The sequence below is a fragment of the Rhinolophus hipposideros genome, assembly GCF_964194185.1.
Source record: "Rhinolophus hipposideros genome assembly, chromosome: 1".
NCBI lineage: Eukaryota > Metazoa > Chordata > Mammalia > Chiroptera > Rhinolophidae > Rhinolophus > Rhinolophus hipposideros.
In genome coordinates this window covers 104,821,744-104,965,922 of record NC_138047.1, presented here as the reverse complement: position 1 = coordinate 104,965,922, position 144,179 = coordinate 104,821,744, and the positions used below count along the sequence as shown (strand labels likewise).

General features: G+C 44.2%; 2 protein-coding genes across 4 annotated transcripts; one reads left to right on the top strand and one right to left on the bottom strand.

The window, feature by feature from the left end:
• Positions 1 to 75,953: 75,953 nt before the first annotated feature.
• Positions 75,954 to 109,913, bottom strand: HS3ST1 (heparan sulfate-glucosamine 3-sulfotransferase 1). Of its 3 annotated transcripts, none has more exons than XM_081051158.1 (2): positions 109,061 to 109,913; positions 75,954 to 80,872 (listed from the first exon to the last, which is right to left on the bottom strand). In XM_081051158.1, exon 2 carries the CDS (start codon positions 80,761 to 80,763, stop codon positions 79,819 to 79,821), a length of 945 nt encoding a protein of 314 aa, XP_080907284.1. In that variant the 5' UTR covers positions 80,764 to 80,872; positions 109,061 to 109,913; the 3' UTR covers positions 75,954 to 79,818. The 3 variants fall into 3 exon arrangements, with proteins under 3 accessions (XP_080907284.1, XP_080907286.1, XP_080907285.1); XM_081051160.1 differs by having other exon boundaries at positions 108,948 to 109,069; XM_081051159.1 differs by lacking the exon at positions 109,061 to 109,913 and adding an exon at positions 108,452 to 109,028.
• LOC308499515 (uncharacterized protein) lies at positions 108,878 to 140,521 on the top strand (the record flags this gene model as incomplete). Its single annotated transcript, XM_081053042.1, has 2 exons — positions 108,878 to 109,494; positions 140,450 to 140,521. 2 exons carry the CDS (start codon positions 108,878 to 108,880, stop codon positions 140,502 to 140,504), a joined length of 672 nt encoding a protein of 223 aa, XP_080909168.1. The 3' UTR covers positions 140,505 to 140,521.
• Positions 140,522 to 144,179: the final 3,658 nt, after the last annotated feature.

Below are 144,179 nucleotides of genomic sequence, written 5' to 3'. Positions count from 1 at the left end.
GCAGAGGCTCCAGCGGAAGCTCCCCGTCCCCCCCCCCCGCCCCCATGACTGGACATGGAAGACCCATTACTTTACATCTTTGTACATGGTTTTCATATCCTAGCCCTTTCCTAGGATAAGACTATGTCATAGAAACACTTGAGTTCAAAGCCTGCCCTTGTCTCTTGCGGTCTGCATGACATGGAGGGACAACTTCACATCTCAGAGCCCTCCCCCCCCAAATCTGCAGGACCAGGGCAGGGCATTATCCTTATCAAGCCACTGTATGGACTAAGTAAGATGCTGTGAACTGCCTCCTTCTCTGCCTCTTTCCTTGCCATTATCTGGACTTTTGACTTCCTCCCGATTTTCCCCTTTTGGAATGGAAACTTTCTTTTCCTTCTCTGGAGGCCTCTTCCTGGTTCCAGGATCTCCAGTGCAAATAAAGGAGAGACTATGGATTTCCCCATCTCTCTTTCTCCAGAACATTTTGTTGGCCCCGAATCTCAGGATCCTTCCCTAACTGTGCTCAGTGGAAATTAAGTAAACTCAAAATTAACGTTGAGGGTGAAGCAAAGGTATGCAGATCAGAAAGCTATAAAAATACGTTTTTCAAAGGGACCTATGATAATTTTGGCTGGAATTGCCGCTTTGAAGTCCCTGAGAGTCTCTGCCTAGAGTGTGGGTATCTGTTGCCAGCTGGGGCCCCTGCAGACACATCCACACTTGTTCACCCTTCGACATGAAAGATATTCAGAGACTATGGAAAATGATTACCACTTGTTTAGACAATTGGAGGAGCATATCAATAACCTTTAGCTGATACGTATATGGCACTGTGGGCACTGTCTATCCTTCAGCCTCCTTCGCTGTCTGGCCAAACTCTAAACAGTGTTCCAATCAGACACTGGGGGGTAGGGGCTGGAGACATGTGTCCCAAGGGAACATCACTTGCTCTGCCACTCCCCTCTTTTAAATTAAGTTAATTGTGGAAACCATGGTTAATCACATTATGTACATTTCAGGCGCACAACTTTGTGATACAACATCTGTATACCACGTTGTGTATTCACCACCCAGAGTCTATTCTCCGTCCATAGCCTTGTGTTTGATCCCCTTGCCCCTCTTCATCCTTCCACACCCGCCTTCCCCTCTGGTAACCACCATTCTGTTGTCAGCATTTATGAATTTGTTTGTTTGTTTGTTGCTTTTGTTTTATTCTACATATGAGTGAAACTCGTAGAAACAGAGAATAGAATGGCGATCACCAGTGGCTGGAGGTGGGGTGGGGAAAAGGGCAGGGTGTTGTTCCATGGGTGTAATTTCAATTAGGCAAGAAGCGTAAGTTCTAGAGATCTGCTGTCCAACACAGCACCTATGTTTTACAATACTGGATTGTGCACTTATTTAAGTGGGTAGATCTCATGTTAAGTTTTCTTACACACACACACACACACACACACACACACGCACACGGAACACAAGGGAACCTTAGGAGGTGATGGATGTGTCAGTTACTTTGATAACGTGGTGATGGTTTCATGGATGTATGTCCCAGTCAATCAAATCGTACGCATTAAATACCTGCGATTTTTTTGTATCTCACTTACATCTCAATAAAGCTGGTTAAAAAGAGTAACGCTTTCCCAATTGATCTCGGTGTTATCCTCACTTCTTTTCCCTCATCCATTTTTCACATGGCAGCCAGAGGACTGTTGTAAAATGCAAATTAGATCCTGTGACTTCCCTTCTTTAAACCCTCCAATGCTTTCCCCTTATGTTGGTGTCAAATTCCAGCTTTCCTGCCCTCCGGACTACTCAGAGCCTCCGCTCCACCCTTGGAGCATGGCCGCCTTCTTCACACCATGGATCTTGCGTTGGGCCTGTGAAGTGCTTCCCCCCAGAATTTGGCATGATCACGTCTCAGATCTTCATCCTACTAGTACTTCTTTCAACACAGTGTCTCGGGTCACCCTACACAACTCAGCCTCCTCCTCCTTTCTCTGTGACATCTTTGTGTTGTGCTTCTTATCCTGGTTAGTACTTGTCACTCTCAGAAATTATCTTGTTTATTCACGCATGTGTTTTCATTCTGCCTATGTTTTCCCCTCCATTGCACTTGGCACATAAGAAACAGTCAATAAATACTGTCTATGAATGAATGAGCTGGTTGTGTGGAGTTGCTTAAATCATTTAGTCTCTGGATCTTAACAGCCATATTTATAAATTGAAGACATTGGACAAGGGGAATCCTCAATATGTGAAATCTCTACTCTGTGGCCTGAATATATAATTGGAGTTTTGGGGTAGAAGAAAATACAGTTAGAGGATATGACATGGGATTGGTCCTTGAGGTGCAAAAGATCTTATTGATGATATAAAACTAAGGAAAAATAAGTTACAGTATAAAAGGTAACTAATTAAGCCCATAATTACAGACTGTCAGTGAATTCTGGTTAGATAGAAAGCAAATGCCATTCTAAACAGATGGCTGTTGAGAAGACATCATCCAAGAGTGAGTCTTTGAGCTGCCCCATGAAGGGTGAGCTCATGTAGTCAGACACCCCACTCGCTGTTGATTTAGTTTAGGTCAATTCCCATTCATCTCTGGACTCAGGGTTCTGCATAGGATGGCATGGTGAAGCAAGGAGTCTGGCCAGATTGCCTTTGGTACCTAGCTCTGCCAGCTTTGGGAACTTGTGTGAGCAGCTGATCTCTTTGAACCTGCGTCCCCATCTGCCAAATGAGATTAATAGTATCAATCACATAGAACTGGGAGAACTTGATTAAGTTTTATTACACAAGGCCTGTGTGTGGGTGTGTGGAAGGGTGACTCACTCCTCTTAGGCCCTCATGAAATAGTAAAGAAAATCTAAAAGTAGTAATATACACAACTACATGTTTCAAATTTGATTAGGCCATTATGAAATGTTAGAGAGAAAAAGGAAACAAAAAACAGAGTGGTAGAATACAGGACTAAATTTTTTTGGATTGGCCATTCTGTCTATCCATACCATGTTTTGTGTTTGTCTTTGGGTTAGCCTTAGAAGCTCATCAGCATGGGGAAAAACTATATACACCCTTTCCTTGTCTCCCAGATTAAATATGCAGGGACAAGTGCAAAAATAAAAATACAATTAATGTTTAAAATTCTCAACAATAAGCTCTAAGACCTTCAGAAATGTCCCAAGTTTGGTACTATCACTATGGCAAATATTATTTTTTAAATAAACTATATAAAACCAAAAACATTTGTGACTCAGGAGTTTTTCCCCAAAAGGACTAAAGGTGGCATTGTGCTATATTCTAACAAAAGACCATCACTCTTTTAGAATTCCTTTTTGCTTAATCTCTAAACCACTAGCAACAGAAGATGCCTTTATTTTCTAGATCATTGTTTTAAGATGGAAAGTTTCAATCACTTCATTAAAATAACAGGTTAGCAGGACCAGGAATAGGGCTTGGAACGAGTCCTATAGGTGTAGGGTCTGATCCTGCTGGCCTTTCTTTGGGGGGGGGGGATGTATTTTGTTCAGCATGGTTTTTTTCTGCATTAATTTTGATTTTTCAACATTTCATTGAATATATTAAAATAACATATCAAGATATTATTTATCTTATTACTTAGTCTTTGGTGCTGCTTAACTTTTGTTCCCAAGGTGAGTACTTTGCTTGAATGGAGAAAGTGGAGCTGGGTTCTGTAGAGACACAAAATGGCCAGTGGCTTCACGTACTAGTAAGGCTAGTAGCCAGAATCTACAGAACAGACATTGTACCAGGCACATTACATCCCAAATGTCATTTAATCCCTACAGTAATTCCTCCAGGAAATAATACACTTCTATTTGAGAGATGAAGCACATGGTAGGCACTCAAAAATATGTGTGAATGAATAATAGTAGTAGTAGTGCCTAAGTTTTCTTGAATGCCGACTATGTGTGAGAGACTATACTGAAAGTTCCTGTAACTATCAGATCGTAGACGAGGAAACTGATACACCTGTTCAAGGTAACACAATGAAGAAATGAGGAAACTAGGATTTCAACCCAGGTAAGGTTGCCAGATAAAATATAGGACTTCCAATAAAATTTGAATTTCAAATGAGCAATGATTTATTTTTAGTACAAGAATGCAGACTTCTACTACAGCGATTATTTGTTGTTTATGTGAAATTCAAATTTAACTGAGCACCCTGGATTGTTTTTCTCTTTTTGTGTCTCTGTCTTCTTTTTTCTATGAAGGCTTTAATTTCTTAGCAGAGTTTTAAGTTCTCAGAGAAATGGAGGGGAAAGTACAGAAATGTCTGATATACTCTCTGTCTCACATATGCGTCATTGTCAACAACCAGAGAGGGACCTTTGTTACAAGTGATGAACCTACATTGACACATCGAAATCACCCAGCGTCCCTAGTTTCCATTATGGTTCACTCTTGGTTGTGCATTCCATGGGTTTGGACAAATATGGGTTTGACATAGATCCATAATTATAGTCTCATCCACAGTAGTTTCTGACCCCAAAGTCCTCTGTGCTCCACCTGCTCATCCTTCCCTCCCCCAAACCCTGACAACCACTGATCTTTTTACTGTCTCCACAGTTTTGTCTTTTCCAGAGTGTCACGTAGTTGGAATCATACTATATGTAACATTTGCAGATTGGCTTCTGTCACTTAGTAATATGCATTTTAAAGTTCCTCTGTGGCTTTCATAGTTGGATAACTCATTTCTTTTTAGTGCTGAATAATATTCCACTGTCTGGATGTACCTACTGAAGGACATCTTAACTAAGTCTAAGTTTGAGCAATTATATATAAAACTGCTATCAACATCTGTGTGCAGGTTTTTGTTTAGTTAGAAGTTTTCAAATCCTTTGAGTAAATACCAAAGAGTGTGATTGCTGGATCATATGGTAAGAGCATGTTTAGTTTTGTAAGAAACTTCCAAACTGTCTTCCAAAATGGCTGGACCATTTTGTATCCCTACAGGCAATGAATGAAAGTTCCTGTTGTTCCACATCCTCACCAGCATTTGGTGTTGTCAGTTTTTTTGGATTTTGGCCATTCTAATAGGTGGCCAGTGGTATCTCATTGTTGTTTTAATTTGCATTTCCCTGATGACATATGATGTGGGACATCTTTTCATGTGTTTATTTGCCACTTGATTTCCTTCTTTGGTAAGGTGTCTATTCAAGTCTTTAATCCATTTTTTAATAAGGTGGTTTGTTTTCTTTTTGTTGAGTTTTAAGAGTTCTTTCTATATTTGTTAGTTCCCTGTATTTTTCTTCACTAACTCTGGCAACCTGAAACCCAAGATATCTGGTGACAATAAAGCACATGCTTTTAAGCATTACATTCCCCTGAGATTTTCAGTGTCCAACCCTTGAAGGTCTCACACAGAGTAGGTGGTAATGTGATTTTGGCCTCGAGTTTGCCTCCCTCCTCCCTCCCTACTGTTCACCATTAAACACGTGGCCACATGTCTTCCTTTGCCAAAACAGGCCTTGTCTGTTACCTATTGTCTTCTCATAGTTAGTTACCCTTTTCACTCTCAAAAGTGCCTCACTTCTGCTAGGTAACAACTCACCCTACATAAACCAAATTACACCATCGCAAAACAACACATTTCTGGGTGTCACTGGCACTCGAGGCCACTTACAAGTAGTTCAGACTGTGATTCTTAGATAACCTAACTGCCAAAAGCCTTCTACATCTTTTATGTATGCAGTGCATGATCCCCTTCTCTGGCTTCCTTCACTGTCCCCATCCATTTAATGGGGGAGCCGAGATAGGTAATGTCTCCTGCTTCCTGCCAGGATACTATGGCATCTGGTGTCTTGAGTGGGTAGTGACCCCTAACCCCCTAATCCCATCCTATTCCACCTCCTCCAGGAAGCCTTTGCCAGCTGACTGGCCAGGCTGATCCCATGCACCACATCCCAGCTCCCTCCGCCCTCCCTCTGCTGTTACAACCACCCTCCCACACTGCCCTTGTAGGTTGTAAGCTCCCTAAGGGTGGTGGCTGTCACTTATACTGCTACGGTAGCCCAGTGCCTGGCAAACGTCTGCTGAATGAATCAGAGCGGGAATACATGGTACACCAAGGAGGCTCCCGAGAAGAGGAAGGACACCTGGGAGGGCTGACGGGCGCGTAGGAGCCCCTGGTGTCTGCACACCTGGTCCTGATGGAGGCGCCTGACTGAGCAACGTGGAGGAAGCAGCTCGAAGGTGCTCTTCGCTTCTGTCTGGCCGCATCACTGACTCCACGTGGCCTGTCTCCTGAGATCCACGAGGGACCCTCTGAGAATGTCTCGCCTCACACTGAGTTAGAAACAGACACAGCAATAACAATCACCAACAGAAGAGCAAATCGTCTCCCCGGTGCTGGCCATGCATTGTGACTCCTTCGGGCAGGCCTCTCACAGAGAGCACAGTTGTCACACCTTGTCTCCTAAGCCCATAAACGGAGTGGCATGTAGAAAAAGGAGCTGACTTCCGCTAGGATAGGCCAATGTCTGAGGTGGCCGTGCCATTGCATGGTAAGTCCCGTGCTCAGCCATCAAAGGGCCCAAATGACCTGACCTATGTCTGAAATAGCCCAGAAGCCCCTCCTTTTCCTAGTGGCAGCCAACGTCTGCTGACATGGCAGAACCTCCTTTCTAATTTTTTTTCTTGAGAGAGTGGGAGAGAGAGAAAGAGAGCACAGTTTTAATAACTAGAACTTTCATTTTCATAAGAATCATTTGAAGTAGGTATAATTATTATAATCCCCATCTTACAGATGAGTAAGCCGAGGCACAGAGAGATTAAGTAACATGTCCAAGGTCACCAGTGAGTGAGGAGCAAAGCAGGGATTTGAGCCTAGCCGGGCTGACAATAGGACCAAGTCCACTCTGTTCTGTTAGTTTCAAGAATCTTCACAAGCAGCCTCTTAATTGATGTTTTCAATATGTAATACACATACCATCCTGATGAGTTACTTATTATGAGCCCAATTTTGAGATGAGAACATTGAGATTCAGTGAAGTTAAAGAAATTATACAAGGCGATAAAATGAATTAGTGACAGAGTAAAAATTGAAACACAGAAATGTGTGACAGCAAAGTCTGTAATATTTTTGGCATTCTCTCTCTCTCTCTCTCTCCCCTTTCCCCGAAGCTTTATAAACAAATTAGTCAATTCAATCAATTCAACAAACTTATGTTTCAGTCCCCCATCTGTGAAGAGGGGTATATTGATATGCAAGGATCATGCTAGGTCTTTGAAATCTAATCTTCTCTAATTGCATTATGAGCATTTATTCATGAAGCACCAGTTTTGTGACATCATGGGAGGAAACAAATAGGATGAAAAGTAACACATGTAAGCATAATGTGAACGGTATTGTCGTCACACCACTCAAGTGAGGTCTAACCCCAAAATCCAGTGACAAGGTCAAGGGGAAAAGCAACAGTGGATTCCTTCACTCAGCTATTTAGGAAATGCCTGTTAGGGTCAAGCCCTTTGCTAGGCACTCGGAGTAAAATGACGAACAAAGTAGAAATGGGGCCTGCCCTTATGAAGCTGACTATCTAGTGGCAGGCGAAGACATGGACGGGAACCCATTGTCAAGAGCACGCTATTGGGGTGAGATTCCGTGCAAGGGCACCATCGGAAGGCTTTCCAGAAAATATCAAACTAGGCTACTACAGTTTTTTAAAAGATGAGTAGCCAGGCCAGAAGTAAAAGCAGAGGGAGAGAATTGGTCACCCAGCGTTCCCACTCGTGGGAACATCACGGGGGAGAAATAGAAGGAGCCGATGTCAGACAGATAAGCACAGCCTGAGTCACGCAGGACCTTGTATGCACCCAGCTGCACCAAGGAGCTGGGATTTCACTTTGGTCCTAGTAAGAGCAATGGGAATGATTGCCTGAATAATGAAAGTAAAGATGATTGCCAACACAAAAAGCACTTCTGTGATCTTGGGGAGGTTACTTCAGTTCTAAGGACTCCGTTTCTCCACCTGCCAATGTATGTTAATAAGACCTGTCTCCTAAGATGGAAGGAGAGATTCCCTATAGAATTTAGCACAGTGCCTGAGCACGCAGTCACCATAGCTGATACGTTTTTATAACTTGATCACCACTGTTACCCTACTAGAATGGTGTGCTCATCCATATGTTGCATTTGAGAAATCTGAGAGCATCTGGGGACTGGACCAACACTACATAATTGGGAGATGTTAGATTGCAGGAGAATTGATGGAATTCCCCTATTAAGCTTCCTCTATAAACCGTGTCTAAAGAAATGGCTTGTAGGTGTGTTTCAGGTAGGAATGGAGGGTGGGGTAACATCTTATCCTGGACCAGAAGATTTCCTGGAGAGATGTCAGAGAAAGGGAACTGCCCAATGGGAACAGGACAACTGTAGTTAGGGGACAAAGCTCCAGGCACAGCTGCCTGGCTTGGAGGAAAATAATTGACAGTAAATATATAACAGAAAGAAGCAAGTTCTTAGTGTTTCTGGAAAGAAGTTCAGATTCTAATAGTCAGATGTCTAAATCGTAACACCTGCCCCAAGGACAATTCAGCCAGTGCTCAGAAATTAAATAGAAATAGGCCCAGAGTCATTGAATGGTTCTTGATCTCATTCTAAGGCTGCCACTCAACCTCCAGCAGCAGGTTTCTGCTAAGCTGTGTGCCAGGTACTATGCATGAAATATAGATGAGTCATGTTAGTAATGATCCTGGTGGTGATGCTAATGGTATCAGTCACATCCCATGTGCCAGCCACCTGCTTTTACAATTGTTAACCCTCACAGACACTGCCCTTTGAGAGCTCACTAATATCGTGGACTTACGGAATTATGAAGAGCACCGGGCTCGGTTCCAAGGGTCTACCTTAGAGACGTGGCCTGGCCATCATCTTGGCCAGGCTCTACATGAAACCCTGCTGTCCCTTCCCTCACAGCGGTAAGATCTAAGAGTGCCCTGACACCCACCCCACTGTATCAGGACCTCACGTGTGTGTTGACAGAGGGCCACCTATGTGCAAGGATCTTTGCTTATACCTGCCTGTTCTGGACCCCGTTCAATCAAAATCATTTTAAAATGAGCTGGAGCCAATTTTGAAGAGCCACAGCAAACAGAATCTATCTGAATCCTTCAATCCTAAACTGTACTACCCCCTGAGCAAATGGGTCACACCTCTGGCAAGTCTGAACTTCATTGTTCACAAGAAGCCAATATTGTCCAAGACAGAAAGTACAAGATGGCCACTGAGGCAACACTTACACGCTGGGGGACCTTTTGTTTTTCAAGTGCCCAGGCTGGAACCACCTTCCTAGCCTCTGAATTACTCCCAGGCCCTCCAGCTGTTGTCCAACTCTCTTTCCAGCTCTGAAGCCAGACGATGAACAGCCCATCTCACCCTCCAGGAACCTTCTGGAACTCTGCAGGGAGGGGCTCCTTCTCCCCGGCAGCCCCACCTAGGACAGCACCACTCACTCCTTCCTCCAGACTCTCAGAAACTGTTGGTTTTGCTGACTGTTTGCCCTGCCTGCCCTGGACTGGAGAGGGTGCCCTCAGAGGGCAGAGCAGGAGGGCAACCAGTCATCTCAGTGTCCCTATGACTGGCACAGTGCTTGGTGCCCAGGAAGTAGCCCATACATATTTGGTGAGTAAAGAATGAATAAATGAAAGAATAAATTCCTACTGAACACAAATATAGTCGATTCAGGGACAGATGTTTAATGTGGCATTTTTTCCCTGAGATATAATCTCAACATCTGAAATTCTCCCCTTTGATCCTCATAAAAGCTGTCAGCTTCTTCAAGGACCACACATATAAAATAGAGATGCCGTGACTTCTCATGAAAGAAAATCTCTCCTGACTATGTCACTTATAAAACCGTCACTTGAAAAACAAACAAAAATCCTGTCCCCTGAACAAGTGTCTAAGAATGGAATCTTCTTTCTAGAAAGGATGGGCTTTGGGTCACCAACTCTGCATTCAAATGCTCCATCAACTTTGGGGAATTTACTTGACCAACTTTGGGAAAATTGAGTCTCCAATTTTCCTTCTAGAGAACGAAGAAGAAAGTAGTTACTACCTAGTGTTTTGTGAAGATGCCACTCTCTCTGCATAGTACCTGGCACGAGGTAGGTGCTCAGTAAATTATCGGTTTGGTTCTCATTGCTTAGGCCGTACCTCCATGCTTTTGCACGTGGTCCCAGCCTTCCCCGCAGGTCCCAGCCTTCCCCGCCCCCTCTTGCAAAGTTCTTGCTTTTCAAGACTCAGATCAAAAGCCTCCTACTTAAGCATTCAAGTGTCCACTTTGTAAGGTTAAATCCAATCTTCAAATTGCAATAAGGAAACGTGTTCCGCTTCCCTGGCAGTGCGGTCATTGATCCGCAGAGGATTTGGTCACCTGCTTGCCTTGCCAACAGAGCATCATGTGAAGTCATTTTCTGTGAGACCACACTGTATCGATCTGGTGTGAGGCCAGAGGCTCTGACTGTTAAAAAAAGTAAGTGTTGGATGTTGGGGTGAGGAAAGCTTGTAAGCTTCCTATTTCTCATCCACTGGAGGATCTAACAGGCAGGGAGCTCAGGGCAGTGTTAGTGTGGCGTTTCAGCTTTGTGTGGGGCCATGGAAGAGGACGCTGTTTGCTGGATGAAGTGTCTGCTGCATTGCAGTCATGTTTTCCTGTCATGCCTGGTGCAGAGGCCACACCCATTCCAGGTGGTCAGCCCAGGGCCTGGCCCTTCATCCACCTGAGGAACCAAGCAGGATCACAGGTGGGTACACCCAGCATCTTTGATGTGTTTATTTACTCATCCACTCAAATATTAATTTACTTTGTGCAGATCCCATTCATAATGCTATCTGCACAAAGTAAATGGCGGCCACGCACACAAAAATATTGAATAGAGTTTCTAGCCTCAAGAGGCTTATGGGTTTGTTAGGAAGCAATTAGTTAGAAACCTAACAAGAAATATAAGGTCAGCAAGAATTCAGACCTTGGCATAAGAACCATTATGGGCAAATAGTTCTTGTCAGGTACTTTCTGTGACTTTAGTGAGCTACGGAACATGTCTGAACTTCCATTTTTGATCTTTAAAATGGGAGTGGTCGAGGGAATTACACAAAGCTTGGGCTATCTCACAGGAATTAAAGATTGTCTGTGCAAAGGGCCTGGCAGGTAGAAGATATGCAATATATGGCAAGTATTATTATTAATGCCTTTTGTAGACTTTCCTTTGCAATTTTTACATGTCTACCCCATATCCATTATCTCATGGAAGGGAAAGGGAGTGGCATACAAATTTCCTTTATGTTTGTCTTGCAGGGGTCTCAGCTCCTGCTCCCCGCATAACAACGCAGGATATGGTGAGGCCAGAAAGGAACACCCATGGAGCCATAGATAGGGGAGTCATAGCACTGCAGTCTCACTGGCGGCTGGGTTGGAGACACAGGAAGCAGGAACCACACAATCTGCAACCCGCCGTCCCCTGCTCTGCCAACCAACCAACCCCTTGCTAACTGCAATCTGTGCTTGCTAGCTCAGCCATGGCAGTTATATCAGTGGCCAATGGCTCACTGGTTACAGCTAATGGCCAACTAGCCACAGCTGATGGCCATCCAATCACAGTTGATGGTCATTTACTACCCGAACCAGCACCTTTCCAAGTGAAGCTGAGAGCCTGGAAACTACACTCCTGGCTCTCCTGTCCACACAATGTTTCACATACTCTCCTGGCTCCTGTCCCCACAACGTTTCACATAGTCCAGTAGGTACTTTACACAGACATTTTGTCTTCCAATCCACTTAACATTCAATGAGGTAGGTATTATCATCTCAGTTTTACAGATGAGAATGCTGAAGAGCACAGTTTCGTCTAAGGTCACACAGCAAATGACTGTCCAGGCAGGAATTAATTAGTTCCTGAAAGTACTCCATTTTGAAAAGTAGGCTCTTTCTACTACGCCATATTTGGGGTAATAGGGGAAAGCATATTTATATCCGTGTAGGACATAGTATTGTGGTTAAATGCACAGACGCTGAACCCAAGATCCAACACCTACTATGTGACTGTGGGCAGGTGTACTAGCTTGCTAAGGCTGGTATAACAAAATACCATAGACAAGGCAGCTTAAACAGCAGACATTGATTTTCCCACAGATCTGGAAGGTGGAAGTCCAAGATCGAGGTGTTGGCAGGGTTGGCTTACTCTGAGGCCACTCTCTTTGACTTGTAGATGTCTGCTTTCTCCCTGTGTCCTCCTGTGGTTCTTTCTCTGGGTGTACACATCCCTGGCACGTCTTTGTCCAAATATCTTGTTATTATAAGGACACCAGTTGCATTGGATCAGGGACCACTCTAACAGACTTATTTTACTTTAATCACTGCTTTTTAAGACCCTGTCTCTAAATACAGTCACATTCTGAGGTCCTGGAAATTAGGGCTTCAACGTATGAATTTGGGGGGGCGAGCACAATTCAGCCCGCAGCACTGGTTTTGGAACTTGAACTTTCTTGTGCCTCATCTGTAAAATGGAGAGCATAAATTAAAGTTTGTAAAGTGCTTAGAACAGTACCCGGTACCTAGTAGAAGTAATATAGATGTTTGCTAAGTAAAGAACGTGGAACCATAGAGACATAAATTGTCAGGCCTGAGTTAGTGTTTAGTCGAAGAACTACAACGGGTTTCCGGTTTCCAACCCTGGGTCTCGTATAAATGGGCGCTGCAATAATATCTGTTGAACAAATAGATGGTTCCATTGAATCACAGGAGAAAGTGACTTAGGAGGGGTTGGGCTCACAGACCTGGAAGGAAAATCTGAGATTCTCTCTCATTTTAAGAGACAATTGAGAGGCAGTGGGGTGAGTGATGTGCCCAAAGTGTCACAGCTGGTAAAAGGCAGAACTGCAGCAAGATGTCAGGAGCCCTGACTCTCAGGTCACTGTGCCTGCCTTGGACCAGACGGCCTTCCAGGAAACTGAGACACCTAAAATATGTCGGTTCTCCCTTTGTCCCAAATCACCACCACGAGTACCAAATGCATCCAAGCCTATGTGAGTTATTTTCAGCAATAATATCACTTTTTTAAATATTGCATTTGCATCTTTCACCTGGGAGGCCCTGATTAATTCAAAATACACACACACACACACACACACACACACACACACACACACACATAGCTGATAAAAGCTGGTTTGTAGACACAGGATGTGTGCTGCATAATTAGAACAGAGCGAGTCACAGCAGATGGAGCACATAGCACAAGTCCATGCAAAAAAGATGTGAACCACCAAGGGCAAAGTGAAAGTGACAAAAGTGAATGCAGAAACCCTGGCTGAGGTGTCTTGGAATAATGGCTGGCTTTGGGACTCATTCTGAGGTCTGCTTATTGCTGTGGCTACAAATATCCTGGAATTTATTAATATTGCTTGTATTAACCAGACGGCTAATGAATCATGCGCTGATATTATTATTTAGAGATATTTATTGTACTTTGTTCTTAAAGTAAATGGACCCTATTCCAAAGATGGGGGGATGTACAATCTCCAGGCAGTCTTTATGCTAGGTTTGCTCACTTACACGTAATAATAACGTATAATTTTCCATGAAAAATACTTGCCTATTTTATAAAACTTTTTAAAAATGCATTCAGAGCAATTCTTTTATTTTTGTGTGTTTATTTTATAGTCTTCGACCACAGTATATTGTATTTGCTGCTTAATACTCATGAGAGTAGTATAGTGCACTTATTCAACTCCCCCTGTTATAAATTTTGGTAGTTTCCAGTTTTGAAGGGTATGTTTAAGTGAGCTTAAGTTCATGCTTTGAATTAATTTTTTTCTTAAAATACTAAGATTTTGAAAATCAGATATTCTTCTAAGTCGCACATGCTATCATTTCAGTAATTGGCAGCCATAGTGCTGAAGTATGTTGTTAGGTAAATTACCTGAAACAAATAATAATAATAATAATAATAATAATAATAATAATAATAATAAATGTTATTATTCAGATGTTAGCATTGGAACACAGCTATGACTACACTCTGAAAACACAAAAACCTCAAATAATAATAAACCAACATGCAGGGAAAAAGGAAGGAGCATGAATTTAAGAGTCAGACCAAGTCAAGTGTGACGCAGGCTGTTCAGGCATTGGGTGTGACGTCGCTTCCTGGGTCTTGATTTCGCATGTCTGCACTGGGGATAACGACTTTCCTGGTGTGATGGTCAGAGGAGTCAATTACACATTGGATGTAAAAAACACATAGCCTGTCAGCTGACGCACAGCTCATCCTTTCTCCTACGACATGGAGACAAACTCTAAATGCCCCTTCTCCAGGAATGCACAGATAATTATCGCTCAGACTGGTATTTATTAACCTCTGTTTTCTACATAATTATATAAGGTCTCTTTTCTAATTTGCGTATATGAACACAATGTAAAATAGCTAATTGTGTTTTTAATTCACGTCACAAAGGCTCTGGCTGAGCCAATGCAATGGCAGTGCTATGACCTCCCACGAAGACTAAAGTGCCCCAGCCATCCTGGACCACTCACAGTGCCCTTGATGGGCCAGAGGTGGCCTGTGTCCAGTCCTCCAGGTCATGCCAGGGGACAGTCTCCCCTCCTTCACAGCTCAGCTCAAACATTAGCGCCTCAGTGAGGAGTCTCCGTCCCCTGGGTGGAGATAGCCATATATATTTTTTTGGATATATTGATACTGCAGCACACACAATCCCTGTTCCTAACATCAAACTCAGTTTCCTAAACTTGTTCCTTCCTGTCCACACCCTCCACTCACCTGTGCGCTCCCTGAAGGTGGAGACCGGTGGCTTATCCCTGGCTCTTCCACTAGCACCAGTGCAGTGCCCTGCATGGAACGGGTGTGTATAGATGCTTTTCTGAATGAAGGAAACCAATGAACGCTCTGTGTAAATAGAATGGTGGCCCCAGACTTTCCAAATAGATGAGGTTGGAGTGGAGCAGCAAGGGGCTTTTATTCTCACATTAGGCAATTTTGTTTTGCGTGTTGGTTTGTAACAGGTCAAAAACATTGCAAGGTCTTCTAAGAGGGCTTTTATTTCGACTTCCTGTAAGGTAAGGGGAAATGGCGCTGCTTACATAAAATGACAGTATCAGTAGTAATGTTTGGAGGTATCTGCCAGGGAAGGGTGCTAATGGAGTTTAAAAAAGACCCCCACCTGCCCACCCATGGCACTGCGACTGAGCATTTTCCAAAACTCAGTGTTTCTCCAGGATGTCAGAAAGAGCCCCCTTAAAACAGCACCCCGATGCTACATGCCCACCCCCCAAAACACAGGTTAGCATGGACATTACATTCTAAATTAATTTTTAAAATACCACTGTGTTTTCTTTGGGGCGTCCATAAAATTCTCATTAGATTTATTAGGTCTGAATTAATCACCAAGTCCTCCCCGCAATTTGCTAATTAATTCCATATGAGACCCTGCTTTAATCAATGCACAGACTTCATTGTATTTAGTTAATTAAGAAATTGAAGGCATGGATTTTGTCATTACTGCAGGCAGCTCCAATTGACCCTGGGTGATGGTTGACGTGCTGCCGTGAACTTAGAAAAATGGGGTCCTGACCACTGCTCCGTGAGAAAATGGTGGGCGATCTGAGACATGCAGTTGAACCTGGCTAAGAAAAACAAGTGTTTGCTGTTACTTGCTGTTTGTTCAAACACGGAAAGGTTTCCTTCTTAAGCAAGAGGAGCCAATCAAAGGTGGCTGCATATTTTTAACTGTGTGTAGTCTGTAATCTATTACGGTGAAGAGAAAGGTTTGGAATGAAAGTGATTTGCATTTGAATTCTTCTTCTGCCATTACACGAGCTGTGTGTCCTCAGACAAGTTATTAAATGTCTCCAGAAGAGTTTCTTGGATTGTAAAATGTCTATAATTATAGTATAAGGTTTGGTGGAACATGAAATCATTTAGGGTAGTGCTTGGTGCTTGTTTAGAGGTTTTCAAAATTGCAATCATCATCCTCATCATCATCGCCATCATCATTGGGTTCTTTTCCAACAATTGTCTCTTTAATCCTCAAAAAATTCTTAAAAGATAAGAGAGAAATTTTATCTTGCACCGATGAAGAAACTCAGAGTATAAGGGAACATTCCTAAAATCACACAGCTAGGTGGAATTCAAGCGAGGGCCTGCCCGACCAACCTCTGTCTTTTCAATTAGTTTTCCTCACGGTGTGTAGTAAATGGGATAATTTTAACCTTCTGTGGGGACAAAGCCCCCAAAAAACAGTTTCCAGTCTCTCGGCCTCACATGGAAAGGTTCTGGCTTGGGTAGTAAATGGCCATCAACTGTGATCAGATGGCCAGCAGCTGTGCCTTGTTGGCCGTCAGCTGTAACCCGTAAGCCATTGGCCACTAATATAACTGCCGTGGCTATGCTACCAGAAAAAAATGGGGGCTAGCGAGAAGATGGTGGCTGGCAAGCTCGGACTGCTGTTAGGACGGCGGGTTGCAGATTATGTAGATCCTGCTTCCTGTGTCTCCAGCCCAGCCACCAGCGAGAATATATTGGTTTGACTTCTCTATCTATGGCTCCGTGGGTGTTCCTTTTTGGCCTCACCATGTCCTGCGTTCTTATGTGGGGAGCGGGGGCAGAGACCCCGCAGGCCGCCCCGCTGGACACCCCGTACGACACCTATGTATGGATAGTGATACCACTCGCTCACACTTGAAATACAAAGTTTCCTATTTAGATAAACTTTATGGAAATATTCCTGTATGGAAATATGTAAGCTGATTTGAAGACAGATGCTCTAAGCAGGTCGTCGTGTGGGTAACATGTGGACAGTTATCTATTGCTGTATAACAAATGCCACCCAATTTTAGGAGCTTAAAATGAGAAGTATTTATTATCTCATTATTTCTGTGCTGTGGCTGTGCTGGGGCAGGCTCTGCTCCCACAAAGCTGTTTGCAAGTCTCATGTTTCCACTGTTGGTTGGCTGAAGACTTGAGTTCCTCAACACTGGGACTTTCCAGGTCAGCTCACAACATGGCAGCGATTCTGTTCACTAGACGTTAGTCACTAGATCCAGGCCACACTCAAGAAGAAGGGAGTTACCAAGAAGTGGGGGCCAATAGGGGGCAGCGTAGAGGCTACCACATATGTGTTTATGAGAAAAGTTGTGAAATTTTCATGCAAATGACTGAAGTTTGGGAGACCACTTACTAAACATACCATCTCCAAAAAGGACTGTACACTCAGAAAACAAGTTCTGCTTCAGTTCCATCTTTGGTGTTTGGGATCCTGACTGTCTAGAAGGTTTGTTGTGCAGGGTGTAATGTGGGATCTCTGGTCCCGCTCCCCACATAAGAACACAGGATATGGTGTGGCCAAAAAGAAACACCCACGGAGCCATAGGTGGGGAAGTTGTACCACTGTGGTCTCACTGGAGGCTGGATTCACATGACATGTGACCTGCTGTCCGTTTTCCTGCCAACTGAACGACTCTCCTCAACTCCCCAACGTAGCCACGGCAGTTATATTAGTGGCCAATGGCTCAATGGTTACAGCTGATGGCCAACTAGCCACAGCTGATGGCCATCTACTACCCGAGCCAACACTCCTCCACGTGAGGCCGAGAGTCTGGAAACTGCTCTCTGGGGCTCTGTCCCCACAAGGTTCTTCAAGTTGTATTTCTAGTCATTCCCTCTTGTTTCTTTTTTGGTCTGGCTTGGCATGTTCTACAAAGGAGCAAACACTTACACACCGTCTATCCCAGAAGAATTCTACTTCCCTAAGCAATCCTTATATCCTTTAACCTCTGAGCCTCTTCATACCAGACCCTCTATTTAGAATGACTTTTCCCCACCACGCCATCCATCCAATCTTTCCTGACTGGTAAAACCCTACATATCCCCAAAAGCTGCCTTCTCCATGAAAGCCATTCCCCAGCCAGAAGGCAATTCCATCTCCATGTTTCCAGAACAATTTCTTTGGCTCTCTACAATACCATATTCAATTCGGCTTTGAGAGACAGAAAATGCTAGCATTTGCAGCATTGGCATACCTGATGCCACACACCTGGGAAGAACAAAGTGTCACCTGCCCTGTGCTATGAGAAAGTGAAATGTACAGAGTACATAGCCACTCTCCAAGGTGACCCCCACGGCTGTCTTCCTGCTGATACACATGCCCTTGTGTAGTCCCCTTCCATATTGAATCAGCGTTTACCTATGTGACCAATGGGATGCAGCAAAAGAAATAGTGTGTGACTTCTGGGGCCAGGTCCTGAAAGAGATGACTGCTTCTGTCTGAATCATCTGAACTGCTCATTCTGGGGAAAGCCAGCCACCCTGTCCTGAGGATATATTCAAACAGCCCTGTGGAGAGGAGGCTGGTGGAAAAACAACAACAACAACAACAAAACCCACAAGCCTCCCTCCAACAGCCAGCACCATTTAGTCAGCCATGTGAGAGAGTCACCTTGGAAGTGAAACTCAGCCCCAGTCAAGCCTTCCTGTAGCTCTGGCCAATGTCGGACAACCTTAGGCAAAATCTGAACCGGAACCATGCAGCCAAGCTGTCCTGAATTCCTGACCCAAGAAAAGGTGAGAGAAAGTGGCTGTTTATTGTTCTAAGCCACAGCATTTTGTGGGACGATCTGTTATTCGGCAATAGTAACTTATGCAGAGACTTGAAGACACTTGAAAGGCACACAGTGGGTCATGCCAGAGCCAGGATTCCCCCTCGGTGCCAATAAGGGAGAAACAAATTTCCTGCCTCCTCTCCCTCCTGTCATCACTAGTTAGGCCCTGCTACATGAATTCTCTTCTAAGGTATCTCCAACCCCTGCCTGAAATTCTTCTTCCTCTGAACCATGACGGCGGGGAGAAAGGGTCAGTTGGAAGTTGTGGTATGGCACTGAGGCATAGAGTTTCTGTCACTTCTCATGAATATCACAGGGACTTCAGATTCTCTGGAAGAGCCATGGTGACCTCCTAGTTAACCCTCCTCATTGTACAGGTAACTCAGGTCCAGAGAATGACATGACTTCCCTAAATTCACGCCATTGCTCAAGAGTTGAATGCAGTGTAAACATCAGGTCTCCTTGTGCTTTTTCTTTCTTTCTTTCTTTCTTTCTTTCTTTCTTTCTTTCTTTCTTTCTTTCTTTCTTTTTTTTTTTGTCAAATACAAAAATGTTTACAAACTTATAACCCACCAAAGATGTTTTTGATTTCCATGCCTCCTTTCCCTTTATTCTCAGGATTTGAAATATTTGAGTTAACTAAAGTTTGCATGTGGTCATTAATAGTCTGCAGTATCTTATCACAGGTCAGTTTAAGGTTTGCACTGGGTGTGTGCATACAATGGAAAAAGTTGATGGGAGCTCAAACTACTGTCTATGGGGGCCCAGTGTACTCAAGCCCAAGGCTAAGACTATTAACTGTAAAGCAATGATTTTGGCATCGTGTGGGATTTTCTGCAGTAGCATTTGATGCTCTGACCCTGTGGGGACAAAGCCCCAAAAAACAGTTTCCAGGCTCTCGGCCTCACATAGAAAGGTGCTGGCTCGGGTAGTAAATGGCCATCGACTGTGATCAGATGGCCAGCAGCTGTGGCTAGTTGGCCGTCAGCTGTAACCAGTGAGCCATTGGCCACTAATATAACGGCTGTGGCTACGCTAGCAGAGAGAGAATGGGGGCTGGCAAGAAGATGGTGGCTGGCAAGCTCGGACTGCTGTTAGGACGGCGGGTTGCAGATTATGTAGGTCCTGCTTCCTGTGTCTCCAACCCAGCCGCCAGCGAGAATATATTGGTTTGACTCCTCTATCTATGGCTCCGTGGGTGGTCCTTTTTGGCCTCACCATGTCCTGCGTTCTTATGTGGGGAGCGGGAGCTGAGACCCCGCCGGACGCCCCACATGACAAATGGCGCAGCGAGCAGGGTCCCCTGCACGACAGACCCTGTTTTGTTTCTTGGAATTTTCTTCGTCCTTATTTACCTGGAGGTTCCTTCTCCCTATTTCTTCTCCCAACTTTCTCGACATTGCTTCTTAATCCCCTGGTTTAGATTCACTTCCTCTGTCAGCCACTTAATTGTCAGCATAACCCAGGGCATTGTCCTTGACCCCTTTTTCTTTTCAATTGTGCATAAAAAGATGTCCTCTCTTATCTTCACTGGGACCGTTTACTCTTTCATCAAAACAAAGAATAGGTGTCACTTTCTCTGGAGAGTATTCTCTGCAGCTGTCCCCTAAGTGAATCCTCCCCTGACTCCTTATTTACTTTCTTCTACCAAGGGTTTATCACATTCAATAATTATCTGCCGACACATCTGTCTCTTTCACTAAGACTTGAGCTGCTCCAGGTTTGGGTCTGGTCTTGTTTATCCTGGGACCTTGCATCAAACAAGAACTCAATAAGCACATGTTGAATGGACCCGAACTCATATCAACATAAAACATCATGTAAATTCATTGTGTTGGGTCCCCCGAAACAACTTCCACTTTTGTTTTTTCCAGCTTATGTCCAGATACAGAAACAAATCCTCAAGGAGAACTAATGCTTGCATTCTAAGTCATAGCTTCTAAAACCATGGCAGACATTTAATTGGGCCTACGGCTGAATGGAGAGGGAGAAATTCCACCTGAGGAAAATCACTGCAGAAATCACAATTCCTTCCCACTGGAAGGAGGGAAGAGAGAAAGAGGAATGCATAACCCCTCCGAAACTCCTAAACACAGTCCAGGAAATGGCATTCGTAAAAACTGATGAAGTATAACATATTGATAGGTATCTATTTCCACCGACAGGGTGAGGTCACTAGCGTTGGGCTACTCCAGTATTCTCCAAGTGTGTTCTACAGAACCTTAATGCTGGAGGATGTTTCTTGGGGGGGAACAAAGAAGTGTTTCTCTGGACAAATAAGTTTAGGGACAGCAAGAAAGAATATCCTCTTTTATTGTTTCACAAATCACATTTGCATTTTGAAGTCCCTGAGGTATCCTGCACTAAAGAAACCTGTTTAGTTTAACTGAGTGATTTTGAAAACTTATTAGATTAGAACAGTCAACTATTTTTCTCATATCAACTATTGTTTCCTTAGTAGGTTGGGAGAGGTCTTGAGTATGTTACAGCTAGAGCCCTAAAAAGTAATTCTATTAAAGGAAGGCCAGTGTCCTGGTGTGGGAAGGATATCTCACTGGGAAAATTTGGACTGAACTATGATCTGCCAGTTACCACTGGTTTGACCTTAGGCCAAGCTAGGAACTTCTTCTCAACATCAGTCAGTCTTTCTGGGACTCAATAAGCCAGCCAGGGCTTCTCCAAGTTTCTTAGGAAAATTCAAATAACATGGGGCTGTGAAAGAGATTTTTGTTCTACAAATATCAATACTTTTCATTAAAGAAAATCCTGTCAATGCTCATACATTCTGTGATAGAATCAGAACACCACGCTGAACATTTTATTAACAAAACAAGCAAACGTCCACACTATCTATTAAATTAATGTCACAACACAATGGTCAAGGCCCAGCCGCATGGCGAGGCAATTCTAACATGGCGTAATTGTAAGAATATTGCTCTGAGTTGATAAAACGGGTCCAATAACTGTGTTCTCATTTTGTGGGGAGCTCTTTCCCTAGTCTTGCAGTAGCGTGCCACCACATTTTCTCTGTTGCACTTGATAAGGACAAATTGGCACTGAGGGATAGAACAGAGCTTTGTTCAGCTCCACAGTTCAGCCTCCAATTGACTGAAGAGTTGTACAAATTGTTTTGCCTTCATTTAGAGACACTTATCAAGGCCCAACAAGGAAGGTAATTCAGGCCACTCGCCAAGCAGACAAATCTCTCAAAAGAGGTTGCACCAGGCCCCCCAGTCTAATGAAATCGTGAGACTTTGCAGCTCTGGGGGGAAATTAAAAAAAAAGGAGAACTTTCTGAAACAGATTGCTTAATAAGGGGTACCCAACAGAGTAATTTAGTGAAGTATTTCAAGGAGCCATTCAGTTTGTGGCATTGTAACTTCGTAGGCTCGTGGGTAGATTGGCTCACTGCGCAATAGTCTACCTGATTTGTGCCTGCTTTTCCTCCCTCATGTACTCAGCATTTCTCAGGTAACCTTCATTAGAATTATGATGTTATTAATCATTTCCAGGCCTCCAAGGCTCAGGATTGCAAATAACCTTAAAAAGAAACAAGGAAGTACATTCCAAATCCCACCAGCAATCAGATAATACATGTCCCATTGGTAGGTAGGCTGCGTTTTATCACTTCACCTGTGGGCTATAGAGGCTCTCACCTCATGGGAAATATAGCGTCATTCATTTGCCTGCACTTAGACTTCTAGGCTCTGCTTTCTTTCCATCTTTGCCTCCTAGGTCACAGGCTTTTAGACACAGAAGGAGCATGTAGCCCACTGCCCTTGTTCTACGACAGAGAGAATGAGGCAGAGGGAATAAGAGTGATTTCTTACACTTAAGAAACGGTGCCTCCTTTTCTCTAGGCACCAGCTGCGAAGTAGAAGATATGGATGATAAGGTCACTGACAAACAGGGACACTGGGTTTCAGCCTATTTTTTGTTCTACAATCTATCAGGCTGTATTTCATTTTCCATGGGAAATGATGTATTAGAAATTGTGCTAGAGAAAGAGTCAGTAGAAGAGGAATAATCGCCATTCTTCCCAAGTGACAAGCAGCTTCACCGTTCTGTTGTCTCCAATTGGGAATGAAGGAATGCCTGCCGTATTTAGGTAAACACCTATTGTGAGCCAGGTACAGAAATCTCATTATTAGAAGATGTATTGTTGACTCCATTTTATAGGTGAAGTAATTGAAGAACAAAAATGTTGGGTGATTTAATGCCCAAGGTTCTTTAGCCAAAAGAGGGTTGGAGAGCAGGGACAAAAAAACAAATCTGTCAAAAGGCAGAAAAGGCCTGGCCTGCACGGGCCAGCTGGAGAATAGGCTTATATATTTGGGGACAATTTTTCTCTAGGCACCTTGATTTTATAAGTAGCCAAATAGAACCAAACAATGGTAATGTATTATCCTAAAAAAAGCCTAAAAGCCTTTGCTAAACAACCCTCAGAGTCAAAATCGGTCTTTAAAGACCACACTTTTAGTTGTCGGCCTCTGCTCAGATCTCCCCGGAAATGGGGTCTCATTATAAACAAAGCTTAGAGGTGTTGTCAGTGTTCCATCCATGTTCACTCAGGTCCCTTTTGCCATCTCTGTGTCCACCAGTTTCTGGTGCCTCTGCTCCCAACAGTGGCAATGGGAGAGGTGCCCTCAGGCCACCGGAGCCCTCACTGCCTGCAGGCAGAAAAGCAAACAGAGCCAGAGGTATCTGGGAATGTATGTCAGCCCCAGGGCTTCACCAGGGATGAATGCAGGAGTATAAATGCTGCAGCTCCTGTGCCCCAGTTTCAGGAGCCTGAGACCTTCACCATTTCCAAGGCTCCCCTTTGGCGTTGAACCAAAGCCACCCTTCGAGGCCGATATCCCATTCTTGGTGTTGTACAACGTGGCCTCCTTTCCTTCCTCATCCTACTTTCCACGTCTCTGTTTCACTTTCATGGACATCGTTGTCTCAGGGGCTGCTTCTGGGAAACCAACTTAAGCTGCAAGAGCAGCCTATTAATTATCTGCCACCCTGATTGCTTTCTTCTCACGTTCAGTAAGTTGTTTTTCATTAATTCACTAAAATTTGGACTTCCTATAACTACCATCTAACAGGGCCGTTCTGCCCTCCAAAGTGACAAAGCACACACCTCATCTCCTTCTGCTCGTCTGGCTTTAAGATGGCTGAAGGCACGAAGGGTGCCTTTCAGTCTTCTTTTCTCCAAATTGCGAGGACTTGAATGGGAATCATCGTGCTGGCTCAGCACTTGCACCATGCAAAGCTAAAAATAAAGAGTTCCCACTGCTGCTCCTTCATCTGTTATCTGGGAAAGAAAAGGAGAAAAGGAAAAAGAAAAAAACACAATGGAGACCTGCCACCTTAACAAAGGACTTAGAACCCATGTGTGTCCCACTTCCATGTCAGAGAAACAACACTGCCTACCAGTAATTAAGTGCTATTTATTGAGCTCTTACTATGAAGACTGTATGATCATTTTAGTCGTGTTATCTCATTGTACCTTTTCGGAACCCTATTGGGAGTTACTATTGTTATTATCCTTGGATCAAAGATGAGGAGAGAAGTCCAGTGAGGATATGCTACATACTCTATGCTCAGCAGGAAGTGACAGAACTGGGATTTGAACTCAGGCAACTTGACGAGCCCATAGTCTGAATCGTCACAAATTACCGTGAATGTTCTGTGAAAAGAGAAACTCATAAATACACGTTGTTATCATGCATTGAATTATCCCATTTATTAAATAGAGTTTGAGAGTACAGACTACAACCCAAATTTTGCATAAGATCTTCGTTTCAGAGTGCAAATATGGCCACATTTTCAGCATTTCCCCTCAAGAGACAGAATGCTTTGGCCAATGAGGCATTAACAGGCAGGCGAGCAGCAGCTCGACAGTGCTGCATATTGGAACATGTGCTCTCTTGCTGCTTGTTAGAACCCTGGGAGTGTTGTGTAATGAAGCCTTTGCCACCTTACTGGAAGATGAAGGATCACAGAGAAGAGAGTTAAGCCATCTCAGCTATGATCCCCTTAGACTAGGGGTGTCCAAACTTTTTCAACGTTTTTCACCAAGGGCCATATGCGGTAAAATACACAAACAGCCGGGCCACTCACTCGAGGGGAAGTACGTATTGCCTCACCTGGTTTATTTAAGTACACTAAATATATTTTTGGAATTTGCTGCGGGCCAATTAACAATGGATCGCAGGCCGCAGTGTGGACACCCCTGCCTTAGACTGAATATCTGAGTTAGGTCATACCAGATCAAGATTTGTCCAATTCCCACTACTAACATTTTGGTCCAGATAATTCACTATTGTAGAAGATAGTTATAGGCTGTTGAGCAACATTCCTGGTCTTTACCAATAATGGGCCCCAGTTATGACAACCAAAAATATACCAAGACATCGACAAATGTCCTCTGGTGGTGGCAGTGGTGGGTGTCAGTCACCCCCAGTTCAGAGCCACTGCTCTAGGCCACATATCCCAGCTGATGTGTCCCAGACCCAAGGGATCACTCAGCTGGCTCACATCACTACAAGACAAAAATAAATGATTGTTTTAAGCTATTAAGATTTGAGATTGGTACTTGTCAAAAGCTAACTAATACAGTCTTTGTCACCGAGACAATGTGTATCCATCACACCTTTTCCTCTTCGTGGATTGCACAGAAAGACTACATTTTCCAGTCCTGTGTACTGAGGTGAAGGCTGGGTAATGAAGGGCCTACCACGTGAGCGCAAAGGATGTGTATCTCCGTCTTACATGTGGTATATGTTTTCCACAATCCGTTTCTCTAATCTGCTTGCCTAGAAAGAAAAACAAAACAAAGCAAAACAAAACAAAACAAAAACCCTCTCATATTGACAGAACTGTAAGATAGAAGCCTGGATGCCTGCGTCATCATCGAAGGGGTCCTGCTCAGGAGAGCCACGGAATCTGCACTGGACTGGGACGTGAGTGGGGAATCAAGCTTTGTTGTCTTAAAACACTGAGATTTGGGGTTTACGTGTTATCACAGCAAAGCCTAGCCTCAGTTTTCATCGTTGCCGTACGTCACATGTTGAAAATGAGCTGAACTTTTTATCTTTGCCTTTAGGATGAGGCATCGGAAGAGTTAAATTAGATCTGTCAGTGAATGAGCAGATTTCCTTCAACATCTTTAGTTTAACATGTCAATTACCAGAGTGCAAACCTCGGTTCTTGGATTTATTCATTCAATAAATGCCTATGAAGAGGCGACTAATTGTCAGTGTCATACCAAGAAGAGAACTGCATCAAGGAATGAGGCCTGGTGGCTGCCTCTGCAGAGATCACAGCACACTGGGAAAGATAGCTGTAGTAAAAGAAAATTCAGAATATAGCCCGTCACTGACATGATGGACTTATAAACCACATGCTGGGAGAACTTCAAAGAATCAGTGAATGAGTGCCTGGAGAAATCAGGAAAGGCTTCCCAGGAGAAGTGATATTATACACGGACCTGTAAAAATAAAATAAAAATTTTAATAGGCAAACAAGGAAGGAAAACAAAGAAATAATAATAGAAGTACATGTGGGCAGGAGGGAAAACAGCTGCAAAATAAATGGGAATGTGCAAAGTCTCTTGGCTTGGAAAAGAATTGAGTAAAACAGGGCAATTGATCTAGAAACTTATGTTCTGCTCACTTATTGCTGTGCTACAAACTAAGTCAAAATTTAATGGCTTAACAACAACAAAAAAACACACACAACCATTTTGTTTTATCTCCTGATATTGTGGGTGAGGAATTTGGACAGGGCTTGGTTGGACAGTCTCCTGGTCCATGCGGTGCTGATGGAGGTCATTCAGAGCTATTTGGCTGATGGATGGGGTAGTGCGGGGGGTCCAAGATGACTTTCCTCACATATTTTGTCTGCATCTGGTCTTGATAGGCATGGCTGGGTTCAGCTAACGCTGTTGACTTGAGCGCCAACATCTGGCGTCTCTGGTAGGGCAGATGGTCTTAGAGTAGTCAAATTCTTTATATGGCTGGTTAGGGCTCCCAGAGAGCGTGTTCCAAGAGGCAGCAAGTAAAGGATGCCAGTCTCTTAAGCCGAAAGCTGACACAGACTCACTTTGCCATCTTCTGTAGTCATGAGAATCACAGAGCCCATGCAGATTCAAGAGAAACTGTCCAACTGCACTTCCCAATGGGAGGAGAGCCAGAGAATTTTCGGCATGGGGGTCTTAGTGCCCCAGTCCAGGTGACAAACGTTTCTTCCCCATAGAAGTCCACCAGGAGGAACAGTAGTGCCTGTTTCTTCTTGACACTCTGGGATAAACTCCCACTACAGGCCCCTGAGAGATGGACCCAATGTCAGAGATGGCAAGATTTAACAAGCCAATTTTGGAGAAGGGGCACCCAAATTAGACAGTGCATGGAGGGTGTTCAGAAAGTGAAGAATATTTAGTGGGGCAGGACAGGGAAAGGAGGTGGTGTAGAGAGAACATCAGAGGAAAAGTGATCAGAGCAGTCGATGACAAGAGGCATTAAGTGTATTTAATTTGAGGCTCAAGACATTACCTCAGAAGGTATGGGAAGGAGTTGCAGCGTCATGCTGAGAATTTTGCTGTAGAACAAGTGTTAGTAACACAGACATGCTCTTCATTCATGTATTGTCTATAGCAACGCAGACCCTTTGCCCCTGAGAATGTAAGATATTTGCTCTATGACCCCTTACAGAGAAAAGTTTCCAACTTCTGCATTAACGCTGAGCTTCACAACAATGGTTTTCTAACCAGTGACCTGTCCTAGGAGTGGCAGTGCGAGGTGGGGCACAGAAGATGAGTTGTGGGGTCCCTGCAGTCATCTAGCTGAGTGATATCATAAAGACAGATCACGGCAGGAAACAGAGAAGAGAGGCCACGGAGATGGCATCAGCACAGTCTGTGTCTGGCTAAAGGAAGGTATGTGTGCGTGTGTGTGTGCGCACAGGCACACTTGTGGGACAGGAGGCTGAGGGGAGTAGAGGATACGGAGAAGGAGCTGACCAAAAGACTGAGTCTCACCGTAGGGTAATATAACACTATTAGCAAAACTGGCGGGGGCAGGGGTGGGGCTCGGGAAGATAATCTGGTTTGGAGGGAAGGGCGACGAGTAAGTTTTTCTTTCCTTCTAATTGACATTGTTATTTGGACATTAGCTAAGACGGGTGCTGTAATTAGGGGTTCCTTTTGAAATGCCATTCTATCCAAATAGAATAATTGTGAATAAAAGATTCAGCTTCACAATTTCCAAATGTTTAATTCATTGCACCAGTTTAACAAACACCTGATCATCAGATGGATTCTCTACTGATCTCTTAGAACAGCTAATGGTTTGTGACTGGATCCTGCTGTATGCTCCCTCAGGGTTTTTGCTCTTGTTGCTTCCTTTGCCTGAACATTGCTGGGAAACCTCACTGAACTTCCAACTTTCCTGGCTAATTTCCACTAACGCTTTTGGGTTGGGTTTAAACATCACTTCCTCCAGGAAGCCTTCCTTGAATTCATGGGCTGGATTAGGTACCCCTGCATAATGCCCTGGGAAAATGCCATCTTTCCCTCTGCTAATGCTGCTCTGTTTGATTTGTACGTTATTTCTCTGGGCTGATTTCTGGGCTGTTTCCTCTAGATCATGAACCATTGAGGCCTGGGACTATGTAAATATACGTTTGCACTTTCTACATATTATAATACAATGCTTATTAGCTGCTAGTATAAATTTGAGACTATGATAAATAATAAAAAAAAACAACTTTTATTGAGAATTTACAGCAACAGGCACTAGACTAAGGCTTTTACACAAATTAGCTCAATCTTCAAATCAAACCTCTGCAGTAGATATGTCCACTTTAGGGATGAAAGGACCAAGGCCCAGAGAAGTTGAGAATGCTCATCTTATTCAAGGTAACAGAGCCGTTAAATGGTACAACAAAGATTTCAATCCAAGTTTCTATGAACTTAGACCCCACATGGTTAACCATTATAATAACCTACCCTTGAATGGATACATGGACACATGGAGGAAGGAAGGAAGGAAAGAGGGAGGGAGGGAGGAAAAGAGGGAGGGGGAGAGACAAGGAAGGAAAGAAGGAAGAAAGGAAAGAAGGAAGTAAGGAAAGAAGGAAGGAAGGAAGGAAAGAGGGATGGAGGGAGGAAGGAAGGGTGAACTCTTGGTTTAATAATAGAATGATTTTATGGTATGTTATCACCAGTAATAGTGTTTCTATCAACAAGGGGAAACCCAATTAAAACTCAGGGCATTATTGGAACTGCTTTAAGTATATCAACTCATTTACTCCTTGCAACAACACCCTATGAAGTACATTCAATTATTATAATGTTTCATCCAGAATTTGACCACTACACATCCCCTCCCTAGCCAACACCTCACCTTTATCCAAGCCACCTTCATCTCTTGCCTTGTATGGCTGCCACCTCCCTGCTCTGTTCTCCCTGCTTCCAAGCGTCCTACCCGATAGTCCATTCTCCACCCACGAGCCACAGTGATACTTTGAAAATACGTCACACCTTGTCAGTCATCCTTTCAAACCCTGCAGTGGCTCCTCATCTTACTCGGAGTAAACACCACTTATCCCAGGACCATCAGGCCCTGAGCAATCTCATTCCCATCGCAGAATCCATCTTCTAACCCTCTCCCCCATTGCTCACGTTGCTGTCCTCAAAGCTGCCAGGGCTGTTGCTGTGCCTTTGCTCTTCCCTCTGCATGGAATGCTGTGCCCACAAATGTCTACACGATGTATTTCCATACACCTCAGGTCCTTGGCCAGGTGCCACCTTCTCAGTGAGGCCTTCCCAGATACTGTATAAAACTGTGCCACTTCTCTTTCTCACCCTGCACTTCTGATCCTTCTTTACGGTCACCCATGCAATACGCTGTATTTTTTATTTGTAAACTTTGTTCATTTTCCCCCTTTCCTCCAACTCCCAGAAGATAGAGTTCAGGCAATATTGTCTCTTTGTTCTCTCCTATATTTTCAGCACCTGGCATAAAGTAGGCATTCACTAAATTGCTGTAGAAAGCATGCACACATAATCCCCATTTCATAGAGGAGGATGCTGAGAAACATAATTTAATGGCTTGCTCAATGTCACACTGTCAGTAATTAGACGACCAGGTATTCAAAGGCCACCAGCCATCTGGCCCCAGATCTGAGTATAACATCACTCTCCTTAGCTGCCTTCTAATGAAGCAGTGGCCTTGTGGGTCACAGGTCTTTACATCGGAGAGGCCCAGGCTTGACCTCTGATTAATATCACTGTGTGACTTTGGGCAAGCTCAGTTTCTCCATCTATAAAATGGTCATAATAATATCAACTTTATAGACATTACATAACATGTAAGAAAATGGATGCAGAACCATTTGCACAGTCTCTGAAGCACCACAGGTCTTCGATAAGTAAATGTGGGAAGTTCAGTGTTATTATCACAACTGCTGTTATGACTATGATGGGCTCATGCCACCCCCATCACCCTGGACTGAGAGCGGCTTTCGGGTACCTGGGTTCCCCATAGACTGTAGACCTAGCATGCTAATTCTTCTCATTTTCTGTCGGTGCTCCTGGGGTAGAATAAATGGCAGGCTGCCAAAAGGAACGCAGCCTGTAGAGGTGATATTGTTTTGAATCTGACCTCAGGGCCCTTGAGAGAGCCACGTGACTGCTCCAGAAAGAATTTCTCATTCTGAATCATTTTTTCCCCCCAGAGCTGCATGAGAAGCCTCACGACATCTCTTGCCATCTTGCCTTGAAGAGCTGGGTGGAGGTGGTGACAAAGGCTGTTGAGTGTGGAAGGAATTTAAATTTGTTGATCATGCAGCTAGATTTCTCAGAAAAGTGAATTTGGCACCGACCTTCTTATACTCTCAAATAATTTCGTGTATTCCCCGAAGTCTTCTCACTGGGGGAGGAGGGTTAGAAAGAAAATTTCAGAGAAATATGACCATTAAAACAAAATAGAATAAGAAATAATGAAGTAAAATAAACAAACGAGCACTTTCTTAATTAAAAGAGGCTTCCTGGGAAATCACTGGGCTACCCCAGGTCTCAGTAGCAAGAGGAGGTTAGTTTAGATAGATGAAGTCGGAATCCATCCTATTAAGAAAAAGGGCTCTTTGATAAAAGGGCTCAATCCTGGGTCAGTCATGGTCTGGAGACAGCCTTCACCTTTGTTAAATAATGTACGTGGAAACTGAGTGTCCTGGGAGTTTAGAACACACACAGACATATAAAGGACTATTAATTTGGCAAAGGATTACTTTTGGTTTTGCAAGGTTGGGGTTGTTGACTCTTTTGTTGGTTGGTTGAGGGTGGGAGCCTAGTAAGGAGTGTTGACACCTCTCCTCCTTTCCCCAGAAGCAGAAAATACGGCAGCCTCCTGCAGATTTGGCCCACACCCAGCCCCAGCCCTCCTCATGCCAACACAGCCAGAAGAGCCCGGCCCACTTGGTGGTATGAAGAGACCCCGTCCCACCTTAATGGGGCCTGGAGAAAACCTGGGGACATGCTGCCTGGGGTGCAGGAGAAACCAAGCCCGGTAGGTCCCTGCGGGCAGCCCCTCCTTATCCACGGGGGGATAAGTTCCAAGATCCCAACTGGGTGCCTGAAACTGGGGATAGTACTGAAGCCAATACATGCTGTTTATTCCTATACACACACTCCTTTATATTTAAAGGAAACATTTTACGGCTCCTCTTTGGCACATCCAAATTGCCAGCATCACTACTCTTGCTCTTTGAGACTATTATTAAGTAAAATAAGGGTGACTTGAACACAAGCACTGTGATACCAGGAGAGTTGATCTGGTAATCAAGATGGCTGCTACATGGCTGACAGGGGGAGACAGTCTGCAGCGTGGGACACACTGGACAAAGGGACGATTCGGGTCTCAGGCTGGACGGAGCAGGATGGTGTGAGAGTTCATCACGCTACTCAGAACAGCATGCAATTTAAAACACGTATGGTTTGCCTCTGGAATTTTCCATTTCATATTTTCGACCATGGTTGACTGCGAGTAACTGAAACTGTGGATAAGGGGGACTGGTCTGTAAGGTTCACCTGCTTTTCATACGTTCATTTCACCCCATTTCGCTTTTACACAAGACACACATCCCCATCTGCTTTCACTAACCAGAAGAAATCCAAAGAGGAATTTTACTTTCAGAAAAAAAGGCAAAAAGCGAAGATAATGTTCAGCATTGGTTTTGCAGCAAACATTACGGAGGCAGCTGGCACCCTGAGCAAGGAGAGCCGCCCTCGAGCTCCTTCCCCAGAAACCACACTCAGCATCTCAACATCAAGCCTGAGAGCTCTGAACTGTGTTTGTGAGCATCTGGGTTTTATCTCAATTTATTCTGTGCATCTGTTAGCAAGGGATGTCCTAAGGGACTTGCTTCTTCCCTTTCCACCATTTCAGCTTATGGAAGGTTTCATAGGAATGCTCTACTTTGGGAGAGCTGGAAACCTGTCTAAACATCTCCACTGATGGCCAGTCTACCTTTGGGCAGCTTCCTAGTTCCCTCTCTATCCCTTGTTACTTTGAGCCACGCTAAGTCCTTTCCACACATTATGTCTTATCCCTCACTTGGCTCACAGGAGGGAGGGGCTATTAAACTCACTTGGCATGGGATTGAACCCAAGGTCTTCTTAGATTTGTTTTCTCAGGTTTATCCACTTTGTAAGAGTTAGGATTTGGACACGAGCACTCTAACTCCCATGCCACACTTTTAACTATTAGTCACTGTTCTCTTCTAACTATGTCTAACTATGGGTCTAACTATGGAGCCCAGTTCCAATATTCCCTTCCTCCAGTGGTAGACCTTGATCCATGGACCTCTGGCAAAAACTGCATTGGAGTTCTCTGATTTAAAATGTAGACACATATGAGAACCTCTATTCATTTCTTAGGGCTGTAGTAACAAATTGTGACAAACTGGGGCTTACACAACAGAAAGTTGTTGTCTCACAGTTCCTACCTAATTATGTCCTCAAATATGTTATTTCCACATAAGTCCAGGTTCTGAGATCCTGGGTAGACATGAATTTTGGAAGGATATTATTCAACCCACTACAGACCCTGTTATGGGTTAAATTGTATCCCCTCAAAATTTGTATGTCCAAATCCTAACCCCCACTACCATAGATTGTGGTGTGTTTTGAAAATAGGGCCATTGCAAATGTAATACTGGAGTAGGGCAGACCCATAATCCAACATGACTGGTGTTTCTAGGTATAAAAGGGAGAAATTTGGGCACAGACATGTAAAGAAAGGAGACAATGTGAAGACACAAAGAGAGGACAGGCATCCACAAGCCAAACAGAGAGACCTGAAACAGATCCTCCCATCAGAGCTCTCAGAAGGAACCAAATCTGTCAACACCTTGATCTTGGACTTCTAACTTCCAGTGAGACAATAAATCTCTTTTAGTTACTCTACCTAGTTTGTGGTACTATGTTCTGCCAATGTTAGAAAACTAATTCAGAAGGAACGAGCCAAAGAGCCATAAGGGATTTAGGTGATGACTAGGACTTCCCCTAGAAGGAACAGGCCCAGTTATGACAGTCCTGAAAAACTAATACAGGCTAACTATGTTTTAGGTCGCAGAAGTCCAACTCAGTTTTTGCTAAAGGTCCACAGGTCAAGACCTAGTCCTAGAGAAAACTAATAGAGACCCCCAAGGATTGTCACACAATCATGATTTGCCCTGACTCCTCAGATTCCTGAATTAGTGGTCAGACCTAACAATGGTTATGGTGTCCATCAATCCCTCCACTTACTCAGCAAATATTTATTTGGTGTTTCACCCTATGCCAAGCACAGTGTAAGGCTCTTGGGGTTCTGTAGTGAACTAAACGAGCTGCTGCCTTAGGGGAATTTATTATGGTCTAGTGGGAGAAATAGACAGGAAGGAGACAAAGGTCAGTGCAGGGGTGCAGGGTGACAGCACAGTAATGGGCTCAGCATGGAGTGAAAAGAGTGGAAAAGAAGCACACAGCACATTGGAGGGCATCTAGCTGGGCCACGGGAGTGTTGTTGGCTGGCCAGGCATGGGGTCCAAGCCAAGGCTCAAAGGATGAGCAGGTATTTTTCAGGGGAGTCAGGGGAGTAAGGAATATTGCAGCTCGAGAGAAAAACAAGTACAAAGGGCACGAGGGAGCATGGTACCTTTTTAAAATGGAGGCAAACTCAGGTTTCCCAGCCTGTGATAAGAGGAGTGGTGAGAATGCAGGAGATGCATCGTAAGTCACCTCTTCATAGAGGGAATCTGGCTTTGTCCTCATGGCAAAGACGAGACACCAGGTAGAGGAGTGACAAGATCAGATCCAAGCTTTAGAACCACGTCCTGCCGGCTTGAATGTGGAGAGTGGATGAGAGGAGACAGCACTGGGAAGGAGGACCTCCCATGTCACGCTCCATTGTCCCCGACTTATTTCTCCACTGCCCCCACCTCGGTGGCTGCCCTGGCTGAGCTGAATAGGATGTGCGTGTTGTCAGAACTCTAAGGATGAGAATGCTCAGCCAGGCGTCAGGAGACTTCCCGGCCAGAGCTGGGAAAAGCCGATCTCACAGATGCCAAGACTTTACTATCTTCAGCTGCCCAGGGCAGAGATCAATGAATCGATGCCAATTAACTCTGCAGGTGGAGAATTCTGGACTAAAATCAAATGGTTTTACCTCAGTTCAGTCACTTCTCCTCTGCTGGCCTTGGTCTTTCTGTTTATAAAGTATAAACATTAAGCTAGGATTCCTTTAAGGCTGCTTCTCAGATTTGCAGAATTTTACACCATGTAAAAATTATTGATGGGATAGCTAATGCTTCTCAATATGTTGTGCCTTTGCTGATAAAAAGAGTAATGATGCTAGGAACAAACTGGAATTTGCATTTTGTGTGCACCTGCTATGTGCTAAGTACCATGATTATTGTCTTACATCTATTATGTTCCCCAGAAAAGCTTTTCCTGACCCCCTGGCTTACCATATTAACCGAATTTATCACATATTGCTACTGAACCCATGTATTCATCTGTTTACTTGCACCTTTTTTTCTAGGACTTATTAGGCATCATTTATTGTCATATCTCTAGAATAAAGAACAATGCCTGGCACATAATAGGCTCTCAATAAAAGTGTGTCGGAATGAATTCTGAGCAAGGTATTATCATTGCTGAATATGGGGACAGACTCAGAAAGGTAAAGTTGTCCAAGATTACACAGACAGTGATCTTGGAGTGGAGTAGCTGGATTCAAACCCAGGTCTGGATTCCAAAGCCCAGGGTGTAGACCGTTTTGGGCCACATCTTTTTGCGCCATTTTTCTTTTTAGTTCAAGTCACTCTCATTATTTCTAAAGGCAACCTCCTAATTTTCAAGACAAAAAAAAGGAAAAAAAATCTGGGGTTAGGTGTCTGTGTTTGGTTTGGGAAACATGTACATGACAGTATGAATATGATAATAAGGAGAGACATTTGTAAAACTCTGAAGCTTATTATCACCTTACTTTGGCAGCTCAGTGCCAGCACTTGTCAATTCTCACTTAACACTTCTTTCATTTTCTCCTTTCAACTGGTTGCAGGAGAAAGTGTCTATTGTTGCAAGAGGGAATCATTGACTCCATTTCTTTCTCCTTGAAGATGGAATAAAGCACTTCGTTTCGAAGAACTCCCTTAAGCGATTAGTATCATTTCATGTAGTGCTTCTAGAGCCCTGGATTGCAAAGTTCTGAAAGCTGGAGAGACCCCTTGAACTTTCGATTCTCTATTTCAAAAGCAATGAAAGAGACAGCAACTTAATTCTTTGCTAATAAAGTACAATTCAGCTCTGGTTTGGAGATTGGGGAGAAAAATACCATTCTCCATTTTATAGAACTGCAATTTTTTTAATTTATTGGGGTGACAATTGTTAGTGAAATTACATAGATTTCAGGTGTACAATTCTGTATTACATCATCTATAAATCCCATTGTGTGTTCACCACCCAGAGTCAGTTCTCTTTCCATCACCATATATTCAATCCCCGTTACCCTCATCTCCCACCCCCACGCCCCCCACAGACAATAGGTTAGTGGTTATCAGAACTGCAATTTTATACATATATTTTTAATGACATATCCTGAACTCCATTTTTCCTATTTGGGATTGTGTGAGAGAACAAGGTTATGAACCCAGAATGGTACCCTGGTCCAATGTGATAACCTGATGACTAGCCATCCTCTGGGTTTGGCATGTTCTGGGGACATGTGGTCAGTCCAACCTAGAAGTTCTGTTAAAAGCAGCCAAATGTCCAGACAGTCAGCTGTGACTGGCTACATGGAGATGCCCAATCGTTGTGCTCTTTGCTGAGAAAGTGAACTGCTGTGTTGATTAACTGGCAGCAGATGTAGTAGATTAGTTGGAGTTAAAATTATAGTTAGACTTACTCATTTGTTAAATCATTCAAAAGATACGGCAGTAGGCAGCTTCTGAATTGACTCTCAAAGGCCCCTGTCCTCGTCATTTTCATTACATGTGTTCCCTTGAACGTAGGCTGGAACCCATACAGTGACTCACTTCTAACCACAGAATATGGAATGAGTGTCAGTTCCTAGATGAGATCATTAAAGTTGTGATCTCTCTCTCTCTCTCTCTCTCTCTCTCTGTGTTTTCCTCTCCCCCACCCCCCAGCTCTTCTCAGTCTTATGAAGCAAGCTGCCTGTAGTATGGAGAGGTCTAAGTGACAACACACTCATGGTGGCCATGACTCAACAACCAGCAAGCAGCTGCGGCCTTCAGCTAACCAGCCCACCAAGAACTAAATCTTGCCAAAAGCCAAATGAGTAAGTTTAGAAGAGATCCATCCCATTGTCAAGCTTTAGGATAACTCAGGTTATCCTACCCAACGTCTTGATGGCAGCCAGTAGAGGATCCTGAACCAGAAGACCCGGCTAAGCTGTGTGTGGATTCTTGATCAAAAGAAAATGTGAGATAATAAAATGTTGTTGTCTAAAGTCACTCAGTTGGTGGGTAATTTTCTATGTAGCAAAAGATAACTAAGACAGGTACTTTTTACCCAAAAACATCACCCGAAGAACTGTTGGGATCAATGAGAGTTTAGTACACTAAATGAATGATAGACATATATTTAGCAAAACTGGATTTAAAAATACTTAATCAGAAAATATCCCATTAACCATAGCCAAAGGAATAAAATACTTAGAAGTGATTTCAATAAGAAATACACAGAGCTATTTGCAGAAAACTACAAAATATTGTGGAAAATATAAAATAATACTTGAGTCATCAGCATAGATCATATTTCTGGATGAGAAGACTAAAGACTATAAGCTATTATTTATTTTCAAATAACTTTAAAGTAGAATGTAATTTCTATCAAAATCATGACAGATTGTCTACTTCACTAGGAAAGATTAATCCAAATTTATCTTGTAAAAATAAATATGTAAAAATAACAGAAAATTGTTTTGAAACAGAAATCCATTATAGGAGAACTACTCTAATCAGATATTAAAATGCTATAAAGCTACAAATATCAAAAAGGTTTGATTCTGACCCAAGCCCAAACAAACAGATGAAAGGAACAAAATATACATAACAGAAATATACTTCCTAAATCTTAACAATTTTGTATTTAGTAAGTCAATTTATCAGAATGTTCAGATTGCAGTGCGCATAAATTAAAACAAAGTAATGAACACTTAGTATAATATATAAAAAGATGATGTAAATTTAGTGCTGAGAAATATTTATAACAAATATAGAAGAGGGTTATTATCAATAATGAAGAGATAGCTCAAACAAATCAATAAGAAAAGTACTTGGATATGTATATATAAATGAAAAAATAATATCTTTCCCATAGTGGAGATCATTTGTTTAAAAAGTAATGGTAAATTCAAACTCACCAGACATCAAAGTCATGCGAAATTGAAGTAATCACAATGAAATCTCACTGCTTAAACGTATCGAGTTTGAAAAGATTTTTTGTTTTTTTTTTTAGATGTCAGTATGGAATACTTTCAAGTGCACTAAAAGATAAAAAAAATCTCATGCATTGCTAATTTTTGTGTAAATTATCGTAACCCCTTAGGAGAGCAATCCAGCTATATGCATCATAAGCTTTATAAATATCCATAATATTTGATGTGATAGTTTCATTTCTAAAACATATCCTTAAAAAGAGAGTATATATAAACATGCTCATCACAGCATTATTTATAATTGCAAAAATTTTGAAAGACCTTAAATGTCAACAAAGAGGGTTGATTACACATATCCTTTAATTTTAGCCATAAAAATGACATTTAAATATGAATGCTAGATCATGAAAATAACAACTTAAAGTAGAACATGTAATTGCCTATAATAACAACTTTAAAGTAGAATGTGTAATTGCCTATAGATGTTAGACATATATATATAATATATAAAATATACTATAAATATTAATACAGGCTATATTTTCAAATGTAGATTATGAAGCATATATTCAAACAACAATAGCTAAGAGCTTTACATTTTCCTGGAGTGGACTTAGGCTTCACAATTAAATCTTCACAACCCTATTGGACAGGTGCTGTGACTACCTTGGCCTCAAAGTTGAAGAAAACACCAATAGACATCAGAACACACATCCAAGGTCAGACAGCTCATAGGTATGAGACTGAAATCTGAAACTTGTTTTGCTCAAACAAAAACTCATATTCTTAAACAATGCCTTTGGACCTATGGCTTTAGAATAAATGGAAGAAAGTATACACCCAAATAATAATAATGACAATATTTAGGTAATGAGATTGGGGATGGTTTATAATAATAATATCATCATCATCACCAGTCATCAATATCATCCTATTTTCTTATAATTTATTTAATGAATATGCATTCATTATTAATTATTTTGTATTATGGGAAAATAAGCAAAATGAAAGGAAAAGTAATTATTTTTTGGAATGGATTTCTTTGCTAGACATATGAGGAGATGTACCAAAAGTATTTCACGTGCTCTCACAAACTGATAGGGGAGGTGAGGTCAGCGTGGTAACTCTGGAGTCCAAGGTGACACGATTCTCTCTTTACATAGACTTGTCCCATGCCTCACTTCTCTTGCCTGCTTCCACAAATATAAAATGAGAAGGTTGAATTGAATTATTTTTAGGCTACCTTCCAACTCTGTCATCCAAGGATTTAAATAGTGTCATTTAAACGCTAATATTTACTTTCCCTGATAGAAATTCATTTTGTGCCCCAACAATCACATATCTATTTCTCTACAATAAAACTATACACTTTTAGAAAATGTGCTGGGGTTTACTATGCAAAGGTATTTTCCATAAATTCTCAGTCACAGAAAGGGACATGCCCCAGAGTGTTAATTCATCTCTCCCTCCATCTCAAATACCCATCTGGAAGCTCACTGGGGTGACTCTGCTGCCAGGATGGATTGTAGGAAATGCTAGGAGGCCTCAGCTTCCGATTTGGTCAATGCCAAGCTCTGAGCTCCTACTAAGGACCACAGACTAGGTTCAGGGGCTGGAGAACTTTTACAAATATCGCTTAGACATTTCTGTGAACTTCCTGCCTCTGAAACTCACCTCGGTGTTCTGTTGACACATGTCCCTTGGAGTTGAATGGACAATGCTTCACATCCTGGTTTTGCCACTTTATTAGCTGTGCGGCTTACATCCTTCAGCAGCCCTGAACATTGCAGGGTAATCTTCATTTATGTAAGAATGCTCCTGAAAACTCGCAATGTATACATGACCAGGCCTCATAGCTCCCATGTCTATTTACGCTATCAGGTAACCCCTCAGCTTTGGAGAACAAAATCCACATTAATGACCCACAGAGGACTATCTTTTTTGGCATTATTACTGTGTGCTCAAGGAATTTCCTTTCATCTTTCTACAATGACTATAAATGGGGCTTTCAATAAAATACTATGTTCCCCCGAAAATAAGACTGGGTCTTATATTAAATTTTGTTCCAAAAGATGCATTAGGACTCATCTTCAGGGCATATCCTCCTGAAAAACCATGCTAGGGCTTATTTTCTGGTTAGGTCTTATTTTGGGGGAAACACAGTAGGAGCCCTGATGCAGTCAGTTATGCCCCGTTATGGCTGTTTTTGGGAACAGTGCGCATCAAATACCAAGTGGTAGATTAATGGATCAAGAGCAAGTTCAAACACGAAGGCTTGAGTTCTGCTTTGACCATGTTTAGTTTGAGATGCTTGTGAGAAAATCCAAAGGCAGAGGTTGAGCGGGCAACCTGGAACTCCAGATGGAAATCTGGAGCCGTCAGCGTAGGGATGGCTTTGGAAACTGGTGGTAGGTGAGATCATGTACAGGAAAAAATACAAAGACAAAGGTACCCAGAAAAAAAAAAAAAGTTTTTTTGTTTTTGTTTGTTTGTTTGTTGAGAAACTTCAATATTCAACTATGAGATGGGTGAAGAGGATACACAAAATGCAGGCAGACAAAGGGCAATGAAAGAATTATAAATAAAATATCACAGCCTCTAAAGAAAGACAATACTTCAAGGGGATTTGGTTAATTGTGTCAAATATTAAGAAATGAAGTGACATGAAGACTGAAAGCTGTGCCTGAGACTTCACCATGAAGATATTATCAGAGTCTATGGTAGAAAACTATTCTCCCTTTTCTCCCAGAGTGCTCCTGTTTCCTGGAAACTGCTCTTTACCCCTTTGTGAGGAAGCTCCTTTTCTCCATACTCAATCCATATGGCTCCCCTGGGAGATGTCCACTAGTAAAACTTCACTCCATCTCCAGACACAGCTGCTTAAGTCAGGGATGAGTGCCTGGCCCAAAATATACCAATAAGAATACTTAGCTGGCAACTGGGAACTATATCAATAGTCAAGCTAAGCTTGGCTTCTATCTTAAATTGAGAAGTAAGCCCCACAAGTGTTGACTATGGCCATCATGGTTGCTTCATCCAGACCACTGAAAAGAGAAAAACCTGTTTGCAGCAAGAGCACATGATGGTGTTTGAGTGTGTGCACCCCATTGTCCCCATGTTCTACCCTCATTCTGGACTGAATTTCCATAAATCTGTTTCATTACAACAAACCCTTCTTTTGGCCTCAGCCAGCTCAAATTTGATTTTGTTATGTATGAAAAGAAAAGTTTGAACAAAGTAAGAGATTTTGTGCTATGACAGTTAACATGGATCATTAAAAGGTCACATCCTATTTGATCTCCTTAAGTTCTCACAATAACTGTACTATGAACTCCAAATAATAGATGGGGAAACTGAGGCAGTTGGAGGTCAAGTGACTTGTTCCAAGTTATGCAGCCGGTGGGCAGGAGAGCTGTGCTGTTCATATAACTCTGGAGCCACATTTCGTGTTCTTAGCCGCTACACCGTGCAGTCACCACGAGTGGTATGAAGTCCCAGATGCTCAGAACTGACGGGGTCACAGGTAGTGGGAGCAGTGCCAAAGTATTCGTTTTGCTAGGAAGCTTGCTGTTCTTGTTCACTTCAGTAAACCAATTGGATAGACTATTATCTAGTGATGTTTGGTCTTGGTTGTGCACAGTCGGGCTAAAGATTATAATCCTTTTATCAGGTCATCATACAGTGTGCAGTTATTGATGGCATTCTATAAGATATTGTCCGAGAAATATTCTCCAGTAAGGGTAGGGACATACCTTTATTAAGGAACAGGTTTCATGCTCCTAGAGATCTGAGACCGCAGATACCTATGTACAATAATGGAAACGTGGATTCGGGCTATCAGGGGGAAATCAGAGGACTTAAGACAACCGGAATCAGCATGCCTCCCCTAAACAAAGGACTGTGCGTGTGCCCCTTATCTGTGGGACTAATACACTCAAGTCTTCTTCCTAAGGGGTGAAGACTTCCCTCCTGAGTGCTCAGTAAGCATGTGGCACAAAGCAGGGGCGACATCCTACAGAAGATAGGGAAGACTTCCATCCAACACCAGGCCCTGAGGGCTTACCTGCAAGAGAAATGCTCCCAGTGGCAGAACTGGGTGCAAGAATAAGAATCTCACTCTGTGACCCGAGAGGTGATTCAGAAAATTCACCTCCAGGAGCTCATTCATTCTGGCATGGGCTTTGTTATACCTGAACAACACAATCTGATGTTTGCTCTGGATCAATAATCAGCATATGTTACATGGATGTTTTTTCCTGGTGAAGTTTAATGCCATTATCCTGTTTCCCATCCATCATTGAATACCAGTACATTTGGAGTATCCATAGAACAGAATAGTTAAAAGTGTGGATTCTAAGGTAAAAATGACAGGCTCTACCATGTTTTAGCTGCATGAACCAGAGTGCAAGCTAACGTTGTGATGTCTCACTTTGCTCATCTCACAAAAGGGACAACGTATTGTGGATCAGAACACAGTGGTCTGCACCACTATCTCTAGATGGCAAACTAAGAAATGCTCGGCGTTCATTTAGTCATTCACAAACATTTACTGCGTTCCTACCATGTACCAGACCTTGAGCTAACCAACAAACTGGCTCTGGCTTTCATGCAGATACAAGCTAGTGGAGCAGACAGACATTAGTCATGTAATTGTACAAAGAAGAACAAGGCTGCAACTCTGAGAGCTGCTGCTAAGACCCAAGGAGGAAAATTTTGCGATTGTATGTATGAAAAGAATATGTGATTGGAAACCAAGAGATGAATTGTAGTGGGCACGCATTGCTTTATCTGCCTCGTAGCAACCACATTTCCAGGATCTTCTCTTTGTCTGAGATCTCTCTCTTCCTCCCCCTGTTTTATCTACGCCATGAGAAATTCTGTGTGATGAACAGTATGACCACAAACCCTGGCCACAACTGGTCAGTGCAGAAATTGGTGCCTGACTCAAGTTGGGCCAATTGAAAAGGTCCTCAGGGAATGTGAACTCTAAGATGCCATTTAGTCCTGGCTGTTCTCTTGAACTGGGGTGATGCAATCCACAGGCTGTTTTCTGCCACCATTTTTTTTTTTCTTTTCTGTTTTCCAGGCTCAGGAATAGATGCAATTGGTTCGAGGCAAGACAAAAGAGAGAAGCACATATGAAGCGAGATCCAAAGAGGATGAGATGTGGTTCCAGTGGTGGCTGAGGTGTTGGATTCCATTCTCAGGTTCTGTGAGATACTCTATTCATATATCCTTGTTATAAGTTTCCTTTTTAGTTTTGAGTCAATTCAATTTGGGTTTCTGCTGCTTGTCACTAAATAATCGGGTCCTAACAAACACCTCAGTAAGAATAGTTTCAGTGAAGTGATGGAGGGAGAAACCAGACTGGAGTGGATGAAGACTGACTAGGAAGTAAAGGAGTAGAAAAGCATGAGATGGCGACCTTTTCAGGCAATGTGGCTATGGGAGCAAAACTAGGATGTGCTGGGAGGCAGGAAGTACCACAGGGACAGCTAGTGACCAGCAACTTGGTAACCCCTTTAACGGTGCAGATTTGTTGTTGCAAAGCTGCTGCCTTGTGAGATGAGCTGTGAGTTTGTCTCCTTTTGTTTGTATTACTTTACTGTGTTTGTTTTGATAGTGAAGACACAGGAGTATGCTTGAATACTGATGAGAAGTATATTCATTTTGCTTTATGTTGTAATAAGCCAATCTAAACCTTAGTGACTTAAAACTATACATATACATATATATATATATATATATATATATATATATATACACATACATACACATATATATATATAGTTTTAAACTATATATATACATACCCATATCTATCTATCTACTTATCTATCTATCTACCCTTCTTTCTATCTATCTATCTATTGCTGATTCTTCAGACTGACGATTTGAGCTGGGTTCAGCCAGAAGATTTTGCTCACCTGAGCTGGTCTCACTTACATAACAACGGTGAGCAGCCAGCTGGTGATATTCTGGGGCTGCATAATGTAAGATGGCTGTTTTTTATATATGACGCCATTTTGGGTGATAAGGCTACTGAACTGTAAGTCTTTTATCATCTAATAGGCTTGTCCAAGTTTGTCACATTCAGGATTCTAAGAGAGAGAGAAGGGCGCAAGCCCTAACATGCATGCACTTGTTAAGTTTTGCCTCCTGTGCGCTACCACTTTTTGACTAAAGCAATCCACATAGCCAAGCCTGAAGACAGAGCCGTGTGCATTTGGGAAGGCTTGAACAAATCGACATTATTGCTGAAATCAATCTCCCTCAAGAGGCACAGTGAATGAATAGAAAGGATGAAATGGGATAACTTTCAGAGATGACTATATACAGTTTTCAGGTCCATTAGAGCTTTCAGTTAAAATAGAACGCAGATTTGCTAGGAATTTAACAATTTAAAAAGCATCATTTTCAGATCATTTCAAATAAAATGTTGGTGGCTGATGCAGTCCTTTATTTCCTTGGACTCCAATCATTTATTTCTCAGAGAAGGATTACAAAGCTGCCAGAGGAGTCCGTCCCTTTCAGAAATCGGGATAGTTTACTGCCAGCAGCGTGCACTGCTCGGCTCTCTAATTACTGTCATGCTGGCGGAGGTTAAATATTTATGAAGAATGTGCTTTTTATCACCCGATCTAATTTTTAAACTCAGATTCTCTAATCTCATTGAGATGTTAATAACCCATGTTTTTTTCCCACTCTCCTTTAGGTTTTTTGGCAGCAGTTAAAGATCTTTCCGTTCTCATTTGTTTTGTAAAGAATGGCATATTGGTGGGCACGACTGCTGCAGAAAGGGTGTTGCCAAGAATGGGGGGTGGAAGAAATGGGCGAGAACCTATTTTCAATCCAGTCAAAGAATTGTTGGTTCGCATAGCATCCGTTGGTCTGCTCTGAATACACAGTACTGGAGAGTGGATTTGCACAGTTTAAACATAACACTAGGTCTGTCGCTCCTCAGCTTTGTGACCTTTGACAAATTAACGCCTCTGAGAATTATTTTCTTCATCTCTAAAATGCAGATCATTTTTTTATACTCAGTTCCCTCTATTAGCTTCTTATTGCTACTGTAACAAATTACCATAAACTTAGTGGCTTAAAACAGCACACATTAGTATGTTATAGTTCTGGAGGTCAAAAGTCTAAAATGGATTGATGGGTGGTTTGTTGTGGAGACTCTAGAGGAGAATCCATTTTCCAGCCTTTTCCAGCTTCTAGAGACTGCCTGCATCCTTTCGCTCATGGCCACACATCCTGCCTCCATCATCACTTCTCTAACTCTGATACCCTGCCTCTCTGTTGTAAGGACCTTTGTGATTAATTGGGCCCACCTGGATAATCCAGAAAATATTCGTATCTCAAGACATCTTTGGAGGGCATTGTTCTGCCTACCACGTTCCATATGTAAAGATGACATGAATCTCGTGAAGCACTGAACAGTGGCCTTGACAAGTGGGAAAGTGTGAATAAATGCTGCTGTTGCTGCTGCTTCTGCCTGGCCTCATTCTTTTTCAATGAATCTTCCTGTACCTGCAGGAAGGCCCCAGCCCCCTAGCTTATCCTGGAAAGTGCTTAGAGATGGTCCTGGAACTGGTTGTCTTGAGTTTCATGCTCCTTCCACCCAAATTTGGCCCATTCTACCCACTTCCTTCTGCGTCAGGTCTCCTTGCTTTTGTTCAAACGATCGCCCCCCTCCATGTACAGAATGATCTTCCCATCTTTATTAGGTGGTATAAGTCCTATTAATTCTACAAGACTCAGTTCAGGTAATAATGCCTTAGAAAGCTACTCCTGAGCCCATACCTGAACCACTCCCTCTTCTCCAGCTGGACCAGGTGCTTCCTCTGAGCTCTACCAACTCTGAGCTCTTCCTGCCGTGCCCTCTTTCAGGGGACTTAGCACACTGTCTTGTAATTATCTCACAGGTATCTATTTCCTCAGTGGACCATATTGTCTTGAGGGCAGGGCCCTCTCTGCTTCCTAAATGCATGTCAGTATTTGGTACACAAATATTCACCCAATTGAAGTTTGTCGCTTCAAACACCCTCAAGGCTGTGGACGAGCTGGGTTGCTGCTCTAGATAATCAAATGGTAACAATGCTTCAGCTAATAGCAGGGACCACATTGGATCTATACTGATATGTTGAGCTCTTTAGTATTAGGACAGAAAACCTGAAAGACTGAAATCAGGCCACAGGGACACCAAGGATCTTGGTACAGAGGCAAATTCTCCTTCAGAATCACTGGGACATTAGGAGGGTGGATGGTTTCAGACATGGCTTACGTTTGTCTATGAATTGGCAAGATATGGTTGAGCAAAACAGTCAGTCCTGCTTTACAGGTGGGTCATCTATGCCTTCCAGGTGCCTAGAGTCCCACTGAGGAAAATGAATATTCATACAATACACTGGCAAGGAATGGTCCTGTGGTGGGTGCAAAACAGTTAGAGTCTATAAAGGGCTCTTCACACTCCAAAAGGTGATGAATCTCTGAGATGCAGGATGGAGTCAGGGTGTGAGTTCCTGTGCCTGCCAGACAATCAGCTCCATGAGGCCCAGGCTACCTGTGCCACTGTCTGTGTTTCCCACGTTGCTGAGCTCAGGTCCTGGGACCCCATGGGTGTGTGGGTGGGTGTGGGGGGGGGCATCACATTCTGATGTCTGCCTACTCTATGGGCTCCCAGTTTTCTAGACTGGGAATGCTAACATTAATTCATTCTCAGAACCACCCAATGGAGGAGGCATTGTCATGATGATGATTCTCATCCTGATGTCCATGATGATGATGATGATGGTCTCCCTTTTGTAGATGGAAACAGGTTCAGAGGAGCCTGGAACTCAGAGACACAAAATACCCTACCCAAGTTCACACTACTCAGAGGCAGAGCCCAGACTGGAGCTCACAAATTGGAATCACAGGCTCTCGGTAAAACCTCACGCTGTTTCAAACAGAAGTCAGTGAAATCAGTGAATGAATGAATCACCTTAGCAAGCCAAGTCACAGACATCTCAGAAATCTCTCCCTTCATCACTGGGGCCCTGGGCCCCTGCGCAGGGCTTCATGCCAGCCTGAGAACAGATGAAGGCACCCAGGGGGAGGGTGGAGGCAGGGTGCAATGCCATTTGTTTCTCTGATAGTCCTGTGACACCAACATTTAATTTTCTCACAGAGGGTATTTCCCATTGTGCCAGCAGAGCCAAAGAAATTGCTCATTGCAGAGAAGAACCAAATTTACGCTCCTATTAGGGAAAGAGCCAAATGGTACAGTGAGTACAGTGAGTGGCCTCCTCCAAGAGCAGACAGCATTCGATGTTTATTATTCACTTCTCCATCCATTCCCCCGTCCCCCACACTCCACCCCACCCCACAGGACAGGCTGCCTGTGCTCTCCTTGCCATGCTTTGAATGACAACAGAGCCCCCTGTCCTCATCCATGTATGTTCCTGGATACGTCACTTTCCTTCTCTGATCTCATCTTTCTCATCTGTAAAATAAGCATAACAACCTCATATAGCTTGATGGTTTTGAGGATTAAATAGGATGACTCGTAAAATGCCAAGCAGAAAGGTCACTTTATCACGGCAGTCCCTTGTAGATTTGGCTGATTTCATCACAGGCATTGGCAATTAGTGACAGGAAGGGAAAAGCATGGGCTTGGAGTCCGTTCTGCCCAAGTGCAAGTCCGAACTCTGCTACTTACCAGATCTGTGATGTTGTCACCACTCTGAGACTTCTCCTTTGCCCCAGGGGAGCTACAGCATGGCCACTTCTTACCTCTGGAGCACTCCGCTTCCCACTGTGAGAAATCCTGGCTCTGGGCCTGCAGGCTCAGCTCCTGGCTGGGGCAGTACTCAGGACCCAGCATTAGGTCAGCTGGATCTGGGTCTGCTCTATCCTGTAGGTCGTCAGGTATCGGGGTTACTGTATCAGCCCTCGTGACTGAGCCCCTTCCCCAGAGGCTAAGGCTGAAACCTTGTCCTGCTCTCATCATCTGACCATAATTATCAATTGGCTAATGAATGTCAGTCCTGGGAGTGGGGTCTGGCTCAAAGGTGGACAAAACACAGTGACTCCCCTCAAGAAAGTCAGATTTTAGGAGAGAAAACTAGGAAAGAGAAGTAGCAACCATTGCTGTTTACTGCAGGCCAGACACACTGCTAGTACCTCCCTTTACAGCCAGTCCTGGTACAAGGTTTATTTTTACAACACAAATGTTTTTCAACACAACAGGTATGTCGGGGGAACATTGGAGCAAAACACACATTTTGTGTTTGCTTAGCAGAATTTTGCCACAAGAAACACTAGATACACAAAGAAAACTTCACTCACCTGAGCAGAGCCATGTCGGAATACAGGAAATGTACACGTGCCAGACCTCACACATCTACCAGTCCCCTGCCCTTCCCATGTGTCATCAGCCACGCTCACCCATCCACATCCCACGTTACAACTTTCCATCCATTTTCATACCATTCCTCCCAACTCTTCTCAATTGCTCACAAGCTACAAACTTCGGGTCCTGTCCAAGGTCAAGGGCCCGGCTTATTGCACTATGTTATTTCTTATCCACTTACTGTGTGTAAAACTGTTCTAGCATTACGCCCCTAACTCTTTTTTGTGAAAGTGTGTCAGTGATGAAGTTTCTGAGTGCTGTGCCAATAACTCCATTTTCCCTTGAGCTGTGTGGTTTCCATGGCATGGTCGTGTGTAGCATAATGATTTTTGGGAACTCATGTCAAATGAGAGCAAAATTGGCTGTACATAATCTTGTTTAATTTAGCTTAATAGTGGCAAGTGGGTATTACGTCGGCATTTACTGTGTAGATGTTATTTTCACCAATTTACAGATGTGGGGCCCCAGGCTCTGCTTGATGCAGGTCACCGTCCAGGTCACATGGTGGGGCTGAAATGAAAACCCCGGTCAGTCTGAGTCCCAAGTGTGGCTCTCAGCTATGGCGTTTCCAGAACTGAAGAAGCCTACCTCCATATTACTCAGGAGATTCGCAGAGTCAGCACCAGCTTTCCATAGGGTGCACGGAGATGTTCACCTAAAAGTTTCAGAGCTCGAATGCTGTGCACGGGGATTTACAGCATGACGCAGTCCACTGCTTCTGCTTAGATGCTGATCGCATGCTGGACAATGGAATCCAGGTCTCTCACCTGGAAGAACAGAGGTGTTCCTTTGTTTCTTCCCTCAAGGGGTTTCACTGTGATTCCACCGGGTGCTCGGATGCTGAATGAAACAGACAGCTTTCCTGCCTCCCTCAGGACGGGACAGAGGAGGAGCCAGGCCTCGGCAGAGAGGTATCAGGGGTGCTAAGAAAGGGAACATTCCCAATAAAAGGATGTGGTGGGTAAAGTCCAAGACTGCTGGGACCTCCTGTAAAGTAAATGCTAAGAAAGCAGGGCCTGTGGGAGGAAGGGGTGTTGGAGATAGAAGAAACAGAGGCAGGCAGTCCAGAAAAGCCGGTGGAAACATTTTACTAACAAGCCGAGAAGTGCAATAGGTGGGGGCATGAGATTAGGGCATCTTTTGCTAAAATGAGGGGGAATGAGTCAGTATCAATGCTACAAAGAAGAAGGAGGCTCAAGTCAGCAGTGAGGGAAGGTGATGGCTGGCAGAGCAAGATAACGCCATGTGCATACGAAGGCAGAGATCAGGGCGATGCTCTATTAGCCAGAGATAACCTGCAAATCACCAGAAAATAGGAGTGAGGTATGGGACAGATTCTTTCTCACAATCCTCGGAAGGAAGCACCGTCTAGAAAATGTAATTTCCTGGGATTCAGGAAGGTAAGCAGTGCATGAATTTACCCAACCACGTTCTCTCCTACAATTTTACTTAGGCTTAGCCACCCCGATAACAGGGTAAGGAAGCATAAGGCATGGTGATTTAAACAGTGTTCCCAAGGGAAGTCTCATGCGCCACGGTCTCCAAGATGCCAGCAAGGGTAACTACCATGGTATTCGGAAAGAAAGCATAATCCCTGTAATTATCTTTTACAAACATTTCGTAGGTGGTGAGTTATTAGGAACTACCCGTAAATGCAAAATAAAACAGCAAAGACCACGTTGATCCCTCTTCCTAGAGCTGTTTCTGGATATTGTTTGTAGGGTTCAGAAGGGCCTCATGAATGCCCCTATTCGCATACACGTCATTCTGAGGAGTGAGTTAGGCAGGGCCTGTCGACCTTTCCATGAGTTGTTTGAAGATCCCTTGCTACAATCTATGCTCTTTGCAAGTGAAATCCATTCCATAAGCATCTATTAAAAGCCTGCTCCAGGGCAAGCACTGAGCTGGGAGCGGCTGACAGTTGAAGGCACAAGTCAATGCTGACAGTGGGATGAGCCTGGTATTTGGGGAATTGAGCAGGAGACGGGATTAGGGCACATATGGGCAGATTGAGACAAGATCCATCAGCCCTGCTGTATGAGTTTGTTTTTGCTGGGACCATTGTAACAAAGTACCAGAAACTCAGTGGCTTAAACAACATACACTTTTGGTCTCATGGTTCTGGAGTCTCAAAGTTCAAGCTCAAGTTGTTGGCAGGGATGACTTCTGAGGGCTGTGAGGGAAGGACCTATTCCAGGGCTCTCCCCTGGCTTGTGGGCGGGCTCTCTCCTACCTATGTCTCTTCACACAGTCTTTCCTCCATGCTCATCTGACTCCAAATTTTCCCTTTCTGTCCAGTCATACTAGATTAGGCTCCCCCAGGGACCTCATTTGAACTTGACTTCCTCTCTAAAGACCCTACCTCCAAGGAAGCCCACATTCTGAAGTAGTGGACGTTGGGACTGTAACACATGGATTTTGGGGCCACCCTTCAACCAATAAAACTTGTTTTTTCAGCTTTAATCACCACTGAAATATGGTTTGTTTTAACCTATTCAAACTGGCCAATAAACATCATAAAAGGGAGGGTTTCATTGTCTCATCAATAAGGACATGAAGGGAATGACTCTGTGGTTGATGTGAAGCTCTAAACTTCTGGGACCCACTAGCGCCTCTGCTTTCCCTAAAAGCTGACATTGTGTCTCTTCAAGAACATGAACCCAATTGTTTCCAGCCAGCATTAAGGGAGATGGCCTCTGCGTTCCCCTTAACTTGAACTTGGTGATGTCAACGTGAAAAAGCCGTATTCACGCAGGCACTTTGCTGAAGGCCCCTCACAGGCAGCCCCCTTGCTCGTGAGCTGAGGGCAGTAAAACTGCCAAGAACGGCATCACAGGCAGCAGGTTCGGGCAGCGAGCCTGTGAACTTAGGCAAACGTCTTCAGGAGAGGTTTTTTTTTAGCTTGGCTAATGTCCAACGGTTATGGTTGTTTTTACTGCTAACGTCGCTGCTTGGCAGGCTGTAAGTACAGGTGGCGCAGGCGGTGAAGCAGGCAACCTTGGTCCCGTCTGAGGGCCACTGGTGACCTACAACCCTGCTCCAGTCAATTAAAATGAGTTAATAATTCCTATCCCCTCGAGGATTTCCGTGAAAATTAAATGAGATCTGCCCATTGACATTTAGTAAATGTTGCAAATGAACAAAACCCAGCAAAACAAAAAATGCTGTGTCTTTGTTGTACAATTTCCATGAGAGTCTTCACTGAAGATTCCGTAAATCGTTAAGGCAATTTAAAAAGAAAAGGGAAAAAAAAAACTTGCTTTTACCTTCCTTCCATCCACATTCAATATTTCTATGTTAATAATCTTTAATGAGGAAAGATCAGTATGATGAGCCATTCAGTTATGAATGCTTTTTTAAGTCGGGAAAGCTGATTAATTTGTTAATAGATGAGTATACTCACTGGTTAATGAATTTTATAACCTGGTTAAATTCTGTACCTGTTCAATGAGGTTTTATTTTATGCTCATTCACTTAGCACAGATACTCATTTAGTCAATTGCACTTTATGAATATTTACTTAGCAGAGTTTCACTTTTCCACGTTCCAGTGTATTTAGTGCCCGTATGTGAATGCTGGTGTTCTACATATGGATAGCTATAAGGACAGCAGTGGTGACGCCTGCTCTCTCCAGGCCCCCAGAGCAAAAGGAGGGCTCAACTTCTCAGAACAATGTCCCGTGAAAAAGCAAACACAAAAACAAAATCCAGCACTGGTAAATGAATTAGTAAGTTGACTGCTGCAGGAATGAAAGAGTGGACATCGGCAGGTGGACACAAAGGTGGGATTCTTAAAAAGCAGACCCCAGATACTGTTGTTCACACACTTGTTTCTATATAACATAGTTTGCATGCATTCTGAGAAAAAAAAAATAGTGAGTATCAACACTGCTCGTAGATTTTCTTAAACACTGAACATTCCTTGTATAATTTTTACACCACTAATGATGGCATGATTGATATACCCTTTTACAAAGGAGAAACCTAAAGCTGCAGATGAAAAACATTCCCAGATTCACTAAGAAGGAGTGAGGCTCTGCATGGTCCCGTGAAATGTGGCCCATGCTTTGTCCATGAATGGGGGCTGGCTTGGAGCACAGTAAATGGATTTTGACTCAGTAACACGGGCCACCAGGACGGAGAGAAAAAATCATAATAACAATAGGTTAGTATTCTGAGTTCATTATGTGCCAGGTACTTTACATGTACCTGTTGGTCCTCAAAACAAGCTATTGAAATAGGTATTATCATTCTCCTTTACAGATGAGAAAACTGAAGCGCAGAGAAATTCAGTAACTTGCCCCAGTTCAAAGAGCTAACAAGCGATGAAGCCAAAATTCCAGGGTCACTGTCACTCAGCTAAACTCCCACCGGTGTCAGGGCTGAGGTACTGACACATTTCCTACCCTGAACAGAAGTAGCTCAGACACAGGGATGAGTCTTGTTCTGAAAGAATGTCCTGGGATCCATTCAGGAATTGGGATGTCAGAAAGGCAGTTGGGGGCCAACCTCATGGATTCTTCTCAGGAACTTGAAATAAATATCTTTTTTAACCTTTTAGTTTATTTTTCGGAGGAATACATATGTGGAAAGGAAGTCTAAAATTGCGTAGTACAGTATGTAGAAAAGCCATTCCCACAAACGTAGGGTTCACGAAAGCCACCCGTTATGACAATAGCACAGGCAGCCACCTACTGAGGAGCTTAGCACTATGAAGGAATCAAGGTGCATCTCGTGCATATGCTTGTCAACTTCAGAACTTGTCATTCCAAGAGACACATTAAGAAGGGAGCTAGAGAACAAAACTTACATTGAAGAATTTTAGAAATGATGACATATTCGACAAAATCACTGTTAAGAAGATAATTCAATAAGGTGCATTGTTCTTCCGAGAATAGTAGAATTCCTCCAGAACTTACAGTAACAGGAAACAGTACCTGCTTATGTATTTCACAACGCAGGTCATAAACAAGGGGCAATCCTGTGGGACTTTCCAGGGATTCTAGCATATTCCAACGGAGCCCTTTAGAGACCAGATAAGCAAGAAAATAAACAGACAAAGGAGTATACATGCAACATCAAATTTGATTTCTAAACAAAACCTGCATTTGATGGAGAGAGTAATTCTATTTTACTTAAAACAGAAAAACAAACAGAAAGAACAAAAGCCTATAACAGTGTCTACCACTGATACCAATCATAAGGGGAACTTCCAAGTTCTAACAGGCCATCCTGGACTTCCTTGGAAATGAGACAGTGGGAATTCTCTACAAGAAGTTCTCAAAACTCCTGAAGAGCTTTGAACACTTAGCAGTGTGGAAAGAGAAGAGACGGTGTGGGTCACAAATTAATGAAAATATCAGGCTCCCACATGCGTACTACCTGACCATTCGTTTAGGTGCTTCTGCAAATTAGCGAGGGGGCGCTGTACATCCTAATTCCATTTAATCCTCACAACAGGAAATCCCAAGAAAAGGAAAGTCATTCTCATTCTCCAGTTGCAGAAAACAGACACAGAGAAGTTAAGGAAATTAACTAAGGTCACACAGCTCACGAGCAGCAGAAATTCTCACCTATGTTACTGTAAAGGTCATTCTATGGCAGGTTAGCACATACTTCTCATTTTCAGTTTTAAAAACTGGCTTTACTTTTTTTTTAACTTTTTAAGATGGGTTCAAATAAGGAATTACTAGGAATAGTTGAAAGAATTGTAATGAGAAAGAATGACCTCCTTGACTCTTATTTTTTTTCTTGGAAAAAGCAGCTTATGACATGGCAACAACAGTAACTCAGGTTCTAGTCGGAGCTCGATTGTCAAGTTCATGAGAAATTCTGGGGATGAGATAAGCAAGCTGGGAAATCACAATGTTTTCTTTTGTTCACAGGAATATAGGGGGAGATGTCAAATCCAGGCCAAGTTTCTGAATGAAATGCCCCAATTCTGTCATCAGAAATCTGATGACAGGGCAGGATTGGAAAAGACCACCACTGTGAGTGAAAACATTTTATGTACTTTTGGGTAACAGATTCATGAGGAACCTCTTCAAATAAATCCAAAGATGGGTCCAAATAGGGGAAAGAAATACTTATAAATGGTTTTATGGATCAGATGATGCCCTAGCCCCTTTAATGTTAACTCAGTCCTCTGAGTGACCCATGATTTCAGAATGGAGATTCTCATTTTTTCACGTAATTCAGCAAAGCCTCAGGGCAGTCAGTGTGTCTGAAGTTTCACAGCTGGGAAATGTTGAAGCCCATTTCCACTCACATCTGTCTAGTGTGCCCAGGAGAGTGAGAGTGAGGAAGCATCTCAGTGCTGTGCCATCTCAAGGAATGGAAGTCCCGGAGATGTGCTGGGGTGAAGAAGTCTCAGCTAGGATACGACAGATTGTCTGACTTCAAGTCAGGTAAAACAGACAAGTGCTTTGGTTAAGTGAGGATAGGTGTTCCCAAAAGTGTTCCTCGGCAAGGTAGGCTAGTCAGTCATGCCAGAGGCAGGGTAGCTTAGTGGACAAGCAGGTAGACCCTTGAGTCCAACCACCTGAGTATGAACCTCACCTTGGCCATGTTGTGACCTGTGAACTTAAGCAAACACCTGAAACTCCTGATGGTGCTGGCGTTAGTTTGGGTCCACTGAGAACCAGATGCCAAGGTGTGGTTAATATACGACATTTACTGGGAGAGTGTCGGCTTGAGCTGCCATAACAAAATACTACAGCTTGGGTGCCTTAAAGACCAAACTTACTTTCTCAACATTCTGGAGGCTGGGAAGTCCAAGGTCAAGGCAATTGGGTTTCTCGTGAGAGTCTGCTTACTGGCTCTCAGATGGCTGCCTTGTCACTGTCCTTACATGGGAGAGGGGTGTGGGGAGTGGGCAGGGAAGGAGGGAGGGAGGGAGAGACAGAGACACAGAGAGAGACAGAGATCTCTTCCTTTTATAAGGCCACAGCTTTAAGGGGTTGGGGCTCCAACCTTGTGACCTCATTTAAGCTTAATTACCTCCTAAAGACCCTGTTCCCAGATACAGTCATAGGGGGTTAGAGCTTCAACATGTGGATTTGAGGGATGCAGGACACAACTTAGTGCATAGCAAGGGCGTGGGGCGGGAGGCAGGAGAGCCTTCAGTAATCCATGGGCCTCTATCTGCGAAAGAAGACAAGGGAAGAAGCAGAGTTGAGGAAGCCGGATCTTTCCCTGCAGCACACTTTCAGGCAAGGCTTGGCCAGGCGAATGGATGCTCCTGAGCCAGTCACCCGTGAGCTGAGAGGGGTCCTGCAGCTCACGGGAGTGGGAGTGGGGGGCACTGCCATACTTAGTCACAGGGCTGGGAACAGCTGGACAGAAGTGTGCTCCTGGCAAATATGGTAATAGGGGCAGCAGGTGGGGCCGTCAGAAAATTGTGCTTCCTACAGCAAGAGATCTGAGTAGTACATTTCCCAGGCTGCTTCTACGCACAGGTAAGAAGATACCAGCAATGGTGCATAGTTCAAAAGACTCAGCAAGATTAGATAAGTGAATAGAAAGCACATGGCTGAGTATCGAACACATGTGAACACTTAATATACATTAGCTTTTATTAAAATGTGCTTGTCCTACACCCTGGTCTTGGGGTGACAAATGTGAAGAATTCTAATTACGTATTCATCCCAGGTGGTGTTTGTTGATTGTCAACACCTTTACTTCAATTAAATATACCATTGGATTTACTGCTTTGTGAAAATCTTCCAAAGGTAATCAGTGTGGATGCTTGCAAGGGTTATTGCTCTATAAAAAGGATAAAGTGCTCAAGTTCCCTGACTCCAGGCTGGTGACCATAATCTGCAATTGTAGTTGCACTGATTATTTATATGTTTCTGGTTCAGTTAAGGCACCTTAGAATTACAAAGTCTCAGAATTAAATGGAAAAATTTAAGCCATCTGGCCCAAACACCATGCTGTACTTGGGTTTCCCCCCAAAAAAACCATCCTTCAGCCTCTCTACCCACACCCATGGTTTTATAAGGTCAGCAATTGCCTTTCTGGACTGTGTTCATTTATCTTCTGTCTATAACTCTAGATCCATGCTCCACTCATCTCCACCCTACACTTTTTTCCATGAGGCTGATCTCTATGGGCTACATTCCTGCTTCTGGTTGGATTTAGCCAACATCCAATAGGATACGAATGGGTGGATGACAGGAAAGAAGTCAGGTTACGGAACGGATATCCTTGGGTCCCGCCCTAAGGGTTGTGTAGGACAGAGGGTACCCTGATAACAGGCACTGCTTCTCTCAAGACAATGGGTGCTGGTGACTGTCTCATCTTATTAATCCAGGTGATTGCATTATCCTTCGTGCCATCCTATAGGCCATCTATGCTTTCATCGTTAGTGCCACCAATAAGCCCCTCTAGAGTTATCCCAATTCCAGTGTGCCATGTGTTTCTTATTGGTCCTCTGACTGTCACAAGAGTGTTTCTAACTAATTAAAAGATCTCCCTTTTCTGGAGCCCTTCGTTCCATCCCTTGGAGTCAGACTTGGAGTCAGAAAGAAGGATTACTCCAAATAGTAACCCTTCAAGTCCACAAGAAAGATCTTAATAGAAACCTAAAAATCTGGACAATACCACTTATACGGCTGAAGCTTTGGGGACAACACATTTGAGAGGCATTTTGTGAACAATCAAATTCAAACGTTGTGTTTTCCCTAAATATTCGACCGAGCCCTATAATCCTTTGTATACCTCCCATTCAAAAATTTTTCCAAGTCCTTTAATAATCTACTTATATTTTTAGTCCTCACCACTGCTTAGAAAAATACACTCCCAATGTGCATTTTATTACGATGCTAGAAGCTCTGAGTGTGTTGAATGAAGTATTACAGCCTTTAATTTGTCCTCAATTGACTGTGCTCGAGCTTCCCCTGAAGACAAACTGTACATCTCTAATGTTATTATATTTTTTATTTTAAACAACCAGTAAAAGAGCTAGGGAGCAGGAGATGGAGAAAGGAGAAAAGAGGGGGAAAAGGGAACACACAGAAATCTACAACCTCACCACGCAAACCACCCACTTAGACAGTTTTATGAATAATTTATAGTCATGTTAGTGTACAGAAGCATATTTTTTAACATGTGGCAATTATATACTCCTTTTTTTATCTTGCATTTTCCAATTAACGTTATAAGCATTTTCCCATATTTTCATGCCGCTTTCTGTAAACTCCTGTAGGAAGGCTCCACAACACACCTAATGCACCACTGTGTGTCTATGTCCCAGGTTACTTAACCATATCTTGTCATTTGATATGTAGATTGTTCCTATTCGATTTGTTTATAAACTTGGCCTATTATATATAATGTTACAATGGGTATCTTTGGAAGTAAGACTTTCCCTTGTTGCCCTTTTTTAAAAAATTTTCCTCCCTTAGGTTTCATTCTCAGAATTCAGCCTAGGTGCCAAATCATGTAAACAATCATCTATTTCTAGTGTCCTGACGTGTGTAAGAGCTTCTGCATAACCATGTCTTGGCCAGCAAGATGCTGTCATCCATGCAAACTTGGTAATGCTGCAGCCCCGCCCCTCTGGCGTTATTTGTGGTCTTGGCTGATGCTGAATCAGTTACATAAATGGTTACTGAGCAGAAGCCGGGATATTAACGGCTGGAGAGTGTTTTCCCCAGACCAGGATTTGTTCCAGACCTTATGCCAGATGGGCTGATGCTTGTAAAATATTCAAGAAAGATCTCTCACTCTATATATTTTATAATAAATGCTTTTTTTATTTTATGTATACAAATATAGCAAATATATGTCTTAATAAACAGTTTAGCTGCTTTCAATATCCCTTTTATGATATTACTACTACAATATCACTGTGATGCAATATTTGGTCATAAGTCTTTGCTTCGGGTATTTCTATTTCATTAAAAGAGATTTATTGGATCAGATTAGTCTACAAAAGACTCTAGTCACTGTTAAGGACCTTGATACATAATGTTCGATTGCTTTCTGGAATGTGTTTACCATTGGAGCTTGTGATTGTATGATCATGGCCTAATGTATTAATAGATCCTTATCAGTGTTAAACATTCCATACCTACACGTTATATAGAGATAGTTAAATATTTAACAGCTGGGTAAGTGAGGCAGTCATTCATATTTGTTGGCGTTAACTTAAAATCTTCCTAGAGTGTCTGAACAATTATCCTTATTTTTTGCTTAATAATTATTTTACCTTTTGAGAGTGTACATTTTCCCCTTCGGTTCCTAGAACTATGGACGTACCTTAAATTTGACCACAGTGCCCCTCACTCTCCCACTTTTCCAAATGGAGAGAACAAATAGCATGGGGGCCACAGAAGGGGGCGCCTAGCTTGCAGCTGGCCCGTGTTTATTGAGCACGTCCTGATGCTACTGCAGTCCCGCCCCTCTGGCACCGTTTGTGGTCTTGGCTGATGCTGAATCAGTTACACAAATGTTTCCTGACCCAGAGGTTCCGGTTGGACGTGTAGCTCACTGTGCCAGATATGCAGATGGATCCCATACTTGCAAAATATTCAAGCCAAACCTAACATATATCAATCAGGATCCCCAAAAGTGCCTAGGAAAAGAGGGCCTATATATTTTGAAAGGCATGTCCATCCAGAGACAATGAAAGATGCAGAAAAGAGAAAGAGATTTTCCTCTCAAAAATTTATGTTAAAAGCCACTTATTTACCGTCCCCCCCACTTCATTTCCTTTTCTTTAACATCTAGGACTGTTGCGAAAAGACAGTCTATGTGAAGTGACTCACACTGTTTAGCACTTATGGGGAGCTTAGGGAAGGGTAACACATATATTCGCTTGAGCATTGCTACTGAATAGCTGTGTGACTGTAAGTAAGTGACTCAACCTCTCTGAGCCTCAATTACTTCATGTATTAAATTAAGGTGCCTGATGAGACGATGTTGGAGATCTCTGTGACTGCATGAAGACCAAATATACAAAGCATACCTCCAGGAATGCGGCACAGACTGGAGGGGATAGGAGATATTGGCCCCATATCATTTGTTCATCTGAGCCATATGGGCAGGAAGAGATGATGCTTGAGAGAGAGGAGAGACATGAACCCTCTGTCTGGGTTCACAACCCCAGCTCTACCACCCACAAGAACTAGCCACAGAGGCATGGCACTGGGACAAAATATATTCTATTTCTTTGCCAGGCTGTGCTCTGCTTCCAGATTTAGAAAAAAAAAAAATCAGGAGTGTGTGCAGAGCGCAGCTGGGCTGAAGAGATAGGGCCAAGTACGAGACTTAGAAGACAGAGAAGACTAACAGCCGTGGCCTTCCTCAGGACTTTGCACATGCTGTCCTGCCACATCTTTCTCCCACCTCAGGGCTTCCCAGTTGCTTTTTTCCCTGCTCTGAGCACACTTCCTGCCCTTGTCATTTCTGGTCCCTTCCCATCACTGAGACCTCAGCTCAGGTTACTCCACCCAGATATATACCATCGCTGTCACTGATAACCCCATCTAAGGTCCCCTCCTCCACCAGGACCACATCATCCTGGATCCTGTCCTCAACACAGCGGTCACTAAAGTCAGTATGTGTCATTTTCTGTCCCCCAACTAGAATGCATGGCCCAAGAGAGCAGGAGCTCCTCTCTCTCGTTCATCACTGTGCATCGAGAGCTTCCATCTCGTGGTAGCCATGTAAACAGTTGTCAAAGGACTAAATCAGAGAATGGATGCTGGGAGGAAGTCCCAGGGAAACAGGACACAGCACAGAAGCACCCTGCATAGGGAGGAAGTCAGGAGTGACCCAGACGTTGGCTGACAGAGTGCGGGAGTGGGGGGAGCGGGTCTGTGGGAAGGTCCTGTCACCAACGTTGGTTAGCGTTACCGGTGCATGGCAGTAATACAAAGCAGACTACCTTTAATTGCTTTCATGACTGTGGCTAAACGCTGTACAACGTGCCCCCTGTGCTGGTGCCCGAGGCAGATGGCTCCCTCTGCCCTGTTCTTGGTTGGCCACTGGATTCAGAAGCAAGTCCTCTGCTCAATGTGGAGAGAGAAAATGTTCCATGAAGGTAGAAGAACTCCAGTATCTATGGACTATCAATTAACAATTCAAATAGTCTGTCAACCAACGCTCGTTGAGCTCCTGCCATAAGCCCAGTGCTGTGTGAGGCCCAGGCTTTGTGTCTGGTTTGGGCCTCGGGCCCAGGAGCGACTGTGGCACTGAGTGGTAAGGCATGCCCCCCAGAAGATGTTTTTATACGGTGCTTTGGGGATTCATGGAAGTGCTTAGTTCTTCCACCTGTGAGGCCAGGGGAAGTTAAATCCAAGAGGTGGTACAGTGAAGCTCTGAAAGTCATGTGGGCAACTGCTGAGTAGCCAATGGAGGAAATGTTTTCAGCAAGTCAGAGATGCATACAAATTGATGGCCTGTTCGAGAATTCACACTATTGTGTCTGGCACTTTTGTGGCTTGAAATGTGGCCAAGGACAGAGAGGAGGAGAGAAAGAGGACAGGAAAGTAAAGTTAGGCCAAGCTTGCAAAAACAAATTTGTGTTTCGTCAATGGGTGGCCCTCAAGGCAGGTAAGTGGCGAATGACTGTCCTGTGAAGATAACAGCCAACACCCAACACCTGAATTCCATGCAAATACCAGCCAGCCACAGAAGCCAAGCTCCCAACCTGTGCCATCCACTTGCTTTCTGCGTTCATGTTCCCATCTCTTTATTAACCACCATTTATCTTAACCTCAAAAACCCATTCATGTTTATTAATGGCTGTCTGTGACACATTGCAAGTGTGACATTTAAAAACTTGAGGTGGTTTGAATTATGAGATTGCCAGAGACAGAAAAATCTCCCCCACATTTGAAACCCTTTCAAGGCTACCAGCCCCCATGGCTTCTGAACAAGAGCTCAAGGGTGTTTAAACTTCAAGCGTTTTTCGTCAGAAGAGGAAGCAAACCTGAAGTAGTTCAAATTGTTAGTTGTTGTTTTGTACACAATGAATATGCCGAGGTTTTCAGCAGGCGAGGTCCATTGTCTCTAGTGTAGTGAGGGATATGATGGTGCGTATATTACAATGAGGCCCAGGGGCCAGCGGAGCACAATGGCAGACAGAGCCGGGGTCATGTCCTGGGGAGAACACTGGTTAGAGAGTGAGGCAGTCCTGGGCTCAAACCCCAGCCTCAGTTTCCTCTCCTCTAAGGATTCATTGTCTAGGTCCAACGAGACAGACTGCGTCAAAGACGTTAACTAGGATGTAAGCAAGATTGCATTACATTTCATCCAAAATGATGGTTCCATCTAACCCTCCTAGCTCGATTGCAGGGTCTCGGTTCCTCTCAGCCTCTCAGTTCCAATTATTTCTTCAGTCCCTAAAAGGCATACATCATACACTCACAACTATCTACTCATTGTTACTGCCCTTTGGGTTCTTAATCTGGTTTTGTTTAGGTTGGGTCATACAACCTAAGGTTTCTACAATAGCAACACCCCGGAATCACAAAGGCTTGTACCCCCAAATTTATTTCTAGCTCACACAAAATCCACTGAGAGAAAAGGTGACTTCAGCACAGTTGTCCCCATGCCACTTTCTCTCACTGTCTGTATGGCTGGGAAGGAAAGGGGCCGGGATGTGGACCCTGGCTCGCCCCTCAACTGGGAACAACTTTTCCTCTGGACCCCAAAGAAACTTTGCTTCTCCCAGAAGTCCACAAAATCTCTCATGAAATCAGCTCCCTCAGTGACCCTCTTCCATGTCTTCTGTCCTGTAGTCAAGTCTCAGAAAATGAACTCAAACACTCTCTCCATTTCTACAACGATAAGGTACAGGGTGCAGGGCCTTCTCAGCCCATTTCGTCTACACCGGTCCCTTGCCAGGCCCCAACTCTAGATGCTGACTCAGCCACTCCCACCACACAAAGGACCGGCCAGCGTGACATGTGAAATGGAAAAATGGGTCTGCATTTCCATGCCATTGCTGACCTCCTTTACCTAAACCATCAGGAGGGAGGGGGTGACTTTTCGAGAAATGGGACTTGTACACAGACAACTCTCGGTACAGAGGAAAGGTGGTGCAAAGGAATCCTGAAGTCTTTTTGTCTAAGCATACAACAAAAGGGGTACAGCTCATAACAGATTATTTTTCTGGCTTCTACCCAGAACAATTTCAAGTATTTAAGGTACTGATTTCAATTAGAACAAGCTGTTACTTCACATCTTGGCACATTAAAAAAGAGGGGGGGGAAAGGAATGGGAGAAAAAGGAATAAAAAAGAAAGAAAGGTGAAGGAAGGTGGGGAAGGAAAGGAGGAAAGATGCGAGGAGAAAAGAGAAAACTTTCCCCTTTTCCCTCGGTAGGAGAAGTTACAACATTTTGGAACTTGCCAGGAATGTAAGATCACCTAGGTCTACGGCCTTCACCGTAGAAGGGTCTCTGAGGCTCAGAGAGGTGAAGATGTTTGTCTGAAACCGCACAGCTAGCGAACGGAGGAGCTAAACTTTTGTGCAGCCTTTCCACAGTCCTGTGTTGTCTAGATAAACAACAGCAGCTTAGCTGACAGGAAGATCTTGCTAGGCCATTATCTCTCCCAACATTGAACCAGAGAATCCGGCCGCCGCCCATTTGTATAATATTACTTCATTTCTGTGAGGAGAGAACAGTGCTTGTTTGAGTGCCTGGCCACCTGCCAGAGAAGTGGGGCTCTGGAAAGGATTAGGGGGACTGCAGTGAACAGGAGGGAGGCTCCCCGCTGGGAGGGAATCTTGGGTCTCCACCTAGGAATGCATAGGGATCCTTTACAGTTAGAAACTATTGCAAAATCCCTCTAGTGCAAGTGCTGACTGCTGGCCAATGATAAAATACTGATGCGGATAAAAATTCATGAAATGTGTTCCTCTCTTCTTCTCCATTCCCCTTCTCTTTCTTTTGTAAACCCTTGTGTGATTCATTGTGTTCAGGTATCTAAACCCTAGGTGTTTAGACATCCCAGCCTCTATTTTCCATGGACTGTGTGGTGGTGCCAAGAATGCAGACAGACTTTGTAGGTGACGGAGGTCTCTGCTAATCCTTCATTGTTCCTTCTAATCACTAATCAATCAGTGTGTATTGTTCTGAACGAATATCATAGACGGAGCATGGAGCTGGTGGTCAAAGAGACCTGGATTAGGATTCGGGCTCTGTCCCTCCCTCTCTGGCTGTGTGACCTTGAGGAAGTTATCTGCACCTCACTTTCCACAGCTGGCCACAGGGACAAAGCAAGGCCACAGGAAATCATGAGGGTGACATATGAGATGCAGTCCATCACCCAGTTCTCTGCCAGTCAGAGAACTGCCAAGTTTGCCCCCCTTTTCTACCTGGCACCAATGCCTATGTGTCAGATAAAAAGAGGATTTCTTCATTTATTCCCTAAGTATGGGCAGTACGGGCCAGGCACTGTTGTAGGCTCTGAGGATTGCGGAAGGAGCTGAAGACACCTTGCTACCCTCATGGAGATGGGATTCTAGTGGGGAAGATCGATATGTCCACACCAGAAGAAAAACGTCATGATGGAAGGGACTTTGTCTTTTTATTTACTGTCCTGTGAACAGTGGCTGGCACAGAGTAGGTACTCAGTTAATATCCATGGAATGGTTGAACACGTCACATTTGACACAAGAAAATTGGAACAAGAGAGAAGAATTTTTGAATATATTTAATCTATAAATATATCTACATCTGTATCTGTCCATATCTATAACCAGTAAGGATCAGTTCTATGAAGAAAAATAGTGTAAAGGAAATAGAAAGCTATAGGAAGTTACAGGGTGGAGGCAGCCCCGGCTAGGGAGTAGATATTTGAGTAGAGCTGTACGTTAAAGTGCGATAGCAATCATGGTGAACATTTGTTAACCACATAATCAAGCACGCACAGCTCTTTGAGTTTTTCACATGTTCCATCGTTCAGCTCTGACATTGCCCAGATGTCAGAGGAGGTGCCATCATCGCTGCCATTTTGCTGTTGATGAGAGGAGGCACTGGCAGTCAAGAAACTTGTGCCTGGTCACACAGATAGAAAGAAGCTACTAGGTTGAGATCTGAGCCCAGTCGCCTGACTCTGGTCTGTGTATTCAACCATGATGGGGCACTGCCTCAATCCCATCAAGTGGGGATACATTCTCTACATTCCCAAGCCTTGGACCCCTCAGATCCAAAGTACAGGACAAAAACTCAACCATTCTGTGTGTGCCAGATAACCTGAGACCCAGCTTTGGATATATAGTCATCACTGGGAACCCTGATTGAGGGGGGGGGGGGTGGATTTGAGAAAACCTTTTGTACTCAAGAATCTACTGAAGAATGGGGGTTGTGGCCAGTGTTGGGATGGAGGCAAACACAGGATCATTCTTCAAGACTCCGATCCAATGTCCCCTGCCTGTGATGCTTTGCCTAATCCAGGTGATTGCCCAGCCATCTTTCTCTTCCTCTCTTTGTTCACCACTCTATAGGGGATTGTAGATTGAGTAGCAATCTCCAGTCACATCTCTGTCTCCTCTACTGGGCTGTGGGTGCCTCTGGCATGGGGACTGTGTCTGAGACACTGGTCTCCAATTTGCATACTTTAGAGGCTTCAATGTATGTATTGATAGGATGTCCGGGAGTGTGTGCACTAGGGTTTTGAGGTGCAGACTGAAAGACACAAGTTATGCAAAGGGAAGACAGGACAGGATGGCCTGGGAGGAAAGAAACTGAGTGAAGACACCTGACTTTGCCAACCCCATCTCTCAAACTGCCCCGGGGCTGAGAGTGAGAAAGAAGCCTTGTGCTAGAAGAACTCAGAATCTTAAAACCACAAATTCTCTCCTCACCACCTCCATTTGCAAAACCGCTGCACTCCTTTCCAGGGGTCCCTGGTTGTGGCTACGGGGCTTCCTTGAAAGGACCCTGTTAATCCCTCCATTTGTCCTGTGTCCTAAACCTTAAGCTCCTCAAATCCCAGGCATCTGTATCTTGGGACACAACAGGCTCTGCCTAGAGCCCTGAGAAAAGCTGAATAATGGCCCCCAATGACCTCAATGTGACGTCCACACGGTAATCCCCTGGAACCTGGGACTATGTCACCTTACATGGCAAAGGGACTTTGCTGATGTGATTAAGGCAATGACTTTAAGATGGGGAAATCACCCGGGGTTAGCTGGAAGGGCCCAATGGAATCACACAGGCCCACAGGGTACAAAGGGAAGCAGGGTGAGGTGATGTGGGACCGTCCGCTCAGTAAGGAATGGGAACAGCCTCCAGAAGCTAGGAGAGCCAGCTGAACGGATTTCTCCCTCGGACCTCCAGAAGGAACAGAGCCATGACAACACTGTGGTCTGAGCTCGCTGAGACGGACTTGGGACTTCCGAGTTCCAGAACTGTCACGTCATAAATTTGCCTCGTCTTAAGCCTCAATTAAGTTATGGTAATGCATTGCAATGGTGATAAGAAACAAATACAAGTGACTTGATGGACCTTCTGGGTTGACAGAGCCCGCTTGTAGGTAAAAACCCATTCCGACATAAGGCAGGCACTCTGGGTCCCTATTGTTATAAATAGGAACCAAAGATGGAATGCGTGTGTTGGCACCAGTGTCGTTCACTTCTTCCTGGAAGGCTGAGACCTCTTAGCTCAAAAGCCCACTGACCCCAAACTCACATGTTCATACATCCAGTTATTTTACACGTACCCCAAACAAGCAGATTTTCAGCCACGTGGAGACTGCCTGCTTTGTGCTTCCTGGTTAATCCCACCTACAACAGTTAGTTACAAGCCTCCTTTGTCCTGTGACCTGAGACTCCAGGTCATGGTGACAAATGACATCCCCCTCCCTGTAAGCCCCTTTTGGGTTCCCCTCTCACCCTCCTCCCCTGCTGGATGGTGGTGCCCTCATTCTAAGCCTCTGGAAGGTCTCTTGCTGTGCAGACTCTATCTGTCATGTTACCCTGTCCAAGCTCTGCCCAATAAAGCTTACTGTTTGTTTTTGCCTCTCTTGGGCATATCTTTTTCTTTGATCAGCCTTGTTAAAAAATAAAGCTCAACTGAGCGAATTTGGATATGTAATCGGCTTTATTAAGCAATTCGTGAATCAGGCAGCATGTGATCTAGGAAGCAGAAGGGTGCTCAGAGGGGCAGTACAAAAATGAAAGGGAAGAAGGATGCGGCGGGGGAGTTATTAATAAAAAGAAAAAGAAGATGATTATCCTTAGACCAGGACAACTTCTTTATGGGGAGACAGGAATGGCAAGGGTTTTATCATGAAATATCAGATTGCCTCTTCTTCCTTAGGGGGATGGAGAGGGCCCATGTGACAGATTACACTGCTGGTGCTTGACCAGAAAATTTCAGACTGGTTGATTAAGATTATGTTTCTGGGAGACGTTGAAACTGCAATTCAATCAAGTATGAAATCTAAGTTTGGCATCATGGGCTTTAGCCCAAGTGATGCAATTTGGGGCCTGTGGTTGTCTCTTTCCCAGCCCTAAATTCCTCAAACTTCCTATACTTACAAGCCCCTCCTAGGAGAAATTCCTTCCTGCTCAGGATTCTTTTAAACCACGAAATTAGTGAGGGAATCAGACTTAAGTCTGAGGCGTCAAATTCTCTCTATAAGAATGTATGTATTTGTACCATTAACTCTATGCATGACATTAAATATCCGGCAGTCTTATTTCCTGTTACATAACTTTTCCCCACTTGTTGTCTAGCAGGAAGTTGGTATATGAGACCTAAGGATACCTACTCAATCAGGGAGCCTATATCCCAGATGGATGTAAACAAAACAAAATCTATTTTAAAGCACCCCTTCATCAGTTTATTCTAAGATTAACTATTTCATCTGCTTTTGCTTACTAGGGAGCTTATCTCTTTAGCATTTATTTCAAACAGGTTGGTCAGCTGATGGGGAATTTTTATCAAACAGAACTGACAGGGCCATGGGTTAATATTTGCCCTGGAAAGAAATGACTGATGATGCATTTACTCTGAAGTGCTGTCGAACATATCACAGGTAGATTGGGAACAACAGGATATTTACAGAGGCAATCATGAACGCTGCAAACGATGGGAGAAATTGAAAACTATGTATAGTAGCTCAAATTATAACTAAACGATTTAGTTAGCTTGATGCTAAGTCACAGCGAGGCACATGGAAAGTGGGTGTAATTAGGTCTGCGGCCCATTGGGTATCATGTTGAGTTTCCATCTATAAACTGATAAATAATGCAGCGATTGGATACTGGACTTGTCATGCGATGATGACACATAGGGTGAGCACTTTGATGTAAGTCCCTGTGCAAATAATCAGGAACATGGTTGACTTGCTTGAAATTAAATGCAATTGATAGAGAGCCTAAGATTGGATTTTGTCCTCTTTTGATATGTACATTATATGCATATTATATATATCTCCTTGTGGTAAAAAAATATAACATACATTTTAAACATTTTTAAGTGTAGAATTTAGGACTATTAATTACATTCAAAATGTGATGCATCTGTCACCACTGTCTATTTCTAAAACTTTGTCATTACCCAAGCAGCAACTTTGTACTTATTAAACAGTAAGGCTTCATCGTCCTCTCCCTCTCCAGCCTCTGATAAACTCTGATTTACCTTTTGTCTCTATGAATTTGCCCATTCTAGCTAGCTATTCCCTATAATTGGAATCATACAATATTCGTCCTTTTGTGTCTGGTTTATTTCAGTTAGCATAATGTATTCAAGATTCAACCATGTTATAGGATAGATCAGAATGCCATTCCTTTTCATGGCTGAATACTATTTCATTGTATGGATAGACCACCTTCGTTTTCACCCTCATCTGTTGATGGGCACTTGAGTTGCTTCTACCTTTTGGTAACTGTGAATAAGATTGAACTTTAATAAACAGATGGACTAAACTATCTCTTCAACTCTAAAACTCTTTTAAGTTTCTTTTTCAAAATTTCCATAATTCTTCCCTCCCCCACAGGGGGAAAAAACAACGAACATTGAGTAGGACATTGTACATTGGGAGAGGGAAACTGAATTTTAAAGGAGTCATTTTGGTATAAATGAGAGAAATGCCAGCTGATTGAAAAAGTTGTTTTATGTCCTTGGAAAACGGGAGCCTTCTTTACCAAAACGGTCCATGTCCAAACGCATTAGTGGATTTTTTTTTTCTTTTTAAATTACCTTTAATCTGCAACTGTCGTGTACGGAGAAGAAAGGAACAAAGAGACCACTCAACCTTTTCCTCTTCATTATTTGAATATTTCAGGAAAACTAAATACCTTTATTTATCCAGATAATGTCTCAAAACTTGTGTTTGTTTGCCAGTGGGTTGGATTTGTATGAATGTTTATCTTTAGAAGAACAAAAACATCTCACCGACTTTGAATGTGTTGGCCCTGATTTTCACCATGGGCAGTAACATGTAAAGGACTGTTCTATTACCAATACTGAGTTTGGTATTCACAGACCATTTGCATATGTCCACAAAGAGTGTGTTAAAAGAGCAATGAATGCATGTGTAGTGTGTGTCTGTGTGCCGGCTGTGCCCACAGACTTTATGGTGCACAAGAATCCCTTAAATGAAGTCTTATCCCCATTTAACATGCAGCAGGCCAGCTGACCCTCTGAAATGATTAATCAAATTCATTCGGTGTTACCCACATTTTAAGTGAAAATGTCAAGATTTGAAACCCAGTTTTCTTACTGGGAAGCAGATAAACAGATAAATAGAAAAAAAATGTAAATCACAGCTGAATTGGATACTTGGAAGTGCAAATTAGAACTAGGTACAATCTTTAATTGTGTGGAAAATGCAAATTGCTGCTAAAGATAGAACTTCCAAATTACAGAAAGTGGAAATGGAATCTGCCATGCATTCTTTTTCCACGGCTGTGTACAGCTTTTAATATGCACTGTTAAATGTCTCAAACATTCTTTCATGTTTGACAAATTACCTAAAAGGTTCTGTAGGTCTGCAAAGGTGTGTGCCTACATCAGACTACGTTTTCCAAGCTAACCCCAGTCCACAGTTTGTTGTAAGTGGATTTTTTTCTCATGTGGTTTGGATGGGCTGTAACAAAAAACAGTGAAAGTAACACGGCGTACATGTCTTCATTCTATTTATGGGACAAAAGATTTATGAAAAATCATTGAATCACCATTGCCTGTGATCAAATGATTGGACCGAATATAGTCAAATGCTCTAGGTCAAAATAGTTGAAATTACATAGCAGGCCCAAGGACTAATAATAATGATAGCTTTCATTAGAATAATGGACTCATGAAAGCTTACACCTATATTAACCTCCCTTTTAAGTATGACCAAGTATCCATTAGGTGGGCGTTCCTTCCATTTTATTGTCAAGGAACAACCAACTATGGTAGCTAGTCTCCAAAGGGGGCCCCCCAGGGAACCACACCTATTATTCAGCTCTCATGTATGTCTTTTCCGCACTGAATCTGGGCTGGTCCTTTTGAAACAATAGAATGTGGCAGAAGTTGCTTTATGTAACCTTTGCAACTTCTACTTTGCTCTTTTGAAACACTCACTCTGGGGAAAGCCAACGACCATATTCAAAATCTCACCAATGACCCTAAGTCTGCCATACTGTGAGGAAGCCCAACTTGAGCACATGCGAAGGGAAAGAGAGAATAATGCCTCTCAGGAAATGCCTAGGTAGCCCTCAGGTATTTCAGTCATCCTAAGTGAGGCATCAAACATCCAGCCCACTCCAGCCTTCTGACAACTAAAGTCTTAACCACTATCCGACAACATCAGGTGAAAACCCAAGCAAGACTGGCCTCACTGTTCCCAGCCCCTCCAGAACTATGAAAGATCATGGACTGTTGCATTAAACCACTGAGTTTTGGGGTGGTTTGTTACACACCCATGGGTAACTGGAACACCAAGTCTATCAAGCTTTTATTGTTTTCCCCACTGCACTAAAAACACTAGTAAATGAGGAATATAACTTCTATCAACCGGGTGTCTGCTACACACAAAGAGCGGTGTGAGTCATTCGTTTTTATCTGGGGAGCAAACTGTCTAATGGGGAGTTAGACACGTGATTACACTACAAATATACAGTATGGAAAGTATTAGGAAGTAAGTTCTCAGTTCTTATCTTGAGTCTGCGATTGACTGGCTATGTAAGCATGACGAGGGAATCTTATTCTCCCGGCCTCACACCCTTCCTCCATAAAATCAGATGACTGGCTTAAATAAATTTTAAGCTGTCTTTCAACTCTATTAACGTGGAGATATCAACTGAATTTGTTCCTCAGGTTGTTGGATAAGTTAAAAAAGATTTAATTTATTATTAATGTACATACAAAGATATATACAAATATACACACGCACACATGTGTGTGTTAGAAAAATCTTGAACTAGACAAACCAAAATGTTGACAGTGATTATCTCTGAATGACCTTACTTGTAAGATCTTGTTATCCCACGTGTATTCCCTGGGTGGCTAAAAGCCATGCATTTCGTTTGTTTTCAAGAGAGAGTATAAAAAGTGAGTATAAGCTGAGATGAATGGCTAGAATGTAGGCTTGGCTTTCTATTAGTTATCTGTGTGTAACAAATTGCCACAGACTTAGCAGCTTAAACCAATATTCATCATCCCAGTCTGCATGGGACAGGAATCCAGGCAAGCCCTAGCTTTGCCTGAGCTCACTGGACAGCGACGAAGGTTTCCACCAGACTGCTTTCTCATCTGGAGCTTTGGGCCTTCTTCCAAGCTCACAGGGTGCTGGAAAAATTGAGGTATTTGCGACTGTAAGACGGTCAGCTTTGTTTTCTTGGTGGACGTTGGCTGGAGGCTTTTCTCAGCACTACTGGCCACTGCAGTCCTTTGCTACTTGGCCCCTCCTAAGCAGCTCACAACACAGCAGATGACTTCTTCCAAGTCAGAAGGAAATTCTCTCTGCAGGCTGCTCCATTAGTCTTATATAACATAGCATGCTGTTGACCCTTGAAAAACATGGGTTTGAACTGCGCGGTCCACTTATAAGTGGTCTTTTAATTCAAAAACTGTTATAACTGTGTTTTCTCAGTTTCTCATCCTTGTGATTTTCTTAATAACGTTTTCTTGTCTCTAGGTTACTTTATTGTAGGAATACAGTATATAATACTCATGACATACGGAATATGTGTTAAGTGACTATTTATGGCTTCCAGTCAGCAGTAGGCTTTTGTGGTTACGTTTTCGGGGAGTCAAAAGTTATATGTAGATTTTCTACCGTGCAGGGGGTCAGCACCCCTAAGCCTGCATTGTTCAAGGGTCACCCGTAGTCACATCCCATCACTTTTGCCATGTATGTGTAAAGTAACCTAGTCAAGAGAATAAGCATCCCATCTTATTTACAAGTCCTGTCCACATTTAATGGGAGACAATTATATAGGGTGTGCCCATCAGGGCTGGAAACCTTGAGGGGTCTTTCGTGAATTCTGCCTACTATAGTCTTTTGGCTGATATTTGTCTTAAGTTCCTGATTTCTGTTTTTACCTTCTTTGTGCTCTAGCTCTTTCAATGTGCAGATGTGTTGGAGAAGTAGTTCTCTTTTGCGTTGAAAGGCAGTGTAGCCTGGAGGTGAAGCATGCTAGCCATGAAGACACACTGCCCAGGAAATGGAGCTGGCTCTCCCATTTACTAGACATGAGACCTTGGGAAAATTACTTCATATCTCTGTGCCTTGGATTCCACATCCAAAAAGCAAGGTGAATTGTAGGACTTGCCTCATAAGTGGCTGTGAAGGTTACAATAGAGAATACACATTTAGCTTTCAGCAAATACTCACTATCATCCCATTACCCCCTAGAGGATGACACTGGTTATTAAAGTGGGGTTACTTTTCCATATTAGAAGACTTTATACAATTATGATCTCATTTTTGTACATTGTCCACTAGCCATGTAATACTCATAGAATCCCTGTGACAAAGGCATCATTTATCCTGTTTTCCAGAAAGGTACCAGAAGTTCAGAGAGGTAAGAAAATTGCCCAAGGTCACATAGCTACGGCAAAGGCTGAGCTAAACCTTTAAGTCTCCATCTTCAAATCCGAGGCCAGTTGTGGGGACAGAGCCCCAAAAAGCAGTTTCCAGGCTCTCGGCTTCACATAGAAAGGTGCGGGCTCGGGTAGTAAATGGCCATCAACTGTGATCAGATGGCCATCAGCTGTGGCTAGTTGGCCGTCAGCTGTAACCCGTAAGCCATTGGCCACTAATATAACTGCTGTGGCTACGCTAGCAGAAAGAATGGGGGCTAGCAAGAAGATGGCGGCTGGGCTGGCAAGCACGGATTGCAGTTAGCACAGAGGAGTGCGGGTTGCAGATTGCAGAGAAGTGAACAGCAGGTTGCGAACAGTGTGGCTCCTGCTTCCTGTGTCTCCAGCCCAGCCGCCAGCGAGAATATATTGGTTTGACTCCCCTACCTATGGCTCCGTGGGTGTTCCTTTTTGGCCTCACCGTGTCCTGCATTCTTATGTGGGGAGCGGGAGCAGAGACCCCGCCGGCCGCCCGCACGACAAATGGCGCAGCGAGCAGGGTCCCCTGCGTGACACATGGCGTAGTCGGCAGGATATGGTGCTGGCCAAAGCTTTCCAAAGGGCAGTGGAGGAGTTTGTGTGTATGAAAGCTCACTCTGAGGAAGACCAGGAGTGGCAGTGCCCTGAGAGCCCTGGCTGAGTCCAGGAAGTCTGGCTGTGCCCAGAGAGAGTGGCAGTGCCCTGAGAAACTCTGACTGTGCCCGGGGAGACTGGTGGTACCCTAAGAAGCCCAGGAAGTCTGGCTGTGCCCAGAAGTACTGGTGGTACCCTGAGAAATCCTGGCTGTGCTCAGAGAGCCTGGCTGTGTCCAGGATATTGCTTTCACCTCCAGGCTCCTCGCACAGGGACCCTCGCGGAAGACGCTTGTCGCGTAGATTGTGAGGCGAGACCCTGTAGGGGTGGAGTGTGGGGACAGAGCCCCAAAAAGCAGTTTCTAGGCTCTTGGCCTCACATAGAAAGGTGCTGGCTCGGGTAGTAAATGGCCATCAACTGTGATCAGATGGCCATCAGCTGTGGCTAGTTGGCCGTCAGCTGTAACCCATAAGCCATTGGCCACTAATATAACTGCTGTGCCTACACTAGCAGAGGAATGGGGGCTAGCAAGAAGATGGTGGCTGGGCTGGCAAGCACGGATTGCAGTTAGCACGGAGGAGTGCGGGTTGCAGATTGCAGAGAAGTGGACAGCAGGTTGCGAACAGTGTGGCTCCTGCTTCCTGTTCCTCCAGCCCAGCCGCCAGCGAGAATATAGTGGTATGACTCCCCTACCTATGGCTCCGTGGGTGTTCCTTTTTGGCCTCACCATGTCCTGCGTTCTTATGTGGGGAGCCGGAACTGAGACCCCGCCGGCCGCCCGCATGACAAATGGCGCAGCGAGCAGGGTCCCCTGCGTGACACCAGTGCTCTGTCTGCTGTGCCAGTGTGAGAAGGTGGTATGAGCCTTGTTCTTCCCTACACCCTGTGGTAGAAATCATATGCATGGGAGGAAGCTAGAAGGATGCAGGTTTAGGTACAGAAAGTATGCGTTTTAATAGACAGTTTAGAGATACAATGGGTTGTCTTAAGGAATATGGATTCTCCATTAGTGCAATATTTAGAAAGCGGTTGTATAGCATGGCAGAGTGGAAACACCTTGGGCATTAGAATGACTCATTTAGCTACTAAATATTTGTAACTCCTATGTGAGGCATCATTTCATTTTCTGGGGATATGATGGTAAGCAGAAACATGGAGCTTAGATTGAATATTTCCCTAGGGATTCATAAGGATTCAATAAGAGTACAATCTAAAGTGCTAGCTGTGCGTGGTCCAGAGAAGGTATTCCCAGGAAACCAGACAGATCACAAGGATGGGATATAGTAAAAAGGCTTTTCACATCAGACTGACAACTGGACTAAAGTTATGGTTCAATCCACAAACAAGTACTTCCTCTCTGCCATGTGCCAGGCCCTGCACTAGGTGCCAGGCGTTGCAATTAAGAGGAAGAAACATTCATCTATTGGCTCTAAATAAAATACTTGTCAAACAACACAGATACAATACCCTGTAACATAAGTAAGATGGAAAGATGCCTTCATATTTATGGGAACCAGAAAGACTTCATGAAGGTGGAGTTGAAGTTTAATATCTATCTATTAATACTTAGTTGACAGTCTAATAAGCCAAAAAAGAAACTACTTGGTAAGAATTGTATCTACTATTGTATTTAGCACTTTTATGGGTTAGCCAATAAAACAGACTTATTTCCTACTATCTCTTGTTTAATTGGAAGAATTATAATAACCTTGTGGGTTGGTCACATTATCCATATGAAATTCAGAGAGAATAAGATATTTAGGCAGGTTAACTATCTTTGATTAGGTGCTCTAGAAGCAAAGCCTGAGATGCGGGTCCTTATATTCTCGGGCGAGTCATCTGCTGAGATTACAGAAGAAATGAGGAAGGCAGAGAGGGGCACAGGATAAGGGAGGGGAAGAAACTGAGCAAAAGTGTGGTTGCAGGAGAGCTCTGGCCTCAGCCTGACCCACAAGCAGCGTTGGAGCCTGGGTTCTACTATAGAGGTTGTCCTGCCGAGGCCAGGAGGCTGGGCTGCGACCCTACAATGCCAACCATCCCCCATCTCAGATCACTCAGTCATTAGTCACAGGCAACCCCAAGGAAAGTGGAGAACATGGCGGGCCTAACTTCCCAGGTACCTTTAGGGAAGGCAGCTAAGGGAAATTCTCCAGAAAATAGTAGAGGGTGAGCCAGCAGATGCCAACTTTTGTGGTGTGTATGTGGCGGGGCGGAGGGAGAGCATGTCCCTGGTGAATAGGATCTGGATGGGACACTAACAGCAATGGCTACAGTCCCCTAGCTGGGAAGCAGATGGGGAAACTAAGGCAATGGGTGCTGGCTGTCTGGTTCAAAACCAATTTGGTCTGTCTCCCAGTCCTAAACATTCTTGACCACTAAGCCACACGCCCAATGAGCTTCTAGTTTGCACCTGTCTTCTCTCATCAATTTTCCCCCAAAACAGAGTTAAGTGAATATCAGCCCATTTAGATTGAGAAGGAAATGGAGATTCTGTGAATGTGAGCCTAAAGCCGCATGGCCAATAACCAACCCATGGCGTTGGGATTTACACCCAGGTCTCCTGGCTCTAATTGCTTTTTCTCTCAGCTTATCTCACTGGGTCATTGGGGGGAAATAGAGTCAAGACCTTAGCATCAGGGTGAATGGAGGAACCAAGGGCATGTCCTACATCTAAACAGTCAAGCCACCCAATCAGAGTGTCTGTAGCTTGGGACTCACTCCACGGTGGTGATTGGGAGAGCTCCGTTGTGTTGCTCTGGTCTTTAGCTCAAGCTCAGATTTCCTCCGTGAACTTTGGCCAGTAAAAACCACGCATGGTCACGTGCCTGTTCTATCACATCCCAGCCAGTCTTTTGTTTGAAGACCATCTGGATGGGTATCCTGGATGCCCATCGTTTCCCTGACGGGCTCTGCCTAATAGACACTTAGGGAACACTTCTTCCTTCCCTTCCCATGAGTGCATGGACTGAAAAGTAGCCAGGCAAGGATGTGGGGACTGAATCTCTGTTGTAACAATCAATGGCTCCGCCATCATGCACGGACCTGTGATCTTTGAGTTTGAGTTTCTGCTTCTGTAAAATTAGTGCTATGGCATTTCCTAGTTAGAATTGCCAGGTGGATTAGAAGCAGCATATTTAAAATGCCAAGCGCATAACTGGTGTGCAATAAATGATAGCTTTTTTATGTGACAGACACACCTGCACAGCAGACAGAGATGCTTGGGGGCCTGCTAAGTAAGCTCCCGGCACTTGGAAGATAGATGTCAAGGCCACAAGTGTCTGACACACAGTGAGCTCTCAGTGTGTTTAACCCATTCACATGCCCCATAGACCAGTCTTTAGGCTGAATGCCCCCGACGTCCTTCCCCTGCCCCATCACCACTATCTCAATTCCTCAAGCCATCCTTGCCCACAATGCCACGCTCTAGTCACATCCTTCGCCCTTCATGTTCCAGCTCCATAGAACATCCACCAAGAAGCCTTCCTGTGGAAAGAAGAGGGTCCCTGAGGCCCATAAGTTAAGTGAGCTGGGTCAGAGCTCTTCCTTTGGGAAGATGCTTCATCTCTTACTGCTCCTAACTGATGGCATTTTGAGTGACGTCTCGGTCATCTCTCACCTGTTTACGATCTTCAAGCTAGTATTCCCCATCTCCAGGACAACTACCCCACCAGCCTGAGTCATAGTCCTCTCTTTTTTCTAAAGTAATGAGGGCAGGTCCATTTGTCGATTTGTTATACCCCAGTTTCCCCGTCTCTATAATGGGGCTAGTTGATTCCTCCTAGGGATGTTCCTGAATTAAATGAGAACAGACTGCACTGGCCAGTTCACAAGGTTAAAAAATGTCATTTCCCTTGCCTTCCTAGATCCTCTGTGTGTTTTTTTTTTAATTAAATTTATTGGGGTGACAATTGTTAGTAAATTTACATAGATTTCAGGTGTACAATTCTGTATTACATCGTCTATAAATCCCATTGTGTGTTCACCACCCAGAGTCAGTTCTCCTTCCATCACCATATATTTGACCTCTGTGTTTTTTTTATTTAAACCCAGAACAGTTAGGTTGGTGCAAAAGTAATTGTGGTTTAAAAGGTTAAAAAAAATAATTATTAGTTCTTGTTACATTTTCTTTTACACTCCTGAGGGCTTAATAACATGCTAAGCACAACGTAGGGGCTCAAAAGAAAAATACAATTTTAATGACTATCTGAAGAGTTGGCCGTGATCTCTAATTCCACCCCTATAAGTAGCAGACATCCTGGGCATTGGTCTCTTCTGTCCTATTTCTCCCTTTAGTCTCCCAGGAAATGAAGAAAAGGGACCCTATGCTCAGAGATACATCATCATTCTTGCTGAACTAGAAACATTTCAGACTGTGAGCTGGTAACCAGTGTTAACAGTTCAGCACTATCTGATTCCTGGAGGAAGGGGCTGTCCTGACTCAGAAGCATCAAGTAGCAATAAATATTCTAAATACAAAAGCTGAGGCTCTGCTCAGTTGCTCTCAGCTCCTCTCCAAAGGCCCCCAGATTGCCCCTGGGCCTGGGCCGGTTGGGGCAGGAACCTCACTCCCTCCAGTTGGCATCTTTTTATTTGTGAATAGAATCGGTATTAGGTGTGTTTGGGGAGGGCCCAGGTGCTCATCCGGCTCCTAAGTCATGGCATTTGGCTCCTAGGAAGGTGGTATATTTCATCTGCAGGGCATCCTCTGAATTTGACAGTGTTCAGATGAGCTCTAAGTGCCTGGGCTAGGTCTGGAGTGATGGGTTCTTAGTCCTTGTACCTTCCACATGGCAGGTTGGAATTGAACCATAGATGGAAAGATGGACGTAGCCACTAGGACCCCACCCCTTTGCCCATGGGAGACATCCATGAATGCACCCTTAGTCAAGACCCCGAATCCCTAAATGAACAATTACTGAATTTACCCTCACTGATTATTTTACACCGGACCACCCCCCATCGTCAACTGTGCCAGCCCCAGCAGCTAGACCACTTCCTTAGTGCTTGGTCCTTCCTGCCTCCACTCCTACCCACCACCTCTTGCCCCAACTGCCAATGCCTCGAGCATGCTATCCCCATGAGGTCACAGACATTCATTGGGATTTTGCAAAGGCCATCCTCTTGGGAGTCAGAAAACTCACATTGGAGTCTCGCTCAGCCACCAAGTACTTAGGTGGCCTAGGAAACTCGATTTCACCTTTCTGGACCTCTTGTTTCTCCAGCTCTTCAATGGGGGTGATAAAAGCAAGAGCCAGTGAAGCTGCCGTGAGAGGCACTCTGCAGATTGCAACCTACCACATCAAGGGCAAGCCTGGTAGGAGGACTTCTGCCATGCCCTCCGGGGAGCTGTTTGTTAATGACAACCTTAATGCGTTCTGAAGAGGAAGAGTGTCAATGCAGGGCCTGGGGTGGGGCGTGGGCCATGTTAAGGTCAAGCTGGGCTGAAGCTGCTGAAACAGGACCAAGGTGACTCACTTCCCTGATAGCACTACTGAGAAGAATGCAGGCTCATTCTTGTCTCTTTCCTCCAGCTCAGGCACACCCCTTGGGATGGAAGACCTTTGGCACCAGGGAAGGGATCTGTCAGGTTAAGCAGACAAGAACTGTTTCTGAGGCTGCGCCTTTCCTTTTGAGTTGGGAAAGAGTTGGGTAGGAAAAAAAAAAAAAAAACAGAAAAACCCCAAACCTGGGTTTCGGCTCTATGTGGACTCTGAGCTCTGGCTTAGAGTCAATACGAACTTGACAAGTTCCTTATCTTCTTCGCACTGATTTCCTCCACTTTGAACTTGCCATAATAATTCCTACTTCCTGAGGTTGCTTGGGGAAAAATTTCAATGAGCTCTTGTATGTAGATGATCAATAATGTCCATTTCACTCCTCTGCCTTAAATATAAAGTATGTCAGGGAACAGCTTTATTTCACTTGTTTGTATTTTTCATTTTACCATAATGAATATGCTTTGATTTCATCAGAAAAAAAATAATCCAATTTATTTAATCCTGTAAAAGGCTGACCAAAGAAAGACCGCGTGAGGAACCTGAGGCTCCTCCAACAATCCAGCCTCTCATGGGCAGAAGTGAAACTGAACTCAGACTCTCACTTGTAGGCACCTGTAGGTACCTGGATTTCTCTGTGCTCTGTGCTTTTCTCCTTTTGACTTTAATGCTGGGGACTTTAAATTTTCTTCCACCTTCAGGACTCCAAACTCTGAGCTGATTTTTAAACATACACATATCTATGTCTCAAAGCCTAGGGGATATATGTATATAAATGCATATTGAGCTTTCAGGAAATAGATAGACAGGAACCCAAGCAAAAGGCTACCCCTTTACTCAGCTTTTCACAGAATCTACAAGATAAGGACACGTACATTTTCAATTCCTCTTTTCTATTCTAAGTGGCTCTGTGGAGACCCATTGCCACTTGGGGCAAAGTACTCAGTCCCAAGGTCATTCTTAAGGCCAATGCTTTAATCCCCTTTATTGCACGATTCCTCCGCCTTTATTGTAGGTTTTGCCCATTGCAGAGGTCAGAAATATATGCAAGCACTCTGAGGCAAAGATGCATGGCAGGGAACCTCTTGCTAGTTAGTAACTATGTCCCCAGTCTTAATATTGCTTTGTCCACTCTGAGTTTACATGGGGTTAAAATCCACACCCAGGCACCTGAAGTCAGGAGTGGGTGAAACTGCCTCCTCCAAGAATAACAGGGGATCTCAGTGAAGATAAATCTTACAATGCAAGTGAAAAATAAATCTGATGACCACAGCAAGGCATTAAAAATTAAAAAGAGCAATGAAGAAAGGAGAGGGGGAAAAACAAACATAATAGCCATGAAGACCTTTTTTTTTTCTCCTTTTTTTTCTTTTTTTAAGTAACAAACGAATATAGATTCTCCAATGAGAGCAATACAGACAGCTATTTTGAGTTGGGGGCAAGTTAATTATATTGAAAAAGATAGCGTTTTCCGGAATTTGTTTTGTTTCGTTTGCAGTGAAATCTTTTAGTTCCCTCATATAGAGACATATTACACAATGTTAACAACCATGAAAAACAATACAAAATGCCCTCAATTTAACAAGTAGAAAAATATAACTAGTATATATGGCAATTGTGAATCTAATACTGTACAGGAGTAATTTATGGATTTTACAAATAAATTATAGCTTAAATGCCCTTTTAAAATTCTCTTTTTTTCCCCCCCTCGATGTACATACACCAGAACTTACACTAGGAAAGGTTCCAAGCCTAGCTTATTGCCAGTCAGTGCCAGTCGAATGTTCTGCCCACAAGCTCGAAGAATTTCTTATTTGGCTCGTGAAAATATTCGTGCAGTTTGTGGAGGAGTTTGGGGTCCACGTGGGGGTGCGCGCGGCCTTTGGACTCGTGCAGGCAGCGGTCCCGGCCGCCGTCCCGCAGGCAGTAGAAGCCCTTGGTTTTGTTAAAGTAGAAGTTCGAGGCGTGGATCTGCGGCGACAGCTTCAGGAACCGCTCGACCTTCTGGATCTCGGGGAAAGGGTCCCTGATGAGGCGGTCGCCGTCCACGATGTGCACGTGGCGCCGCGGGAAGAAGCGCAGCCAGTTGCGCATGTGCACGTGGTAGAGGCTGCGGTTCAGCGCCTTGTAGCCCACGTTGAGCCGGCCGTCGCGCACCAGGAACTCCTCGATGGACGGGTAGGGCTTGCGCTTCTGCACGTGGTTGTACAGCACTTGCGTGTAGTCGGACAGCACGCGCTCCGACGGGTCCCGCAGGATGAGCAGCAGGCGGATGGCCGGGTTCATGCGGTGGACCCGCTCAGGCACTTTGGGCGACGTGAAGTACGCGGGGGTCTTTTCCACGGTGAGCTGGTGCGGGGCGGACACGGGCATCTGGCGGAGGTACCAGCCCAGGCCCTGCCTGTAGTGCTCCTCCCAGTCGAAGAAGTGCACCTCGTTCTCCGCGGCCGCCACGTCGGGGTGCAGGCTGAGCATCTCCAGCAGCGCGCGGGTGCCGCCCTTGCGCACACCGATGATGATGGTCTGCGGCAGCTGCTGCTGCGCCGAGCCGTTGGGGGCCGGGCCGCCCTCCGGGCCCTCGTCCTGCAGGGGGCCCGCTTTCCGCGCAACTTCCTGCGGGCCCGGCTCCGCCCCTGCAGCGGCGGCGGGGCGGGGAGGCACGAGCTGCAACTGGGCCACCAGCAGCACCGCGCCCAGGAGTAGCGCGGCCATGCCGGACACCACGGTGGCTTCACTGGGCCGGACGTCGCTGGGTCATGAAGCGCTGCCGCAGGAAAGGCCTCCGGATCAGTGGCACATGGGTGTCACGGGCTGCCAATTACTAGGAAACAAAGAGGGGACAATATTAACCCCACATCTACGCAGACTTCACGGAGCTGATAACTCTGCAGTCTTGGGAAGGCATTCACCTCCCTGCGCCTCTCTGTTCTTGATCCTATAGAGCAGGGGGGTGGCAAACAGTTTCTGTGCAGGGCAGGACAGTAATGCTTCGGGCTTCGCAGGACATGCTGTCTCTATGCCAACTCCAAGCATGCTTGCTGTTCTGCTCTAAAGCAGCCACAGACAATACACAAAGGAATGAGTGTGTGTGCTTGTGTCTCAAAACTTCACTTGTGAACGCGGAAATCTGTATTTCATATAATGTCATGCATCGTTAAATACATATTTTTTTTCTTTTTCAACAATTCATGTTTAGTTCTCTGCACAAAATCAAGAGAGAGTTGGCCCTGCAGCCGTAGTTTACCAAACTCTGCTATTAGGTTGGTGCAAACGTAATTGCAGTTTAAAAGGTTAAAAATCGCAAAAACTGCAATTACGTTTGCACCAATTTAATATATAGAAAAAGGTTGGAAACGTCTTTTGGATCTCAGCAAACATCACTGAAATATTTACTAAGTACCTGCCAACCCCAGGCAGAGAGGCCGGTGAACCTATATGGAAGATTGATTGATTAGTCCCAATTCTTCACCCCTCCCTGCATCCAATTCTTGCCACGGCTCCATTGTGGGAGAGTGATTTGGGTTTGGTCAATGGCATGTGGACAGAACTGACAATGTGCCCGTTGACAGCCTAGGCATTAAGAGGTCTTGTGTGTTACTACTTGATCTCTTGCACTTTCACCATCACCATGAAAAGAATGTGTCCTGGCCAGCCGCTGGTTCCAGGAGAAAGATAACAGAGGTGCAGCAGTCACCCCACAAGACCACTGTTTGCAGCACAGTCATGCCCGCTCATGAGTGAGAGTGCATCCTTGTGGTCTGTAGCCATTGAGTTTTGGGGGGTCTTGTATTTCAGCACAAAATTGGGAAAGGTTAACTGATGCCACCTGACCACAGGCATCGGCATGATGTATGTTATGATTTTGTTTAGGCAGGGCACTGGGAGGGCATATGCTCATTTGGTTTGCCTGAAACAATTTGGAATGGCTTCCCAGTAGGGGAAATATTTGCAGTGGGGCTAGAGGGATAAACAGTTAAGGTTACTGGAAAGAACAAAAAGTCTGCATGCATGCAAAGCCTGACTATTTATAAAGTGGTCTTGCAGTCTGCTCAGTCAGTTGTCACCACAACCCTACAGCATAAGGTTGGAAGGTAGGACAGTTATAGATAAGAGCCTGGCCCAAGGACACAAAAATTCAGTCCATTTCAAAATTCAGAGCCCGAATTCAAAACTCTAAACTCAAGGCTCTCTTTCCAAACACTGCCTCCTTTATGCCTTTTCTTCTCTACCCATCTGAGATTTATCACATTTAGGCAATTGAGACCCTTCAGGACACAGGCACTGCCGGGCAGGATGGCATGGCGTCCCCAAAGGCAGACGGTCATGGTTAATGTTTTTAGGGAGCTGATAAACACAGTCTGTGTCTGACCCTATCCCAGAAAGACAAGGTTGGGAGCTGTCTTTTAAGTAATCTCTACATAAACATACTTAGCGGTCGGTTGGAGACAGGCCAGGTTTGGGGACTGTGAAACTTAGGGAGCCTATAAAAATGTTCTCCACTAAGAGGGCCCATCATCGTCTTTACACTAGGCTTAAAATTCACCTAATTAGTTTAAAACTTGTCCCGAATGTGGAAGCAAAGAACCACATCCAGGGTTTCCATTTTTATGATCAAAACAACTGATCTACCCACTTCAGATCTCAACTACATCAGCTGTTTAGAAAAAATACATATTAAAGAACAAAGAATTAAATAGCTGTAAATCTTTAGAGGATTGCAGATGCTGGAGAAGGGACTTGCAAGTCAGCTGGCATAATTGTTTAGGGGAAGGAAAGAAAATGTTTAAAGAGCATTGGCCAAACAAGATGTGGTTCAGGGTTGGTTCTACTGATTGGATGAGCTCAATTTAATGGACCATTTGCTTTAGTCAAGTGGACGTTTCAGTATGTTTCAGGCAAATTTCATTTCCTTCTCCACTGCCCATGTGAGTTGACTGAATGGACCAGCTATGCTTGCCTTTCGTGCGTGTGTGTGTGCACATGTGCATGCTTGTATGGGTTTGTGCATGTGTGTGTGTATGGGTGCATGTGTGCACATGTACAGGGGTTTTGCGGGGGGTGAAGTGAGAGAGTAGCTACTCCACACTGCATCCTACCTCCTTTGTGGTGACAATTGCTGTCTCCATCTTACAGCTCTGTATTCAGACTCAGCAAACAACTACAGGTCCCAGTCCTCCCACAGGTACCTGATCGAATCAGAGGCCAGGCCTGAAAGTCATATTGTTTGACTATTCTTCCCACTCTATTATGAGGCACCCTGGTTAGCACACTGCATATCTGAGATCTTTTATCTACAGGGGAATTACCAGCAGTCAGCAGAGGGAAGAGACTAAATATAGGTTGTCCTTTCCATAAAAAATAAACAAAAATAAACTGGGCATTTGGTAGTTCAAAAGCTCCTCGTTTCTACTTGAGAACTTACTAAAAATGTATTTACCTATTCTAAATCTGCTACATTCCAAACATATTTGAGGTATATGAAAAAAAAAACAGCTTAGCTAATGTCTCTTACACACACATGCTATATCTATCTATCTATCTATCTATCTATCTATCTATCTATCTATCTATATATATACCTTTAGAGAGAGAGAGAGAGAGAGAGAGAGAGAGAGATAGCAGGTGCATGTATGAAACTTATCATTACCATTTTGCGGATGAGGAAACTTTAGCTAAGTTATATATATATGTCACGTGCATATGTATACACACATATATCTAGGTATATATACATATATACACACATATATGTACATGTATATATAGATAGATTTATAGATATATATCATACAAACAGACTGGCCATTCAGAGCCAACTTCTTCCTGTGATCGTTGGATAATTTCATTTTCTAAGTGGCATAGCCAGGATTCCTGAGCCTTTTAGTAACACTCTCAGAAAAGAAACGATCTCTAAGCTCAGGTGAACCTATAAACAGGACACCTAAGCCACAGGGATCTTGACGATGGGATCATGACTATCAAAGCGAGAGTCAAGTCCCTGCCTTTTATTTTATAGGTAAGGCGGCCCCGAGATGACCTGCCCAAGGTTACATAGAGAATCCAGGCCTAGACCTTGTGGCCCCGAATTCCAGCTCTGTACTCTGCCTGCTACACTGCGGTTCCCTGGCATGTGGTCTTAACATGAACGAATGGCAATGTGTTTGGCCTCCTAGAGAAGAAAGCCCTCCTTCCCCCAAATCTACCCCGCAGTGAAAACCCACTGGCCACCAACGCCAGAATCAGCTGACATACAGGGTACATACAGCACAGGGTCAACTCATTCATCTCTTCTATTCAGTAGAAGAGTCAAAAGGAATTACACAGGCTATGGAGTCAGGAATCCCCTCTCCGGTTTTGACTTCCAAGTGGCTTAATCTCTCTTAGCCTCGGTTTCCTCATCTGTGAAACAGTAATAATTCCAACCCACCGCAAATGGTTACTTTGAGACTGAAATGGCATAAGGTGTGTCGATAAGCACTGGCCAACAGAAATATAATGTGACCCACATATGCCCTTTTTTCCCTCATTAAACAAGTATGTATTGAATGTATGCCACATGGCTAACGTTTTAGCTAAAGCATGAGATGAATTCCCCATTTTCACCAATGCTTTCTCCCCTCCATAACGCCAACCACAGCACCTTCTGCACAGCAGTTATACAGCAGGTGAGTTGTAGAAATAAAAGTGTAACACACAGTTTTACTACACGCTCAGAAAAAGTCAAGCCTTCACAGGCAATCAGGAGACGTGCATGGAGGTAAGCGACGGTAACTCCTCCCAAAGGTAACAGCAGCCACTATTTATTTAGACGTCTCTGGTGCTCAGTCAAACCATGTATTAGTATTACTTTTATCATAAATGTTAAAATGACCCACATATGCACTTTAACATTTTCCAGGAGCCACACTAAAAAAAAAAAAAAACACAAATATTTTATGTCACCTACTACATCCAAAATGTCATCACTCCAACACGTAAGTCACTACATAAAATAACAGGATATTTTACATTTTTTGTATGAAGTCCTCAAAATCTGGGATATATTAATTTACTCTTATCGCACATGTGAAGGCTGCATGCGGCTGGTGGCAAGTGAGGTGAGCAGCACAGAGATAGAGAGCACTGAGCAGAGTTTTCATTCTTGACCCGGATGCTGTTGGAGTGTGGAAAACACTCTCTTACAAGCAAGTCCCCCTACTCTACTCACAAATCAGGAGCTTCCTAAACAGGAGAAGGATCGGGAGGCAAATCTGAACTTGCAGGCAGCCCAGAGATGAATTCATCACTCTCTCTCTGGAAGCAAACCAGGTAACACTGAACAAATGGAACCTTCTGAACCTCTGGCGTCCTGAGCCGGCAGGATCGCGGACAGAGTACTGGGCAGCCATGTCCCTCGCCAGAAGCAATGATGGCGGCTGCCATCTGTGTCACTTGCTTGCTACAGAACAGACACTAGGCTGCCAACTTTGCTCATATGGCCCCTGTGCTGCTCACTGAGAGTCAAGAGAACTGACACCATTACAAGGACGTGAGGCTTCAGAGAAATGAAGTGGTTTATCCAGAAAGTGCAAGGCAGAACCAGGATTCAAACTCAGTCTGGGCAGGCAAAGCCTGGCTTCCCGCTTGACTCCTTGGCGATGCCCAGTTAGTGTACCAGTCAGTACTGGACTTCTTGCTGTGAGCCGCTGGTCCTACTGACCCTTCACGCCTGGCACTGGTTCTTTGACGAGGGGCAGGATGTCTTGGAAAGCCCCAGACTTGCTAAGATGAGCAAACTGAACCTCTCCTTCCCTTTGTAGATGGGTTAAGAGGCCCCAAACAGAGATCCAGGCCCCTCTCTGTTTATTCCCCTTTATCAGGGAGGCTGTTTTCATTTTGCAGTGATAAACAAGCCTTGAGTTTCAAGAACTCAAAAGACCAGTCTTTCCCATCATCAACATGAGGCTTCCTTGGGCCCCACCAGGAAGATGTACACTACATTCCAGATATGGGAAACACAAGGGAGGGGCCGTGGGATTTTCCAGGTGGAGGTTCCTTTGCACTTGGAATAAATCCAAACTCCTTTCCAGGTCCAGAAGGCCCCTGGCATAGGACCCGCCTTTCTGCTAGCCTCACTGACCTTTCTGTTCCTTTGGACACACCCAGCTCATGCGAGCTCTGGGCCTTGGCTGCTCCCGCCCTCTTTCCAGGATGCCAGGCCTCAGGCTTTCTGAGGCTGGCTTTTTCTCATTATTCAGATTTTATTTCAAGCACTGGCTTTCCTTGAAACAGGAGCCCGCCCGCTCCATTTTAATCACTTTCTTTTACATCATCCCGTTTTATATTCCTCATATATCCTCCAAAGTTATATTTGCTTGTTGCTGACAATGTCAATTCAGAGCCCCCTCGCCAGGATCCTGTCTCTCTCTGCTGCACCCCCCAGGGCCTGGCATGATTTCCAGTACAAAGTAGGAGCTAGAGATCCTATTTGCGGATTGGACTTGTTGAATGTAGAACAGTTGGTAAGTAGGCAAATGGCTGAAGGTTCTGAGAAAGAATTTTATTTCAATAGAAAGACAAACTCAACAGTTTGTCTGTGAAAAAGAGTGCCTCAAAATGTAGTTTTCCATCTCTGGAGAGTCAGGCAGAAACCAGATGTCTAAAGTGGGGAGGGGGGCTCAAAATTTCTCCGGGTAATAGGACAAGGTCACCTGAGAGTCTAGCAAATACGTTAATTAAAAAGGAGGGGAGACAGGGAAATAACCCTTCAAAAATATTTTAATTTTCTCCATAAGTCTTATTACATGGACATGATTCACATGATGACCTAGATTTCAAATGTAATTAACTACACTATATTCTCCCAGTCCAACCAATAGAACAGATTCATGGATACAATGAAATAACTAGAATATTTAGCAAGAGAGCTATTTAGTGCAGCAGGAACAGTGGTATCTGTGATCTGGCTGCAAGACACCTTCCCCGCCCCTCAACGCAAGATAGCGACACAGTCAGCACAGGCAACCGTGTCCACTAGGAGACCAGGGATGATCAAAGCACTGGCCCACAGTCCCTGAAGAGATTTAACAAAAGTGTTGGAAAGGAAAAGATTACTTACTGAGCGCCCATTGTATGTCGGGTGCTAAGCACTTGTGCGTAAATTATCCCCTCTAATTCTTACAATACTCACAGGTGGTTATTCTCATTGTATTTTATATATGTGTATTTCTCTGTCTCTCTCTCTCTATATATATATGTGTGTGTGTGTGTGTGTGTGTGTGTGTGTGTGTGTGTATGTGTGTGTATCTATATATATTTGTTTGTTTGTTTTTAATAAATGAAAATATAGTATGCAGTAGTGAAAAAGCAAAGAAGCTTTTGCAATTGGACAGGTCCAGGCTAGGATTCTTAGAGATAACTGACCTCAGATAAGCCTCTTACCTGACTGGGCTCAATGTGCCCTTCTGCAAAATGGGCTAAAACCCACTTCTTATGGATGCCATCATGATTAAACAAGATTAGCCACACCAGATATACAGCTCAGTGCCTGGCACACAGTAGCCATTCAACAAATGTTAACGGTCTGCCTTTCTCCCCATGACAAATATGCAAACACACTTTTCAGGTTAAATGACCTTCTAAAGGTCACAGACCCAGGAAGTGTGAAAGCTAAAATTCCACAGGCCATCTCTAAAGTGCGCTGTGCTTCTCTCCTTGGACTGGTGCCCCTCCCCATGGGCAGTGAGGAGTGCACCCCAGGCAGACAGAGCTCACACAAGAGCATGATAAGCTAGGAGAAAGGATGAGAGCCATTCCACTGCAATACAGGAATGGCTTCTCTCCCAGCTTCCCAGGTTGCTGAGTGATTTAATATTCTGGAATGCTCTGAAACCTGGGTACACACAGTTTGAACAACACAGCTGTCATTTCCGCATCCAACTACCAACTTCTCAGCAATCAACAGTATAAGATCGTTTGTTCATCTTTAGGAGTCAAGCATGTCTTCACTTTCATCTTTGCACAACTACTTAAGTGCACTTTGCAGTGGTGTCAGATTTCCCTCCTGGCAGTTCCTCTTGGAAACCAAGAAAGGAAACAGATTGAGCTTGAACCTGTCAGTCTAAGAAAGGACAGTGATATCTCAAGACTCACATAAATATTTATTGTCTTGAAATTGCCCACACACACCACTCGTCAACAAATGTTGACATTCGCTTTTGTTTGGATTTACTTATGGTAATCGCTGTGGGTTGGAAGGAGGTGCAAAGAGTTCAGGGTGGAGAGGACCCAAGGTCAATCCACAAAATGTTAATGGTTCCCTGGGCCTCATTCACTGTCCAGGACAAGGACATGTAATTGGCCCCATTTTCCCCTTGGAAAAGAGGAGGACTCTGAACGCTCTCTCTTCCAGCTATTCCAGCATTCCAGGCTGCCTTACATCCATAGCTATGCAGGGAAGTTCCATATTTATAAAAGGCTGGGTACTGAACATAGCTTTTCAGGATTGAAGGTAGGAGGCACCTGGGCAAGTCAGGGAGGGCTGCATGGTGTGGTGACAAGCACAGGGACTTGTGGCCAGAATAAATATATCGCCATGTTGATTCTGAGCCTCTGAGTACTACATGATACGACGGGGATGAAAAATGCAGCCTGTCTCATAGGTAGTCTGAAGTCAACCCACACAATATTTTTCCCCACTTCAGGTGAGAGATTAGGTAGACGGATCAGGATAAGGACCCGCAGATTGGAAGTGGGAGGTGATGAAAGCTTCCCTCCCAGGACCTCTGACTCCCCAGTTACAATCGCCCAGCCTAGTGCTTTCCAAACTCAGATGTGTACACCATGCACACTGGTCGCCCGGGCACTGACTTTAAAATGTAGATTCTGACCCAGGAGGTCCTGGAGAGGCCTGCATGTCTGTGTTTCTAACAAGCTCCCAGGGAAACTGGCTGTGCACCCTCAGCCCTTGGAAGGCCAGAACCTGTGAGCTGCAACATCTGTGCCCATTGGGATTTGGACTCTGACTGCCTTGGCCTTGAGCCGGCGTGACCAATGTTCTTTCAGTGTTTGTTTCTTACTGTTGTCTGGGCAGTTGGTTTTTAATTCCAGGATGAAAACAATTGTAGTAGACAAAATACAGAGGGATCAGTCTGGCCACAGAGGTGGTATTATCTGCAGAAAGGGATGGAGGGGAGATGCTAAAATTCACAGAGGATTTATAGCTGAAAACCCCGGCCCAAATCTCAGCTCTACACTTCAAATCCCTCAGACAGCAGTGGAACTGGGGGCCTTATATGGAATGCACTGGCCCTACACACCGAGTGTGAGGGTTCAATACAATAGTCTCCGTGGATGCTGAAGGCGTTATTACCATGTGGCCTGGCCCATGGCAAGTCCTCAGATCAGGGAGCTATTTTCGTCCCTTAAAAAATAAGGCTGTGCGGTATAAAGGGGACCCAGCAATGATCACTAGTCAAACACATTTGATCCACGTACTGTGGCGACTCAATCAGACAGAGGCTGAAGGAAGAAAGGACAGTGGTGCAGAGAAAGGATCCTGGTTCTCGGGTTGTGAAGGGGCATGCAGTGGGTCCCTCGTGACGGCCCCTGCATGAATGATGGGCAGCCCCGCGTGTGCGGCCCCCCGTGAGGGAAGGGGAAGGAGCTACTTCTCCTAACACGTTTAATCAGCGCTGCTGTGCACAGAAGGCAGTGGTGACCTAAATAAATCCTTCATTAGAAGCAGAGACGCCCCTGCACAGGCAGCGCAGGGCGGAGCTCTGTGACAGGAGGGCGGACGGGGCCTCTTAGTACTCCGTGCAGCTGAGTGGAAAAGGGGGCTGTGCTTGTAGACAGGAGCCGGCTGCCTCCGTGCACTCCAGTGTGCGTGGATTCAGTCCCTGCTCCCCATGTACCCCAAGGTCCCCATAGGTGCCATCTGATTGTGGGGGCCTCCTGGCTGGGGTGGACAGTTGACAGCACCTCATGGGAGGTCAGCACCCATAAATCCCATGCATTCCCCACAATTGGTCAGGAAAGACACAGGGGGCATCAGAGACCAAAGGGCCATCCACCATCATCTTGTCCTGTCTTGACCCCTACAGAAGGGGAAACTGAGGTAGACAGACAATGGGAACCTCAAGGTCAAGTAGCAGGGTTTGCTGAGCTGAATGGGAAACTGAGGTCTCCTGATGCCCAACCCACTGGACCCCAAACACATGAAAATCAGTGCTTCTTTTGTGTTGTGGTAGAAAACAGTAACTAGTACGCAGCTGAAAATAAATATATACTAACCAAAGGGAATCCTTCCCCTGGATGGGCAATGGTGGAGGGAGGATTTGTCTCATTTCTTAAGCCAGCCTGTAAGGAACAAAGGTTTGCGATCTTCCAAATTTGTATATTCAATGCCCAGGGTGATGGTGCTTGGAGGTGGGGACTTTGGGAGGTGATTAGTGTTAGATGAGGTCATGTGGGTCCCCATGATGGGATTAATGTCCTTCTAAGAATAGGAAGACAGATCAGAGTGCTCTCTCTGCCTCAAGAACATACAAGGAGATGGCAACCATCTGCAAGCCAGGAGAGAGCTCCTAGCAGGAAATGAATCCATTGGCACCTTGATCTTGGACTTCCCAGACTCCAGAACTGAGAAAAATAAATGTTGGCTGTTGTTTAAGCCACCCAGTCTGTGGTATTTTGTTACAGCTGCCTGAACAGGCTAATACATAGCCCTTACAAGAAATAGTAAAGAAAAGGGATTTGCCTGGATTGCATCTGCTACGTAAGTCTTTCCAGGGGTGTACCTCTTTCCCAGATCTTGGCAGGTGACATCAACACATGCAGCTGGTTTGCCAGTGGGGACCGCAGCCAGTGACGTGGTCTGTCTAAAGAGCTAGCTGCTGCCAACTTCGCAGACATTGTTGGAGACGAGGGTCCAGTGTGGTTTGATCTTTGGCTTTTTCAAGATTTGACCATGGAAATTTAAGTGAAAACTCCTGATTTTTATGAATGTAATAATTGGATATTCGTTGCCATGTAAGGTAAACTTGAGGGGTAAAAAGACTGGAGGGCAAGTCTGCACAGACTGATGTGTAAGGTCCACACTTTGCCCAGAGGTGATCACTTCAATTTTTACAAGTGGATGATTCTAAGATTGTACTGAGTTCCTGGGGTTGCAGAAATAATCCGGTCACTGTCCCTGGGGGCACTCTGTGAAGGCGAAGACACACGTGGGAGAGAACCGACCCCCATGTTTATGGTGAGCACAGATGCAGCCACAGCTGCAGGAGAGCCCAGGGGAGAGAGATGGAGCTGGTAGTGGAGCACAGAGGGTCTGGGGTGATTCTCTGGAACAGGCCATCCATGTTTGGGCATGATGTGGGAGGAGATTGGGGTCTTTGGGGCAGGAAGTCCCACAGGGGCGTACATGCTGGTAGAGTTTGCAGCAGGAGAAGGGCTGTGCGGGTGTGGAGACTTGACACTGTAGTAGAGTCTATGGGACACTGCAGAACACATGAGGCTTCACGGGCCAGCAGGGGCAGGACGTGGGATTCAGGTGCACAGCAGCCTGTCAGAATGGCTGTTATCAAAAACTCAACCAGTAACAAATGCTGGCAGGATGTGGAGAAAAGGGAACCCTCACACAGTGTTGGTGGGATTGTTAATTGGTGCAGCCACTGTGGAAACTAACATGGAGATTACTCAAAAAATTAAAAATAGATCTACCACACAAACCAGCAATACCACCTCTGGTTATCTATCCGAAGAAAACAAAACACTAATTTGAAAAGACATGTGCATGCACCCCTATGTTCATTGTGGCATTATTTACAGTAGCCAAGATATGGAAGCAACGTAAGTGCCCATCAATGGACGACTGGATAGAGAAGGTGTGGTGCGTTTATACAATGGAATATTACTCTGCCATAAGAAAGAATGAAATCTCCCCATTTGCGAGAATATGGATGGACCTAGATGGTATCATGCTCAGTGAAATAAGTCAGACAAAGACAAGTACCATCTGATCTCACTTATATGTGGAATCTGAAAAAAACGAAACACATGAAGAAACTAAATAAAACAAAAACAGACCCATAGATACAGAGAACAAGCTGATGATTGTCAAAGGGGAAGGGCACGGGGGGGTGGCTGAAAAGAATAAAGAAAAAAAAAAAGAAAAGAAACACAGCGGAGGGAAAGGACCCATAGCAATGGGATGAAGCAAAAACCACTGAACTTGAATCCCAGCCTCGCCACTTACAGGCTCCAAATTGGGGCAAGTCAATGGGAAATCATAGAACCGCTGCTCGGGTTTGGCCCAAGAGCTTGTTTTCGCTTTTCCTTTTGGTTATGCATGTCCTTGGTTTAACCTGATCATTTAAAAACAGACATTTAAGTAAGCACTTAGCACTGACACGCAGCGTGAAACACACCAGGGGTGGGACAGTGACTAACAAGTCCCTGCCTGCAGGGAGCTGACAGGAAACAGGCGTGGAAACAATTCGGTGCCATGGCTGGTTTTGATTTCACATTGCCCATATTTTTTCCTTTTCTGAATTAAACTGTCACTGTTCATGTGACAGCACCGGGCAAAGCAGCAGCTTTTCTCCACCCCACACACAAATACACCGGAGGGTGATTTCCTTAGTCCCTTATTTGAAAAAAATTAAAAACACTAAGTTGAAGATTCCTTTATTCTTTAGCTCCAGGTTCTACAAAATGAATTAGTATTTCACTTCCCCTGATTTGACCTTTACCTTATCTATAATGGATTTACTTTAAACAGGGAGCGCCTGCCTCATTGTCTCACGTCTTAAAATCTTTAAACGCTCCTAAATCTGTTCAGAATAACATCTAGATCTTTCACATGACACAGTCTTCTCTGTGATCCCTTGTTAACTTATGTTATAACTGCAGCATAAATATATACTTCAGGTTAAGTATATTATTACATGTTGAGCGACATCATCTCCAACCTCATCATTCATTCTTTGTGAGTGCTGATGCCAAATGATTTACATTTTATACTTCTACAATATTATTTATTTATTATTACTTAAAATATTTGAAACAACCAGGCAGCAGGGGGCCACATTCAGGGATCATCAAGATGAATAACAAGAGCTCAGTGGGGGGCTGGTTAAGAACATGCATTTGGATCCTGGCTCCATTTCTTATTCCCTCTAGCAAGTCATGTGACCTCCATGTGCCTTGTTTTCTCACCTAAAACGTAGGGATGGTAATAGTACCAACTTCGTAGAATTGTCATGAGACTTAAAGGAGATATGACTACATGAGGTGCTAAAAAGAGGGCCTGGCATATAGAAAACATCATCACTGTTGGGTCTCCGTCTTTTGTTGTAGCCGATAAAGGTTGCATTCAGGTAACCGATACCGCTAACACAGATCATTTCAGTACACACAATGCATCTCCACAGTCTTCTTTGCTAGGAAGGGCCAATGCACAAGAATGAACAGGCTGCTAAGCTGGGAGACGGGAGCTGGGGTCTAGTCCCGAGTCCTGCCCTGACTTCTGTGTGACCTTGGCCAAGGTGCAGGAATGCTCTAAGCTTCCTTTACAAAGGGAAACAACTGCGTCATACATTCTAACATCACTTGCCCTCTTATATCTAAAATGTGAAGGCTTTAAAGAATTAAGAAACACACTTATCTGTCATGGCAAGATACCATTATCCAAAATTCCAAACAAAACCATTACTGTGAAAAGTAAACCATAAAGTTTTTCACTACTGCCAGCATCAGTCTAACATTTCATGGGTTAAAGGTAGCAGCATATATTGTATCTCTACACAGCTGAGGTCTTTCTGACGAGGGGAAATAAAACAGCTTCTGTAGGAAAGGCAGTTCCTTTGAGACTGGTCTCCCAACTGCACTTTCTACTCTGGTTCTATTAAGGTTGTATCAGCGTTCATTCAATGAATATTAATTGAACCGAGGACCTGATTAAGAAGTAGACCGGCTAGATTAGGGGACAATCTATTAAAGATGCTGAGTCATCACTGGAACAAAACAAGAGGAAGACATACAGCATTTTGTACAAAGCTTCTCAGTTAACAGTAACATACACAATTAGAAGATGACTTTAGGTCTGGGATGGGGGCAGAGAGGTTGCATGTGGTGGGATATGATTGACTTCCTCTTGCCTGACCTGAAAAGGTCCGCTTAATGACCTTCTAGGCTGGATGGAGGCAGTTTGCTCTAAGGTTTTTGCTTGATTCATTGAGGTATGTAAGTTTGGGAGCAAGCGGAATTGCTCAAAACAACAGAGAAGGACTGAGAGCTGCCCCAGGGGACCAGCTTCTTGATTCTTAAAAAAACATAACACTTAGCCTCTCCCTAAATAAATGAAGACACAGGCTTTAAAGACTAGTAGGATGTCTTTAAAGACTAGTAGGCAGATTTTCAGTCTGCCCAGAGCACCCACAATTCAGCCAAGCCCTAAATAGATTTGCTGTGTATCAAGCACTGGGAAATTGGAGGAAAAAACTGGCATTCTGTCCCCTCCCTCAAACATCTCAGGTATACACAGGGGTGCAGGGTATATAGGGATGGGAAATGAAGTAGGGGAGGCTAAAAAACGTGATGACTAAACTGGAGTTAGGGCTGTGAGAGAGTAAGGGAAGGCTGCTTATTAGCAAGGCAGAAAGATTCATAGGTAATACATATATGTATATCCATACATACATCACAATATACATACACCATGCAAAATTATTTTGGTCATATTAAACATGTCAAGAGATAAGAAGAATTGTAACAGAGCTCTATTTAGAAGCAATTTGTGTTTGAAAATCGAAGAAAAGTGGTATGGGAATGAGTTATCATGTCCCCATAACTATATTTCTTCCTCCAACTCTGAGTGAACAAGAGGGAAAAAGCAAAGGCGTTGGGAGAGGAAGTGAAGGGCAAACAAGTCTGCATACCATTTTCTGCATTGCTACTTCTGTTGCGGTATCAATTGGATCGGGATGGGACCTTAGTCGAGTTCACTTATGTAGGACCCTTTCCAGTTCCTCCAGAAAGGAAACTGTCACAAAAAATGTGTGGGTGCCCACGTGTCTGTGTGTGCACATGTGTGATAGCTCTGAGGATGAAGTAAGTGTCCAAGACTTGCTGTGACTCTCATACCCTCTCCAGGTCACCACCACACTAATGAAGCTCACACACACCTTGAGGTCCTGCAATTTGTCAGCTCACATGACGCTTCCATGATGGTGAGCTTCCTGAGGTATAAAGAATAAAACTGACTGCAGTGGCACTGCTTTTGTCCTTTGACAATTACCGTCACTCCCCCAGCAGCTGGTGCGAACACGCAGCTGGGCTTTGTACTCCAGACTGGTCCCAGGCCGACGCCAGCCGGCCCACGAGTGTCCAGCATACCACGGAAAAGCAGTAGGTTTGGCCAACGAATGACGCTTCAAGTCAAATGAGGCTTTGAAGACGGCGCTGAGATTTCTGGGTCAGCTTTCCATAGTTTGCCTTCAAATGCTTAGATTTATAGGGAGAAAGAAGCTCAGTACCGTGAGTCATTAAATTGAATTCCAAGAGGATTTCTTCTTGGAATTATTACCCTCCTTCACCCCTTAGACACCAGCCAGGAGTATATGTCATTCGCCCAGGGCACAGACACCAGACCGCCTGTGTGCAGGTCCTTTTCCAAGCACTATACAGAGATGCAGGAAGAAGATGGCCCCCGTACGGCCCCGGGACAGCCCCCATGGAGCCTACTGTGGAAGGGGAAAGGTGGGTGTGGAAGCAAATGCTTCCTGCCTGATGAGTTGAAGGAGGCTATGGAATAGACACTATTTTAGCAACTTAAACAAGGCCAGAAGAGGAAGTTAGCGACATACTTCACGGAGAAGACACTTGAGAAACAGTCAGAGGTCTGGTGAGGACAAAAAAGCCAAGTTCAACACTTTTCACTGAAGTCCAGCCTATATATAGTATATAAACAGGAAAACAGAGAAATAAATGGAATGGCGTCGGGAGATTAAAGCAAGTGAGTTCAGATCTCCTGGGGTTTCAATCTTGGCTTAGTTACTTGCCCATTAAAAACCTGCTTTCCTCTCTGAGCCTCAGTTTCCCCATCCAAAGAAAGGGAATGCTTCCTACCATGTTGAGTGGCTGTAGGAATTAATTAAATAGTACAAGAAAAACGACAACAAACAAACCTCAGCCCACCTGACACAATAGGAGCTCAATAATATCAGCTCAATCAACCTGATTATATTACCTTTAAGAGAAAAATAAAAGGACAATAACAGCAATGATTTAGATTTCATAACAACTAGCCTGCTTAAATAATTGTGATAAGAAAAAAAAGCTGCACCATTTCAAAAATTGATGAGTAAGAAAAAAAAGCATTCTTCATAGAAAGCAGAACATTTTGAGTATCAGAGTTATGCAGAGAGCTAGATGACAAATAAAGAAAAAAAGAAAAAAGAAAGAAAGCAGAATGCATAGCACAAAGTGGCTCTGAATCGAGTATTTTCGGAAGACGACTCTTCTGCGATAATTAGCCTTTGTACCATCGTTAGCAGAGGATCATAAAGAACTATTCAAGTACAAAAAGGCAGCAGGTGAAAGCAATTCTGAACACACGGGACTGCTTAACTCAGCAGGGCCTGGTGGCCTGTGGAACCAGAATCCCAACACATGGCTGCACGCCAAGCAGAGCCCTTCCGCTGCTTCAGCTAGAATCTGAGTGGTGGAGAGCAGGACCTGGGGATCAGAAGCAGCCAAGGCCGGCTGCACCTCTGAGATGACCAGTGTGGCCATGTCCCTGGCACAGGGGCCTGCGGGGTGGGGGAAAACTGGTGCACACAGGGCTGCCACGAGTTTGGGAAGCACAGAGTGCCAGGTGGCTTTGACTTGACCCAGAGGACATTTTCTCAGGTCCCTTTCATTTTTTTGTGGAGTGACAAAGGACACCTGCCCATCTAAGCTCAAGAAACCTGAAACAAAACATCCTCCTTCCATCAAAAACTGATATTTCTATTTTTAATAATGGTAGTTACCGGAGACCCTCCGTCCCTCTCACCACCTAAATCCACATTTCACTGGGCAGCCGTGCTCTAATATCCTGAATCAGGCCCGGGGAAGCTCCCGGAGCAGTGGTTTGTGCTACTCTCAGGGGAGTTGTTTCCTGAGGGACATAGCTAAGCCAGCAAGAAACCCCAACAATGTCACCTGTGCGGTAAGGAGCACAACTGCTGGAGCAGTGTCTCACCCCGGCCACGCTGGGCTCAGCTGAGCTACACACACACACATCACAGTGCCTCCTCCCCTTGGCTGCCTGTCCCACATGGGTTGGTGGCAGGACTCTGCTCACTCGAGTCCCTCAGAGACCCAGAAAGACAGAACCGAACACCCGCTGTCTTGGATAGTGCAGGTCACCAGGGGAGAGGGGAAGAGAGAATGCACAAAGTAGAAGTGGCTCTTACACCTTCAGGCCACATGGGCCACACTTTCATTTTCACAGCCCGCAGCAAGTCACAGGGCCAGGCTGTCCTTCACATAGGAAGGAAAGTACCACCCCATTACTTCATGGAAGAGAGAGATCCACGGCGCCACCGCACGCACGAGCATGTATTATGGGATGGAAGGAGGTAGACTGGGAGAGCATCCCAGAAAGCCCTGAAAGAATGACACAGTCTAAACCTGATTAGAAAGGGAACAGGATGGCAGGGATTCAAGGCTGGGGGAACGGCATGTGCACAGGGTGGCGATGTCCACATTGCTGGTTTATCTGAGGAACACTGGGCGGCGGTCACGAGGTCAGACCATGACGTGTGTGTACAGAACAGAGGATGGGGATGGAAAGATGAGAATGTGGCTGCCAGCCCGAAGGACCTGAAAAACCAAACAGCCAAAGAAGAGCCAGCTTTGAGCACCCCCACGTGTGTTAAATGCTCTGTACGCCCCCCCACATTTAATCCTATGAAACAGAGAATACCGGGGTCCTTAGTTTATTTCATTCAACAGTTATTTGTTGGGTGCCACCTGCTCGCCAGGCATTCTTCAGGTTTGATCCAGGTTTGGGCACTCTAGACTACACCCCCAACCTCCTCCAATGTAACCTACCGCAACAGAGTACACATTAAATTACTAAGTGTATAAAATACATAACTAAAAACCATGAAAAGTACATAAGGTTTTCTGAGATCTGAAGTGATGTATCTGGGGCTAGATCTATTTCTGCGTCGAAAACCCTGCACTTAACACTAATTCTGTAAATCATGGAGATCTGTGGGGCATCTGCCTCAGGGGACAGGGCAGAGACCTGATTATGATTTGCAAAGTTTGCTCAGGTCAGGCGGAGAGATTCACATAGAGAAATATTGCAGATTGCAACTGACTGCAAAAGTCACGAAGCTGTGGAAGGGGGAAAAAAAAAAAAAAGAAAAGCAAAACCAGAAGAATGCCAGATTTGGAGTTCAGCTGAAGACAGCAATAAAAGAGACCATATGAAGCGGATGGGATCAATCACCAACTGCAGTGGCGAAACGTGTGGAAATAGTTCCTTAAAGGCAAGAGAAGTCAATTCAGGGTGACTGTATTAATCATCCTCTTCCACTGTTTCAACTACCTGTCTGCCTCAGTTTCCTCTTCTGTAGTTTTGGGCTGTGGGCATGTGACCGCATTTTGGGCTAATGGGGCCCACAGGGGAATGTCGTGCAGGCTTTTGAGAAAGATTTCCTTTCCTGATTAAAGAAAACAGAGACCCTGACCTAAGTTAGAGCAGAGAGAAGGGAGGCTGCATGGGTCACCAGGGCCCTCTCACCACCTGGACGGGGATCAGCCAGGTGGGCCGGGAGGGCTGGATGACAATACCTCAGTGGCAGGACCTCAATGGCAGTCTTGATCTGCTTTTCAAACGAAATCAGGCTTATCAGGAAGAAACACTTATGATTACCACAAAGTGCCCTGTTACAGACACGTACTCAGTCCCAGGCTCTCAAATAGGTGTTTGATATACATTATACAATGCGATTCTCACTGTAAATGTTCACAAGGAAGTATAATTCCATTTAACAGGTAAATCCACCAACGTGCGGAAAAACAAAATTGCCTCCCCCATGTCAAATACCTCAACTAATACAGTGCCTTTCAGAGCAGAGCACATTCTCTGTGCTGAGTGACCAGGAACTGTAAACTGTCCTGGTCCCAAGAATGATCCTGCCTGGAAGGAAGGCTGCGGCAGAGGAGCCATTCCCCCACACACGGTGGGTTCCTGTGCGTAAAGATGGGGCTTAGAGACTGTGGGGAGGTGAGCACTGCACAGGGAGGAGTTGGGGCACAGGAGGTGGCACCCCGAAACTCTCTGTAGTAAGAGCCAACGATCAATAAATGGAAATTTAAAACCAAATCAAAAGAAACAAACCCCTGGAAGTAGGAGGAGGAGGAAGGGCAACACAGCCGATCCCTCCACAAGATGGCACTCGGTTCCCTCGTCTTCAGTTTCTATCTGTGATTTTGTGCCATTGAAGAACACTGTTTATATCACATTCCATATTCTTTCAGATGCACCATTACTGTCCTTGTGTCCTTCCTTCAAGGTCATGGGCATTGAGTTGGGTTCCCGAGAAGCCATGGCAAAGGGAGAGGGTGTGGCATGTACCTAAATGACTGCATCGGGATTTAATCAGGGATGCTGGCAGATTACCCCGCTACAGAATGTCACAGGATGGTCACGTTCTTCAAATCCTTAGGCCTGCTTTTAAGTTTTCCTGCTCTGTCTTCTTTTCCGTTTTCTTCTCTTCCCTGGGTTCTCTCCATCTCTCCTTTTCTCTCTCTGTACTTTCTCTGTGTCTTTCCCTACCAGCTCCTGCCATATCTTTTCTATATTGCTGCCTCTAATCTGTTGGCCCAGAAAATGAAATCATAAGCTTTGCTTGAATCATCTGATGTAGGACTCAAGAAACAAAGAGCAAAAGACTCAGACACCCTCCCAGGAATACAATGCATGAGATTCAGTCTATGGTCTCTGAAGCATGACATTTAGTTTGTAATCTAGAAGGCTGCATTGCTTTCTTTAGTCATCTTATTAATAGGATCATTTTTTTTTAAATGCTGACTATGAGGGAGGCATTGTGTAAACGCTTGACATAACTTATTTGGTTTAATGTGCATCAAGCAGTCCTCTGTTATAATTTTAATTATGCCCATGTTGCAGATGTGGAAACTGAGGCTCAGCGATGAGAAGCAACTCACCTCCTCCTGCCTGGCTGAAAGTAGCCAAGTGGACTCTCTGGCTGGTTAAGCCTGCATGCTAACCATTAGGCAGTTTCACCTTATTTCTGGTCCATATTCTGTACAAAGACTGATAGAAGTAGCTCACGTTAAGCGAGGAGTTAGTAATATTATATGCAACAGAAACTGGTTACTTTGGCATGACCCATATCTCACTATTGAAGAAAGCGTAAAACCCTGCTTCGGAAAGTCCACATACGACAAAGGCCTTATTAATTTAGTTCCTCACCAGGTTGTTACCTGAAATGGAAATGAGACATTTTCACAGCCATCCTCGGAACAACACACTCCAGCCATCTGAGGGGAGGTCTGGGACTCAGTTTATAACGTGAGGTCATCTCCATGGGAGGAGGGAGTCTGAAAGGCTCTCTAACATTTTGCTGGCTTTGGAGGAGGGAGCCTTTGGAGGTGTGAGTTTTCAGAGCACAAGGTGGCCCTTCAGTGTATTCAGTGGAGCCCTTGTGTGAGAGGAGTCTTTCCCAGCCAAGCCCTACGGTAACGAGCTCCACTGGTGTTGAATAAGGCGCACTGTTAGCGGGCTGACCACTGACCTGGTGGCCTCCTGGCTTTGAAACACCTTCCTCACAAAGGGTGTTAGGAATAATCTCTGCGTGCCTTTGCAACATGGGAGAGAATGTGGCTCACTTATTAAATGCACTGTTCCACAATTCTTTTGCTTCTTTTAGCAAACGAGCAAGCTTGCCTGGGTTTGATCCGTTACTTTGCTCAGCAGAGCAAACCACCCTTCCTTTGCTCCGTGTACCACACCCTGGCTAAGTCATTTCACCTTCAAGCTTACTGGACTCTCCCTTCTCTAACTTCTTAGCTTTCTAGAACTTTCACCCAAGTAATCGCTCAGAACTGTAACCACAAAATAGGGATGTTTAATAAAATATAAAACTTCCAGTTAAATTTAAATTTCAGAGAAACAAATAAATTTTTAATATTTAGTGTCTGGGATATACCTATATTAAAATAGTCTATGTTGTTTATCTGAAATTCAGATTTAACTGGGTGTCCTGCATTTTTGTTTGGTAAATCCAGCAACTCCACACAAGAAGAAGACAAGGCTTTTTGAGCATCATGCGAGGCATTTTATACTGGCAAGTTCCTTTAATCCTCATTAGAATGTAGGAAAAACCTGAGGCCCAGAAAAATTGTCTATTTTTCAGGACGATACAATCAGTAAGCAGGAGATCAGAAATTCAAACAGATGTGACTTCAAAAGCCTTGCTCTTTCCACCACAAGAATAACTCCAAAATCTAATCCTGGAAATTTGTAATTGACACCTTCTCCTTCCTTCCTATCCAGGACGCTGGGGAAAATCTGGTTTAAGATGTAATTTAAGCGAAGTGCGAGCCAGTTTTGCAGAGCAGGCGCCCAGCCACTTCCCTCCGTGCCACTGAAGCATTTATTTTTCTGAGCACAGCTAGGCAAGCTTGGCTTTTCAGTTCAGCTGCATCTGCAATCACCTTTCTCCGTCTGTATTTTAACTCCTGATACAGGACTCTGATTTACTCTCCTAAACTAGAGAGTGAGGACATTTACATAAAACCACCTACTGCACAGTGAACCTCATCTGCAGGAATTCTAGGGGAAATTCAACAAGACACAAAATGCATCCCGGAAAGTGCTGAAATGGACATTCTTGACGAACAAAAGGAGACAGATGTCAATGTTTTCAATCTAAATATATTCCTTTGCTTATAGAAAATGTGGGCCACTCAGCCCTCCAGGGACGCATGAAGTCTCCATCTTGAACCATCGCTCTGTGCAGGTGGAGAATCAGGCCAGGGACCCCATCCTGGGCCTGCGCCTCCATTCTTAGGATCTAAGCAATGATGCTCACTTCCAGACCTCAGTGTCCTTAAAGGTAAAATGAAGATGCAGAGAGCTCCCATCCTCCTTGAAGGACTGGGTGCAGGAGAAAAAGGACACAGTGGGTATGATTGCACAACATAAAAGTAAGGAATTATCATTTTCATTCTTTTTGTTGCCCCCATGTTTCCCTTTATATGTATATTCTTCTTTAATTGGTTTCATTCTTTTCATTGCAGTGTGCATTTGCAAGGCCCAGGATCGCCTTAGGGAAGGGTTTGTGGTAGTTAACCTGCCAGTTGAATAACTGGGCTGTCCACACTGGAAATCCCTAAAACAGGCAAGTGGCTTCACGATGAGGCCTTGGGGGCTGCACGGAGTTCAACGTGTGACCCTCCTATTTTGGCTCTTCTTTCCTTGCCTCTCTCTTTCCTTAAATATTTCTCCCCCGTGAAGCCTTCCCACATGCCCTCGAGGCAGAAATGCTGCCTCTTGTTTATTTTCTGAGCAACTATTTGGCACCAGACCTAGCGTTCCAGAAACTGGTGGGAGAAGCAAACATCCGCCTCCAAATGCCTTCTCTCTCTTAGGCCACACATTCTGATGGGGGAGTGAGAAATAGAAGGAGGGGAGCCCAGGAAGTAACAAGATAACTCCGGGTACTCGTAGATGTTATTGCTACAAAACCACGCTGTGGAAGAAGAAAGTACTGCAATGGAAGAAAGAAATGGGAGATTGGAGGAGATGTGTTCTCGAGGGAAGGCCAGCCTAATGACACAGGCAGAGGACCAAACACAATGCATCTATTCCCTCGCACGGGAAAACATGCCAATTTATCTGACTGCCATACTACACTGTAAGTTCCCCAAGAACAAGAACTATTGTTTTTTTCTGCGTAATTGCCCCCCACGGCACTCAATAGCAAAGCCGGAGAAGATCTGAGACAAGGTGCATTTGAGTTTCAAGGGCACAAGGACATTTCACACACAGAACACAGTTTAAAAATATTTGGTTTTTGCAATACAAAAATGAAATTTTGTAGTACTACCCAACATCTTTGCCAGGCAAAGAAATTAAAGCTTCAAACATTCTTCACTGAGGAGGGGGGGTCCCCGCTTCAAGTGGGTCCAGCAGACTTAAACCATGTCAGACGCTCAGTTAAAAAGATGCTGAATGTCAGAGTTCTGAGCGTCAAGTCTCAACAATTAAAATATCCTCCCCACACTCCTTGCTCACTTTAATGATCTACTCTCTCATGATCATGCATTAATGTCTACCATGCTGGTCTATACTTTCCTCAAGGACTGGCCCTCGACTGGGTTTTGCTCATTCAGGTATTCTAGCACTTAATCTAGTACCTGGCACATGGTGGGCACCCACTAACTGTGTTTAATCGCCAGTTTCATTAAAATTAAGAGTGTGGTTTGTTATCAGGGGTTTACCCACAATAGCAATACGCAGAATATAATCGAGGGTGCAAACGCCAACATCCAGAAAGCTTTTGTGTTGGACAATGAAACGTGACTTTGGTTATGGTGAACCACAGACTGAACTTGCAGACCCCTGGCTAGCGAGCGGAGGTTTGCTCCCGGCACCCCGACACTGCCTGTGAGCTTCCTCTGACTTTATTACGATCCTTGGCACACCACCATCTATCCCAGGATGCAGTTCACTTGTCTATGTCACTTTTATCTGTCTCCTCCACTGGAAGACAAGCACAGGGCTAGGGACTTCCATCTGCTGCACGCCGTGTCATGTCACCGTGTCATGTCACAGCGTTACTTGGAACCCAGGAAATAGGCTAAAGGAATACCTGTGCACGTTGGAACCACGCATGACGACCAGGGAAAGGAACACCACAAGCAAACATTCCGCACACGTGACGGTTCATTCACGGGGACGATGTCTACACTGGGCTCCAGATAGGCCCTTGCCTCAATACTCTGGGTAACTGATATCGTTGGCTGTCAGATTGCAGTCAATTTCTTCTCTGTTCCCAGAGATCATAAACTGCAGGCCTGTGGGGCAGCTATGAGGCGTACCTACAGAGTGTTTTGTTTGGCCCCTGTGGTATGACTTACAAACACCGAATTAGCTGTTGGCACTTGAAAATCAGTAGATTCTATATAAAATTGTGAACGTACAGTCTATCTTGAAAAAGAAAGAAAAGAAAAATTAAAATAAAACCCAGATCTCGCTAGACTGGGCCTGAGGTCCCATTGGCAACCCCTGTGCTAGGTCAGAGCTGCAGGCCTCCCTGCAGGAGGCCCAGGCCCAGGGCCTGTTTCCAAGGCAGTAACTCGCCTGGCTACTGAACCCATTTCAGTTTGCGACCCCTGCTGGAAAGCTACCAAAAAGCATGCAACCTGGAGGGGGGAAAAAAAAAAAGTAAAGAAAAGATGCCCACTGGGATCTATTTCTGTTATGTTCAGGCTATTCCTTGGAAGAATAATGGATTCATTTGTCTAGAACTCTCATGGTTCCACACAACTATTGACAAATTATGGCCTGGGAAGTATTATTCTAACAGCCTAAAAAAGCTATGAGCGTAATCCCCTGTGGGTAGAGGAATCTGAGAATGCTTCATGCCGGAGGCAGGCCCGGGGATGAATCCTGAGAGGCTGGGCACCAGCTGGTTACAGTTCAGACTAACTGGGAGAGAAAGGGGATTTACCTGGAGATTACGGGTTACCGCTAGGAACTGATGAGAAGCTGAAAGACCAGGCTTGGTTCATGAGAAGGACTGATGGGAACCTAGGCAGCAGAGAACACGTCAGAATCATGCCATGGGAACTGCACCCCTGGGGCATCCTGGGACAACCATGCTGCTGCACATGCCTCTTGCTTCATGACCCATGGTGGTAAGTGAACACTCCACTGTCCTTGTGTCCTTTAGCTAGGTCTCAGGTGGGATCATATCATCGACTGAGCTCTAGTTCGATGCCCAGAGATATGGACAAGGAGAAGGAGCACCCTCAACCCCCCCAACAAAAATGGCAGAAAGGTTGTCCCGCAGCAGAAGTAGGCTGTCTGGTTACTGGCTACTTTCAAAATGAAAGCGTCCACATGGGTTAGGAGGATTCTAAGTGGTGGTGGGAGGGAGAGGACCAGCACGGCGGAGTGGAATGAGAACAGACGGACCTGAACTCCACTCAGGAATCCTTTGTACCTTCAGACAATTCATTAACTTTTCTCATCTGCATATCCCAACTCTTTAAAATAGAAAGGGTGCCATCTGCCTGTGCACAGCATAGGGCTGTGAAGATTCAGTTCAATCATCCGTTCGTTATTTCAGAAACGATGATAAGCATCTATTAAGTGCCAGGAACTTAGTTATGTTCTGGGAACAAATTTTGAACAATGACAGAAATGCGAGAGCCAGTGCTTTATGCTGAGGACGGATTTAGACAAGGGAGACCCAGGTTGTCTCCTGAAACTATCATGTATCACTTCTCCCCAACTGATACATCATCTGCAACTTTCCTTCTTTTTTGATTAACTAATTAGCAGGGCCCTTCCTCCAAAAATATATTGTCTTAAGACATAGGAAATGCATTAAGCTCAAAAGAAGAAAAAAAAAACAACTCTGAAATATTTAACTCTGCAAAAAGTTATCTCTAAAAACAAGAAATGAATGATTCTGAGCAGTGAGGCCTGATGCTGGTGGATTTGAGGTGGAGTGATCTCCACAAGGAGACCCACTACATGAAATTCTCTTCCTCGTCAGATGTTCAGCCTCTGTAATTCACACAGACACACAGACTATAATTACAATTAACATTAAAATAGACAAAGTAAAATTTGCAGGAAAGGCAAATTAAGTAACCCTGTACATTCTCATCAGTGTTTTAGAATCGCCAAAATGCTCTTCACATACACTTTCTCACTTTCTCATGATAATCTTTCAGTTTCTATGTTGCAGAGGAAAAACAGGAGTCTCATACAGGGGAAAATCATTTGTCTAGGGTGCTGGGGAGAGAAGTTGTCTCCACATCCAGCCAGCACTCTTACAATTCCCCTACTGGAAAAGGGCAGCCAAGCTAGAAAGCACTGGGTCATTAGTGAGGTTTGAAGAAAGATATTTATGCCAGAGTGATGAGGAACAAGCGGGTCTTTTCCAACACCAGCTGGAAAATGATGGCTTTCTACAATAGCAGGAAAGAGACTACATTTCCCACCCACCTCCAAGACTCTCTCATGCAAGACACTGGTTTCAAGGTACACCCTGGAACACAGTGTCTAAGGCCTGACCCTGCGACAGACTAAGTTCCATCAGGACATCGATGTATTTTACTGTCCCTCGCCTCAAAATCTAGCCTCAATAGAAAGAACATGACTCAGTCAGTACTCACGGCAGGTATGTGCCAGTGGCGGTGGAAGCCGTGGACTGGGAAAGGCAGTGGGCACTGACCACGCAATCTGACACCAGCCAGTCCATTTTCCTAGCCCCTTAATAGAAGCTATCAACTTTTAATTCAAGGAAAACTTCCACTTTGCTTTTCCTTTCAAAGAGCTCTGGGGACTTTTCCAGTAAGAGAATTTCTTTTTGACCACAAGCGCACAAGCCCCAACTATATTATAGAGCCCAAGTAAAAGGTTTCTGGGCGTCTGCACTGTTCAAAGCACTACTGTAGACTATAGGACATGAAGTTTCATACTAGGGACACCAACAACAGAGCTAAGAGCCCTGGGTTTTTCCTGATCTCATTTTCAAGTTCAAAGTACCACTTTCTCACCAGTTTCCCAAGTAAAAGAGAAGAAAAAAAAAAAAGCAAAGAAAAAAACCCCTCCCATCTTAAAGCTACAGTGCATTGCACACTAGGCAGTGTCCGCCTGGATCTGCAGCCAGGAAAAGGCTCAAGAAGCCTCACGAAGGGGTCCTCATCCCATGGTACTGTCTTAATTGTTTCGAATTAAGAGTAGTCACAAAGTTGTCACCCTTGTCCAACTTGGCTGAGTTAGAGGGACCCACTGCCTCTGGGAAAGGCTCCTTTCGAAGCTGATCTTTCTCTACCTAGAGCTGGAGAAACCCTTACATAACACAATGGTCCATTTCAATATGTTATTTCTGCAATCCTAGGGGAAGAAAACATCTAAGCACTGGAAATAGGAAGAGTAACTGGGGGATTTGCAGCTGAAGCGTTCATCTTTTGGAATTTCACTAGGTCAGGCTTATTGCAATTGTTCCCAATTGTTACTGAGAAAGCAGAAAGCAAAATAAGAATTCCCAACGCCAGAAGACGGGCTATAGAAATGCAGGGAGGCAGAAGTTGGGTTATTTCCCCCTCCTCTTTTTTTTTTTTTAAGATGGAATTCCTGGAATTAACCCTTGAGTGGAAGTTGGTAATTGCGTTTCAACAAAACAAGGTGAGATTTGCCTGCAAAGCGAGAACGCACGAGTGGGACCGAACGGATCCCGCAAGCGCACAGGCTGCAGCCACAGAAGCCGGCGGAGCACCGGCGCCCGGGTGCTGGGAGCTCGTCCGGGGACCGGCTCCCCCGGCGAGCGGCGGGCGGCGCAGTCGAGCCGTCGGTACCCAAGTTTCCAGACCCCTGGCTTCCAGAGGAGGAGGGGGCGCTCTGTGCTCCTGCTGGATCCCTCGGCTGCTCCTTGCGGCTGCTCCCCGCGAGCAAGGGGCCGCTTCTGGGAGCGCAGCGCGAAGACAGTGGATTTGGACTTGCCTCTCCAGAATCCCCCCCAAAGCATCTTGGTACAAGTAATGGATAAAAATAGCCGGCGGATAACGCTGGGGGAGGCGGGGGAGGAGCGAGACTCGCGCAAGGGAAGGCAAGGATACGACTGGTCCCGCAAAGTGGGGTGCCCAGGGGGAAGGGATGCAATCCTTCTCCCGAGAGAGGGGACTGGGTCTGCGAGGAAGCGCGGACGCCTGCCGGGTGGAGTCGCACCCGGTGTATGTGGGGTGTAAGACGCACAGCGCCGCGACCGCCGAGGAGCCGAGCACACCCTCCACACCGCGCCCTGCATGCCGGCTCCAGACCCCGCCGCCTCTCCATCCCATCCAGGGCTCTGGAAGCGGGCGCTCCGGCTCCCGGGGCAGGTGGGGCCAGGAGAAGGAACAGCGACCGCGCGCGGTCTGCCTCCTGGCTCAGAAAGCGCACCTGGAGACGTCAGGCTCCTTGAGGGTGCCGCCTGTTCTGAGCTCGGAGTACGGGCTGCCACCGCGGGTTGGCGCCCCGCCGCCCCACACCCTCAACATCTGCCGCCACCCATGGTGCTCGAAATAGAACCAGAGGCCAAAATGAAAAAGGTAAAAAGTAACAGGAAAAATCAGGACCGTGTAGAATTGGCTTTTGGGGAAAGAGGCTACTTACTGTGTGGCCTGTCGCCTCAATCTCTCATCCCGAGCATCCCCGCCCCTCGGAAGATGCCCCATCTCTTCTCTACTCCAACCAAATGCACAGGCAAATCACACCCGGGTTTCCCCACCCAGGTTTCCCCAGCCTGTATGCTGCCTCGACCAAGTGACTTTTTGCTTACTGTATTCCCTCCCCAGCTCCCAGCCCAAGTGGAACCCGGGCTCCGCTGCGCGCTGCGCTCCTAATGCCACGCACGGTCCTAGGGAGAAGCGGTAGGCAGGAGCAAACCTCCGACTCTGCTAGGGGGGGGGAAATCCAGCCTACTAAGCGTCAGAAACCCGGATAACTGCCGGCTAGGAAAAGAAAAAAAAAAAAGAAAAAGAAGAAAAAAACAGTCTCGGGACTTGCAGAACCGAGGGGCCAAGGCAGGAGGTGAGGAGGATGGGAAAACCCCGGGTCTCTCCTTCCTTGTTCTCCTGCATCCACTCCACCTGCTCCAGCTCCGACTCACCTTGGGCTCCGCGCTGGTCTGAAGTCCGGGGCGCCAGGTCCGGGCACCTCTACCGCCCCACGTCTCGCCACTCCCGAGCCTGGCTGCCCCCGCCCCACACGCTCTGCACTCACCTGAGCTGCGCCGCGGTCCAGCGGGTCCGGCGTCCGAAGTCGGCTCTCGGGCTGGGCCATGGGCAGCGCCTCCGAACAGCGGCAGCCGGCGGAGTGAGCTTCGGGACGTCCGGGGACAGGCGAGAGAGAAGGGGCGCGGGCAACCAGGGACCCGGCAGTGGTGGCGGCTCGTGGCTGCCCGCGCGCCAGGGACTTTGCAGGCGGGAGGCTCGGCGACGAGTCCCGCGGAGGGGAGGAGCAGGAGGAGGAGCAGGAGGAGGGGACGCAGGAGGCCGGGCCCTGGGGGAGAGCGCGTCGGGCAGAGGAGGATCGCGAGCGCCCACTGCTGCCCGGCCCGCTCTGGTGCGGCGCGCAGGCGAGCCCGCTCGGTGCCTGGCTAGCGGCCCCGCGATCAGGGCTGCCAGGCCCGCCCGGCTCTCGGCTCCCGCTGGCAGGTACAGGAAGAGTCTGTCTGTCCACCCGGCGCGGCGGCTCCTCCGGCTTCAGTCCCTGGGGGGAGGGCACCCGCGCGGCTGGGAGGGTGGGGCCGGTTGTGGGTTGGGTGACTGCCTTGGCGGCAAACCCGGGACGATCGGTCTACTCTCGCACCCTGCTAGGAAAGGGCAGGTGCAAGCCCCGGGTCCGTCTTCCTCCACTCTTCAGTCCCACAAGGTCCCTGGGACGTGCGCGCCTCCCTCTTGCGTCCACACCGCGTGTTCCCTTCCCGGCAGGTGACTCACCTTGGGCTCTGAGTCTCCTTGCGCCGCCCGGGAAGCAGGGGGAGCCATCCTCTGGAGCTCGCCCCACAGCCGGGCTGGGATGCCGGCGGAAAGGCAGCCTGAGGCGGAATCCACGCGAGGAGCCGGCTCCCTGGCGCTCCTTGTCGCTGTTGAACGCTCCCTCTCCCTTCGGTTTCGCGTCCAGGAGGGCATGGCGATTTACCCGGAGAGCGGGCAGAACTCACTCTGCTTTTGCTAGTGCCGGGGCATTGCAAACGTCAGCTCTGAAATTAAGCAGGGTCTCCCTGCCTCCTCCTCTTCCCCAGTTCTGGTAGGTGGGAGGTTTTGTGGGTAAACTCGATCAGCATTTCGTAGTTTAACTGCAGATTTAGGATTTCGAGGGGCGTGGGGTTCTCATCTCCTTGGCGAAGCTGTGCTGCCCGCTTACTCGGACCAAAGCAAGTCACCTTAAAGGCAGGTCAGCCAATGTGTTGAAAAAAAAAAAGCCAAGTGAACATCAAAGTAGAGTAATTTTTTTCAGATGAGATGTCAGTAGCTCTTTCATATCTTAAATACTGGAAGATAAATGTAAGAATTCAAATTTGTCATTTAAGTTTTAAAAATCTTTCATTAACTTTGCTTAGTTTGAAAACACTCTCCCATTTAAGGAATGATTCCTACAGGAAATTGACCTCTTTACTCTTGTAATATTACTGAATACCCCGTTTAGAAAGCAAAGCACTGACTAGCATTTTAACTCTCTGATAAAGCCAAAGCCAGTATCATCTGGGAGGCCACGACCAAGACTTATTTTGAAAAATAAGCTTGTAGGGGTTGTAAAGACCCTGGCTACTTCTTTGAGTCAGACTAATGTTGACATGACTATTTTACACACAGACACACAGACACACACACACATACAAGAGGTCTGACAATTAAGTTCCCAACTCATCCTAGAAAAAGTACTACATAACTCACTGCTAAATATCACCAAGGTCACCTTCGAAGTACTCCCCTTGGGAAGCTATGCACCAACGCCAGTGCCTTGTCCACCCTCAAAGCAATTTGGGAACTCTTTTTCTGGAATGGCCATCAGAGCTGTCATTGTATTACCCTTGATGTCTTGAATGTCATCAAAATGTCTTCCTTCCAATATTTCCTTTATCTTTGGATAAAGAAAGCAGTCATTGGGGGCCAGATCAGGTGAATAGGGAGGGTGTTCCAATACAGTTATTTGTTAACTGGCTAAAAACTCCCTCACAGACAGTGCTGCATGAGCTGGTGCATTGTGGTGATGCAAGAGCAGTGAATGTTGGTGAAAAGTTCAGGTCGTCTAACTTTTCACACAGCCTTTTCAGCACTTCCAAATAGTAAACTTGGTTAACTGTTTGTCCAGTTGGTACAAATTCATAATGAATAATCCCTCTGATATCAAAAAAGGTTAGCAACATCATTACAACAAGTTCACAAACTTAATTGTCAGACCTCCTGTGTGTGTGTGTGTGTGTGTGTGTGTGTGTGTGTATTTGAAAGGCCTTAGCATTTAAATGTACTTTAGCTTTAAAAGAAGTGTCTTTCCCCCATGAAGCTGTGTGAAATCATGTATGAGGCTGTGTGGGTCAAACTGAGGCAGGACATGTAGCCTAGGAAATTGACAACCCCTCCAGGTACTATGTGAGGTGCTTCACTGGTTAGACAAGTAACAAAGTGATATATCCAGTACCAATAGGTGGAGAAAAACAAGAACCAGTTTTCCAGCTAAGCTGATCCCTGTAACTGGCACCTGACCTTTAGCAATTATAATGTCATTATAATCTCATTTGCATTGTGGTTACTAGACTCCCATCGTGCATCTGACACCACAACAGAGGAACCAAATAAGGAAGAAAAGGCAGGAAAAGAGGGTCCCTCCCAGGGGGAGAAGATAAATGAACCACATCAATGGGATGTCCACCAATTCCCGCCTGGGTAGGATAGATACCCCTGATCATGACTGCTTTCATGCCACTTGTTCTTTGAGTACACCTGCACTTTCCTCTCAAGTATATACTTTCCTTTTCATTAAATCACTTTCACTTTCCTGCATCTGTCTCACTCTTGAATTCTTTCTTGGCGGGAAACAAGAGCCCAGTCACCACTGCTCCGGGTTGAGTGCTCTCTTGGACACCCCTGTGAGCCTCCAGAGATGGATGCCAATTACTGGTGTCCTTCAGCTCCTACCAGAAGTTAAGCCCCTGCAGATCACCAGTTCTTCAAAATAGGCAGCTTCTTTGATGTTCTAAGTTGATATGGTTACTTTTCCATTAGAGTTCAAAGTGCTTTTGTGCCCATAGTTTGAATCACACAACTCATTTGTATGATGCAAAGGAGACTGGCACCATGATTCCATTTGTACCCTGGGTGCCAAAGGCAGGTTAACTGATCGACTTACTTCCCTACCAGAAGTCCTAGAAAAGAACTAGAACCTAGTCTCCAGCTCTGAGCCTCTGAGAGAAGCTTCCATTCAGGACGTGACTCCAGGCAGATTTGGCAAGTGACAAGAATTTGAGGACTAGAAATTTAGCTTGTCTCATTTTTGAATTTCAACCAACATTCATTGATCAATGATCGATGTTCTTACGTTGAGATAAATAAGAAAGTGTTAATTGGCTCTTTTGTTCTTATTTAGCTTTATGTCTCTGCCAAGACATATCTCCATTTCTCCTAAACTCCCTTCCTTGACCTCTTCTGAGCATGAGTTAGATTTTCTAATAGGCATTCACAACTCAGCTCTGTTATAACATGAAAATTGTGTTGAAAATATCTGCTTATAGATCTCTTTCCTGCTATCTTAGAAGGGCTTCGAAAACGAGGACCATAATTTTGTTTCTCTCCCAGAATCTTGCATGGTGTCTGAAACACAGTATACTCTCATACTCTCAAAAAAAAAAGATTTGTCAACTGACCTCATCTCCAGGAGTAATAGTTTAAATGAGATGTGTGTCCATTTCAAAGCTGTCAGTGTCAGAATGGGGGCTTGGAGGAGACATAATGGTAGTCACCTGGAAAAGTGTCCATCACTCTTTGATGTGTGGCCTAAGACCCTCTTACTCAGTGTCATCAACTGGAAAATGAAAGGGTTTTAGTAGATGATCTCTAAGCTCTTTATGTTCTAAGACACCAAAGTCAGACTTCCGTTTGGAAGTCTTCAAAATGGCGGCGTGAGGTGAGCCTCTGTAAATCTCCCCTGGAATTTACAACTAATCGAACAACAATAACACCACAAAGGACTCCCTGCACAGCACATAGGCAAGACGAACAGGCCCACTACTGAATTCACCTAAAGGTGAGAGAATCGCGCGAGCGGGGGAGGAGGGAAGGGAGAAGTGTGGGGACAGAGCCGCGCGGGCGCAGGACGCAGACCTAGCTCAGTGCTCCGAGCTCGCTGCATCCTGGAACTACCGCAGCTGCGGGAGAGGGAAGGACTCAGACTGCTAGGGCTCTGCTTATGGCCCACAGGGCTGAGGGGACAGGATATAACACAGCTGAAGCCAACGCTCACGGCAGAGACCTCGGAGAAAAGACTGAGGGAAGAAGGCTGAAAATGGTGGTTTAAGCCCTCACTGGTGAGCAGAGAATGGAAGCCTTAGGCACTGAGACTAGCCGCCACCTCCCTGCCCTCCCAAAGCTCACCCCGCCCCCACCTGCCTGGTGCTGGAAGCGATAAAGTAGCACTGTCAGATCAAAATAACAGAATATTTGCTTTTCTGAGAACTGTGGACCACAGACACAGATTTGCAGCCCAACTAGTTCCGGTAAAGGGGAGGGAGCTGTGGAAGCGGGACCGGCTGTGGTGGTGGTCGCCGCCATTGCTCTGGGCCACCTCTCACAACTCACCCTACCCCTGGCCCCACCTATCTGGTCGGATCCCTCCAGGAGTAAACAGAACTCTGAAACATACGGGCTCTGAATCGGGTGCAGAAAGAGTTTGGAACTTCAAAAGCTCTCCGCATCCCCACAGGAATGTGGCACCCTATGACCCAGGCGAACTGTTAACAGAGGAGAAGCCCGTCTCCCAGGGAATCCCCCCATTGTGTGAAAAGTTGGAATAGTGCAGAGAAAACATAGCACTACCGTGTGAGAGAGAAAAAAAAAGCTGCAGTTGGAGAGAAAATAAAACATTCTACCAACAAGTACTGGAGAACAAAAGAAAGACCTCTTCCTATCAACCTGTTGCAGAAGCCACTCCTGTAGATGTCTAGGAAGAGAAATAATAAATCAGTAATTGCCATGAATAACCAAGGCAACAAGACCGCTCAGAAAGAAAGTGAAAAGTCTCCAGAAAAGGAACTTAAAGATATGGAAATACGTGACTTCAATGACAGAGAATTCAAGATTGCAGTTCTGAAAAAAACTCAACAAGATGCAAGAAAACACAGAAAGGCAGTTTAATGAACTCAGAAACACAATCAAAGAACAACATGAGCATTTTACGAAAGAGATTAAAATTTTAAAAAACAAATAGAATTTCCGGAGATTAAGAACTCAATAGAAGAAATTAAGACAATAGAAGAAAATAGACAAGAAGAAAATAAGGGACAAAAATCATATGATTATATCAATTGACGCTTAGGTAGTAGAGTTGACCAGATGGAGGAAAGAATCAGTGACATCGAAGATGGAAACCTGGAAATTACACAGATGGAAGAAGAAAGAGACTTGAGACTTAAAAGAAATGAAAGAACTCTACAAGAACTTTCTGACTCCATCAGAAAGAGCAATATAAGAATAATGGGCATACCAGAAGGAGAAGAAAGAGAGAAGGGAACAGAGAATATATTCAAACAAATTGTTGATGAGAACTTCCCAAACTTGTGGACAGCACTGGATCCTCGAATCCAAGAAGCAAATAGAACACCTAATTACCTCAATCCCAACAGGCCTTCTCGAAGGCACATTGTATTAAAGCTGTCTAAAATCAACGACAAAGAAAGAATCCTTAAGGCAGGCAGGGAAAAGAAGACGGTAACCTACAAAGGAAAGCCCATTAGATTACCATCAGATTTTTTCAGCAGAGACTCTACAAGCCAGGAGGGAGTGGAACCAAATATTCAAACTATTGAAAGAGAGAAATTATGAACCAAGAATAATATATCCAGCAAAGATCTCCTTTAGATATGAAGGAGGAATAAAGACCTTTCCAGACATACAGAATCTGAGAGAATTTTCTAATAAACAACCTGCACTGCAAGAAATACTAAAGGAGGCTATTTGACCACCATCAACAGGGACAATTTGTGGCAACTGAAACATAGAAAGGGGGAGAGTAAGGCCTGAACTAGAATAGGGAAATGGAGAAAGTAAGTGTGCTAAAGAAAATGGAATACTCTAAATATCAAACTTTCTTTTACATAAACTTAAGGGTAACCACTCAAAAAAAAAATCCAGAACTGAAATATATACTGTAATAAAAGAAGAAACAGAGGGAAACATCATAGAATACCACCACACAGAAATAATAGACAACATCAAAAAGGCAAAGAAACAATGGTGACACAGCCTTACCAGAAAACTAAAGATAGAATGACAGGAAATCCTCACATACCAATACTCACCCTAAATGTAAATGGACTGAACTTACCAATAAAAAGGCACAGAGTAGCAGATTGGATCAAAAAACTAAACTCAACCATATGCTGTCTCCAAGAGACACATCTCAGTTACAAGGACAAGCATAGACTCAAAGTGAAAGGGTGGAAATTGACACTCCAAGCAAATGGTACCCAGACAAAATCAGGTGTAGCCATAATGATATCAGATGAAACAGACTTCCGGGTGAAAAAGATAACAAGAGACAAAGATGGACATTTCATAATGGTAAAGGGGACTATACAACAAGAAGACATAACAGTCATCAATATTTATGCCCCCAATCAGGGAGCACCAAAATATACCAAGCAACTACTAACAGAACTAAAGGGAGAAACTGACCAAAACCCATTTATACTAGGGGACTTAAATACATCATTGACAGCAATGGATAGATCATCCAAACAGAAAATAAATAAGGAAAGAGCAGCCCTAAGTGACACATTAGATAAAATGGACATAATTGACATATATAGAGCACTTCATCCTAAAACATCAGACTATACATTCTTTTCGAGTGTACACAGAACTTTCTCAAGGATAGGCCATATATTGGGACATAAAGTCAGCCTCAGCAAATTCAAGAAGATTGAAATCATACCAAGCATATTCTCTGATCAGATGGCTTTGAATTTGGATATCAACTGAGAAAAGAAAGCAGGAAAAAAACCACAAATACATAGAGATTAAACAACATACTTTTAAAGAACGACTGGGTCAAAGAAGAAATTAGAGGAGAGATCAAAAAATACATAGAAACAAATGACAATGAAAATACATCCTACCAAAATTTTGGGGATGCAATGAAAGCAGTATTAAGAGGAAATTTATATCATTACAGGCCTATCTCAAGAAATAAGAAGAATCCCAAATAAATAACCTCATGTTACACCTTAAAGAACTACAAAAAAAAGAACAAGCGAAACCCAAGGTCAGCAGAACAAAGGAAATAACAAAAATCAGAGCAGAACTAAATGAAATAGAGAACAAAAGGACAATAGAAAAAATTAATGTGACAAAAAGCTGGTTCTTTGAAAAGATTAACAAAATTGACAAACCCTTGGCTAGACTCACTAAGATAAAAAGAGAGAAGGCACTAATTAACAAAATCAGAAATGAAAAAGGGAAAGTTATCACGGACACCACAGAAATACAAATGATCATCCAAGAATACTATGAAGGACTATATGCTACCAAATTCAATAACCTAGAAGAAATGGACAAGTTCTTAGAAACATATACCCTTCCAAGGCTGAACCATGAAGAACTGGAAAATCTAAACAGACCGATCACCAGTAACGAATTGAATCAGTCATCCAAAACCTTCCCAAAAGCAAAAGTCTGGGACCAGATGGTTTCACTAGTGAATTCTACCAAACTTTCAAAGAGGATCTAAAAGCAATCTTGCTCAAACTCTTCCAAAAATTGAAGAAGAGACAGTACTCCCTAACTCATTTTATGAGGCCAACATTACCCTGATACCAAAACCTGGTAAGGACAACACAAAAAAAGAAAACTACAGGCCTATATCTCTGATGAATACAGATGCAAATATCCTAAACAAAATTCTAGCAAATCGAATACAACAATGCATTAAACAGATTATTCATCATGACCAAGTAGAGTTCATCCTCGGGGCACAAGGATGTTTCAACATCCGCAAATCCATCAATGTGATACATCACATAAACAAAATAAAGGACAAAAATCATATGATTATATCAATTGACGCAGAAAAAGCATTTGACAAGATACAACATCCATTTATGATTAAAACACTCAATAAAATAGGTATAGAAGGAAAATACCTTAACATAATAAAGACCATATATGACAAGCCCTCAGCTAATCTCATAATTAATGGTGAAAAACATAATTAATGGTGAAAAACGTTCAGGAACACGACAGGGCTGTCCCCTATCACCTCTGCTTTTCAACATAGTGTTGGAAGTCCTTGCCAGAACCATCAGGCAAGAGAAAGAAATAAAAGGCATCCAAATTAGGAATGAAGAAGTTAAAATATCACTCTTTGCAGATGGTATGATGCTATGCATAGAAAACCCTAAAGACTCCACCAAAAAGCTGTTAGAAACAGTTAATGAATACAGTAAAGCAGCTGGCTAAAAAATCAACGTATAAAAGTCCATTGCATTCCTATATGCTAACAATGAAACTCAGAAAAAGAAATACAAAAAATAATTCCCTTTGCAATTGCAGCAAAAAGAATAAAATACCTAGGAATAAACTTAACCAAGCATGTGAAGGACCTATATACTGAAAACTATAAGACATTTTTGAAAGAAATTGAAGAAGACACAAAGAAATGGAAAGACATTCCGTGCTCATGGATAGGAAGAATTAACATAGTTAAAATGGCCATATTACCCAAAGCAATATACAGAATTAATGCAATCCCCGTCAAAATCCCAATGGCATTTTTTAAAGAAATAGAACAATAAAAATCATCAGATTTGTTTGGAATCACAAAAGACCCCAAATAGCCAAAGCAATCTTAAGAAAAATGAACAATACTGGAGGTATCGCACTCCCTGACTTTAGCTTGTACTACAGGGCTACAATAATCAAAACAGCATGGTCTTGGCAGAAAAACAGACACATAGACCAATGGAATAGAATTGAGAACCCAGAAATAAAACCACATAAATATGGACAGATAATTTTTGACAAAGAAGCTAAAAACATACAATGGAGGAAAGACAGCCTCTTCAATAAATGGTGCTGGGAGAATTGGATAGCCACGTGCAAATGAATGAAACTGGACTGCTGTCTGTCACCATGTACCAAAATTAATTCAAAATGGATCAAAGACTTAAGCATAAGACCTGACACAATAAACTGCATAGAAGAAAACATAGGTACTAAACTTAAGGACCTTGGGTTCAAAGAGCATTTTACGAATTTGACTCCAAAGGCAATGGAAGCAAAAGCTAAAATAAAAGAATGGGACTATATGAAACTTAAAAGCTTCTGCACAGCAAAAGATACCATCGACAAAATAAAGAGGCATCCAACTGAATGGGAGAAGATTTATGCAAACAGTGCCTCCGATAAGGGGCTAAAATCCAAAATATGCAAGGAACTCATAAAACTCAACAACAACAAAACAAACAACCCAATTGAAAAATGGGCAGAGGACCTGAAGAGACATTTCTCCAAAGCGACATAGAAATGGCAAATAGACATATGAAAAAATGCTCAACATCTCTAAGCATCAGAGAAATGCAAATAAAAACCACAATGAGATATCACCTCACCCCAGTCAGAATGGCTATCATCAACAAGACAAATATTAACAAGTGTTGGAGAGGCTGTGGAGAAAAAGGAACCCTCATACACTCTTGATGGGAATGTAAGACTGGTGCAGCCGTTATGGAAGGCAGTGTCAAGGTTCCTGAAAAAATTACGAATAGAATTACTATATGACCCAGCAATCCCTCTCCTGGGTATCTACCCCAAAAATCTGAAAACATTTATACATAAAGACACGTGTGCTCCAATGTTCATTGCAGCTTTGTTTACGGTGGCCAAGACATGGAAACAACCAAAATGTCCTTCGATAGATTAATGGATAAAGAAGTTGTGGTATACATACACAATGGAATGCTGTTCGGCGGTAAGAAAGGATGATATAGGAACATCTGTGACAACATGGATGGATCTTGAGAGTATAATGCTAAGTGAAATAAGCCAGACAGAAAAAGCAGAGGACCATATCATTTCACTGATATGTGGTATATAAACCAAAAACAACAAAAGAACAAGACAAACAATTGAGAAACAAAAACTCAGACACAGACAATAGTTTAGTGGTTACCAGAGGGTAAGGGGATAGGGGGTGGGAGATGAGGGTAAGGGGGATCAAATATATGGTGATGGAAGGAGAACTGACTCTGGGTGGTGAACACACAATGGGATTTATAGATGATGTAATACAGAATTGTACACCTGAAATCTATATAATTTTACTAACCATTGTCATCCCAATGCATTAAAAAAAAAGACACCAAAGTCTTCATTGAATACCTACTAGTGTGTTCAACACTATACCAACTACTATGGAAAGTTAAGAGATTGCCATTGCTTGGGGGACCAAAAAATCTTATCTCAAAAAGAAACTAGACTAGTACCCACAACCTGTCTTTACCCAAACTCACCAATATGAGTTAAGCTAAAAACTGTTCCAAAGAAGACAGAGGCGGAAGGAGGGAAATAGAAACAGGTAACTGATCTATTACGACTGGTCAACAATCAGTAATAACACCAGTGGAAATGTATTCGAGGCTTTTGTGCCAGGTATTGCACAGAATGAGTTACGTAAGTTGCATGTTTTTGTCCTTGCACCAGCCTTCTTGGAAACTATGGTTTCCTCATTTAAAGAAAAAAAAAGGAAAACAATTGAAAGTCCTGACATAAATGTGTGGAAGTAATTAGGGCACCAGAAGAGGAGGGCATTTATCCAAAGTATCCAGTAAAAACTAGACTCTTTGGTCCAGTGCTCTCTGTATTTCAGTGGTTTGCTTATGTTTGTTTTGTTACTTCTTGTTGTTTTCTTTTACCCAAATATGTGATAGAAGAGGGAGGCCAGGAGAAGGGGAGTTGGGAAGGCAGAGAGAAAGAGCTTGGTCCTTTGGCAGATGTCCAGGGTCCACGGTCACTCTACCTGCCTGGCCGCCGGTGATGTTATCTGTAACTCCTATCTAAGCGGCTGCCCTGCAAAGCCTTTTCTCCCATAATGGCTGTTGGAATCTTTCAGGTTAATAGCATGAATATTAAGCAGGCCAGTGGGATTCTTTATAAGCAGAGGAAATTGGGATCAGGTTAAAAATCCAATTTTAATAAACTTTCCAATTCCTGATGTACATGGTGCACTAATGGCTCTTACTGCTGAATCATCTGAAAAGTCAAAAGCATTCTTAAAAGGTCCTTGTATGGGAAGCTTGATGGGTATCGTTTAATTGTACGTTGCTCATCCATATCTCCACAGAAGAAATGGTGTAAAGCTGATGAGAGCAGATATGAAATGCGGCTATCCACAGAGCTGCTTGGCAGGGCTTTGGGTTGGGAAGATGATTTTCACTCTTTTGACTAAAACAAAGCATGATTACGCTGTGTGAAAATGGTATCCTCAAATAACTCCACTAATTTGATTGTACTGAGGTCTAGAATCATTTATTTCTTTTGATTTGTTAATTAGCTAGAGCAGTAGACTTCTGAGAGAAAAAAATGAAGGTTATATCCCCCAAACATTATGGTTCCTCCCAACTCAACTCACTCATGATGTGCGTCCCCTCCACCAGCCCGTCCCAACTTTCCCGACTTTATCTGTATGTCTTTGAAAACAATCCAGCTATCTATGATGGATAGATTGTCCGATGTTTTTCTAAAAGCAGGATTTTTATCCCCTTCATGACACCAAGTCTACTCTTGGCACGTGTGATTACAGGGCGGAGTTGTAACTTTTGCCTTGGTGGGACCTAGCCTTCACCCAAGTAAATAAATTACCTAATTAAATATTACATGTCATGACAACATTGGTGGAAAGATGAACATATTATTCTTATTTATTTATCTATTTATTTAAATATTTTTCTGAGATCTAGAAGCTAATTTTTTTTTCTGATTTCAAAAGAGATTAAAACATTTTTGAAAGGCCCCGAAAGTACCTTGGGCTCCTGTGACATCTGATGGAGATGTTGGTCCCATGAGGGAGATGATGATACAGGGATGAATGCTTCATTGACGCAGGTATGAGAAATGCAACCTCATGCACACATCTTACAGTCCATTTGTTGTGTTGGATAAACAACATATTGCTTTTTATTTCTGATCCCGTTGCCCTAAATTACACACATCAGTGCTGCAAGAATGCGATATTGCAGACCTGAAGTAGTCCCCTTGTTCAAATTATTAGACCCTGCTGAGTGCTGGAATGCCTTCAGGACAATGGGAAATTGTAGCACTGTCTTTGATTTTAGGTTTGCTGGAACCCAAGCTGACTGATGGTTTGATGAGCAAGTCTTGCTGATTTTCTCCTTTAGGCTTTCTTCAAGGATACTGGGTGGTTCAAACTCTTTGGAGAAAAATGTTTTTCTCTCTCCAGTTCCATCACTTTAGTTGAAACATTTACTGGGTGCGTCTTATATAGCAGCCCTGTGGTTGGTACGTGTATGGGTGGAGATTTGTAAAAATAAAATGATTTATTTTGTTAAATTTTATAAAATGGAATCCCTTCCCGGAAGGAGCTCACAGACATGCATGAACAGAAAAATCACTATTGAATTTGGTAAATGCATTGTAATTTTTGAATTGTAAAACTACAATTCAACCATGAGGTCCTGTGTCTCTGTATACGAGGAAGGTCAAAGGAGCATTTGGCCTGGGGTTCTCACACTCTCACGTACTACCCCAAACTCCTGCTTCAAGGCGCATGTGATTTTTCCAGCAGCTCTCTGCTCTTGGAGTCCCCACTGAGGTCCTCTGAGGGTGTGCTGTATTGTCCTTGAAATTGACAGTGCTACCTTCTCCCTTCTAAGACTCATTTTGATTCCAGATTTAAAATACAACCAAAGCTCTGAGAAGTTTGTTGAAAGAAGCAAGAATTCTCTTTCCCCATTTTTGATACACTTGTCTTATGAAAGGGTTTACAATGACACTCATAAGAGTTGGCTATATACTTTTTTTCTCCTTTACAGCAGTAATAAATATTTCACAGACTACTTTGAAACTCAGACAATTTAGCTCTTACATGAAAAAAAATATTTAAAATGATCAAATTAGCATATTTCACTATGTTTATATCAACATTTACTGTAAACTAATGTGAAGATGACTAATTTATACAAAGTCAGGAAAATCTATTGGATACTATGGGAAACAGGGACGATGTATGTAAAAATCAATAAAAATCATGGCATTGATTGATTAGCTTTATGCTAGGAAATTGGAACACATTCTCCTTTCATCCCCATTTTACATATGAATATAAAAAAGTAACTTCCTGAAGGTCATATTACTAGCAATGCTGGGTTTGGAACCTGGTGAAAATCAAGTCCTATGCTTTCTTCCTGTTTCATGACAATTCTCTCCTTCCCTTCTTAACTGCGTGTCATCACTTTATAAATTCAGAAAGAGGCCGCCAGCGTATTTTATGTTATATCTCCAAACAAAGGAGAAGATATCTGGGTTCTTCTTCATGCTTTGAAATGTACTTAAGTTTTAGGAATCTAACTATCCATTAGGTATTTAAATCCAATATTCATGATATTATTACAATTACATTTAGTAAACTAATTGACAAAGTAAAATGCTAGGCTTAAAAGCTCAATTCTTGTTGTAATTGTTTTTCTCTCCCCACATTGGACCATAAAAGAAGTTATGGAGATACAGTTTCTGGTCAGACAAACTTTATCTCACTTTGGGTCTTTGATTTTTGTGTGGTGCTTCAGATCTCAGCTCTGGTGTCCATGGTCGTTCATTCATTCCAGCATCCCCTGGTCCTTTAGCTCTTACTCTCTGTGGGGCACTGGAGTGGGCCCTGGAGACGTTAACAGTGAGCTGGAGACAGCGCCCCCTGTCTTCATGGAGCTGAAAATCAGAAAGGTGTTGCTGAATGCTTTGGTGGCTATAATGGCCTTCCCAGCTCTTGTTCCTTGTCTAGAGTCAGCCTGCCTTTATGCAGTCCCCTCTTTCTGGAAGCTGTGCTGGTTAACAGGGTCACTGCCTGCCTAGGGAGAAGGAATTTCCCAAGTTTGACAGTAAAGTTTTCAGTCCCATAAACACTTGGTTGTTATTTTGCAAGAGAATATAGAATTCCTGCAAATAAGGGACATTGACTTCATAAAATCCTATTTGTACCTCTGTGCTCTGTTTCTGTTTTCTGGGCATGCATCCTATCTCTCCATTGCAATGCTAATTCTTAGTATATTTTTAAAGACATTTAACAACAATGTTACTACATGTACTTCAAAAAATGCTAAGGTCTCAGTAGAAGTGATGGCAGCGGGTGTATTGGTTGTAGATTGCGCCATAACTGATTAACCCTAACGTGAGTGCCTGAACAAAACACACAGTTATTATCCCTGGGTTTCTGTGGAGTGGGAATGCAGGCACAGCTTAGCTGGTCCTCTGGCTCAGGGAAGCCCAGGTTCTAACTACGATTTGGCCTGGGCTGCAGGCATAGCAAGGCTCAATGGAGGAGGGAGTGCTTCCCGGCTCACGTATCCAGCAACTGGCAGGATTCAGTTCTTGCAGGTTGTTGGACTGAGGGCCCAGTTTCTTGGTGGCCCTTCCAGGGACGTCCCTCAGTCCCTTGCCATGTGACCTCTCCATAAGGCAGTCTATCACATGGTAGTTAGCTTCTTCAGAGTGAACAAGCGAGGCAGAGAAAGAGGCACCCTGACGGAAGCCATAACAGTTGTATAATCTCATCTCAGAAACAACATTCTATCACCTTTGTCAAACTCTGTTTGTTAGAAGCAAGTCACTAGGTCCAGCCCACAATCAAGAAGATGAGGATACTCGAAAGCATGAGTTCTAGGTGGTGGGGATCATGAAGGCCCATCCAGAAGCTGCCTATCTGGACCAGTGAGTCCATCGGTGCACAGGAAATACCATCAGTGTCATGGTGATGGCTTGGCCAACAACGATGGTAAAATGCCATCAACCATGAGATAATCCGTTTCATAAATATAGAATGTAAAAGAAAATCACCTTAAAGTCAATGAAATATGTTATGTTATATCTTAAAATCTTTGAAACATCACCCTTAAATCATGTTTTATAACATTTGTTTTCCCTGTAATTTTCACATTCCCCTTCAATGTTATAATAGAGATGAAAGAAAGTAAAAAGCATGGAATCAAATTTCAAGGCTTGTCAATTAGGAAACCACTTCTTTCCTCAGCCAAGAGATGGAAGCTACTAATGTCCTGGGAATTTGAACTAACCCTCAAAATGTTTGGTGTATTCAGAGAAAATGGGTCATTTTAACTTGATGGTTGAGGGGGTTCTGTTTTCAACTGGCTGGCTGGGGAAGGCAGGCCTCATGAAGAGGTGGGACCTGGGCCGTGTACAGAAAGCTTGAGCATGGCTTGAGTAAAGCAGATTCAAATGGCAAAATTCTGCATGGAATTTACGGAACACTGGAGGAGAGAAAGAAGCATTTGCAGGCGCAGAGCGATACATGAGAGAGGACTGTGTGTTAATTTTTTTTTTGAAGATTTTATTAGGGAAGGGGAACAGGACTTTATTGGGGAACAGTGTGTACTTCCACAACTTTTTTCCAAGTCAAGTTGTTGTCCTTTTAGTCTTAGTTGTGGAGGGCGCAGCTCAGCTCCAGTTTCAGTTGCCGTTGTTAGTTGCAGGAGGCGCAGCCCACCATCCCTTGTGGAAGTCCAACTGGCAACCTTGTGGTTTGAGACTCCGTGCTCCAACTGACTGAGCCATCTGGGAGGCAGCTCAGCTCAAGGTGCTGTGTTCAATCTTAGTTGCAGGGGGCATAGCCCACCACCATCCCTTGCGGGACTCGAGGAGTTGAACTGGCAACCTTGTGGTTGAGAGCCCAGTGGCCCTTGTGGGAATCGAACCGGCAGCCTTCAGAGTTAGGAGCATGGAGCTCTAACTGCCTGAGCCACCGGCCCGTCCCTATGTATTACTTTTAAACCTCCACATCCCGGTATTCGAAGGTTAACCTAAATTTTCAAGTTTATTTTTGTATTTGTTTCATTATGCACACAGTGGTACATGTTCATTACAGTCATGTTCATTACAGCTATTTTGGAAAATCACACAACATTAGAAAGAAGGGGGGGGAGGCAACTCCTCAATTAAGACTGAGTAAATAATAGGTGAAATAAAAAACCTAATTGAAACTGACAGATTATTGCACTAGAATACTTCCAAATCTTTAACATTTAAAGTTAGTTATGTTTAACTTAATTAAACATAACATTTATTGTGTATTTGGATTCCCAGTTTCTCAGGAACAGGTGCAAGCAGGGGCAGGGTCTTTGATCTGAAAAGAAAAAAAGCAATGAGTGTGTAATACTTCAGCAATTACTTTGTAAAGAACAAAGGAACAAATATTTTGTATGATTATACATGGAATTCTGAAGATGGGCCAGAAATAGAATAACTCTCACTTTTACCCAGTTCTTGAACCAAGAATAAAGAAATGGGTTCAAGATTTAGGAATAGGTTTTGGCTTACCACCCAGGGAAGGCGGAGAACACTAAGGTCACGCCAAAGGCCCCCGGCCTCTTCCTGGTCACCACACCCTCCTTCCTAACAAGGAATGTTAGAGGGATTTCTTTAAGACCATATATATGGTCCCTCTAACATTCCTTGTAATACTGGTTTTGTGGTGAGGATCTCCTTTAGCTTTTTCTTGTCTGGGATTCTCTTTATCTGTCCTTCGATCCTAAATGATAACCTTGCTGGGTAGAGTAATCGTAGTTGTGGGTCCTAACTTTTCATCACTTTGAATATTTCCTGTCAATCCCTTCCAGCCTGCAGTTTCTGTTGAGAAATCAGCTCATGGTCTTATGGGAGCTCCCCTGTAGGTAATTGATTGCTTTTCTCTTACTGCTTATAAGATTCTCTCTTTGTCTTTTAACCTTTAACATTTTAATTATGATGCATCTTGGTGTGGGCCTGTTTGGGTTCGTCTTATTTGGGACTGCACTTCCTGAGCTTCTTGTATATCTATTTTCTTCACCAGGTTAGGGAAGTTTTCAGTCATTATTTCTTCAAATAGGTTTTCATTTTATTGCTCTCTCTTTTCTCCTTCTGGTACCCCTATGATGCAAATGTTGGTATGCTTGATGTTGTCCCAGAGGCCACTTAATCTACTCTTACTTTTTTTTTTTTTTTTGGATTCATTTTGCTGTTCTGATTGGATGTTTTCTGCTACCTTATCTTTTAAATCACTGATTTGATCCTCTGCTTCATTACTTTACTGTTGATTCCCTCTAACATATTCTTGATTTCAGTCTTCATTTCTGAGTGGTTCTTTTTTATGTTTGCTATCTCCATTTTTAATCTTTCCTATCTCTTTGTTGAAGTTCTCCCTGAGATCCCTGAACATCTTTAGTATTTGGAACTCTACATCTGGTAGATTGCTTGTCTCCATTTTGTTTAGTTATTTTATTTTTTCTTTTTTTCTGGAGCTTTGTTCTATTCTTTTATTTGGGAAATATGTCTTTGTCTCCCCCTTTTGGCTGCCTCCCTGTGTTTGTTTCTATGTAGAGCTGCTGTGCCTCCCAGTATTGGTAGAGTGTAATAGCTGTCCTGTGGAACCCAGTTGTATAGTCTCCCTGGTCACCAGAGCCGATGCTCCTGGTGTGGTCCTTGTGTGGGTTATGTGTGCCCTCCTGTTGTAGTCGAGACTTGATTGCAGTTTGCATGTCAATTGAGGGATTCACCATCAAGCTGATTGGCTGTGAGGATTGGCTGAGGCTACAATGGAGAAGCTATTGTGCAGGAGTGACCCTAGGGAGGAGGGTTCACTTTAGCAGGGCTCTGGTGTCTGCCCAGTTTGCTCTTTGGGTGTGTCATTTTTGGAGGTGGCCAGGTGATACTCTGGCCTAGTCCAAAGCTGGCCACTGGGCTTACCAGCCCTGGAGTCTCCTGGGTGGGAACCTGCTGCAGGGCAAGTTCAGCCCCTGTCTGTCCCCTGCCCAGGGCCACCTGGCATGAGCCACAAAGCATTCCAGAGATGGCTGCCACCCATGCTGTGCTTGCAGGTGCCTTGATAGGCTGAGCCATGAACAAAGGCCAGCCATTGCTAGTGCCGGGCTTAGGGCTGCTCAGCCAGAGGTATGGAACATGCTGAAGCCAGATGCTGCTTGTTTGGGTTTTGTGAATCTTTGAGAGATTTTAGGAGAAAGTCCACAGCATGAGCCAAGGCAGGCCGTTTATACCAAAAAGCCACTGGAAGGGTCCTGGATGTGGGCATGGTCTTAGGGAACCAGTAGGGCGGAGCAGACAAAAGGTGATAGACAGTTTGATGAAGACTCAGATTGGCATCTGTGTGCGTCTGCACGCAGCGAGGGTCAGGGATCAACCAAGAAACAGTGACTTCTGCCAGGTCCTCCATCTGGGAGAAAGCTGCCCTTCCAGGGCTGACACTGAAGCCAGACAACTCAGTTCCTCCCTGTGTGTCCCTGGTGCCTTTCGAGTTGCTGCCAGAGGAGCACCTGCGAGTGTAACGCCCTCTGTCTCAGCCACCATCTTTGCTGGTTTTCATAGCCAGGAGTTATGGGGACTTCGTCCCTGGCACTGGGACCCTGGGCTGAGGAGGGCCTGGGAACTCTCACTCCTGGGGCGGGGGACTGCCGCAGACGAGATATTCCTTCTGATTTTTAATGGTCACACGCAGGTGTGTGAGGATTATATTGTTACAAGGATTATATGAGTTAGCAGGTGGAAAAGCTTAGAACCATAGGTGGCACATAGTAGGTGCTCAATAAACATTTACTCTTATTAGCCAAGATCACACTGCTTACAGGTTGTGGACATGACACTCCAATGACACCTTCTAAGGTCCCTTCACCAGACTCTGCTTGCACAGCAGCAACTTTACACATCCTGAAGGACAGGACCTCACCATTGTCACCCTAATTGTGCCACCCAGGGCCCCAGTGAGAGCTTTAGAGAGAAATGCTGTTGTGATTGTCTTACCATCTCCACACTAGTCCTAAAACATTAAAATTGTGTTTTTCCTCTGAGCAGAGCAAAGTGGTATTCAAATTCAAAATAACCAAAGAAGCATTCACCCCACAGCCACTGCACAGTGCAGCTGGCATTTGGCATGTTAATTCCAAAAGTTTTAACAGAATGCTGTTGTACCAGGAGGTTAACAAACACAAAACCTCCCCAAACACAAAAGTAAAATGTATTAAAAATTAAAGGATGTGCCGTGTGAGCAATGAGGTGTTTTAGGCTAAGTGCTCATTTCTACCTCATCCGACTTCCCTTGGTTCACCAGCCACACTTAGGAAAAAGAGGACCATTTTTCTCTTTTACTCTGTTGGGAATCGCTTTGCTCCCCGTGGCCAAAGGAAGTAAGTTTCTTATAAATAAACAAATAAACAAACTGTAATCAGCCTGCTTCTGCTCCTTCCATCTGTGAAATTTTCACAGATAGATTAAATAAATTCTTTTCTGAGAAGGGAAGCGTGAGGAGAACCATAATTTAGGCCTTTACAACCAAAAATGACAGACAGTCTTTCATTTATTATTCCTCGTGGAGAACAGCTACTAATATCTTCCTTCTAGGTCCTTTAATTAAATTCAGTTTCTTGTATTTTTCTCTTGATTCACTCCCTTTCCTTCCTGGATTAACCTAGTTCTTCATAGTTGCAATTTCTCAACTGTTAAATTTCATTTAATTTATTTAAATGTCTATAGATTTTACTCCCGGAGTGGAAAGTTTGTTTATTTTTTCATGTCTCTCCCTAGGCAAGAACACTATCCCATTTAAACCAGAGCTAACTAATTTATAAACCTCCACACTGAAATGTATTATCCCATATAATAAGCATATGTGTGAATGGAGTAGAGTGATTTTAGAAAGGAAGACTGATTGGCCTGAGACTGTCAAGAAAATGGTCTTCTCCATCCTTGAAGCCCCTTTGAAACAACTATGTCTTTCACAAAACGTTGTCTTCTTAACCCCCACAGAATGTCCCTGAGGGCATTGTAGTAAACACTGTTATCTTCCTGGTTGTTTGATTCCGCTTTCCTGTAGAGGGCTATCTGTTGCTATGTACTGCCCACTGTGGGAAGACTACTCCTTTATCCATTCATGTTGGGGCTGGCAATGTGACATCCTTCAGCCAGTGGAAGGTGATCTGATTAACCTCACCCGAGGGGAAGCTTTCGAAGGCATTACACATTCCCACTGGCTTTATTTCTCTTCTTCTGTCCCTACTTCCTTCATCCTGGTTCCCAGAATGAGAAAGCACGTGTGGCACAAGAAGCAGCTGTGGCTTCCTACATGTGACATGAGCAAGAAATAAATGTCTAAGGCTCGGGGCATGTTGGTTATTTCCCGTCTTTCATTGAATGTGTTTACTTGTGTTATTCAGGGGACATTCCTTGGAGACAGAGAATGCATCTTCTTTGGGGGGTATCTGCATAGTTTGGTGCTAATGATAAGTGTCTATCCTTTGCTATGGCAGTTGTGCCTACTGGAAGGTGTTTCTCACCATGAGCAGAAATCTGATCCCAGGGCTTCCACTGTGGGTATTGGTTCTGTTCCTGGGGCTCATATAAAACCATCTAATATTTCGTCTATAAAACATCTCTCGAGTGTTTTAAGACAATGCTACTATCTGCCTCAGGAGTTTGCCTTTACAGATGAAATATTCCCATTCCTCATCCTTTTTGATACCTCCCATAGTTTCAGCCTCCTCAAACACCTGGGGATTCTCCTTTGCAGGTGCTCTGATTTACCCCTGGCCCACCTAGAATGTAGAATCTGAAGTTAACACCAGCTTCCACGTGCAGTCAGGGCAGCACAAGTGAGAAAGGGTCACTTCCTTTGGATTAGTCCTCCATCTGGACTAATTACACTGACTCTAACAACGCAGCCTTGGCTATTTTTGGCAGCCGCTTCTCGCTGCCGACTCATATCAAGTCAACCAAATCCCATAAGCCTTATTTGCAAGCCTTTATCACCAGGCTCTGCCTCAACTTGCGCGATAGGTTTGGAGAACCCAAATGCAGATGCTAATTTTTCCTTGTTAAATTCTCCACCTCATCTCACCTGGTCTGTGGGTCCTGTTAATTTGGAAAAAAGGAAGGTTTTATTTGTGGGAGTCGAAATTCAGCTACTAGGCAACAGACAGGAGAAACCATCTGGTCCCATCAACTCTGGCATGAGTAGCAAGCCCCATCGTCTGGTCCAGGAGCCTGTACCGAACTACTTCACACACCACCGTGTCTTTGTTTAATTTCTCAGGGAGAACAGAAGAGTAGCTTTGAGATCTAGTCCTAACAAGCAGCTTTATTTATGTAACAGATTCTAAGGTGGCTCCCACGATCTCCACCTCCTACTATTCATGCCACTGCATAATTCCCTTTGCATGAGTGTGGATGTGTCCACTACCTTGCTTGAAACCACTAGAGTATGACAAAGCTGATAGGGTACATGTGACAGCACCTACAAGGTTATGTTACATGACATTATAACATTGTCTTGTTAAGCGACTCTCCCTTGCTGGCTATGAGGTAGCCACATGGCAAGGAACTGAGGGTAGTTTCTAAAGGACAGTCAGAAAGAAACGGAAGTTCTCAGTCATACAACCTGAAAGAAATGGATGCTGTCAACAGTCACGTGGGCCTAGAAGGGGATCCTGCCCCAGTCAAAACTTGAAGTGAGGCGGCAGCCCCGCCTAATACCTTGATTGCAGCTTTCAGATGAGACTCTGAAGCAGAGAGCCCAACAGATTCAGGCCTGGACTCCTGAGGCACAGAACTGGGGCTTTAACAAATGTGTGTTGTTTGAAGCTGCTGAGTTTCTTGTAAATTGTTACTCAGCAATATGGAGCTAATAGTCCATGAAATTAGGAGGTAGGAACCAAATTCAGTTGGAAGCCAATGATATCATGAAGCCCAGAAAACACACACCCATTGCCTCTTTTTGGCAGGTGGGGTCAACTTATAAAACCTCAGATGAGTCCCACGTACCACAACACCAGCATGTTAAAAGGCCACCTATTATCGAACTTCAGACAATAGAGATTTTTTACAGCGTTTGCCCAGAATTACCTACTGCTCATCCTTCGCATTCAATGGCCTAGCTCTCCTCTTTGTCCACCTTTTGGATCCCTTGGAGCTGTATCCAGGCCTGAAGGCTTGCTTCCTGCCCTCTTGGCCTCCTAACTTTGATTCTCTATTGAATCAGGGTTCCGAGTCTTGATCTCTCCTGAATTATCAACAGGAGGCCTGTCCATCTTGGTTCTGTTATATCTTCCAGGTGTGGTTCTCCCAGACCTCCTGCCGAAGGAGAAACATCTAATGTTCCAGGCTTTTTAATGATGGAAAGCCATCGGCCAGTAGTGTGACTTCAGCACAGTGATAAATATCAGTAATGTCAATGGGTCACCCAGTAGTATGACATTTCACACAGTAATAAATACCGGTAATGTCAATGGGTCACCTCAAGCATTTCACCATTTCCACTGGGTTCTTTTCCTCTGTGAGCATGTGCCTTATCATTGGCATCATCATATTACAATTCTGTGCACATCTTCACATATAAGAAGAAACTTGTAAGTACCAGTGGTTGGCTAAGAGTCAATTGCATTCATGTCCAGATGGTCTCTTGATGACTGACCCCAGGCTATGGTTTGTAGTTCCTGGGAAAGTGCTTGATATCATGAGGCTAACTTGAATCCTGCTTGTCATTTCTGATGGTTCATGGACTGCATGTTGGGGCTGGAGGGAGAAGCTGATGACTCGGCCTTTGTGTCTTTACCAGCCATGCTATTTTTACATGCAGCTGAGCATGCCACAGATAGAAAGGGCTCCTGAATTCCCTTAGTCCTAATGTAATCTAAATACTATGTATAGAGAGATAGAAAGAGAATCCAGGAGCCAGGTCCTCCTCATCCAGGCTTGTTATTTAAAAGCGAAGGGACCTTTGAGCTTAGGGACATGGACTCTCTCTCCTCTTAGGCTTGGCCTTTCAGGGTCAGGAAATTTCCTTTAATGTATTACTGCTGAGCAAAAACACATGCCATGAGCCACTTGAATTACACCCACAGACGGCCCTAAAATTATAGGGAGATCAGAAATGGGACTGGGCTAACCACTAATTCAAACCCCTAATTTTGAAGCAACCCTCTCCCCCCGCACCCCGAAACTAAAAAAGGTTAAATTCCTGGATCATTTATGCGGTTAATTAATGGCAGCATCCAGACTTGGATCAGACAAGGTAGCCATGTTATTCTTTGAAAGGTCACAGAGAAATTAAAGCCCAGAAGGGGAAGTGAATCACTTCCAATTTCTGGGAGGAGAGGTGAGATAGAACAAAGATGGTTGGACCTGGAGCTGAGCGGGTGGGCACCAGACCCAAGGAGGATGATTCTCCATCTTCTTGTCTAGACTCTGAGGAGTCCAGATAACAGTCAGGGATGAAAATAGAACCTGCTAGGTCAAGGGGGGGCAGGGTCTAGGAGGAGAAGGAGTGAGGTATGATGTCCTTTCCCCAGGGGTGCTGTGTGGATGGAGCTGCCCTCTTAGACCGAGTTTTATTATAGGACTGCCTATTTCCTTGTTTCTTCTCCTGAGCATTTAGTAAAGGGCCTATTGATTTTCATTATTTTTAATTCCAGCCGTGCCTCAGCTGTACAGTGGGGAGTTAATGGAAAGGTCTTTTCTGTCTGGGCCAGAATGTTTGAAAAAAGATTACTGCCCTCTGAGGCCAGCAGGAGGGTGATAGTGGGAGCTAGAGAGGGGTGCAGACGAGAATCTGAAAAATGAGGTCAGAGCCTCAGGATCAGGTGCTTCTTCCTCCAAGAGAATCTCTTTCAAGTGTCAACCTCAGAGGGACTGTTCATTTATTTATTTATTTATTTACACTCCATTTAGGGCTTTTATTAAAGGACTCCACTATCAACATCTCTAAAACTTTCCATCTACTCTCATAATTCTCTCATCTGCGTCCCCATAGCCTTTAAGTGGACATACTCCTATCTTTGTCCTCTGCTTTGTTTCAGAGTTACCTATAAATGGGCTGTCCATCCTACCGGATTAGGCAGGGAGATTTTCTTTTTCATTGTTTATCATGTCTCTCCTTTAGTCCCTCCCCCAAGTGGCCAAAATAGAGACTCGGAGGTAGCAGATGATCAAGAAATGTGCATTCTTGATAAGGAGATGCAGTGACACGCTGAGGGTAGGCCTGTCGCCTCTGAAGTCGGGTGGCCTGGATTTGAAATGTGCCTCCACTGCTCACCTTGTGCCCTTGCCAGGATCCTTGGTTTTTCTGTGCCCCAGTCTCCTAGTCCGTGAAGAGTGGAGTGAGTGGGACCTCCTCTCTGGGTTAGGGTGGATATGAAAAGTAGTTCATGGAAAGCGCTGGGAACTAGGTGTAGTCTGTTGTTTGCAAGGTCCTCCCAAAGGCAGGCCCTAAGCACTGCGTTCTGTGCTCCTAACTGTACGTGACATAGTCCCCCCGAGCCCGACAGAGTGGCGCCCAAAGCTCCGGCCCGTCTGTCAACATTCCTCAGGCCCCGTCTCGACACCACTTCCAGCAACACCTCCCTCACATCTCAGCTGTCCTTGTCCCAACCTGTGGGGATATGTCCAAGGCCCTGATTCCTTGCTTTGATTTTGTCAGGGGTGTCCCAAGGCTTTGCCGTAGAAATGTCACCTCTGCACAGGTATCCATCTCCCTTCAACCTCCTACTTTGCTCTTTTTTCAATCCAAAGAGGGGTAGGTTTGGGGTGGGTCTGTGAGTACTTGATGCCCACCTTGAGATTCTGGGTTTGATTTTCTGATATGTGGTGGGTGGTCTTGGTTTCTGGTGCCTCAGGGTGTGTGATTCTGGATAGAGGATCCCCTTTTCTGTTCTCAGGGGCCGTTGATTGGGAGGAGAGTTTCCTCTGGGGGAGCTGGCCAGTGATAATTACGAAGGCCTGACCTGCAATGAGCTGGACATCTGTGGACATTGTGTTTCTTCTAGGTCAGTAGTTCTAAAAGTGTGTCAGGACCATCAGCTTCCATGTCACCTGAGAACTTGTTAACCACATGAATTCTCAGACCTCATCCATGACCATCTGGAGTGGGACCAGCCATCTGTGTTTTCACAAGCCCTCCAGGCGACACTGGTGGGGGCAAGGCCAAGAGCCACCACCTTAGGCCTTCAAACCACCCTCTTCTGGACGATACCACAGATGGCCTGGAAAAACCCTGCTAGATGTCTGCTTCACACCTCCATCAGGTAGGAGGCTTACAGTGGTGCTTCTCAAGCTCCCATGATGACAAGGATCATACGGAAGAACTCATTCAAGAACATTCTCAGGTCCCACCACTGACCCTCTGAGTCAGGATCTCTGAGGGCAGAGCTGGGAGCTACATTTCTAACCAGAGTGGCAGGTGAATCTTACCTGTGAGGTTAAGAAAGTCTTCTCGGAGGTGGCTGTGTGCTGGGGTGGCTTTTTTCTATCCAACATGTGGAAGACAAGTACTGAGGGGTCAGGAGCTGTCAGAAGAACAGATTACTATCAAATTGTTCATTCTTTGTGGCCCCATTATCTGGACAAAACACAGCTCTGGAGTGTACACAGAAGACGTATAACTTGCCTCTCCTGGCATGTTCACCTGTCTTTGTAATTGCTGCCAGACACATACCGTAACAGCCTTTCCGTCCCTTTTCTTACTTCCCTTGTGTCTACAGCCTCTTGTGATGCAGACGTGAGAATGCCCTCATGCCCTTGCTCCTGGTGCCAACCACTCTGAGCAGCCTCCATTCTGCCTCTTATCGCCTGGGGGGGAGGGGGAAGGGACTTCACTCACTTGTGCCCTCCTGTCCTAACTGCCATTCTTTTTCTACCAAACTCCCATTCATTCTCCATGTCTCCATCACCCCTTGGAAAATTAGTGCTGTGCAGAAACAATCTTTACCCATGAATAGTTTCCCATCGCTACAATGATAAGGTACAAAACCCTAAATGTGGACTAACCAGCCCACTGGTCTCAGGCAGAGACTTCTTTACGCGCACCGAACACTGACTCGTGCTAACTTGTATGAAAGGTGATATTATTGAAGCATTACAGGGTTCCTAGAGGCAGGAGGACCAGACTGAGAAATGGGTGATCACCAGGGAGAGATGACCATCAGAGACTGCAGCAGAGGTCACAGCAGAGATGTGTGCTGGCCTGCTCAGGCCCATGGTGATGACAATGACCTTTGTTTCCACATGACTGCATTGCTCTCTCAAGATCCAAAGCCCAGAATTGGTAGTCAATGTGCTGAACTCAATCTATGTGCCAACCTCCTATTGGCCCAAGGCAGGGCGAGAAGAACCATGCCCTGTTTTTTTATTCTCTAGTGAAGGGCAGGTGTCCCTTACCAGGATATCAGCTGATAGGAGTGTTCCAAATGGGAGAGTGGGGATAGTAGGGAGAGGAGGCTGGTCATCAGCGAAGCTAAAAGCTGATCAATTTCTACTATGCCAATGCTTCAACCTTTGGCAATGAAAATATTGGGAGGAAAAAAATGTGACACAAGACTCAAAGGCTTTCTTAAAATTAATAGTGGCAAGATGTAGTCTCTTCTCTCTTCTCTCTTCCTTTCCTTTCCCCTGCCTCCCCTCCTCTTCCCTTGCAGTTTCTCTCTCTCTTCTTCACCTCAACCCACCTCTCCTTTTACTGGCAATGATGTTCTACTGCTCAATGTTAGGAAAGTTATAGGTCCGTGGAGGAAGAGATGAAAAAGTAATATTCTGAATTGTAAGAAAGGAAATTAGAATCTGTGTCCATGGAAGTTACCTAATTAGAACTGCCAAGAGTGCATTATTTTGTTTTTGTGTCCCATTGGGATACTTCTCATCATTCCACAGCACACAAATGTTCATTTAAAGTAGATCCTTAGAGTTTGAAGGTGCTCCTAACATTTCACCTGGAAATTTCCCTATGGATATTCCTCTGTAAGAAAATAATCCAAAATAATTGGGGAGAAAGTTTAAACAGAAAGATGCTCATGTCAGCTTTATTTATAACAACCTTCAAATTGGAAGCCATCTAAATGGGATAAATATCTACGTGGTGTGCTTACTTTAGTACACAATGTTTACAAAGCATTTAAAACGTGTTAAAAAGTCAAGTGAAAAAATGAGTGTATAAAATGTAACTGCAATTAGATAAAACAAATTAAAAGGACAAACTCCTACCGAGTGAGAAAGCACAGGAGTTAGACACACCGCATCATTTCAGGACTTGTCTTTAGATGATAGGATTGTTGGTGACACATTTAAAACATGTTTTATCAGCTTTTGCATTTCTTGAATTTTCCAACTTTGCACTTGGATCATGCATGGATTTCTTTACACCAAATAAACTTTAGTGAACAACAACAACAAGATGTCCTTCCCTGGGCATAGATGTTATGTGCTTGCAGTTTGCACCGTGGTCTTTTGAGATGACCACTCTCTCACTGAGGTCACCAATGACATCTGTCCCTGTAACCAACTCCAGTAGGCATCTTCTGCCTCATTTTACTAACACCCCCGGCAGCATTTAATGTGCTTAATCAGTCTTTCTGACACTGTCTACTATTTTCTGAAACACCATTTTCTCCTGGGAACACGTCTGCTTCTCTTGACATTCTTGACTGTTGGGTCCCCTTCTCAATTATCTTTGTTCTTTCTTTTCTACAATATTCTAGATTTTGTTCTCGTTTACACTTTTCTTTGTTATAGAGGTGATCCCATCCGTCCACTTCCCTCTGTGTTCTGACACCTTGTTGTTTTATAGGTCCAGCCTTCCTTCTCTCATGATTGACAGTCTAACTGCTCACTTGACATCTCCTTTAAATTACGTCTCAGATATTTCACACGTATGTCCGAAATGGAATTCTTTATCTTCCACTATTGGCATATAGACTGAATGAAGATCCATATGCCAGTTGATGTAGTCGACATTGGTCAAATGGAATTTTCTTATTTTTAAATTTAAAAGTGGATGAAAATAGAAATTCTAATATTTTGTTCATGAGTCACAATGACTCATCTTGGTTACCCTCTAAAGTATATAAAACCCATTAAAAACAAGTGCATGCGTTTGTCAGAATCATAGATGATTGCCTTCTCTGGGCTGGTAAGATTCTGATCCTTTTAAAATAAGAAATGCAGCAGCAATTCTACGTCTCAGAGAGACTTGGAAAATAAAACTTTTCTACTGTCATTTTATTTTATATCCGATGCAATATTAAGTAACATTTAGATAGTACCCACCTAAATCCCTGCCTTCTGTATGTGAGGCTTTTCAGCTAAGGTCCTAGGATACCTGGACACTGCTCACCAATTCCCACATCATTGTTTATGGGGAAAAAAAAACAGAAAGTTTTGAGTGCAACCAATGACTTCATCAAAGTGTTTGGGGGACAAAAAAATAATTGATTCTAACGAGGTACATATATGACTATTTCTTCACTGGAGTGACTTCAATGGAAAGTTTCTTAGTATCAAAATGTTTGTTAGTAGCAAAATAAAACTACCCTACTGCATCATTTTAGGACAGATTTGTACAGGGACTTGATAACAATGCATACAGCAAGTTCCAGCCATATGCATTATGTCCTAAGGGAGAGATGTAATTATCTTGATATATTTATGAATTTTATGTTCCTTTTGGCTTCTAAAAGAAACAAAAAAAAATAATTACTTGGTGAGTGTTGGTCTACTTTTAGGTTATACCAGGGAATATGAGCGAGGATCTTTTATACTCTTGCAAGTCAAAATATGATGTAGGTACATCCAGTAAGAGCATCACTTGGGAGCTTATTAGAAATACAGATTCTCAGGCTCCACCCAGACCCACTGAATCAGAATCTACATTTGTGTTTAATGAAAGTTTATTGGGGTGACAGATAAAATTAAAATTAAATTACACAAGTTTCAGGTGTACAATTCTGTAATACATCATCTGTATATCACTTTGTGGGTTCACCACCCAGAGTCAGTTCTCCTTCCATCACCATATATTTGATCCCTTTTACCCTCATCTACCACCCCCCTCTCCTCATCCTCTGGTAACCCTGAAACTATTGTCTATAAGTTTTTGTTTATTTGTCTTATTCCTCTGTTGTTTTCAGTTTTATACTTATTTATGGTGACCAAGACATGAAAACAACCAAAATGTCCTTTGATAGATGATTGGATATAGAAGATGCAATGCAGGGTCTCAGATCCTGCTCCCTGCACAACAACGCAGGATGCGGTGAGGCGAAAAAGGAACAACGGAGCCATAGATAAGAGAGTCATACCACTATATTCCTGATGGTGGCTGGTCGAGACACAAAAGCAAACATCTGCCAGTGCTCGAGCAAGGGGTCTTCCTGCACCCCAATCTCGTTGGCGGGCGGGCGAGACACAGGAAGTAGGATCAACATGATCTGCTAGCCACAATCCGCTTGCTAACCGTACTTGCTAACCGCAATCTGTGCTTGTTAGCGTGGCCATGGCAGTTATGTACAAAACAATAGTGGCTAATGGCCAACTGCTTACAGCTCATGGCCACCTGATTACAGCTGATGGCCATCTACTACCCTTTCCACATGACGTGGAGAGCCTGGAAACTGCTATCTGGGGCTCAGTCCCTACAAAGATGTGACACATAGACACAACAGAATACTATTCTGTCATAAGATGAAACAGAATCTGCATTTTTAACAAGACCCCTGGGCTGTTTATTGCACACTAAGCTTTGAGAAGCATTCTTCTAGAACTGTAGATATCTGGGCTTCCTAAAATCTAGCTTTATGTTGCTAGATTGATTCAAATTCTGTGGGTGATAATCTTGGCTATTCTGTTTTTACTTAATACAAACTTGTAAGCTTAGAAATCATTTTGTGTACTCAGGAATAAGGAAACGACTCATTTGAAGTTGGGCAAAAGGTTTGAAGATACATTTCACTGCAGAAAAATATGATGGCAGATAAGCACAGGAAAAGATGCTCAACATCATTAGTCATCAGGAGAATGCAAATGAAAACCGCAGTGGCGCACCACTACACACCTGTTATAACTGCGATGACAGGCGTTGTAATAACACCTGAGAGCACTCAGTGTTGATGAGGTTGCAGACTGAGTAGAATTCTCATACATTGCAGGTGGGGATGCAAACGGGTCTAGTCACTTTGCATAAGAGCTTGGTAGTGTCTTATAAAGTTAAACATGCACTCATCACATGACTCACAGCAATCCTGCTGCTAGGTGTTTACCCAAGGAAGTAAGTACACTTGTGTCACGCCAAAACGTGTATGTCAATGTTTCTAACAGTTTCGCTGGTAATCATCCAAACCTGGCAACAGCCCAAGTGTCCTCTGATGACTAGATAAACAAACACTGGTGTATTCATACGATAGAATGCTACAGGTCCTAAAAAGGAACACATGACTGATACATGCAAGAGCATGTACGAGTCTGAAATATGTCATACGTTGCGTAAATGAACGGAGCTATGTTTCCATTTCTGTGCCACCGTGTGAAAGGTACCAGTAGAGGGATGAAGAACTAACTGGTCACCAGGATCACAGTGTAGGGGCAGTGTCTGGACACAAAGCCTTCTGGGTGCCGCTGGAGCTCTCCTGTCTCCTGACTGCTGATGGTTACTCTACTCTAGGCATTTGTCAAATCTCATAAAACTGCACTTAGATGTATGTACATGAAAAATAAATGTACAAAAATCACGTGTCGTTTGCAAGGCATGTACTTCACTTTTCAGCCATGCCAATGAGACAAGGCTTAACCATAGTCATCTCACAAGCTAAACTTAGTGATGGATGTCCCATGGGGGCAACCATGGCAATGAGTCTGTGCCCTTCATTCCTCCCCACCCTTCCAACCACATCTTTGCAGAAATGCAGACTGTTCCCTTGGTTTCTTTTCTGAGCTTTGCTTTCCTCAGGCCTGTAATGTGCAGCGGGGGAGGGGATGGGAGCCTAGTGATTTGCATACACTGATGAAACTGCTGAATCATGACCTTTCTTTCTATGGTTGTATTGGAATGGAAACAAAGGTATGCCTCTAATTCACCCTGTGGAGTGTTATTCCTGGAAACCAGAATGAATAAAATAGGCCAGGAAGGCTTGCTGGCTTTATTTAGGAAGACTTTAAGGCTTTATGGCCTACTGCGGCTGTCTGTTGCAGAGCCTGAGGGCAGAGGGCGGGGCATCACAATCCTCAGTGCACCGCCCTTTATCTCAGGTGAGGGAGGCCTTTCTGATTGGGTCTCTTCCCACCCGATGTGCAGAGAAAGAAGAGAGCCTGGGCCGTGGGTGAATGACTGCTTCTCATCCATGGAATTCATTTTCAGATTTGAAATGCTGCATAACCTGGCGGATGGAGCACTGAATTGGAAATCCAGGTGAGGTGAAGTTTGTAAAGACTTAGCTGCCAACTCTCAGGTGAGGGCCTTAACAGCTTACTGCCTGAATTAACTCCTTTTTACCGGCGTTGGTAATTCAACATAAAAAGGCAGAACATTGCCACATGGTTTAAGTTTATAAAGTGCTTTCATGCAGTTTCACACTTTAACCTCCAGGTTCGATGGAAAGAATGGCCGAGGGGCATTGAGTGTCTGGTGTCATAGGCCTGGGTAAGCTCTCAGCTCACGTTCCTATCTTCACATTCACCCTGTAAAGAGCCTCAGTTCATGAAGCAGGTTTGATTCTGGACCTAATTCATTCCCAAATCATTGAATGTGAGACCTGGCCTTTACCTTTCTTCCTTCTTTATTTCTTTTCTTCCTTTCTTCCTTCCTTCCTTCCTTCCTTCCTTCCTTCCTTCCTTCCTTCCTTCCTTCCTTCCTTCCTTCCATTCATTCGTGAAAAAAATATATTACAGATGATTCAACTGACGTCCAGAGAGGGGAAGAGAGTGGGTAAAGGTCGTTGAGCCTGCAAATTCCGTCCTTAGATAATTAGGCCTTAGATTAAATACCATCCGATGGGGCCTAAAAGTGTCCATGTTTGCAACATATATGTAAGGGGCTGAATGTGGAGGCGTTTGGTCAACTCTAAATTACATGCATGTGGAGAATTGGACAGGTTACTCCATTTGTTTATTTTGCCACTATTACAATCTTACAACATGACAAACAACAACAACAGAATTTATTTATGTTTTGCTCTGCCGGTCAGTCAGAGTGGAAAAGAAACTGGGGACTGTTAGTACACATTCTGAGCTGTAAAAAATTAAGTGGACATTCCTCAGTTTCCTTCATGACTATGGAAATGAGAGTTTGTCTTCACAGAAAGGAAACAACCCATACACATTGTCAAAGAAACACCAGTATAACCACTTTTTTACATGAAAATGTAACATTTTGCTCACATGACAGAGGAAGGCCATGCCCAACTCTAGGATCTATCACGTTGGTATAATTTCATGGTGCTGTTTTGGCCAGAGAGGTGACGAGGAGAGATGGGGGGGGGGTAGAGGGAGAGAGAGAGAGAGAGAGAGAGAGAGAGAGAGAGAGAGAGAGAGAGATTACTGGGGAGGGGGGAGGAAAGAACCAACAGTAGGAAAACCATCCCAAGAAGTTACCTGTGAGGAATCTGGAAGACAACATTTTTCCTCTACAGGAGGAAGAAGTATGTTTGAAAGTCCGTTGGGTCTGCTAAATGCTTGGGGATAATTGTCCCTTCAGACCCCGGAGCTGCTGATTCAATGGCAGCCACTGGCCCAGCCCCCCTCCCGCCCAGTGCCCCTGATTGGCGGGTCAGTCAGTGTCACTCTGGTGGCCGTGCCCTCACAGAATGTCTCCAGGCCCACCATTCCTTCAGGAAAGGAGCTAAAATCACCCAAGTTCACCTTCTCAGAGGAACTTCTTGCAGCTCGGGGACTTCCTCTGTTCTGTGGTTCTTGAGAGCTGCAGGGGAGGCCTGATTCTTTTACCTGGAAGCTGACTGTCTGTCTGTGATCCTAGAGGTGGCTTGGAGACACTGGTATATTATAGGGCCTTATTGTTTTTCATTCAAAAGACTGTTGTCATCCATCATTTTGGTTAAGCCTCACAGCCAACTTTAGTCAGGACAGGGGTAGATATTGATAGCTATTTCCCAACTGGAAGAAGATTCCGGAGCCAGAAGAGATGGTGGTGCGCTCACTTGCCCAGATCAGTTTCTGGAGGGGAAAGTGAGGCTCAGGCTGGGGCCGGAGACGTGGCTGCACCAGGCCTCTGTTACCTGAGGCAGGGAACTCAGACCTGATAGGCACACGGGAGTGGGGAGGGGGGGGTGAAGGGGGGCGTGCTCGCAATGTCAGCTTTCAGGGATTTCAAACAAATCACCACGGTTTTCTTCCCTTTTGGACCAAATCATGGGCTTTTCCATCACTGTGATGGTTTAGCCAGATCCAGCAATCCTATGCCCTAGAGTAGAAAGTAAAAGGAGACCTGACAGGCACTGAGTTCCTGCTGTGCCACGAATGAGCTTCGTGACTTTAGGCAAATGATTTCCCTTTCTGGAGATACAGATATAGAAACTGGTGAATTGTTTCCAAAGTCTTGCCCCCCATCCCAGCTGTGAGGTCTGTTTTACAAGTGACATGTCACCTGGATCTTCAGTATGCAGAACAAGCAGCAGCAAGCAGCTCCAGTTGGCATGGTTGGCTAAGCAGAAGGCAGGACACCAGCCAGCTGGGCTTCTTGCCCTGAGGAGAGAGCCCTGCCAGGCCCAGGCCCAAGGCTTGGTCACAGGTTCCTGGGGGCATCACCAAAGGTGTGTGGAAATCCCCAGGCCTTCTATCCACAAGGTCTCTAAGACTCTCTAAGACTGTACGTGAAATGAGATCCTGTAAAGGAAAGCACAGAGTAAAAGTGAAAGCATATTGTTGTGTGACTGTGACCTTTGCATAGAGTGAAGGGAGCTTGTTTCTCACCTACAGGGGCAGGTAGGCTGCTGGCTTTTCATGGCATTGGGAAGAACGAAAGTGCAACTTTGGGAAGGCAGCTGTGTTCTCCTCTGTGAAAATAGGGGCCTCAAAAAGTGATGGGCAACTCAGGAAGGGGAGAGGGGGAGAGAGAGAGAGAAAGAGAGAGAGAGAGAGAGAGAGAGAGAGAGAGACAGAGAGACAGAGAGACAGACAGAGACAGACAGAGACAGACAGAGACAGAGAGAGAGGTCTGAATGGCTTTTCTTAATAAAGTATTTTCTCTCGTCTGAAAGCAAAACACAGAGGCCAGGAAGAGCAGGAACTCCCATGGCTGCGAAGTCATCATACCACCCCAAATTCTTAGAAGACTTGCCAGCTTAGTCTGGTGACTTGGAAGAATGACAAAGAGGCCAACTGACCTTCTAGAACCCATGCCATGAGCTCTTTGCCCTCACAGGTGGGAGTTTACTCTCACTCACCAACCCACATACTCATTCATCCATTTACTCATTTATTCAATCAGGAATAGCACAGAACGCACACACAAGACAACATCTGTATTATCCTTTTCCCCAGATTCACCAATATGTCCTAGCTCTTTAAAACGCACGGGTAAGCAAGTCTTCACAGATTCTTCCATCTCTGACAATCCATTCAGGCAGAGTCATAGCTCCTTGCAGAAGTGGGCCATACCTTCTGGACTGGGTGAGAGGCCCTCCTGGGAGCTCCCATGGCTCCGTGCTCACTAGTGCCAGCCACATCTGCTGCAATGGGAGTTCTGGGAGGGCAAAGCCCTCCACTGTCCACAGTTCTGCTCCCAGCTTAGCATAATACCTGGTACCCATTAGGTGCTCAACAAATACTGGTTGGAAGAATTAACAGCACTTACCCCATCACACTATGATATAGTTACTTGTCCGTCTTCCTTCTCGACCCTCCTCCCTATGGGCTGTGAGATCCTAAAACCTGGAGCCTCACCTCTTCCTACCTGACATCCAGGAACTGCCCCTTCTTGTCCTGAAAGAGAGTGAGGCCGAGCTGAATTGCAATTCAGGGCCCTGCCACATCCTGCAGAGAGCAGCCTGTTTCAATTTCCTCTCATGTAAACATGAAAATGAAGACAGTTTCCACATCCAGAGCTACTGAAAAGGTTTAGAGAGAATTTCGGT

Bases quoted from the DNA above. Each gene is read 5' to 3' on its own strand.
- HS3ST1 (XM_081051158.1), bottom strand. From the start codon at position 80,763: ATGGCCGCGCTACTCCTGGGCGCGGTGCTGCTGGTGGCCCAGTTGCAG.